General features: G+C 43.4%; 1 protein-coding gene across 1 annotated transcript; it reads right to left on the reverse strand.

Moving 5' to 3' along the window:
• Positions 1–20,732: 20,732 nt before the first annotated feature.
• On the reverse strand, positions 20,733–112,180 carry Tnc (tenascin C). Its single transcript, XM_037202664.1, is given in 29 exon segments — positions 20,733–21,486; positions 23,889–24,052; positions 26,565–26,726; positions 27,554–27,650; positions 28,607–28,758; positions 29,317–29,449; positions 32,241–32,371; positions 33,100–33,243; positions 35,034–35,153; positions 37,702–37,845; positions 39,176–39,298; positions 45,783–46,055; positions 47,597–47,869; positions 51,698–51,973; positions 55,896–56,168; positions 58,431–58,703; positions 64,346–64,618; positions 65,140–65,412; positions 71,915–72,178; positions 73,939–74,028; positions 74,259–74,444; positions 75,220–75,489; positions 79,633–79,789; positions 80,490–80,605; positions 81,465–81,728; positions 83,290–84,678; positions 84,681–84,698; positions 86,603–87,184; positions 111,925–112,180. Coding segments are annotated over 28 exon segments (6,606 nt in total). The 5' UTR covers positions 87,060–87,184; positions 111,925–112,180; the 3' UTR covers positions 20,733–21,375.
• Between the last annotated feature and the right edge of the window lie 31,999 nt (positions 112,181–144,179).

The raw sequence follows: 144,179 nt of genomic DNA on the forward strand, positions 1-144,179 counted from the left end.
TCCCCTCTTTTGTCTGCCAATGTGAAGGGTCTCTACTGCATGCTCCAGCCACTGGGAACTCTGCCACCCCTTCCCAGCCGTGATGGGCTGCACTGTGAGCTGAGGCTAACCTGCCTTCACTTGGTCGCTCTGTCAGGTACTTGGTCACAGTGATGAGAAAAATGAATGACACATTGGCTATTGGGAATAAAGCTTCTCTGAACAATGACAAAAGGGTTTCTGTGTGAACAGAAGTATGGCATTCTCAGTGACCAATACGGAAGAGCACAATTGCTGGGTTGGATGGCAGTTGTATATTTTGATTTTTTTTCAAATAGCCTAATAAGCAGTTCTACAGGGTAACTGTACCATTTCCCACCCTCCCTAGCCATGTGCAGATGATCCTGTCTTTCTGTATCCCGCCACCCTTTGTTCTTTTTACTCACTTACTTAAGCTGTTCTGATTGATGTGTAATTATATCTCACTACTGATAAGCTTGAATTTCCTATGGCTAATGATGTCGAACTTATTTTCATGTGCTTAGAGTCATTGGTGTATCTTCTTCAATGAAAAATGATTTAGTTTTTTTTCCTGCATTCTCTTCTACTTTGTTTTAAAATAACTTTATAATTCAAATTAAAATCTTCATTGAGATAATTCTAGACTCACATATAATTATGAGAAATATTAGATATCATTAACCAAAAGATGAATAATACAATTAAAAAGCAGACAAGGATTATTTGGGTATTTCTTCCACAAAATACAATAATGACCCATAAGCGTATGAAAAGATGCCCAACTTCATTAGCCATGAGGGATTTGCATATTAAGACCCCTTGACACTCACTCAAATGGTTATAACAAAAAGACAGAAAAAAGTAGTTATTGATGAAGATGTGAAGAAATCAAAAGTCCCGTATACCACTGGTGGAGTGCAAAACGATGAAGATGTTTGGCAAACGTTATGCCATTTTTCAAGGGTTAAACAGAGTTATGATTAAGAACTCAGAAGTTCTACTCCCAAGAGAATTGTAATCTCTCTCTCTCTCTGTCTGTCTCTCTTTCTCTGTCTCTCTCACACCACAACCCCCCCACACACACAGATACACACACACACAGACATACACAAACTATTCATAAATATTCATAGTGGCATAATATAGCATAGCCCCCAAGGAGAAAACTTGAATGCTCACCAAATGGTGAATAGATTAACAAAATATGGTTTATTTGTACAATGGACTATTACACAGTAATGTAAAGAAATGAAATATTTGATGCATTCTATAATAAATGTTAGGTAAAATAATCTAGTCATAGAGGACTGTGCATTTTTATGATCCCACTTGTTTGAAATGCATAACATGGCTAAATCTATAGAGACAGAAAGTTTGATTAATAGTTGTCTAAAACTAAAGGGCCAAGAAGACTGGATTGTGATGGCTAAGGGGTATGGACTTTCTTAGGGCTGATGTTCTTATATGGATGATGGTGGTGGATGCATAACTCAGGGAATATGTTAATAGCCATCAGATGGGTGGTTGTATGGTTTGTGACTACTTATCAATAATCCTATTTACAAAACAGAATTAACAGGGTGAATCCACTTACCCTTTGCCGAGTTTCCCACAAGGGTGCTGTTTACCGCAGTTCTATTAAGGCCAGGATGCTGAAATGGATACTACACATGGCTTAGATTTCCCTGATTTTTATTCTCTCTCTCTCTCCTACATGTTTCACACATGTGTACCTTTTCATGGTCAAAACATTGGAGAGCATACTATCTGTTTTAAAGCTCTGTAACCCCTGATTTTCTGTAAAACAGAAACTACTTTTCCTTTTCCTCCCTTCTGATCAGAGGCAAGACAGCCCTCTCTCCCTAAGCATCCTCTTCCTTGTTGTCAAAAGCCATAAATCATGGAGGAGCAAGAATCCCCCACCCACAAAGTAAAAGAAGAAAGTATGTAATTGCAGGCACAGCTCATCCAAGTTTTAGAACCACCTACACTTCTGAAGAGTAGGGCATTTCTCACCAGAGGCAGGGCCATGAATCTCGACTTTCCACATTCCCATTTCTTCTTCCCCAATTTCGGAAGCAAGTTCTAGAAGAGTTGTCAGCATTTTGGACAGCTGGCTATTTATTATGTTGCCACTAGCAAAGGCTCTCAGGGAGAGGATTGACAATGATTCATCTGTGCGAATCCCTGTTTTCATCGACTTGCCTCGGTGTGAGGGGACAGCCCCACTCGCCCTTCCACATCATCGTCACTTTGGTTTCTCTCAAAATATTTGCTCAGAAAAAGCCCACTGTTTGGCCTCTGTTCACTTTGGGCTTCCAGGGGAATTTCCCATCCTCCCCGGAGTCCAAGGGTGAAATTGCTTTACAGTTTTCTCACTCCTTACCCAACAGGGCAGACAGCGAGGCTGGCTCCAGATAGACCCTTTTTGGATCAAAGACAACCTAAATAGAATCACTACCCTTAGGATGGTAGGTGGAGGAAGGTGTGGCACTTATTATTTTGTATCATGTTGTGACCCTGATGACCTGAAACACCTGTCCTGCAGGAGTACCAAACTCACCCCTGCTTGGTTCTTAGAATTCAGCTGAGATTTATCCATTTGAAACTTACCTTGTCCATGTAGATTCCGTGTGACTCTGTGGCCACTGAACTTGAACTTCATCACTCCCACTGAAACCAGCACCCCCACAGACATATGTGGGATTGTAATTGAATTTGACATTCTGATTGGTGCATGATAACATCTCCAAACACTAATTATTCTCCCTACGATTAACTGAGTCCTCAACATGCAATCAGGCAGTCCTTTGCATACATAGTTTCACTGAATTCTTCTGATCATGTAAAACATATAGCTCAGATCTGAGAAGACTTGTCCGAGATCACAAACATAATCACAATACCAATTTATAGCAAACTACACATCTTCCCTTCAGTCCAGGTTGCTCAGAAGAATCATATCTCCTTCAAGTTCATTATCTGAAGAGGAGGTATTTGACCTCTGTCTTAGCTTCTGTGATTAAAAAAAAAAAAAAAAACAGAAGAAAGCAACAAGGGGGGAAAGTGATTGTTGTTGTTTGTTTGTTGATTTGGCTCACAGTCCAAGGGTTGTCATGAGGGGAACATCAAGGCTTTGGGAGCTTGAAGCAGCTGCTCATACCATGTCCACAATCAGAAAACAGAGAGGGACAAATGCATGTTAGTGCTTACCCCTCACTTCATTGTGTATTGTGTAGGATCCACTGCCCACAGTTAAGATGGGGTTTCCCACATCTCTTAAAGAGTATCCCCATGAAGGCAATTCTAGATTTATCAACTTAACAGTTACCACTAACCATGAAAACTTCCTTAGTAAGACGATAGCTTTGAAAACTGGATCACATAGAGAAGCAGTGCTGAGGTGTGCTAAGTTCCTTTACCTTCCATTTATCACGTTGAAGGCCTGACACATACCTCTCTGTGCACCATTGAAAGATGAAGTTGGCCTAAATTGTATTAATAGGGGTCCTCTAGAGACACAGAACCATCAGCTGTTAAATAGAGCCCGTTGGGATACAGGCTGGGGAGATGACTAAGTTGGTAAAGTGTCCACCTCACAACACAAGGGCTCCGATTCTGGTCCCCCTCCCTCATGTAAAAGCTGAGCATAGTGGCAATCATTTTTAATTCAGTAATAACGGGGCAGGGACAAGAGAATGCCTATAGCTTCCCTCCACTCAGTATAAGCAGTTAGTGAGCCCTGATTCGGTGAGATTCCCTGCCTCAAACAAATAATGTGGAGAGTAAGAGAGGAAGATGCCTGATGTTGACCTCTGGCCTTCACATGCACACACACTATCCACTCATCTCTCTCTGTCTCTGTCTCTCTCTCATCTGTCTATCATCCCTCCCCCTCCTCATACACACAATATCCTGTAGGTTTGTTTTTTCTGTATTTTTCTTTAGTATGTATATGTGCAGTGTTTGTAGACAGATCTTGGAGAGAGCTGTAGAGAGACTGAGGAGGCTGGCAAGCTCTAAGTCTGCAGAATAGGCTGGTAGGCTGGAGGGCCTGGGAAGAGTGAACGGAGCACTTTGGGCAAGAAATTCATCTGCTGGCAGAATTCCTACTTCTGTGGAGAGGGTCAGTCTTTTCCTTAATGCCTTCAACTTTCACAAGGCCATCTACTCTATGATGGCTAGTCGGCTTGATTCAAAGTCAACTGGCTTACATGTTAACCCTTGCCGAAGGTTTATACCTTCAGAGCAACATTCAGACATGTTAACCTAAGCACCTTTGGTACCATGATCTAGCCAACTTGACCCATAAAATGAACAACCATACCAGCTTAGTGTTTTATTGGGGGAGGAGACAGGGATGTTGAAGGGGAAGGATAGGGGATTGAACCATCCCTCCCTTTAGTTCCTCTTTGTCTGGGCATTTGACCAAGACAGGAAGCTTTAGATAAACAAAGGAGGCCCTCAGGATAGAAGGTGATTCTTGTTTGCCACAGCACAAGATGCTTTACTGATAATGTCAGCTACATTTTCACGTCCAAGGCCAGGAGCTTCAGCAGTCTTAGACTGCCTTCTCAAACCTGTGCACTGTGGCTCAGACTAGAAGGAGCCGGGAGCTGGGGCAGGTCTGTGACCCGAATGGTTCTGCAGAGAAGGCTGCAAAAAACGGCAGGCCCTCTGGGGAAAGGAGGGGGATCTTCAGCCACACCACAGACAGGTCTAGAACAGTGAGGTAGAGTTAGATGGGGAGCTGCTGAGCTTCATCCGAGGAGAGAGGGAAAGAGTGCAAGGCAGAGGATGTCAAGCTTCACTTGTTACCAACGTCCGTTCCAAACACCGGTAGGAAAGTCTACAATGAAGTAGATCAAGGTTCCCAGTATCCAGCAGGCTTTGTGCCCCAGCATCCTGATGCATCCAGAGTACTAGATGCTACCTTGGGGGAGGAGTTGGGGTGGATGTAGAGAATCAGAATTTTAGTTTGGCTGTCATCATCTTCTTGTTCCTCCTCCCCACTCCTCCTCTTCTTCAGTTTATAGAATTCTAATTTTTTTTTTTATCAGTTAACTCAGATAAGTGCTGCGTTGAGGAGCTAAACGGTAGTGTCATTGGAGGTGAAGTGTGCTTGTATTTGTGAATTTTCCTGAGAAGTAAGCAGTGAAGCCACAGGTTTAAAATCTAATTCTCCCTAGCTTCTCAACAAACATGGGTGCTGCCTCCCAGAGCTTGTCAACATGCTCGCCCATGCTCCCCGTTATCTCCCATCACTCTAGTTTGTTCCCCAGGCCTTGCCCTCCCCACTGTGTGACATGGCTTAGGAAGTCTTTCCATGATCAGCTGAGGCTAATAAATAGAGGGCACCTTCATCAGTTGTTTGGACAACCCATTGCCACACTTCCATCCCTATAAGTGTGAGAATGCTAAAAAGCACAGGAAAGTACAAAGAATGATGCCACACATCTCACCACCATTCAGACAGACTCATGCAGGGGCTTGTCCTGTTTCTCATCAGGCTTTGTAAGTCTCAGCTGAACATTGTAGATAATATCCCTCTCCTCTGTGTCCATACCCTCTGGACCAATCATCCTTCTCTTGGATGTTGCAGGTTCGTGAACATGACTTGTGGTTTTCTAGACCACAAACATTTTATGTATGGAAAAGCATACATCTATAAAAACACAAATAAAGTTGTGATACATAACTGTACATACATCTGATTGCTGAATATCCCCTTCAATCTTAGCATTTGAGACTTCGTATTAATAGCCTTAGATAGTCAAATGGTTTTTTTTTATTGATTATCTTATTGATCTTTTTCCGTTTTTTAAAAAAATTCATTCAGAGGTTCAGGAAGCATCCTGTGTGCATCTCTTTCTGCCAAGCTTTTAGAATAAAAAAAGCTGAGCTGCCCTTCTCATCTGTCTGAGGAGGTTATCACACTAGGGGATCAGTAAGCTGGGTTTATGCTGCTCTCTAAACCTAGGTGCCGAGTTCTTGGAGGTCAAAGGGTAGTTTTTACTCATTTCTAATGTCTGCATCTGGCACACGATGCTGAGATAAATGGACAAAGGAGACATCTCTGTCTCTCATCCTGATGTTCCTGACCAGCTCCATCTCTTACTTGAACATGATAAGAGTCAAGGGTATCCCCTGCCGACTCCACCATGTCAGTCACTCCTGGCTTCTCTGTCCCTTACTGCTGCTCCATAGGATGCACTGTTTTACGAGTGTTAGCCCTGAGTCCTTCCATCCCACAGCCAGGTGTGACTGGAAAACAGGTGTGCCCAAATCCAGAGACAGCAGCCTCACTATTTTCTTTTTCCAGCACTCAGTCCCAGCATTCTGATCTGTGGAAATGGGCTGATCTCGGGCTTATAGGGACATGACATCAGCTTGAGCACTCGCACCCCACTGAGTAAGCCATTTTCCCCATCTGAGTCTGGGGAAATCACCTTTGTTGATGATCCCACAGCTTCAGTGACTTGACGCACATCCTTCTGTCTTGTACTCTGTGTCTACCTGTCAGAGTTCTAAAATGCTGGGATTTTTGGCAGGGATGCTTTGATGCTAGTGAGGCCAAACTCTTAATTTTATAGATGAAGCCGAGGAAATGTTCTCAGAATGATGCCATGTAAGAGAAACCAAATGAATGTCGGTACCAGGTCTCCTGCGAGACACTGGGTTTTCTAATAGGGTCAACCTCTTTAGTGCGGAAGAGAACGGAGTTGTGGATGTCTTTGTTATCCTTTGATCTTAGGAGTAATGAAGGAACACATTAGGCCAAGACTGGAGATTGGAAGCACACGGAAAGCAAAGAACATGCTGGTGATGATGTCTAGCTTAGGAAGAGCCGGACTGAAGCTCCAAACGATGCTGAATTTTTTGGACCAGATGTGAAAGCAGGTCAGAGGAGGAAGCAGGTGGAATACAGAAGGACAGTACTGGTTAGAGTAGGCTAGCTGCTGTAACCAAGAACTCTGTGAGCCCAGGGTTGTGGTGCTCCACGGAAGACTGTAACTACTGCTCGTTCACACCGTAGTCACACACTGCTGGTGGGCTTGATCTCTGCTTTGATCCCTTGTTCGCTCTCCAACACACACTTCAGAATTTGCAGGGAGCCCAAGATAAGTCAACACAGATCAAGATGAGCCGGCAGCCGAATGCTAACTGACCTGGGTATTTCTGGTTCTAGTTCCAGTGGCCATTATTTCTACCACATGGCCCAGGCTCTCAACGTCCCTGCTCCTTAGTTTTGCAACACTGGGAAATGGGAATCTGGAAGCTGGCTCTGCTCCCACCCAGGATCGTGAATTCTAGTATGAGAATGTGTTTTGTAATTGGCTGTGTACCCCCAAATCTAAGGATAGTGTAATTTCTATTCTGTGCGGCTGGAAGCTGAGCATCCAGCTCTCTCTTGTAAGAGTGGGTGACAGATGAAAAAACATCTGAGAAACAGTCCTTATGAACAGAAGGACAACTGTAAAGTGACTGATCTGTAGACACCCACTGAGAGAATCTCCCCTACTGGGAAGATGCTCAGATCCATGTTCTAGTTGTATCTTAACACAGAGAATTAGCTCCTACCTCTCCCTGGCCCTCTTCTTTACTGCCTTCATTCTTACAGATTCAGTCAGTCCTTGACTTTAAATCAGGGCCACAACCTCAGACCCTGGTGGGCAGTTGACGGTCAGAAGATGGCACTTGGAATCCAGTAACTCTTGGTTCTAACACTTCCCAGCCTCACCTTTTCCATCCATAAAATGGGGAGAATAACGCATATGGCTGTTTTGAGGTCTACATGAGCTCATTGTGAAAACTGCTTAGTATGCTGACTGTAAGCAGGTAGCACTCAGGAAAGCTGCGGTTATTCTTATAGCATATCCAAAGCGCTAGAGATGAGTGCTGGGCTCTTGCATAACTATTGAGTCAGACCTTCATCCTGTGGCTTCCCTGCTGGCCCTGTTTCTGTGAGTAGCCTTCACCTCAGTATCTTATCCCTGGTGGTCCCAATTCTTGCCCTGAACCTTGGTCAGCTTATCTGAGGACTAGACTCCATCTAGCCCTGGTACTGACAGATTCGGTGTTTCTTCCTCCTCTTCCCTTGTGACCACTCCATCTGAAGCCCTGTCTGCCCATCGCTAGGAAGACTCTTCTGTGGTGACCACCCAGGCACTGAGGTCTGAAGCTTAAAGCTTTTCCAGGGGCTGCTGACTGTTTATCCCATAGTGGCCTCACTGATTTGATCTTGAGTCTCATATGTTCCAACCACAATGAGCTTCCTCCTGAGCTCATTAGGTGTTAGAGCAAAGCCTGAGACCAGGGCATGGGAGGTGGTCCCAAGATCAGGGGGAGGGAGTGGGCAGAGTGAGACGGGGCAGGCAAAAGGGCTGACACAGGCTGTGCAATCATTTAGTTCCTGTTTTGGGTAGCCTGGGCTCTGTCCCACCGGGGCAGGTCGATGATGCCTCCAAATTGTCTTGCTACAGGACAGAAGCCTGGGACCCTCCTCCACTGCTCCTCTGAACTGGATAAGGCCCCCCCCCATTCATTTTCCACTTTGAACATGACTCTGGCTTAGAGCTCAGCGCGTTCCCAGGCTCTTGAGAAAGCCCCAAGGCAGGGAAATGGAGAGACATAGACGCACGCTTAAAGGAAGAGCATGCTCACATGTGATGTGGAACGAATACAAAAACCTGTCGGCAGATGCTGGCTTCATAGTGAGCTGCTTCCCACTCCAGGCCTCCGCAAGGACTGCGCCTCCAGCCACACAAGTTTAGACTCAAATGTCCCGGTTTTAAAGACAGCTATCTTGACATCCTATCTGAAGGTGGCTGCCACAATTCCTCTATCCTAGGCCATTTTTCCCTATGTCCCTTTTCTAGTATCTGGGTCAGAGCAGCTTAAAACCTACCAGCTCACAGTGTGTCTAGGTCATGGCATAGGTTCAGACCAGACTGGTGGCAGACTTGGCTTGGGTAATTATGTAAAGAGAGAGGTCAGATTCCAGGTTAAGAAGCAGGCGTAATATGGCATGCTATGGTTCAAATGATTATTATGTGTGGGATAGAAGATATCAGGAGGTGAGGGGAAGGAATTCTACAGAGCTAAACATAGACAGCACAGAGACCAACTAGCAAAGAGTCAGTGGGAAGCAGGTGTAGGATATCTATCAGAGACCAGACAGCCAGGCTTATACTGGCAGAGGTAGAGATGGCATGGAGGTTTTTAGAGCAGCTTGATAGTGTTTCTCTGTATCTGGGTCCTATTCCTTAGCGTAGCCATATGCATGATGTCACTGGGGCCTGGGGGAAGTGATCACTTCCTTAGAGCCTTAATGCAGATTCCTGTTTATGTAGTTACAGTCTGTCCTCCAAACCTAAATGTAATGTGAATCCAGGACCTGAAACAGGGCTTTTTGAGTCCTTGCTCAAAGTGAAATCAGCAGCTACTGCTACGAATCCTGAAATTGCCCCTGGTGCTCTGGACAGTCTGGAATGGAGTGGGAAACATCTTCTACCAGCACTGACTCTCTGGGCAAGCAGGTAGACAGCCATGCCTCCATCAGCAGGGCCGGCATCCCTGAATTCAGTGCGACACATTCCAGCGGCCGAGGAGGCAGGTTCTACTTTATAGTGACTTCATGATCCTCATCTCAATTCTCGCCTCTGCAGGGAAGGCTACAGAGTGACATTGACCACTCTGCAGGAAGAGAAATCATTAAGGCACCTGTTCCTTTGCCGTATGGATTTTTTCTTTCTCCAAATAGGCTTATAACAACAAATGACCTCTTGCTCTCCATCTCTGATGCATTCAGATTCTGTACCTCCTCATGGCGGACGAGATGCCAGTAGCCGAAGGAACGAGGCCTGGCTCCCTGTCATTGCCAGCAGCATCTGGGCTGTGCAGGCTGATGATCTTTCCACCATTAGCTGTGTATTAATCACGTTCACAGCCATGGTCACTCCTTCTGTAATAAGGTTCTGAGTCATCATGTTTCACTTGAATTCTGATTGCATGACACGGACTACCTTCTCAGGGACACTGGCCCACCCTGCCTCAGTGTCCTGCTCTGTATAGTGGAGACGGTAGTGTGGAGGTGAAGGTTAGATGCGCTATGACATGGAAAGCAGCTTGAACAGTGAGTGCTGTCAATCAGGCATTGTTTTAGTTTTGGCCCATATTTCGTGTCAGGATGGCCAATCTAAACAAGAGACACGCAGGAGCCTTTTCAGAATGAGAATCTGCATGATTTCGTATTTTAAGCATTCTTCCGTCTTTAGGGAAGGGTTTTTTAGTGTCTTACATATAGAATAGAGGACAAAATTACATTGGAATGCAAAGGAGATTAGAGACTGGTGGAAGGAACTAGAAGAAACAGACCACGCTGCAGACTCGAGCCACAGTGACGGAAATACACAGCCAATGACTCTGTCCTTGCTCTCCTTTCAGCAAAGAAAACATTGGCTGGTATCCATTTGACTTCTTGGGCAGCACTGAACGGATATTAGTCTGCAGGAATATATTCGTGGAGGGGCAAATTGGGGGGAGGGGACCCGACGCAGGAGGAATCTCTCTTGTGATTCCCTTGAGTACAGTTCATCATATTCAGCTTTATTCTGACAAGCTGTTAGAAGCGGACATCTTATGCGATCCTTTGGAGGACCTGGGCCTCTGCCTCGTGAGACTAGAATACCAAATCAGAAGTCATGATGGGAGTGAAATATGACTGGGGCTGCTCCTCACGCTTAGCAGAGGTGTATTTACAGTCTGTATTTGTTTTTCTCTGCCGGCTTCACGTTCTTCAGCCAAGCAGCTACAAGGTACAATGCACTTGACCTAGCCTGCCTAGGCTTCCACTTAAATGAACTGAAAGCGCTCCCATTAGCTCCACCCATTGACCAGCCGGTCAAATGGATGTTGATCGTTGATTCTGTGTGAAGGATGGTTGCTGGGCGTAAAGGCCAGATACGGTTTGCCGTTTGCCATAGTACAACTCGATGGAAGACAGTGTCTGGGATATTGTACGTCTATTGCTGTATTTATCGCAGCCACACGAGATAGTTATTATTATTTCTGATTTATAGAAGAAAACATTTGAGACCCAGAGAAGTTATGTAGCTTGACCAAGTGAACATGGCTAGTTCTGTAGCAGAATGAGGATTTGAAACGAACAGATGGATCCATTCACGGATGAGCACAGCGCTAATTTTCTCACCAGTGACAGCTGTCACACAGACCTCTAAGAAATAATTCCCACGTCAACACTCTCACTGTCTGGCAGGCGAGGCTCCATGGTCAGGGGTCTTCTTTGACCTGAACTCTAGTCTTAGCATTGAAAACATCTGTTACTAGCACTAAGTGACTTAAGCTCTTGCTGGATACCCGCTGGATTAGTTGGAGAAGAAAAGGGATTATGTGGTGCCTGAGGCTGGAAGGAGGTGTTAAGGTCTTTTTCCAGTAAAGATCCCCTTTATAGACACAAGCCTTTGACTGTATCTTAAGATCCTTGTAGCTTCCTACATAAGGTTTGGAAAGGCTCATGTAACAGAAAAACTTGCCCAAGAATAATCTCTTGTACAAGTGATTCCAACCCAGGAGACAGAGACATGCTCCAGGAACTGTTCATGGCTGGGGCTGCCCACTTTTTACCCCCAGTAAGAAGCATGTTTGTGGAAAAATAGATTAAACCCAGAAGTGACAGGTTTTTTTTTTTTTATCACTTTGTAAGTGTGGCTCCTGCTGACATGGTCCCCAGAGGAAGAGCTTTGCCTGACCTCCTCTGTTCTCCAGAGAAGAGCACATGAATCTCCAGATGTCTCTAGTTTTCATGTCTGTCTGTCAGTCCATTGCATTTGGGATGAAGGCTGGGGGCTGAAAACCTGAGGCAGGAGCATCTTCAGTGCCTTGTATGCAGTGGGCGCTGAGCCAGAGGCTCACACACAATTGACTGTAGAGCTGGGAATGGGGCCCCACCTGCTGTGCTCTGAGTCACCACCAGCACCCAAGACCCTGGCAGCGCCAGTGACGGGCATGATGTTGCTATGAGAATCTGGATGACTTTGGTTCTTCCAAGCCTTCCTCACTTAGTATAGCTTCTGCTCCTGTGGAGTTCACTATCCTGTGGAGTCTCTCTGTCACTCAACAGATGAGTCTGCTCTTTCTACGACAGGGGTGGTTTTAAAACAGACAGCATGTCTCTGTTCACTGTTCCATCAACCTCTTCCTGAAGAGGTAGCTTCTAGTCTCCTCACTCTCCTGGAGGTCTAAATACACTTCATTCTAAGGATGGCAAACATAATACCACAGCTATCAATTAAGTGAAAACCTCTTCTTCTCTACCAAGCCTGATGTGATCTCTGAATTCTTCCAAGTACCTTCCAGGCAGTTGTTCTAAATTGATTTTTTTTCAATGAAGACTTCTAAATGGGATGGCCTCTACATCCAACTGGAGATGCAGCATTGAAGATTTGGTACCTGAGTGAAGTGCCACAGTGGAGACAAAATGAATGCTGTACAATTGAGACCCGACAATGGAGAAGTGGAGACGTGACAGTGATGTGATGCTAGAGTGTTGATCAGACCACAGCAAATGACACACTCATGAGTCCTCAGTCTCTCTGATGCCTCATCGGTTTCACTGAGTGGAAGGCTCCTACTCCTAATACCACTGACTTGGGCCTTTGGGTGACATATCTGTCCATTCCTGGACCACCTGCTCATCTGAGGGCTGCCCAGTGGAGCACAGTCATCAGCCTCTGTGAAGTTGTCTCCACTCTCTCTTTCTGACTCTGAGGCTCTTTTCATACACCTGGGGCTTCTTCTTACTCTCCTCTGCTAGCTACTTAGAAAGCCTAGAGGCAGGAAGTCCATACAGAGCACAGATGAATGCCTTCAGGGATGGTAAAGGCCTCCTTTGACCAAAGGAGCTCTTGAGTATCTCTTGAGCTCACAACAAAGAGAAGCCAGGTTGATGCTGCTCCTGCCATGCCTGGGAAATTCCCCTCTCCTCCCCTCATCCTCTTATTGACCTTTAGTATCTAAAGGTTTGAGAGCTCAGTGAATGTGCCTTCTTTCCTCTGGTCCTTGAGAGATGCTGCTTCCCTGTTCTGACATTGGAAGGATGCTCCTGAGGGACCACGTGGATGGAGAGTCCTGGAAGAAGTTACTTTACCTTGGTTGGGTGTATAATGTTCTCTGTCTTAGAAAACACTGAGATCCGTAGTACTCCCTCCCCTGATTTTTGATTTTCTGCCTCATCTGTCCTCTGGAGGACAATTTTGGTGGGAAAGGCTGTCTCTAGAAGTCCTCAAAGAGCAATTTTGTGACTGTTTCTTTACATCACACTCTTCCATTCCCTTTTGTTAAGTTCATGGCATAGGTGAGGCTGATCTGAATTCAAATCCACGCTGATTACAGGTGGTGTCAAGATCACTTTTGTTTTTTCCAGCGGTACACTATGAGCTGGAGATAGGGACACAGTCAACCCTCGACTGGAGCAGACAGTAAGCGGAGCTAATAGAACTGCTGGGCCCTCCTCCAGGGACTGCTGGTGTTCAGTCAGCAAACCAGTAAAGCTAGGAAATGACGGGGCAACTCTGTTCTCGGCGCTAGAGACAAGGTAAAGGAAACATGGACAGAGACTGATTTCCAGAGAGCGTACACACAAATAAGCAAACAGGTGGAAAGATGTGCTGTGGAAAAAAGGAGTGCTGTGGATGGTATGTGTGTGTGGGGGGGGTGAGGGGGTGGAGGGGGAGGAAAGTGTCATTAGACTATGCCTCAGAGCTGAAAAGAGCCATACCCGAGCCAAGGGAAGAGCACTCTTGATCAAGAGCTTGTAGTGACTGTGCATAGTGGGAGGCCATTACACCCAGAGCATCATACGGTGGGGAAGTAGATGTCTTCAAAGCCACTGTCATGTTGTGGGTTTTTCTCTGAACCAGAAGGCAAACATCAGAGGATCTGAGCCACAGAGCAGCACAAATGACTATTTGAAGAGAACACCGTACAGTCCTTTGGGATGGAGATTGGTTCTAGGAGGCAGGTACTGAGGACCCAGGGCTCTTGACTATGGAGTCAAGATTGCTGCTCATGCTACTCAAGAGGATGTGTAAGGACCAACGCCCAAACAGGTGGAGAGAAAGTCAACAGCAACAGGTATAGCAATAGCAATGGGGACAAGTCAGGTCCACAGATCTCCACATGTCTCGCTCTGTGCCGGAAGTCAGTGTGCTTGAAATGTCATCGGTAAGAGGTCAAAGACAGGCCAGGACAACGGGAATGTCCACAGGTGTCTCTATCACCAGCAAGAAGGGGCTAGCGGACAAAAGGAAACCAGAAATGGGCTTTGGGTACAACGGAGTCCGTCTCTCAGCTGGTTGTAGAGGATGGTGATTCTTTCCAGGGTCCCTGTCATATCAGAATGGAAAATGGTCCCTGGGCCAGAAACACCTCCTGCCGGTCAACGCTCCTGTACCCCGATGCATTTGCTGGTGAAAAGCAGATGAGGAATTGGGAAGGAAGTGCTGGTCAGCCAAGTTTCTCATAAGTTTCTGGGAAGTATTGGAGACCTCTCTGGAGAAAGTTGTTGTGAAGGGGAAGAAATTGTTTGAACAGAGTTGTCTGCAGATCGCCCACTTAGTCCCCTCTCCTTGAGCCCCAATAGGCATCAAACATCTCCATAAGGAACGCCCAGGGTCAGTGCCCTCCTAAAATGGGAGGAGGCTGCCACCTGGTGGCTGATTTAAGTACTTACCCGAGACGCTCACCTTGTCTTTCAATTTTAGTGCTGGAAACCTGCATGGACAGTTTTTCTAGTCTATCACTGTCCATACTACCAATCTCATCTTCCTCCTCCCCCATCTCATCAAGATAGACATTCTAAATTCTAATTTTATAAGATATTCAGAAAAATTGGGTCTGGATTCCAGGCTGACTTGACGTTAGGAAAGCTTGGGATGCAAGCCTGGCTCTCCGTGCGATGATCACCACTTTACAGAAGGGGCATCGCACCAGCTCACACTGTTTGGCGAACTGTGACCTGAGGTGAGGGAACAGGCACATGGCGGGTGTTCTGAGTGTTCAGAACAGCAGAGTGGATAAAGGGATAAAGATCAATATGGGCACTCCTCCTCAAGGTGCCTAGGCCAAAGGGGTCTTTACACATTCATAAACTCTGGCACTTAGGGGTTGGGTGAACTTGAGGGAAGTCATTTCACTGTCCAGAGACTCATCTTTCCAGCCCATAGTTGCAAATGTGGTGTGTGCGTATGGGATCTACTTACTTTGAAGTGTCCGCCCACCCCCCCCCCCCCCCGCCCCCCGGATCCCGGATGTGTTCGCTGGAAATTATTAAGCTTTCCTTTCTAGCCCTGGTGGAACTGAGGTGATTCCAAAATGAGCCTCGCTCGGCTTCCTTTCCAGAGATTGAATTCATCTGTGGGCTTCTTGGGGGCGGCAGGAGGAGCAGGAGAGGGAGCCCTCTGCTGGACGTTGGTACTAGACACCAACACAAACCCTGGCAGCAAGCACAGGTGACATTCCCAGGTGGAAGGACACGAGAGGATGGGCACACACCTTTCTAGTGAAAAACTGCACTTGTGAGGAAGCAAGGCTATCTGTGCCAGGCCTGGGCGCAGTGTCTTCAGTAACGCTCAGCTGCAGTCTGTGGACACTAAGCCTTGGAGTTAAGGTCCTACCGACGCCTTCGCCACTGTTCCTCACCAACTTCTCCCCTGCCATCCAGCACAGGCTTCACCTGAACCTCACTACTAGACCGCATGCTAAGCATGGTCACCATGAGAGAGTTTCTCACCTCACCTAGTTCCAAGAAGCAAAGCTCTAGCACCTCTGGACCCTGTTGCCTCCCTCTTCCCAGGTGAATGAGGCCTCTGCTCTGCTTCCTACTGCCCTAATTGGGCTGCCCCAACGGAAACTAACACCTGAGTTCTGAAAAATCAATCCCTGGTAATTATTGCAAGCAGCTCAGAATAGGGGCAGGGCATGGAGAAGGTCTCTGCAGTCCCAAATCTGTGAGCGCTGCCCGTGAACGCCTCCCAGAGTCCCATGCTCCATCTGCACAGCCCACTCAGAGTTTATGACCCTTCACCTGAGCCCCTGACTTGTCCTCCATGGCCCCCTCATCCACCACACCTTCAGCCCACTTCCAAGCTGCACCCCGAAATGGTTTTAGGGGAAAGGGCTTGAACATGATACTCCTCCTCCAGCAGCGCTTCATTGAATTCAACAAAAAACAGATTTTTAAAGATCCTTATTCTGGACTCATGAGGGTTGTGTGGTGGGTCTCTGCTGCCCATTGTAGCCTCATCTGTTCATTGTCTGTGATGAGTAATTTCCATTGTTGACTTGATTAGGTTAAGAAATTCACAGGGGATTAATGAGGCACAGGTCTGGGTGTGTCTGTGAGGGTGTTTCCAGAGAGGATCAATCGAAGAGTGAGAAGTACCCTGGAGGTGTGCAGCAACCTGCCCCCCTCCCATGTTCTGGGATCCTAGACGGGATCAAGTAGAAACAAGAAGAAAACCAGCTGAGCATCAGCATCCATGTCCCTCTGCTTGCTTGTTGTGGACGGGCTGTGATCTTCTGCTTTATAGCTGCTGTTGTTCTTGGTACCATAGCCTCCCCACCCACCATGGAGAATCATAATCCCAATCTGTGGGCCAAGTTATCCCTTCCTTTCCTTAAGTTGCTTGTATTGGGTATTTTGTTGCAATAACGCAATAGTAGGAAATGTGGTACCTCTTCCTGCCCTGGCGCCTCTGACGATCTCTGTGCAGCAGGGCAGCCTTGGGCCTGCAGACATGCTCTGCTCTCCATTTCCCCTTCCTCTTTCTCTTGGAGAGCTCCGATGGATTTAGATCTCAGGTCACGTGTTCCTTCCTTAGGTGTGCTTATTGCTCTAGCAATACCTAGAAGAAACACTTCCAAGGCAGAAGGATGCTTCAGAGCCTCACTCCCTGCTTGAGAGGTTTCCATTTGTATTAGTTTCTTTTTTTTCTTTCTTTTTTTTTTCCATTGCTGTAACAACATGCCTGGGAAGGAGCAATTTCCAAAATGAAAGGTTTATATCCTTCCTTTTAGTTTCAGGGGACACATTCCACCATGACAGGGAAGGCTTGGCAGCAAGAGAAGGCCATCTGGCCACATAACAACTGCAATCACTAATCAGAGAGCTAACAGGAAGAGGGAGGGTCTGTGAAATCCTAAGTCCCACCCCCCAGTGAACTGCTTCCTTCACTGAGATTTCATTTCCTAGGGTTCCCCAACCTTCTTCAACAGTACCACTGACTGGGGGCCAAGTGTTCAAACTTATGAGCCTATGAAGACTATTCCAACCACGGCCTGCTGGATCCACTGTTTCTGGGTCTGTGGTAAGGAAGAAAATCATGATGGAAGCTCAGAAGAAATGTGAAATAGGGAGGCGGGGCTAAGATAGATCCTTCAAAGGATCTATGGCCAAAGATCCCATGCCCAGTGGCCAAAATTCCCCCTCTACATCTCATGTCCACTGTTGTACTATCTCTTAATAGTCTGTTCAAAATCTGAATCTATGAATGGATTAAATTATTATTATATTATTATTATTATTATTATTATTATTATTACTATTATCTAGTCAACAGTCCTCAAAGGCAGACTGCCTTACGCCTTACTAATCTTCTAGGTTTTGCCAACCAAGTCATGTTGATCAAGGCAGCATCAGGAGAGTCTTCCCCATCAGGTCCTCCAAAGCACCACTCCGGAAGGCACAGAGCGCAAAGGGCAGTGTCTACCTCTAATGGTGATGGTGTCTACCTTCCACATGTGAGGAGGAGCTGTTGGGCTCACAGCTTCAACTCAGCAAACTGGACTGGGCATTTGTGGCCCTTCCAGTAGGATATCCTGCCATGGATGGTGGTCACAGACACTACTTAGGGGACCTTGTTGCTAAATACTATGGGGAAGTAAATCCCAGGGACCCTTTGTTTTATTGATACATTCTTGGTCAATAATAAAAGTTCTTCTGTGAGTATCTAATTGCCAACCAGGAGGACAAAGAAGTGTTTTCCCCATGGCCTTCATGGTGGATGATAGGTTCCTTATCTGCCAGAAAGTCTTCTAAATATAGACAGAAATTTGGACACTGGGAATCCGTTAAATGACAAATGGCCACTACAGAAAGAGAGAAGAGAGACAACTGAGAATCTACAGGAGAAGCACGGGATTAGCAGTGACACCAAGCACCCAGGCAGCCCCAAGAGTGAGCCACCTGTCAGGGTCCCTGAGAAGTCTGAGCAAGGGATCTTCCAAAGGTGCTAACAGTAGAACAGAACCACAGGGCCAGCACTGTTGCTGGAGGGCTTCTCTCCAGGTTCCACCAATCCCCGCAGTCCCACAATCCATGTATAAAATAATCACTCAGACGCTTATATTACTTACAAACTGTATGGCCGTGACAGGCTTCTTGCTAACTGTTCTTTTATCTTAAATTAACCCATTTTTATAAATCTATACCTTGCCACGTGGCTGGTGGCTTACTGATGTCTTTGCATGCTGCTTGTCCTGGCGGTGGCTTCAGTGTCTCTCCTTCCTTCTTCCTGTTTCCCCAATTCTCCTTTCTGTTTGTCCCGCCTATACTTCCTGCCTGGTCACTGGCCATCAGTGTTTTATTTATATAGAGTGATATCCACAGCATAGCACAGCCCCCAAATCTGCAATTGTGCAGCAGCAGCAGCAGCAGCAGCATTTGAGGCCAGAAGGGGTAAATTCGGGAGGTCAGCTATCTGAACCTCAGTGGGGAAGAGAGTTGTGTAGACAGTCAACTGGCCATTGTTGAACCTTAGGAGAAGCTGTGTCAGCCTACAGTGATAAAACAGAGACGGAGTGGAAAGATAAGTTACCCGACTTGCCCTCTACCCCCCTTCAACATAATGCTGGTGCCTCGCATTTACCACACTCCACCAGAACCTGGGAGGCTTTGGTATGACTTGCACTAATAACCTTGGAGTTTTTAGTGTGGCATGGAATGGGGAGAAAGAAGAGAGTGGATGAGGTGAAGATCTTAGGGACAATAGACCCTGGATATTAATTTCCATGGTGACTATGTCTGCTTTGTGTCAGTGAGACATGACCTTGAGTTCGGAGTGTAGTTTTAAGAGACTTTTCCAGATGGAGGCAGTCGCCTGAAAAAGCCACAGGGTCAGGGACTGAAGTGTGTGTTGGGCTTTGAACAATGTGGTCTCAGAAACCTCTCTTAGCCAGCCTCCCTTTAAGGATACCCAAGCTCTCCACAAGGCTGTAACCAAGGACTCCTGTTTGATGTGGTCCCTTTACTAATGAGGATTTGATTCTTGTGTGGGTTCTAGGAGGCGTCTTACTAGCTAGGTCTACCCACAGTCCTGAAGACAGATGGGATTTGGGCTTAGACTCTTCCAAGTCAGTGGCCAGGGGAGAGTTAAGCCTCCCACTTAAGGCCTGGTTGTTACAGGGAGTCGTTTATTTGGATTTGTGAAGCCAGGAGAACGTTGCTATGGCTGGGTCGCAGGTGATGGGTCTTATGATCTGGAACAGTAAATTGTGTATATAACATGACAGCATTTATTAAAGCAAGATAAACTCAGCAGCGGAAGATCTGGCTGGAGCCATGAATTCCTTTCATCCTGGCTTCTGAACCGCCACATTCCATTTGAACGAGGCCCAGCAGCCCAAATACTTTCATTAAATAAGTCAGTTTGCTGAGAATCTCTAAGATGATGAGCTAGGAATTGCCCTGTGCCTGGTTAGAAGGGAAATGTTGCTGCCCATGATCCTGATTCACTGCGTTGCTGAACAGGCACAGGCCTGCTGGGCTGGGTGGGGAGTGCAGGGTCGGGAATTCTGGGTGGGGAGTACATGGCACTACTAAGTGTCTGGGCTGAGTTTGGAGCGCTCTTCCTCTTAGGTCCTTTGGTGTAGAGGGAGAAGGAGGCAGTCCAGGCATCTTTTCTAGATTTAAGAACTCAAGAGTGCCCCAAACGCCAGACAGTTAAATTTCACTTACTCTTTTAATTTGCAGCTAGAACTCTGTTCCTGTGGCACACCAAGGAACAAGAAGGAGAGTCTTTCATGGGGGCCAGGAAGGGAGCAGACACACTGGGGTCAAAGGCACCGGTTTACACAGAGTTCTAGTCTAGTTAATTGGGTAAGCAGCCACAGCCAAGCCTATGAGTCACCCCATAGAAACTCACAGTAGAGATAGCCCACACTTAGTGTATGCCAAACACCATGTCAGAGTCCTCTCGTGGCCGCACCGTTTATTCTTCATGGAAATACTATGAAATACGAAGCGGGCATTTCATTTGCAGAATAGGAAATTGAGGCTCAGAGAAGTTAGGGGACTTGGGGATTAGTGTTTGGGAAGTTTGCCTGTGTTATCAATCCTTTCCTTACCATAGAATTTCTAGGCTGCATTGGAAAATGGGCATCACTGTGTCTTTAAAGCACAAATCATAACTAAAGAAAGAAAATACAAATCATTAAAATGCCAAGCATGAAGCTCGAGCTTAGCGTGTAAGTTCTTTCAGCCTTGATACAGTTTTGTTTACTCTGCTCTCTGCCCTGTCTCCCCTCTCCTCTTCCTTGGCAACTGAGCACCGCCCTCCCTTCCGTCCCCTTTCCAACATTCCTCTCTTTGTTCTGATACGCTGCTTTTGGTGCAATTCAGACTTGACCACAAAAATCAAAAGGACAGACGAAACTCGAAAGTACTTGTGCTTTTATTAAAAAAAAATACAATCAGGTACTGTCCAGATGCATTTGGGAAGGGAACATCTCTTAAAAAGTCCTCAGTTTTCATCATTACCATCACCATTATTATATTAATAATATTAATATCCTTGAAGTTTAGACAGTACCACTTTTCTGGCTTCAGTTGTATGAAATGTACAAACAACAGGGGGTAAGGGGTAACGTCCAATGACCACGTTTTTAATCTGCGCTACCCCCATTCAATAACAATTAATTATACAGCTTTGTGTAAAATGTGGCTGGTTCTAAAAATGACTACATCCACTGTATAGCCAGCCTACCCCTCTCCCATTCCCAGAACCACCCAAGAGAAGTAAAAAAAAAAAAAAAAAAATCACGGTGTTGCTGTCACTGGAAGACTTTGCTCAATCAAACAGCAAAGCAGAAACTGACTGGTTGCAGACTGTTGTCTTTGGTGCAAAGGAAGTAACTGCAGAGGGGCCTGTGCCAGTGCCTCGGTGATCTGTCGTCGGACTGGACGCCCACCAAATGCCCAGCGAGAGCTTGACTGTTGGACTGGTTGTGTTGATGCTTTGGTAAAGTCCTTTCCTTTCTCTGGGCCTCATTCCTCTCTCACCCAGCTGTTCCTGGAAGTTATGCTCGCTTCCGCCTGCCTTCAAGATTTCGGAAGCTGCTGGGTCTCAGCTTCATCTCAGCAAACTGGATGGAGTACTCGTGGCCCTTCCAATGGAACCAGTTAACACCCTGCAAAAAAAAACCAGAGACCACAGGGTTGGTTTGCATTTGGAAACAGGTTTGTGGATCATCATCATCTAGTTATCCAAACAAAAAGAGTTTTATTTCAGCTTATAATTGCTTTGTATTTCACAGGCAGCTGCCTCTTGACCCTTATCTTTGCTGGTCTGTGCTGTGAAAACTTTCAAAAGGGTGGGCTGAATCTAAACTAACTCTCTACCCATAGTTAGAGTCATTCAGAACTGACATTCACACACACGCAAACACACACACACACACACACACACACACACACACACACGTGTATACACTTGTATGAGAGACAAAGGGCGCTGAACAAGTGATCAAGGCCTGTGGGCCTCAGTTTTACTACATGTAATTTGTCTTTCTTGAGATATAGTACTATCAACCTTGCAAAAAGATCCTTGAAGGTTAAATGAGTTTGTGGACATGCTGTCACAGTGTTGGGGATTTTATAGAATAAGTTTTATGGACCTCACCTCAAGGAAACGCATATATCTTTGAGATGTTGCCAAAGATTTTTCTATAAGAGAGTATTTGTACCCAGGCTTCTGATTCCACATATGGCTCCTTAATGGGGTGTAGAGATGGTTGGGTCTGCCCTCAAGAGCATGTAGGGGCTGTTACAGGCCAGGTCACCACAGCTTCAGGCTGTATTTCCAGAAGCCACCACCCCTTGCCACTGACCTTTCTCCCCTGCAAATGGAGTAGAGCTACAAGGAACGTGTCCACAGACAAAGTAATGACTAGTGAGATGAGAGAAATTATGAGATTTTTTTTTTTTAGTTTGATTTTAACTTTTGGCATTTGGTGGTAGGAGGCTATCTGTCTCTGAGTCCGAAGGGGTGGGATCTGAGAATGGCTGGTTCATTTCATGCATAAATGTACTTGCAACCATTCAGTTATAGTAGGGTCCCGTAACCTGACAGCTTGTTCCACCTGCTGACCTTCTCTTTCTTCTCATAAAAGTTCAAGGCTGGCTAGAAGTCAAGAATCCTTGTATAAAGGAGGAATCTGAAGCCGGAGAGGGAAAAAGACCTCACAGAGCGAGACATGGGTCTGAGCTCGTGTGGGCTCTTTGTGACCTCACACACCTTCTTTGCTTTGAAAGTTGGATAGAAGGAGAATAAATGACATGGTCTTTTTTGACTTGAAGTTTTGTGTGTTTTGTTACAGAGCAATCTGTGTCACACTGGTGTTAGGGGACAAGGCAATGAGATAGATAGAGCCAAAGATTGATGTAAAGAGGTGTTCTTCTTTTCTTGCTTCTTCTTAACAGAAACAAAAAACCACTCCCTGAGTCTCTCACAGGGTGAAGATTATAAGTGCAGGAGCTATAGAAGCTTGAGAAGTGTTTGATGTTATATCAAGGTAAGACCTATGTTTAAGCTCATGGGTATCATTCTCTAGTATCTAGTTGACTAAGTCATAAACACATTGAAAAAATGATTAATAAAAACTAGCAGCCCCTAGTACCTGCTGCATGTCAAGAATTACCTGTGGAGTTTATCCCAAAACACCCTACTCCCAAGTCAAGAGCAACAAAAAACCACGAACACTCTGGAGGCTGCTATGCCACACCCTACCTGACAGCATCAAATCTAAAAGCTTGGGATCGTAACATGTAACCAGGGCTATCGTATTTCTACAAAGCCACTGGGATCTTGATGGACAGACCTGGTTAGGGTTAAGCAGGGTGTGACCTGGAGACCATGCTTTCCCTTCTCCCTGGGGAAGGAGCTAGTGCCTGGGCTAGCCATGATTAAATAGCTCCACTTGACATTGTTCACTTTTGGGCTCCTGCTAGTGCAGACAGAGCTCAGCAAGGTGGACTTCTTCTGAGTTTGGTTCCTTCACTTGTTTCTAAAGAGCTTAAAAGTTTGTGATGGTGGGAGCTGCACCAGAGTTATACGGGGTTCAGGGAAAAATCAGGGCACTTAGGCATACAGAGGTTTAGGTATGCTTCCAAAATCAGGAGACTCATCTCTCACAGGGTGTTGGCACCTTTGTAAAACAAAGGGGATTTGAAGTTCATGCCTTCATCCCAGATCTTTCTTGGGACTATGAAGATGCTTGTGGGTCTAAGCTCTCCTAGGGTCTACATCACCCCTGCTTCCCTGGAATAGCGTTCACTGTCATCAGCTTTATAGAGTTCCAACAGTAATTTTATTTGAGGGGAAATTCTAAATTTGTGACCTATTCGGACAGTGGTCAGCTCCCCCTGGGCTCCTCAGGAGTGAATATGTGCTGTTTTATCTTAGCTGATCTGCCGTGCCATTGGGACTTCTCACTGTGATGAAAGATAACACATTTTCTAGTTGAAGTGCCCTTCCCTCACCCACACCTTACTTCCCCAGCCTGTCAGCTGTGAGCTGTCACAGACTACTCACCTGACTGTGGTTGTTGTCCCCATATCTGCCCATCAGGTTGACACGATGACAGTTCTTATACCAGAAAGCTCCTTTGTAGGACAGAGCACAGTTGGTGATGGCCGAGTCTGTGTCCTTGTCATAGGTGGAGAAGGATCTGCCATTGTGGTAGTTCATGGAGTCACCTGATTGAGAGCAGAAGAGAGAATAAAGACACCCCCCAAATCACAGCTGAACTATCACCCAAGGTTGTGAAGGGGGGAACCAAAGGTGACTACTGAAAGATCCATGGGTATGCTGGCACTGAACCTCAGATCCAGAATGAGAATTGAAGCATGGGACATGGGTGTCACCCTCAACACTTATCTCTGGCAAAAAGCACTGTCCTATTGTAAGAAAGAAGGCTGTAGGTGACTCTGGAAGGTTCCATTCAAGTCCCATCTCTTTGGCTTTCTAACTGTGACCTGACACAAGGCAAGCATCCTTCTAAGCCTCAGTTTACTCATCTCTTAAATATAGCCATCCCCTGGATTCTGTCTGCCTCACAGTGCTGTTCGAACGCTGGATGTGATAATTTTTCTGGACAGGGAGACTGTCATGCAAACAGCCAGGGCTGTTGTTTATGACTTGTCTACATTTTCTTTACATAAAAGACTGAGGAAAATAAGATGAGAAAATTTCATTTAATAATGATGCGTGAGTCAGGCATGGTGGTGAACATCTGTAATCCCAGCACGAGAGTGGGTGGGTTAAGGCAGGAAGCACACATGTTTGAGGCCAGCATGGGCTACATAGTGAGACCCTGTGCCAATAAACAAAACAAAAATAGTAACAGTAGGCTTGTCCCTCATATACAAACATATCTGGCTACAGTCGTAATTAAGACCTTCAGTCTCTAAATATTGTCAGATAGCCTGGGTATTACATAATCATTTTATAAAAGTGTTTACCAGGCTGGTGTTATCTGATTCTTACACAAGAACCTCATTTTCATATAGTGCTACTTGGGTATTTTGTCTGGGTCCTCCTTACTCCTAAGCCATTCAGCTGTGTGCAGGCATTCCAGGACATCCAGGTATTAGATGCTGAGATCTTGCAGTAATCTGTCAAAGGACCCCAGGAGTCTTTTTAACTAAAGATACTACCCATAACATACAGAAAGCAAGTAGATATTGATGACTATTCCTGTGAGGTACTACCACTAAAGCATGCAGGAAGAAGATGCTCTGAGTGAAGGGAAAGGCAGTGTTCTCCTTCATCAGAGAGGTAAAGAGTGGACACAGGCCACATTCTTGTTGGTTGGTGGATTTTCTTGCCATGTAACAAGATCCTTCCTTCCTGAATCAATCTCAACCAAAGAGTTATTTATTGTCAGGTGAGAAAGTGTCAGATTTTCTTGAGGTATGTAAGCACTAAAATAATTTTCACCCCTGTCTATTTCTCTTCCTTCCTACCAAATTGCCTCTCAAAGGAGCTTTGTGCCCTTTTCCACCACGGCCTGGCTTTGACACCCATTAGTCAAAGGTGAAGACTTTTCCCTTTCTAGAAGGGCTCTCAGAGGGGTTGCAAATCTGTCTCCTGTTTTCATAAGCATAAAATAAGACCACCCAGAGAGGTCATGGCTTACATAAGGTGGTCTGTATCCTTGACCCGGCCCCTCCTTGTTACCACTGCTCACCACAGGCATGCATGTACACACACACACTCCTTTGTGAGTTGTTGCATCTTGGGCAAATCCTTGAGTTTTCCCAAGCCACTTTCCTCATCTTTATGTCATTTTCCTAAAAGACGTTTGTGAGGAGTCAATGGGAGTTGGGGGCAGCCCAGTTGAAACATGCCTACAAAGGAGTGCCACCTCATAGCCTTGCTAAGAATGACTTCCTTATTTGTTGCTGCTCTAATGTGGAACCAGAAACCTGCACAAAGGCCACTTCAAGTCAAAGCCATTTTCAAAAGTAGTGTTATGATCTAAGTGAAGAAGGAAAGGTCACTTGACAGTCGAGAGTCTAGCCATGCCAGGAACAATCTAGGCATCACCAGGGAACGTATGAGAAACACAGTATCTCAGCGACACCCCCTGAACATCTGGTTACATCAGAATTTGCACATTAGCAGATCCTCAGAGACATCACAGGGCTACAGAGAGAATCCTGAGGAGGCTCTGGTAAAGATGGGGGCCTTTGAAAGACCATTTTCCTATCACTCTACAGCTATTAACTGCAAAGGGACAAGAAACATATTTTTTGCTTTGTTTTGTTTTTCAAGACAGGGTTTCTCTGTGTAGCTTTGGTGCCTTTCCTGGAACTTACTCTGTAGCCCAGGCTGGCCTCAAACTCACAGAGATCCACCTGCCTCTGCCTCCCGAGTGTTGGAATTAAAGGTGTGCACCACCACCGCCCAGCAGAAACATATATATTTTTTAAATGATGAGTCATTATAACTCAACCATAGCTGACATGACTCCTGACCTACTCTACATCTCAGAGATAGATGCTGCAAATGTTGGCCCAGACCCTTTTAATGATAGCTCTTCTGGATTAGCATCCAGAAGACATTCAAATATCTGTCGATTTAAGTAAGTGGATGGGTGAGGAAGGGAAGACATGAAGGAATGGTAACTGAAGGAATCCACAGGACTTCATTCCTTCATGAGGGAATCCCAGGACTTCAGAGCCTCACTGTGTGGCTACCCCATACCTGCTGTTCCGCTGTATCCTTCTACTTTGAGCTTGTAGCGACTCTTGGCATCTCCCACACTGAACCTGTCATACACAGCAAAGGCTGACTCCCCATGGTCCTGTAGGTCCACCCGGAGCTCGTACTCCCCTTGGGCTGTGATTTTGCTCAGGTTATCCAGTCCTGTGGATGACATGCAAGGGTTGATAAGGAAGCACAGGTGACCAAGGCGGCAGGCAAACATTCCCAAGTGGGACATGTTACACAGACTTGGGCTTGAAACCTTCTCTGTTTGCTGATATGATGCCAGGCAAAACAAATGTCATGTTTCTGAGCCTCAAAAGAAAACATTCAACACATTTTCTTATCAACTTCCTATTGTATTGGGAAGATCAAAGATGATAAGCCTAGGGACATGAGTTATACACTTTAAAATTCCTATCTGATGTGAAGCAATGGATAACACTGGGATGGGAAGTCTCGGGCTCAGGCAGACAATGGTGCAGAGAACAATGTTCTGTGCAGATAGCTTGCTCAAAAGTGTCCATGATGGATGATGCCACTATGGGCTTGGATAGTTTGAATTAAAGTGTATTTGTGACATTGTAGAGATTATCATAGATAAACCATACAACCTCCTTAAGGATCTGTTTCCTCATTAGCAAGATGGGAATTCTCCTCTTTGCAGGGATGTTCTGGGTAAGAGATTATGACCATGAGACTCATCTCAGTGTCTGGAGCTCAAGAGGGAAGTTGTCCATGACAACAGGGAGGTCGGTTCCATAACTAGTTTAGTGTCTGACTTAATGCTAGGTTCATCCACAAGGCCTGGCTTGATAACATTTTTATTTTTATGACCTGGAGCAGTTAGTTATCCCAACTCTTTGTGTCTCCCACAAAGTGTTTTTTCCTTCTAATCCTTTCCTTTCCCCATTGGTCACTACAGGAGGACAAGTAACCAGGAAGACAGAAATAGGCACATCTGACAAAAACTTTCAGGGCTGCATTACCAAGCCAGAATTCTTCTCTGCGGTCCCCAAACCCAGCGGCATAGGCCTTCCAATTTCGATAGAAGTCCTCACGTCCATTTTTGCGTCTCAGGAAAACCTACAACATAATGCATGTGGGCACACTTAAATGATGGAAGGGAAGAAAAGATGTCTTTCTGGAAGGAGGAACACCAGACTGTGGGAGGAGCACCCATCTCCAGCTCTGTTCACTGCTTGTTTGCCTTGTGACTTTGGACACATCATGCCGTCCCCCACCTGCCCCGAGTTTTGATGTTCTGAAAACTAGGGACTGAAAGTACTCCTCAGCTCTGGTAACAGTGATGCATCATTGGTTCTCATCAGTCTTCATGATACATCACACTGATGTTGACAATGGAGGAAAGGTTAGGGGGACTGACCAATAAAAGAATATATCCTATAGAGCCAATATGGTCATGGGATTGAAATGAGTCCTGAAATTCTTAACACATGCCTGGTAGAGAGTAAGTACTCAGCTAGCTAGAATATAAGTAGTAGGTTTGATTGTCATTGTCTCTCACCTCAAAGTTGTTTGAGGACAGAATAGATAAATTAGAAAACAGTGATTTCCTATACTACTCTCTTTAACCCCCAGTTCTTTCCCCCTCCCTTCATTCTTCCACCATCATACCCCACTTCCCCACTTCTCTCTCTCTCTTTCATTCTGTCAGGGTCTCAAGCAGCACAGAATGGCTTCACACTGACATTTCAGGATGGCCTGAAACTCCCAGTCCTTCCGCCTCCACCTCCTTGAGTACAAGGAAACATTTACTTACCATACTTGGCTTTGTGCCGTGCTGGGGACTGAACTCAGAACTTTGTACATTCGAGGCAAGCAATCTACTATCTCAACGACATCTCCAGCCCTTGCTTTTTATTTAAGTAGACAATTATGGGGGGGGGCTTCTATGTGACAGGGCTATCTTGCAATATCTTATGTATGTGTATGCCAGAGGGCACAGTGAAGAGGATATTCTCCATTTCCCCCCACCCAAGCCCCTGTCTAGGAGCTCTGGAATCTACTGTGGTACTTACGATCCATCCACCTCCATCAGAGGTCATATCGCAGTAGACTTCCAGTGCTTGGCTCTTGTCACCATTTATGTAGATGGTGTAGAGGCCGGAGGTGGTGTCACCATTCAACATTGCTTGAGAGCAGTCCCTGGGGAATGGGTACAGGAGTCCAACTGCAGGATGAAGAGAAAGAGTGACGCTGGGAGAGTCAGAGGAGACTGCAGCTCAGCTGTGCAGCAGCCAGGTTCCTATAGGCAAACAGCTCCTGCTTCTCTAAGCCCTGTGCTCCTTCATGCTGAAGGAGAGGGAGTGCATATTAAACTCAACAGTATAAGAGCCATACACTGAGCTAGCAATTCAAATATAACACCTCATCTTCTCACATGAAGTACTTGTGAAGAAGGGGTAGTTTTTTTTTTTAATCACATCATAGAGATGAAAACACTAAGGCTCATGGAGTGTAAATGACTTCTAAGCTATATCCAGCAGGCAACAGAGACAAGAACTGCATCTAGATGAGCTCCAATTAGCTTCCCCCTTGCCTTCCACCAGGATATCTGTAACCTTGTGCATACATACACACCCCAGGCTTACAAACACTAGTAGGGAATTGATACATTTCAGAGATCTTTGTTTGAAAAATGGAACATAGAAGTTGAAGAGGAAGTGGAAGGTTGATTCACTGCCACAGGGTCAGACTTTAAGACCATGTTCTTCCATGGACCCCTTACTTGTGGTAAAGATGGTTTGGATCAGCCTGCTCCTTAGGGATCCATTCAGTGCTTGGATCCTCACTGTGTAGTGGGTGGATGGACTCAGGTCTGCCAGGCTGTAGGAGGTGGCATCCGGTCCCACAATGACTTCCTGTGGGCAGGAGAAAGGATCATTTTGGTCCCAGATAGTCTCATGGTAGGGATGCCCTCTTTCACTGACCCATGCAATCATCAAGTCACTCAGCAAAAATCCACCCAGTACCCACTACATGTCAGATTCCATGTGGAATGACAGAGAGAGGAGTAGTGCTTCATGAGTAAAGGTTCTGGGGCCAGAAAGGTAGAGAAAGTTAAAATAGCATAGAAATTATACTTTGCTTCAACCTCACTTAGTTTAAGATGGGGGTGGTGGTGGTGGTAATGGGAATGGGTAAAGAAGGATTACAAAACACCTTTCATGGGATGCTATGCAGTTTGGAGTTTATCCTTACAAGGAATGAGGTGGGGAGTGTCAAAGGTTTTTGAATAGGCTTAAACTGTTGATGCTTGAGAAGCTTAAGTTGATGGTAAGGTGAACTGCACAAGGGGCAAGAGACATTGAGACCATTTAGGTCAGCAATTCCTAAAGTGGGTTCACTCTTTATCACAGCTTAACCTTAGCCCAGGCTAGTTGAATTATCACAGGGTGGGGAGGCAGATGTATATCTAGGAAGCCAGGAGTCACTCTTAGGAGCTCTTGAGTCAGAAGGTAATGGTGATAGCCCAGTACGTGGGACAGGATGTAGGCTTGAACTGACCCAGGAAGGAGAGATGTGTGACCCACACTACACTTGTGGCTGGTCCCTGGGTTGCTGTCTATATTGGTGACTGAGCTCAGTTTGTAGAAGATCCACTTTGTCTGATCCTCACTAGCAGATGACCTTGGTGGCTGAGATGGGAATCCAACCTCCACCCTGGCAGCCAAACGCAACTCCTCTCTACAATCCATTGGCATAGCTAGTTGTGTTTAGTCACTAATAGGTCATTGTGGAAGCCCCTGGAAGGTTCGCTCACTTTTTAGGAACTAGGGGAGTATGCTATTCATGTTTTTGTGATATGGGAATTGAATTTCACACAAGATGAGACACTTGTTCCCAATCCCATAATTTGTTGGTGGTAGAGGATGCTGTTACATTCTTGGGTCTCCTAACACCTTATCCATGATTCATAGGTGTTCACTGAATCCTAGTGACCCAATGACCTTTGTGTGGATCTCAGATCTGGTCCTTGGGGAGGGATCAACTTTCAGGTACAAAGCCAGGCTCACTGAACTGCCTGAGGATAGAGTTGCATTCTGCTCTATGCTTCTGTGTTCAGTCTTCTAAGTGACTAGGATAGCCTGAAATGAGACTCATGATCCAGGGAAGTATGATCCTAGAACCTCAGACCTGGAGAAGACCTCAGGACTGGGAGTGCATTGCACTTATCTTAAAGGTAAGAACAGGGACAACATGAAGATAAGGACCCAGCTTCAATTCATACTGTGAAATCGTTCATTGTATACCAACTCCAGAGAGGCTGTGAGGTAACTAGAAATGTGTCTACTTCTGGTTAAACATGGCAGATTGGAAATATCAATATGCCTCTACTTTTTCCTCATACCTGCTAAAATGTGAGTCAAGCATAAGGGATGAAACTGCATAAGTGAGGGAGAGGGGGAAGAGACAGAAACAAGGAGATCCTATGAACCTTGCAGGACAGAAGGTAGGTAGTAGGAACAGTTCCTGCAGGGCCAGAGCAGAGAGAGCTAGGGACTAACTGGAGGGCAGAGCCACCAGAGGCTGGCTGACACACACTGAAGCATCCAGCAAGTTCCTGACGCATGTGTATAACTGCAGAGCTGCCTTTGCAGGCTATGTGGGATGCAACTCAACAAAGGTTTAGTAGGTTTAAAGCTTTGCATGAGAAATAGTTAGATTTCCCATTCTCCCAGTCCCCTCCTGGGACAGATACAAGGGTGAGGTTCACTCTCTAGAGCATCTGTGTTAGAGTGGAGGCTCTGGACTCACATCTACCAGTAAGAGCTAGTGAGAAGGTCAAGATACCACACTGGAAGTCCAAGATCAAGTGAAACTTGTGCACAGCAAGAACTCAAGCTCTATGGGGTGACCCCACAAATTGCCAGGGACACAGCTGATCTCTACTGTGAACCTCAACATTGACAAATCCTTATGTGCAGCTCAACTGTCTAATCAGCTTTTTCCTTCTTGGCTCAAGTATGAAAGGATAAACAAAGACCAACAGATATTGGGAAGAAGTTTCTAGCATGAAGAAGGGAGACCAGACCAAACCACACCAGATGAAACCACAGCAACAAAAGTAATGAAATATGGAAGCACCATGATATGAGCTGTAGGCTACAACAGCAGAGATATCTATTTCTCAGCTAAAATGAAGCTGATACATGGAACATAAAGGAGAAACTGGGCAAAGCTAAGTATGAACAGAGTAAGTAAGCTAGCTTAGAAATACAGAAAAGTTCACGGGGAGAGAACATAGGCAATATTAACAATAGATGTGGCTGGTATTAACAAGTGACATTGCAAGGGTGCAGTGGGATGCATCATAGAAGTTCAGGTGGTGACACTGTACATGGAAAAGATACAAAAGATGCTGTTGGTGTTTCCCCCATGAAACATTAAATGACCTTGAGCGCAACTCCTAGGATATTAAGTCTTATAAAACACTGCCGTTGATCTTGGCTGCCTCTCAGATAACTTGGGTCTGGTTAAAGTGAGAGAGGAGAGAGAGCATGACTCACAAGGTCCGGTACCAAGTCCAGTCTCTACTAGTTTATTCTAGGTCCCTAGTTGCATTGAACTGGAGAAACAGCACCAGGTAGTTCTTTCCTACTTTGACAAGTATGCAGATGTTTTGCACAGCAATGTGTGATTTACAGATACCTTGACTGCACCATCCAGAGATTCATAGACCAGGAGGTAACCCGTAACTGATGCCCGGGGAGGTCTCCAGGTGAGGAGGGCAGTTTCCGACTGAATCTCAGTAGCAGCCAAGTCTCTTGGGGAATCGAGGTCTGGAGAAGACAGTGTGTAGCACGTGAGTCAGCAGATGTAGAGGAGAGGTAGGAAGGAACTGGCCTCAAGTCCCTTTTCTAACATTGAACATGACCTTGGGCAAGAGGAGCCTCCTTGACTGTAGATGAGGAAGTTGAACCCACAGTCTCCAAAGTCAGAGTTTATATGAGTCCTATCACCCTGGATGTTCATAAACCCAACACATTCTTGGTTGGTTTTGGTTGGATTCTGCGAGAAAGACAGAGCTGTGAAGATCATTACTGACTCCTTGTTTCTAACTGAGAGGACTGAGGAATACTAATATTGGCCCTCACCCCAACAGAAGGGACAATCCATTACTTCCCCAAATTTTATGTAATGATCTCAATACATAAATCCCCATGAACATCTAAGAAAATTAGCTGAAAACTTCTTAAAAACTGTTTTCCTGCCTGGCTCATGGATCATTAAATGCTGGGTTTAGGGCCAGTAGAGAGTGTTTTTCCACTTAAAAAACCTTCCTTTAAATATCCTTTCCTCATCCATGGGGTCATTTCAGTTCAAGAGGAAATAGTGTGCTTCTTTGGGTCTTGATTGAGTGGGCGCTGGTGAGTTTAACTCATACTGATGTCATTACATTGCAAGGGCCTGACTTAAGGAGGACGAGCAGGGGAGGGATGTGGTTTAAGTTGTAGGCTGTGGGTGGGCAATTCAGAAAGGAGGACCTCCACTCTGGTTGCCTTCGTACCTGTGGTGAACTTGGTAGTGATGGCAGAACTCTTCTGGTGGCCTTTCTCTGCAAAGATCCTCAGTGTGTACTCTGTGGCAGGCTCCAGATCATGTAGTTCATACTCCACTGTGTTCCCAGACACTGTGCGTGTAACTTCTGGCACTAAGTGTGAAACACACATATGTGGCAGTTTTACCTCTTGGCAAACAGTATCTAATCCTTCTCTAAGACAGAACCTTTCAGTGACCCCACAGCACAATAGGTTTGAGTTCTGAGACAACTCACATTCCTTTCTCTCTCTTGAGCACTCCTTGACAAAAGATGGACCATACAGGGGCTGGACTTTTTCAGTCAACAGATGGAAAGACAGGGAGATGTTTGCCCATGCAGTGTGGTATGACTGGCTGAAAAAGTGTTTGCTTGAGTCATGGGAATAAGCTATAGGAGAGATGCAGGGAGCGTCTCTGGGGCTCGGCTACTCAAACTCAAATTTAGCCTGTTCCACTTCTGGCTTCCCACCTTTTTCTTTGTGTATGCTTCCTATTACGAAGTACCAAGTGCTGCCAAATCAAGGACCACTGAATCCTCAAGGCTGAGGGCTGACAATGGCTTTCAGGCTACTGGTTCCTTCATGTCCAGTGGGCAAGAATTATATTTCCTTGGCAAAAATATTCATCTGATAATCATAGGGGACTCTCATTCTGCTTTGTTAAGATGGGGGGGGGGTTCCCAGGTAGACCTTTAAGTGTTGAAACTGGGGGAGTCATTGACAAACTGCACAAGTTGGTCACTTTGCCTCATTATCAACAAGTCCTGCTCTCCTTGGCTAGGCTCTTGATTAGTCCTGATCTAAAATTTCCATGATTTCCTCCCCTCCTTAGCTGATGTTTTAGGGGATTCAGAATTTCCAAACAGGGAAATACAAAGAGTAAAGTGGGTAAACTGAGTCTCCCTCTTCACCACTTTTGCTGTTCTTACAATGAAGTATTTTCAGGGTGGGGCTAAACTAAGATTTTCAGAGCCCCCAGGCCTAGATTATGGTGTCATGGAATATTGTCAGTGAAAGCCAAACAATCATGAGCCGTAAGATAAGCAATGTGGGAAATGAAATAACAGAACACTTTCTAGAACAGCTCATCATGAAAGTGGGTATGGGTTTCTTGAAAGGGGCGATTTTTTCCTTGCATTCGATTTACTTTTTGGTAGCTGTGTTTGGCTGATGGTCTCAGCAAGAGTTTAACCTGCCCACTGGGTAAGCTGATATAGCTCTTTGCAAAGGGAGGGGAAAATCAGATTTTTTCAATCAAATTTGTTTTAGTTAGGTCCTCCAGTGGCCTCTGAGAAGACTAGGCACCCCAGGACCTCCCAATCTTATCTGGAGGTGACAGAGCCCCGACAAAGCCTTTCAGAACCTTTGGATCCTTAGTGTCCAATAAGACAGAATTAGATTTCCTTGCTTGAGAAGGCTGTGGTACCTTGAGGAAGCAGAATTGGCCGAAGGAAGTGAGACATTTGAGGTAAGCCTTAAGGTTTTATTGCCTGCCCTATTTTCCATTTACTCTCTGTTTTCTGACTGTGGATACAATGTGACCAGCAGCTTCCTGCTCCTGCTGCCAGGACTTGCCTGCTGTATGGGAATTATCTTCTTGAATTAGAAGCCAGAATAAACCTTTTCTCCATTCAGTTGGTTGTCATGTATTCCGTCACAGCAATGAGAAGAGTAACTCAAGAGTCTAGTTAGAAAAACATGCAGAAAAGCACCTGCTTTCCTCCCCTTGAATGGCTTACCCAACTCTCCTGAGGATGCAGTGGCGAGATGCAAGGATATGTACTGGCTTTTCCAGTACACTGCTAAGTTTTGTCATTCTGTGGCATGTTGAAAGGAGAAGGAGAGGAGTTTCCAGCAAGACAAACCCTCAAAAGAGTGTAGAGAATGTGGGACAGGGCCTTACCTCTCTCCCCTGTGTAGGAGATGACGTAACTGTCCACAGCGGCAATGGCTGGCTGCCACATGGCCAAGGCTTCGGAGTCTGTGATGTTCGCTGCCAGCAGGCCGGATGGACCATCCAGAGCTGGAAAGAAGTGTGGGAGAGGGTTCACACATGTTGGGTAATATCAGAGGACACCTGCTTGTATGGTTCACAGAGTCAGGCATGTGGAACAGACTAACCTAGCTTATATCATGACCCCTTCCCTTGTTGCTGTGTTAGTTTGGGTCTCTATTTCCTCACTTGTAAGATGGGCATGATAACACTGGCCGGCTTTTTCCTTGGTGTGATTTTGAAGTATATGTGATATTATGGGTTGTTAGATCCTGAACAGTGCTGAATGTGTGACAAGGGTTATCATCATGTCCCATTTTCCAGGAAAGGAACACATATAGAGGAGACTTGTGTGTTCAGTACTGCCAGAGGCTTTTCTGGGCTTTGGGTGATATCTGTATTTAGGGGATTTTATACTGAATAATCTGGAGTTCTCTGAGCTCAAATTCTATTGTAGTTTATTCGCCTGTGCTCTGTGTCCTTGGAAAGGCCACTTCACTGGTTCAGTTGTCAGTGGTGGCTACCGTAGGGAGAAAAAGGGCAAGGGACACTCTCAGGATTTCAGTTGTCAATGACATGCTTGTTAAAGGTTTTATCCTGTAATTCTCCGACCTGGTAGGATGAGGCAGGAGGATTGTGAATTGATGGCCAGCCAGGGCCATATAATAAGACTGCCTCAAAAACCACCACTACCACCAACAACAAAAGGAAGCTTTTTGGAAGTTAGCGGTGATTTTTTTTAAAGCTTATTTTTTTTTTTAAATTATGTGTGTACCTTTATGGGGTATGTGCATGTGAGTATAGTTGTTCAAGGCTTCAGATATGAATTTTAAGAATCAGCTTTGAGTTCTCTGCAAGGATAGTGGGTGTTCTTAAAAGGTGAGCCACCTCTCTGGCCCTTAGGGGTTATTTTCAAATGACCTGTACTGACAAAGGATATTCCAGGGATCTTAATCTCCCGCCTGTTTTAAGGGAGCTCATTCTTTGCTCAGTGCTTCTTTCTTGAAAGTTGGCCTGAATGTGGTATCTCTCTTGTACTTTTTATACCAATCACCTAATTACTCCCTCAACAGCCTAGGAGATGGAGACAGCTATCATCACAGGTTCAGGTCACAGATTGGCACCTGAGCCTCTGAGAACTGGCTTAAGTCAGGCAGTGGCAAGCCAGTGTTGGGGAGCTAACCCAATCCCCTCCGAGTGTCTTCCTGCTTCGTCATGTGTGTACAGACCCTTCTTTAACTGGCGATGACAATGAGGCCTTGGGAGGAGACACACCCAGCTTTTGTGTCTGTGGCTGTGGAGAATCATGAATGCAAGATTTCTTTGGGAAAACAGAAGCCTGAGTAAAAAGCAGACAGGACTTTGAGTGCAGATGGGATGTTTTAATTGTATATTACCAACTCTTGTATGCAATTGAAATTTGCTGGGGGCCCTATTCTTTGGATCACTGAATGAACTGGGCTGGACAATTTGTCATATCTCAAAGGATAAATTGTTTACAGACAGAGACTTCTGAAGAGAAATTTTCCACTTCATTCTCCCACAATAAAATCCATTATTCTTAAATTAGATTTTAATAGAAAAATAGCCTCTATTTTAAATGGTTGACAGGGTGGGTCCGAGTGACCTATGTTTGAGTTTGGTTCCACAGTTCTAGTCCTGGTGCTTTGTAATCTTTTTGTGCCTCAGGTCTTCTATAAGCTGGGAGTGCAAATGGCAGCGAGGATGCAATGCCAAGGGTTTGTCAACAGTGTCTCGAATGCAGCAGCTGCCAAACAGAAAACGGCTAGATGTTGTGGGTAGCCATTCCAGCTTTGACCTGGAAGTGCCACCCCCATTGAGGCTTTGGTAACTGTCATGCCTATGAGGCAGGGCCGAGAGAGGACCCCTGAAGACCCGAGATCCAGATGGGGCCGGACCTCTTGGTTCCTAGATTCTGGACACTGGAGGTAGATTGAGCAGAGTTCTCTAGAGAACATCCCTGGACTGAGCTTCACCTTTCCCAGACCCTGTTACCTATCCCTTCACTTGTAAGTTACCCCACACAATAAATCTCCCCTTTAACTACATGAAGTTGCCTTAATATTTAAACCAATACAGCTATATCACAGTTATCACCATCCCATCTCTTGGGAAGCACGTGTTCTGCAGTGTTCACAATGCTTCTGGGCAACAGGGAGAAGGAATGAGGGCATAGGTGAAGTCCCACTTATGCTTACTGATCCTGCAACACTAATGAGGGAAGCAAAATCATGCCCATTCTACAGAGAAGTTAATAAGACCTCAGAGCAGTTAACTGACAGCTCATGTGGCTAACACATGGAAGATGTGGGGTTTCAACTCAGCTCAGTATGATTCCTACACTTGACTCTTTCCCACAGTAGCTAATGAAATGGAGGCCAGAGGACATTCAGGATGTCTCTGGGCAACTCCATTTACTAGAGGCTAAGGATGAGCCAGAGGGAGGCACCGGATGTTCTAATTCCAGCTCACTTTCCACTGGAGCCAGCTTTCTGAAATTCTCAGTCATGAGTCATCAAGCTGAGGGCAAGGATGAAACACCGATTACTGCACACACCTGTGGTTAGTGACCCCGAGACGGGATCACTTTCTTCAAAGCCCTTCATGGCAATAATGCTGACGTGGTACTCCACCCCAGGAGTGAGCTTCACCAGACGGGTCTCAGTATCAGTTCCATCCACGGTCACCATGGAGGGGGCACCTGGAAACCAACAAAGCAAGATCAGGGATGGGGAGACTCTTTCACACTTATTCATCACGGCTGAATAGGTGTATCCAACTGAGAGATGAAATGATATCTTTATAAAATTTCATTTTCTTGACTTCCTCTCCTTTTCTCCCACCCACTGGCATGAAGGAAAAGCCCTTACTTTTTGTATAATGCTTTTTCCATTGGTGCAGATGCCAAAAACCCAGTCAGGAAAGGAAAAAATCATGAAGTCACAGTATACTAAAAATGGCAAGTTTCCTTTCGGGAAGGTGTTGGCATGTTGCACAATTTTTTTTTTCTTAATTTTTTTCCCCTCCATGAACTCTATGTGAAGCTTACAGTGTAGCCTATATCTGGAATACTTAACTCATTGACTTCACTTAGAATACTAATCTCTCCCTTACTTTGAGAGATTCTATTCACGATATAAAGATGGTCCCAGTTAAGTTTGTTCTCTTAAATTTATTAGGGAGTCTGGAAATTATATTTCTTAAAATTTCAGGACTGGTGAAGAGTTTGCAAACCAGCTGTTCAAACTCCTCATGGAGATGCTACGGTGCTGATGCTACCAACCAGTGTGCCTTTGCAAACATCCAACCATGGGCAGCTTACTACGTACTAGGATGTCGGTTTTCAACCTGTGGATCCAGACCCTTTCACAGGGGTTGCCTAAGACCACCAGAAAACACAGATATCTACTTTGCAATTCATAAAGTTAGCAAAATTACAGTTATGAAACAGCAACAAAAATAAGTGTATGATTGGGAGTCACCACAACACGAGGAACTGTACCCAAGGGTCGCAGTGTTCGGGAGGCTGAGAGTCACGCAGAGTTCGTGAAAAGCTGTGTTCGGGGCTATACTTCCCAAGGTCTTCATTAAAGTCTCTGTGTTCTGAGTTGTAACTTGGCTAAGTCTGTAGTGAGCCAGGCAGAAGCAGGCCCCAAGGGCAAAACCTTACACATAGCTCAGACTAGCTTTCCAGATGACTGTGATCAAAGAGGAAAGCAGGGTGTAAATCTTCTGTTCTTGTGTTCAAACAATAGGGGGAACCAATTTCCTGGAAGATGTTTTTACAATTTCAAGACCAGAAAGGGTGTTAATCAAGTGACTTTCCCTAAGATAGTGTCTTTCAAATGTCTTACAGAACTTTACAAAGGAAGTCTTTCTAGATGGTCTCAGAAAGAGGGAAGTGGTTTTCATTAGCCATGATGTTTTTTGGGGGGGTTTGGGGGTGTGATAAGAACAACCAGGGTCTCATTCACCATTTAATTGTAATCTTGCATGCTCTTCCCACCCTCTTTCTTCCACAGGTCCCCTACCTCCTGTCATAGGCACATAGGTAATCCGGAAGTTCTCCACTTGGGCAGTAGGTGCCTTCCAGCTGACCGTGGCTGCGCTGTCAGTGATGTCTGAGAACATGATTTCCTTTGGAGAACCCATGGCTGTCAAGGAAAAAACAAGATAGGAACTCTGAAACATCACCTATTTTGACCATCAGTAATTTTTCCTGGGTTTCTTACCAGGAAAAACATAGTATCTGGAGTTGATGTACGAGCCAAGCCTTAGGAATAGAGAATGCGTGATACATGCTCACATTGTGACATGAAAGAAAATCCACTACAGACACAGTGACTGTGTAGACCAGGAGTGACTGTGGGCTTCACCAAAGATGGATGTTAGCATGTTTGCTGGCTTCCATAGAGGCAAGGAGAGTGCCTCCACAGACCTGAATAACTTTCTTTGATTTCATTTTTAGTATTTTTCAGATCTTTGTTTTCTGTTTCTTTTTAATGCTAAGTCTTAAAAAACATATAGTTTTCCAAATCACAAGGCTTACTTCTCATATAGAAATGCCCGAGATGAAAATGCAGTTGTAGCCATTATACAGAGGGCCAAAGTAAGCTTTCCTTCTCTAACTACATTCTTCCAATGAGATGTTTCTGGATCACTGGATAGGGCCACTGATCCAAGAACAGCATGGCATTCAGAAATTAAGCTTACTTAGGAACTAGTCTTGACAGCCCACTCCTGAATCTTCAAGGAGCTCCAAAGCCAAGAAGCAAAGTCAGGTCATCACTAAAGCTCGCACCAGTGGACATGGGGTCTGTCTGCCTGTGGGAAGCCCACGCCCAGGGGACATTTCTGCTGCCTTATTTTCTCCTCCCCAAATTTGGTTTCCTTTGGCTTTTCTCTGTATTTTTTGGCTTAGGATTCTGCCTGCTTCGGCTGACATACTAGCTCAGGAAACAATTTCTGGACCCTAGATAGCCTGCTTCCTTATCGCTTCCCTGCTTCAACCCACTGTGAAGTTTAGAGGCACATAGAGATTTGAGGAGAGAAATTTTTTCCTATCCATTTCTGTCCTTTTCTCTGATCAGAGACATCTCCTCATCTTCTCCTACAACTTTCTTCTGTGACCCGGAAACTACCCCAAGTCTCTGTGGCTGCCTTTTTTTTTCTTTTTAATTCAACCTGTCCATGGCAAGTCTTTTCTTCTCTTTTTTTTTAAACCACAGGGTCCCAGGAACCTACAAGATCTTAATTGTTCAAATACCACTGAGAGGCTGGGCAACCTGGGGCAAGTCCCTTCCCTTCTATGAGCTTTGGTTGCTACATCTCTCCAATGGGGAAAGTGGTACCCACAGGAATGTTCTAAGGATTAGTGGAGATAATGGATGTAAAACCCTTAGCATAGCCTCTGGCACGCAGAGAATTCACTAGATGTAATTGTCCTTTTTCTTTTCTTCCTTATGTGACCCTTTCTTACACAGGCTACCCTGCACTGTCAGGTACCCCCAGAGAGGAGCTAGATGAGTCTAGCTGTGAGCAGACTCTACTGATGTGCGTGAACTCTACCTTGGAAGATTTCCCTGTCTGCTTGATTCACTGACTTGTTCTAACTGGAAACCTTGCTGGTTGATGTAGGTTATGCCACATTTTAGAAGCTGGTATCTTGTAGACAAAGCTTTCTCCTCTAGATCTCAGTTTTTCATTCAGAAAATGCCGACAATATCTACACTGTCTTATACGCTGTAAGAATCAGTGGCCTGGTCTATTATATACTCAGGGGAATGTGTTTGGTAAAAGAGGTGGTAGGAGAGCAGCCAGGTATCATCAGTAGCAATGTCACAACAGTGGTGGAATTCCACTGGGCATGATATTTTCATACTGAAGAACTTCAGTGTGTAACTTTCTGCTGTGAATAGGGTCCTCAAATCTTGAGCCTTACAACAGATAGCTAAGCACAGAACAATGGAATCACGTCTATTTAAAAGCTGGAGAGGGGCTAGGGATGTGGCTTAACAGGTAAAACTCTAGCTGCACAAATGTGAGAATCTGAGTTTAGATGCCCAGTATCCACATAAAAACTGGGTTTTTAGTTCCCTTTCTACAGTGACCCACCTGTAACCCGGGTCCTAAGGAAGTAGAGGCAAGATATCCATTCCCTTCTATGAGCTTCAGGTAGCTAGATCCACTGAATTGGCAAGCTCTGGGTTTTAGTGAGAGATATTGTCTCTGTATATAAGGTGCAGGGTGATAGAGGATGATATCCAACCTCTGGCTCTGTAAGCATGAGCACACACATGTACCTACATCTCTCAAACATCTATGGTGACACATGTGTGAATACACATTCATCACACACACACACACACACACACACACACACACAAAACAAAAACAAAACAACAACAACAACAAAATGTAGGGGAGACCTAGGTAATGCTTTCTTTATAATTAGACTCAATTAAAAAAAAAAGAACTTCCATTAGCTAAATACATGGAATTGATTTTTTAAAAAAAGCTCTCAAAGGGTTTCTGCTTGCTCTCCACATAAAGCCTTGCCTCTCAAAATCCATAATGAATGCCTTTATCAGCGGCAATTGTTAACCATTTAGAAATTAGTTCCCTTTCTACAAATTTGTATTGGTTACTTAATATGCATTAGGTTTGTGCTCAGTTAAGAGGACAGCTGAGACCTGGGTTTGTGGACAAGAACTTTGGAGCAGAAATAACCTTGGTAAGAGTTCCACCTTGGCTTTACACCCTAAAAAGACCTTAGCACACTGAGGCTCAGTATTTACATCTGTGAAATGGGGCTGAAGGTGGTTCTCCCTCGGCCTGCCTGTGTACTAGACATTTAGCAACATGTCTGGTTGTGTGTGTGGCATAAAGCTTGTGCTTTTCAGTTGGTGGTTTTTGTCTTTATGCTTCTTGGGAAAAGGTGTGACTCTGAATCAGAGACATCAGACATGAAAAGCCTGCGTTATATCATGGGAGTTTCGCTAAGCAGGTATTTTTGAAATATGCTGATCGGGCTTTCAAAATAATGTAATTGCAACTCTGTGGTGTGTCTTCAAGTTCATCTTGACTGAAATGGAGCTGAAGAGTTCAGAGGGTGCCTGCCTGACTGGGAAATGTGGGCAGGTTACAGCGGGGACTTTGTTCTGGAGGGTGAGAAAAGAGGTGTTAATTACACTTTAGGCCTTCAGACTGAAGAGAGCTGCAGGAACATATGTGTACGGACAGAGACTGGGACAGACCAAGAAAATCTCTTCAGGTTCTTATGTGAGCACCATTGGTGGACTGTGGGAGTCTCTGAAAGAGAAGGGCAATCACGATTCTCTGTTAATGGGTTGCTTGCCTAATTTGGAGGGACTCTCAGGATCATGCACAAGGGTCTGGCGGTGCTTTTCTTCCTAGAGGAGGAGGGAGCGTCTCTCTGTGGAGGTCTGACCACAGTGGGGAAGAGAAGCTTCTGCAAGTGCACGGACAGAGGAACACCACAAATAATAAGCCAAGTGTCCATACATAGGAGGACGACTGAATGGTGACTATGGGATCATCTCAGGTCCACTGATAAGACGTGCACATGCAGCACAAAACACCAGGAGTGAGTGATGCCTTCCAACACAGTGCTCAGAGAATTCAGTGTCTGTTTAATTCTGTGTATTTGCATACTTCTGGAGACAAGAAAAAGCGGTAATATTTACTGCCTCGAGGTAGAACCATGTGCAGCGACACAGCCAGACCCCACCGCTATTTTCTTCTTAACTCTTGGATTTTGTTGTCTATTAGAAATACAATTTCCAGTTCATCAAGCATGTAATAGCTAGCATTGTTAAAACAGGCAAGGAAAGAGTTAAACAGTCACTCTTTGTGCCATGTTTAAATCTTATGCTGACCTTTGAGTTGAGTTTTGTTTTCCAGATGAGGGGCTTGAGACTTGCCCAAGGTCACACAGATGCTAAGCGCCAGAAACACGCCTAGTCTCTGAGAGTTTGTTCAGAGACCACTGGCTAACCGCTAGGTTGCACTGCCTTCCCTGCAGTTCTGGGTACTCAAGTGTGGACAGCTGGTAGCCAGACAGAGATCTCTTATGAAGGGGAATCATGGCAGACCGTTATCAGGAGGTAAGGGGGGACAGCCTGACGTTGAGGAGGGTTCACAGTGGCGTGAGGGAAGAAAGAGAGGGAAAAGGGGATTAGCAAATTCAAGGGAGTTTGAAGCTAGGGGCTGAAGGTGACGTTAGGCATGTGCTTGCTGTGTTTAGACGACCTCTTCTGGCCTCTCCTAGTCCCAGAGCATGGATGCGCAGGAGCACGTGGGCACATGCATGGTTACACACAGTTCATATGCATATATGCTCTTTTCTCTTTGGCTGTGAATTTAAGACCCCATAGAGGGGAGGCTCAGAGAGGGTCTTCCCCAAAGAAACAGGCTCTGCCTTTCCTTTTGTTCTTAAGAAAGCAAATCAACTCATGCTAATTTCTTTTTTTTTTTTCCTTTAGAACTACAGGGCTTCTAGAGAAAAAAACTCAGCAAAACAATAATCAGTGATCAGATGTAAACTTTGAAGAGCAGTGTTTATAAACCAAGATCAGTCTGTGCCTCTGATCTGGAGCCATTCTGTGGCAGCCACGGGGAGAAGGAGATCAAAGTTGGGCTGGGGGACTCTGGAAGGCAGCTATGCTAAACACCATGCCACCAATGCATGAAGTGGGGAGGCTGTGTGCAAGGGAGCCGTGCTTTTCCTCCCACTAAATTAATGCACTGTCTCCATGTCTACAAGTACTGGTTATAGTTTCTGTGGGTTGATTCCTGCAGCCCCTTACATCCTGTCTCTTAATACAATAGCATGTCTGTTTTGGTGCTGGGAAGATAATTCAGCCTGTAGTGTGCTTACTGCGTAAGCATCCTGATCTGAGTTCAGCCCTCAGCAGCCATGTGGAGAATGGCATGATGTCACACTTGTAATCTAATCCTTTGGGGGAGTAGTGATGGGATCCCTGGGACTTGCTCGCCTGCGCCAGCCTACCTGAACTGCTGAGCCCCAAGTCTCAGTCAGAGCTATCTTGTGAAAAAACAAGGTGGGCTGGGAGATGGCTTGGTGGGAAGGGAGGTCCTGATCCTGAGTTGAAATCTCCTGCACCTGCGTAAAGAAGCCAGGCATCGCCTTGTGTGTATAATTCTACTGCTCTGAGTGTGTGTGTGTGAGTGTGTGTGTGTGTGTGTGTGTGTGAGATCTCTGGAGCTTTCTGGCTGTAAGTCCAGCTCCAGGGTCAGTGACAAACTTTGTCTCATGGTAGAGAGTGATAGAGCAGGACACCCCACTTCCGCTCCTGGCCCCTGTGCACACGTAGGCTTGGGCACCTGCATACTCACACTTGTGCACATACCATATCACACATATATAAGGGACACACAGTATATCTCTGTCTATACTGTCTCTCTGACACACACACACACACACACACACACACACACACACACACACACACACTCACCACAAACCCACTCCTGCACTCCCAATACAACAAAACATGTCTTAACATAGAGAGTAGGAAATTGGGGCTAATAGGCTCTGTGTCTGTCAGACAAGTAAGTATATACATTCATTAGTTATTGGTCATCCGGTTTGCTTATTAAAATAATTACAGTAACACTCAAAATAAGCTCTTCATAGTAGAATGAACTTAGGCACAGCACTTCAGTTTTCTGGGTCTCAGATTCTTGGTGCATCAATAGAGGAGGCTGAGCCCCTCTGTGTGTAGCTAGCTGATCATTTCTCAGGTTTTATCCTTTCCCTAGGATTTTCTGATTTCTTCCTCTACTTCCTTTGAGGTAGCTGTCTCTATAGAATGCCATCTTGACTCTTCCCTCCATTTTCTAAAAGTATGACCATACTTCCAGGTACTTCTTTCTCCCTCTAAAGAGTCACATAAGTTTTATGGCCATAACAACTATGCATCTAGCCATCTTTTCCTTTCTCCTTGGCATAGCTGACAGGGAATAGGGTCTTATTTCCCCTCTAGAGGGCGCTTACATATGCTAAAAGTGTCCATTCAAGTTCATGAATCTCAGGAAGACTGTCCTGATAGTCTTGCCCGCTCCATCATTCAGTTTGCTAACCATGGTATTGATGGTTCATGTAGGACATCTCATAAACATTAATCTTTGCAGATCTGGGTGCCATGTCTCCATTGTCCCTCACCTAGTGCAACTGGAATATTTGACCAAAGAACAAAGGATTGTGTTCTTGGATATGTACAGTGAAAAAGAAGGAAGAGTTTTTGGAATTTAAAATGTCCTGTAGTTGCCAAGATGACGATATATGAGAGATACCATGACTAGCTCTCCTTCACAGAGCCTTTGCTACATGCCAGATGCCACGCCATGGGTTTTACATAAATTAATTCACTGAATCCTTACCACCCTGCTAGGTAACTGTCATCAAACTCTTTTTTGATGTAAAGACTTGCCCACCCAGTCTTGAAGGAACCAGGATGCAAATTCCAGCCTGTCTGCATCAAGAGCTCTTGTAATTACACAGCCCTACAGGAAGGGGATTCTTGACTTTCCTCTCTCCTCTCCTGTTTGTTAATAGTATCCATCATTGCTATGGCACCTGTTTGTTTACAGTACCTGTTGTTGCTATGGCACTGACTGGCTGGGATCGCCTTCCACCGCTTATTCCATAGAGTTCAATTTCATACTCAGTGGCCTCTCTGAGACCTGTTATGTCCCTGGTACGTTCGGGGGAAGGGAGGGTTATTTCTTGTGGTTCGGATTGCTTTTTAGTATCTCTGATCCTGAGAACAAAACTGTCGAAAATCCCTTCATCAGCAGTCCAGGACAGACGGAAACCGCCTGGAGTGACATCTGAAACTAGAAGGTTGTCAACTTCCGGTTCAGCTTCTAGAGGGAGAGAAAGTGGTGGGAGAAGGAGGAAACAGAGCATTACTTAGCAGTCCATACAGTCTTCTTTCTGGTGGATAATCAGAATGCAGTGATGCCTCAGTTTTCAGAGACAGAGTGTCCTGAGGTAGCAGGAAAGGAAATCATTCCATATTAACAAGTCTAGTAGGGTGAGGAGAGGGAAAACATGGAGTTGACACATTCAATACAAGCCAAGCATACTCTTGCATCTGTGAGTTTTGTCTGAAAGTAACTGCATAAATCCACATCTGGACTTAGCATTGGCCCCTCCCAGGCATTATTAAACAAGTTCAAAGCCATAACTTGTTTACATTTGCTCTCTGTCTTCCAGTGGCTGAGTGCCCATCCTCTGTGAGCGCCTTCTCTTTTCTTTTGAAAAGACAAATAAACCAACTTTAATGATCTGTGGAACTATCCATAATGATTCTGATGATCATATTTCCCTCAAGCCTGAGCAAAATGACTTAAAATACTCTGGTCTTTTGGCTTTGTTCGCAGGAGCTGCTACACAGAAGAAAGCTGCCATTCTTCACTCTCATTTCCGTCCATTTTATTTTCTTGCTGGTTTAGGCATCAGGTAAGTGTTTAGATGGTAGAAGGAGGATTGAAACCTCATGGAATATATTTAAACATACTTTCTACCCAGGGTTTCATTTTGGTAACTAGACAAAACTCGATGTCAAAATCAATCTGAAGCTGGGTTTCCCAAAGCGTGTTCAGAACAAACTATTCCTGTTTTATCCCCTTCCTTTACAAAGCATCTCTTGTCAAACAAGTCTGGGGGATACTGCTCCCTGTGAGATACACAGTAAGATATTCTGAAAAGCCTGGGCGGTCAAAGATCCTGCTTTCCAACTTATCTGAAAATGAAATGTCATCAAATGAGACCTTTAAACAGTCCCTAGAGCTTGTTTTCTCTAGAAATACTTTGGGAAACACAGATTTTTGACTGTTAAGATCGTTAATGTGATATTTCTGTAGGAAGTATTAGTCTTGAGAACATTATGGATTTAGTCTGTGTTGAAGAACCTCTTTGATATTAGTTTTTATAAAAGACCAATTTAATGAATTCATTTAGTTTCCAATGATAAGACAACTAGGCAGGTTGGTTAAGATCACAGGTTGAGACTCAGATAGCAAAGATTTTAAAATACTTTTTCAAAATATACTCATTGGTATATTTCTTTTGAGAAGGCTGAAATATAGCTGGGGACCAGTCAGGATGGACAGAAAGGGAGGTCAGTGGAGTGAGCATGTGAGGGCTACGGGCAAGACATGGACTAAGGGACTTGGAACATTGAAGGGAAACATTTCGACCTTCTCCTTTCTAGGATGGGAGGAACGAGTACTCATTAGATATTGGAAACAAGAGAAAGCATGGGGAAAACATGAAAGAACAAGCCACATTTGTGGATTAAGTTGGGAATACAGACAAAATGTTAATATCACAGTGGTCCTGTGAACAGACTACACAAAAAGGACTAGGGAGAGGAGAATATGGCTCTCTTGAACTGAAATACCTGTAACAGCCTCAGCCCTCAAGGGCTTGGTTTGATGCCCTTGGGTGAAGCCAGAGACCAGGACCTCATAGCCAATACCAGTTATGAGGCCTCTAAGCTCCAGCTTCCTCTGGGTTCCTGAAAGTGTGAATTCCTGGGGGTCCAGCAGCTTCCCAGAATCCACCACCGTTACTACAAAGCTGTCAAAGGCATTCTCCGATGCCATCCAGGAAACTGTGAACCCGTAGGGATTAGTGTCGGAAATGGTTAAATTTTCCAGAAGGGGCAAGGCCTCTGAAAGAAGGGAGGGGTGAAAATGACTCAGGTTAGCAGCCTTGATTTGGCTAGGGCAGCACATGACTCCCAGAACACTGATAGACTGATGCCCAGCCAATCATCCCATGAGCTGATGCTCATGACTCCCAGAACAGTGATAGATTCCCAGTCAATCATCCCATGAGTTAATGCTCATGACTCCAAGAACAGTGATAGATTCCCTGTCAATCATCCCAAGTTAGATGCTCAGAAAAGAAACATTTAGCAATAATGCCTTGGATGCCTGATGATGTTATGTAGGGTGATTTTCTCAACAAGATTATGCAGCAAGTGTCATTCCCATTCATAGGTTAAAAGAACATTTCTAAGTGGTTGAATCTAGCATGTGATAGAGCAAGGTCTTGCACTCAGGTCATGTACTTTTCACTATAGAAATATGACACCTTGTGTTAGTTTGGGACCTTTATGTATTTTTTTCTGTTTCTGATTTTAAAGCAAATCAGATTTTTTTTTATTGTTGTTGCAAGCATACTCTCTTTTTTGATATTTTTCATATCTTACTCTGGTTTATATTTTCAATCTAGTCAATTGGGCCAATTAGTGAGTGACCCAGCTTCATAAGCTTGGATCATGGGATCAACCAGTAAGATTTGTTGTGTTGTTGTTTGTCCAAATTAGCAGTTTATGTTTATGGTCCAGGAAGAGATTCTAAGGTTTGGCAATTCTTGTGCTGTTTAATTTTCTGGGTAAAGTTAGAAAGCAAGAACATGTTTTGTTATCATGCCTTGCCCACCATTCACCAAACATCTGTGTCCCAGACACACTTTTTTTTCCCTAGTTGCCAAGGGGTCTTTTCACACACCTTTTGGGTTTCCCAAAGTGACCTTATGGCAGCCAAGTTTCTGAAAAAAAAAAACCTCCCAGTTGAGGAGGCTGCACATCCTTGATCCAGTGTAACATAATGATACTGTAAGGGAGGCATTGCTACCAGCCTGCTAACCTTCATTACATTAATGGGAAAAGGAAGACTTGTCCAAGGTCCCAGATCTAGTACATGGGTAAGCTGGGATCCAACATGGGCTTCTTACTCTGAGTTCAGTATTCTTTCCACATCCTAACCCAGTGCCTAAATTAGTAAAGCCCCAGTGCTGGCACATCCTGAGGCATAGAGAAGATTGGAGGAGAAGCCCCAACACATCCTCTCCAGTACAATGGCACTCCACAGCAATGCTGAATCTAACTTCCTTCCTTCCTTCCTTCCTTCCTTCCTTCCTTCCTTCCTACCTTTCTTTTTTTCCAGCTAACTGAGAAGTTTCCAAGTGATAAATAATCTTGTACTAATCCCTGAGATATAAAGAAAATGTTTAAAAAAGAAGTAATTGGCATCTGAGTGAATAAGCAAATGAATGCCTTCATCCAGAAGCAGAGATTTAAATTTTGCTATGGCTTGGACTTCCTGTGGTGATTTGGAAATAGTTGCTGTTTGTTTTGTGATTTTTTTTTCATGAGAAGATTTCCCAAGAATTGTAACTTTATCAAAGCAAAGATGAAATCATATTTACTGTTCAAACAGTCTTGGTTTGTAAAACAAGGGTCTCAAATGTTGCTTTTGTTTAGATAAGTGCTGACTTCCTTTTATAGCTGGCCTCTGTAACTCCATGCCATCAAAGCAGTGAATCCCAGTAAAAACAGGTACTTTCAGGCTAATTAGTCAGTCAAATGCTTGTCTCCCCCGACACCCCCAGTCTTTCCTATTCATTTTTTTTTTCTCTTTTGGTATGCCTCTTTCAAAGTGAAGAGTCTTTTTACATTATGGATTAGCAGAAACAATACTGTAACTGGATCTACGCTTCCTTCCTGAGAGTGGCTCTTTCTGCCTCCCTCTCTTCTCTCTGTTCTGTGGGAGGTCCTGCAGAAGGTGACAAGTAAGGGCCTGATGGGATCTCTGTGCTCAGGGTAGGAAGACTCACCTCTCATTTTCCACTGTACTTAAGAAACGGCTTACGTTCACATGTGATGATTGAATAGAAAAATAAAATAACCGTTTAAAGTCTTATGCTATACACCCAATGTTCCACTTAGAGGAAATTGTAATGCATGTTTCTATTGTTTCATCTGGGCTTGTTGGTTCTTTTAGTTATTTATGTGCAGGAATGAGGAGAAATTTAAGACCTTACTCATGCTGGGCAAAGGATTTCACCTCTGAGCTACACCCCAGCCTTGTTTACTTTGAAAAAGACAGCTTTACTGTTGGGAAACAGCAGGAGGGACATAGTATCCATAGGACATCCAGAGGATGCAAAGTAGTTACATTTGACCTGTGTTTGCTGGATTCCTAATGTAGGTGGACAGGAGCACCAGTGGGCTCTCTTCCCTAACATAAGGAAATTGGGGTTCAAATAAATTTGCAACTTGCCGAGGCTGTGTTGGTTAGATGATGTAAGAGAGTTTTAGAAATCAACCAGGCTTGATCTCAGCTACCATAAATATTTAGTTGTACTTATTGACATATCTCACTTATAGTAATTTAGACTCTGGGAGGGACTAGCTTAGTAAAGGCAGATGACAACATCTGTCTTCTTAGAGTTACCATTAGTAGAAGAGAATTTCTAAGCATTTTTTGAGGTTTGTCAGGTTAGAAATGTACTTTTCTGAAACCATGTGAAACCTTACGATTGACTTAGGTAAGATCAGGACAAACAATAGGCGTCATGCCTTTGTGTGATTCAAAGAGATGCCACAGGTCAGATTTGATAGGTAGGGAAAGTTTAGCATTAACCTGCCTTCCTAGGTTGAACTTGTCAGTTTGTTGTGCTTGGCTGTTTTGAGTAAGTTTTTTGTTTGGTTTGGAATTTTTTTTTTTCTTTTTTAAATGACAAGCTATAGTATTTGGAGGACTTCAAGGATACTAGGATAGGCACTTTACATCCTATCTCCCATAATTTATGGGCAAAATTCCTGCTATAGATTTTCACTAATATAGGTTTTACTCTTTATTCAGACTCTCTGTGTTGTGGATAAAATATCCTATAAAATGGGCACGAAGATTCCTGAAGCTCTATACAAGTGTAAGAGCTCCCATGAGGGGCTGTGATAGTCCTCTCCTTCTGAGGAGTGGCATTGCTTTTCAGGGTTAGAAATTTACATTTGGTGTCTTTGCTATTGTTAGCAACCCATTCCTATCAGTGGATAAGCTGGAAAGAAAATATGGTAAATACACTATATATATATATATATAATATATATATATATATATATATATATATATATATGAATATGAAGAGACTTCTGTCATTATTGACTCCATAGGTAAACCTGGAGCACATTAAGATAAGTCAGACACAGGAAAAGAAATCACTTCATGATCTCCCTTTTTTGAAGACTCTAAATGAATTGAATAGATGGAAGCAGAGAGGAGAAGAGTGGTTACCAAAGGCAGGGGTTGACCGATTGCCATTGGTCAAAAGGTACAAAGTTCAATTGGACAAGAGGAATAAGCTTGGATGAGCTATTGCATAGAATAGTGGCCTCAGTTAATAATAACAACTTGGATGTTCCAAAATTGTTGGAAGGTTAGATTTTAAATATCCTCATCACAAAAGGTAGATGGCATGATTGATACATTATTTGATTTGCTTTAGTGACTCTACAATATATACATACGTTAAATATCACTTTGCACATATATTAATTAACTTGTTATATATATATATAACAAGTAGATTAAAAATAAAAATAAAGACATTTGCATATGGAGTCAAGACTATGTTTGGGATTGGATTTTCCTTTAGAATGCCTATCTCCTTTTCCCAGAATCCTAAAGAGACAATGAGAACCTTTGAATACCTGTAACAACAAAGGCAGTGAGGGGTCTGGTGGGGTCACCAGCCCAGGTGGTCCCTGTCACACTGACATCATAGGCAGTGTTCTCCACCAAGCCCGTGATGTGAGCTTGCTGTGCATCTCCCGGGACTGTGAGTTGCTGAGACTCATGCAGTGAATGAGCATCGCTCACATTGATAACAATCTTTGCAAAAAGCCCAGCTTGTGTGGTCCATGACACGTTGAAGCTGTCAGGAGTAATATTGCTAAGGATTAGCGTGCTCAACTGTGGTTCTGGCTCTGAAGGGAAGGAACATGGGCAGAAACAAAGAGAGAGGTATTATTAAAGGAAGCAGTAGATTTCTTCAGAATTTTGCCGTAGAATTTGAATGTATGTATATATCCAAATACTTGCAGAAAAAAATAAAATAAAAAAGAATGTTAGGCAGTGTCTTTGCTTGCATTGGCTATATGACTAAGAAGTTATTGCTTTTTCTGCAGATGCTCATATAAAGTGAAAGAGCTTTGGCAGTCATTTGTGAATGGAAGTTAACCAGTCATCAGAAGTACAGACAGGACTCATATAAAAGGTAATGTGGCTATATTTCCCCAAATCTCTGAGGTCCACTGGCCTTACAAGATGTCCCAGGTAAAGACAGCTTCAGGCTGAAGCATCCACCATAATCAGCAACCATTTTCTTTTACCATAAAGATTCCCAGAGCATGCTTCCCTTCAAAAGCTTTGATAAGTTTGTTCTTTAAATGAATCTATGCAATCTAGTTCACCCCAGCATTGCATAGACTTAGTGACCAATGAATCCCCTATCTTAGGAATCTCTTCCAGTGCCTCAAGAAGCTGCTGTCCTACTGAACATCCTTTAGAGAGTACTTCTTGGGGTTTTCTTAGTGTTCATCTGACCTGTATAGATGCACAAATTAAAGGCTAACATCCATACTTATGTGGAATTTCATCAAGGGCATTGGAATGTATGCATATTAGGAAAATCCATATTTCACCCCAAATGCTGTGAAAGTGAAGATGATTTCCATTAATGAACATCTGGTAGCTATAAAAGCTGGAGGAAACTTGAAGTTAAGCTAGAGTTCCTTGATTAGGGAATTTATTTAATGGAACCACTGTAAAAAGGGAGCTCTGTTGAGGTAAAACTTCTCATGTCCCTTAAACAGTCAATAATGAGCATATTAACATAAGAGCCCTTCACAGCTAGTGTCAACTGAGATGTATGTGGTACCAGACTCCTAGTCATTAATTGAATAATAATAATGTGAAGTAAGTCAAACCAGGTTGCATTTTAAAGAGAAGCAGTAGTCCTAGAAGACTGAGCTAGTAATAGTATTTAGGGTTGGAAAGAGGCAGACTATTTTTCCAAACCTGGAAGCTGTTTCCCTTCAGCTCCGATATTCAGAGATAAGAATGGGCTCCTCTGAGTGAATTTTAACTGCAAAACTGCATGGCACAACTATTCTAAGGTCTCTAAGGGTCAAACCCATCTGGCTCAGGAACAGCTTACAGCCATAGCAATGGCACGGCTGTTCTTCCCTGTCAATTTGAGGTGTTGATAATGCTGGAGTTTTCACTACCACATTGGCAAGTTTTTTCAACCACAGAGAGGATGAAGTCTTCCAGATGGAATTGAGTTCTCCACCATCTTTTGTTGTAGAAGCAATCTCCTGAATTAAAGATGCAGGGACTGCAAGAAGATTGTCAGTGCCTGAGCATTCATCATGCAGACGGGGGCCTTGGTTCCTGAGGTTAGTGTTACCTTCATTCAATGCCTAGAGGATGCAGCCACACTGAAATGTGAGACAGAAGACAAATCCCAGGAAGAGAATGCTAGTTAGGGTGTGTCCAGCATTCCATGCAAGCAAGGGACATTTTTCTCCCACCTTGTCAAACCCTTACAAAGACTTCCTTGACATGCTGTCTGCTTCTAAGAGAGACAGACATGTTTAAAGATTGAGTGCTCTGCATATTCACCACATGCAGTGTGATTTTGACAAGTTGATGGATGGGAAGAAAGTTCTGGTGCTTTGGAACAGACAAGAGTGGGTGACAGTGCATGCTTGACAGAGTAGATGTCAAAAGAGAGCAGCCTATTTGTCACGAATCCAGACAAACGAAAATCTCAAGAACAAGATGGCCATGACTGGTCTTCCCATGAGGTGTTTTGGTTGCAATTTAGGGTCTCTTTCACATTCTAAGGGCACTGATATATAAAATCCTGGCAGATGGAAAAAGACTGTAGATCACTTTGACCCAAAACAGCACACAGACAGTCCTTTGAGTGAGACACAGGAGACACTGATTAGAAAGATCACAGGCAGATGAGAATGGGTACTATGAGGAAATATCACTTAAGGGTGGAGGAAAAGATGGTTTAGGAATTGAAAGAAAATGAGTCATGTTAACTCAATACAAACAGAGCAACTCCAGATGGGAGTGGCTATTTAGGGAAGAGCATTTAGACTCCGAAGTTCCTTAATTTGTGGTGTCATTTTTTTTTAAAGCTGTAAAGCTCTGGTTAGATAGTTTTATCAAACTGAGAAGGATCTGGTAGAAGTAAGAGGATGAAAAATGGGCAGTAGCTGATTTTTAAAACGTTGTTCAGAAGGGGCTCAATGGAGGCTGAAGAACCCCCAGTGGGAAGCACTTGTGGCTGCATGGACTGAGGATCTGAGGATGCTGCCTACCTATTGGTCTGTGCAGGTAAATGGTGTAATTAGAAGAAGACTTGTTTGAGGCTAGGGATGACAGAGTTTCAGGATAACACAGGACAGAGTATGATCAAAACAACTAACTTCTATAAGAAAGCTATTAAGGGCAAGTTCCTAAGGTCATATTTGAGGTAGGGATGTAGCTAGGTAGAAAGCTGTCTATGAAAGCAAGAAGATTATATATGAAAATATGTCCATCTGAATCACCATTATAATCAAAATTAAAATACAGAAGACTAAATTCGTAAGGCTTTTAGACTCCACCTTTCAGATAAGGAATTGTTCTTTGTTGAAAACCAATTCAAACCAAGTGCATATGGTTGACTGATTTTTGCCCCCTCTGTTTTATTATACTTTAATATTAATGGTCTGGGGGCTAAGTATTCCTGGATCCCGCTTTCTACAACTCTGATCATAGTTTGCAGTCTAAAATAGCATACAAATGAGGTCTCTGCCAACCGTTGGTGACCTAAGTAGAAGATAATTTTGATGTTGTAATAACAATCCTTTTCTTGGGTTCCCTAGAACATAGATCCTCTTTTGTGAACTATAGGAAAAAACTGCATTTTATACACACACAAAAAAAAAAAAAAACACATATATTATAAAAAAATATATATATATATTTCTAGTGTGGGGTGCACCAATTTAACTATAAAGAGAAGGCATTGCCTCAAATGTGCTAAGAATACTGCTAGAGTGGACAAACCTTTCCTCCTTAAATTCACAGATGATTCCTTCTTGCTGCACAACAGAAATCATCTGGCACAGAACACATGCCACAGTAGTAGATATCCAGAGCAAGAACAGTTTGCTTCCTTTGGGACTTCTCCTTATCTGAATATGACTATCATCTCCTTTTTGTACTATGTGTTTCTCAACATTCTGGACAGGGGGCAGTTTTTCCTCTACAGCTGGCATTGAGGTTGAGGTGATGTGGATGATGTGACTACCTCCTGCTTACCTGATGAGTTAACTACCTTTGCTTTTTCTTTTAATTTTCCAAACTGGAGAAAAAAAACAAACAAACAACAACAAACAGGACACTGTTGACAATTTCCTTAAATTACTAGGATAATTGGGTATGAGGCTGTTCAAGACTCTAGGGAGGCAAAGAAGCTAGGATAACAAAACAATGTAAATTTGACTGAAAGAGACATCTTTGCAAACCCAGGACAATCCTCATGATGGTTTGGAAGTTACCAAGGGGAGAGTTCCTTTCTTCAAATGCTTTATGGCAACCTGGATAAAGTGTCATATGATACTTATAATGATCTGCTTATAATAAATCAGACACATGGATTCCTGCAAAAGTACCATTTAGGTGGCTGTTGGAAGAGAATTCTGTTAGGCAATGGTGCATCCAGCAACCTCGGAAAGCTAGTATTCCATGGCTCGCACCTCATTGGCCAGTGAAATGAAGTAGCTTCATCCTGCTGACAAAGACTGTGGAGAGATAGAGTGTCAGAAACAAATGCTCATGTACCTGTGGTGGCTGTGGTACTGATGGTTTTGGTCCGGATGCTGGGAGCAATTCCAGAGAGGTAGATAATGAAATCAGTACTAGGGGGAAGCCCTGAGATGTGGGCAGTTCGTTCAGCACCAGATATATTATGTTCTGCCGTCTGCAGCAACCTATTGGAATCAATAATTTCAATAGTAAACATGTCGAAGATCCCGTCGGTTGCCGTCCAAGAGAGATTGAAGCTCTCGGGAGTGATGTCAGAAACAGTTAAATTTCCAATTTCAGGTTCTTTGGCTGAAAAATGGGAGGGTGAGAGAGAAGAAACAAATTGATTAGTTGTTTGGCTGTATTTTGAAGTGGAGGTGGTTAATAAAACCATGCCTGGGGAGAAAGATTTCATAGTTCAGGGTTACAGCGAGACAAAGCAATGCTACCAGTAAAAGTCAGTGCCAATGAAAGAGAAAAGGGTTTTGTTAAGAGAAAAATGAACAAAGAAAGGTATGGTGTTAGATTTCTCTGCTCTGCATTTGCCACTCATGATCAGGCCTGGCAAGACTCTTCAGGACAGGCTGACTTGTCTCAGTGGGAATGGCTTCTTCTTAGCAGGACCTGCCTCCAAGAGCCCTGCCTCAGGGTCATTGGCCATCAGTCAAAAGATAAGAGGCCTGACAGCTTCTAGGCTCTTGAGCTGCACCCAGGGACCAAGATTACTTGGATTCCTGCTTTAGCTATCCTTTGCTCTGAGAGAGTGCCCATCTATCCAAATGAGTGCTAAGTAATTCTGACACTATGGCCCTCCCTGGGTGGGACCTGGAGGCATCTGATTTTGTCACTTGAAAGGATCCACCCACCTCTCAGTGTAACTCTTGGTAATTTTTCATACTTTAGATAAGGGACAGCCAGCCATTCGCATCATCTGTTAAAATAGCATGTCCTTTCTTCCTTGTGTCTATGTGGGCCAAGAAGGCTAGTCCTTCATTGCCAGCCAAGACAGCTGAGCCAAGCAGTTCAGACAGTCCATTTTAGCCAACAAATAACACTTCGCCTAAGAGATGTCCCGCCGGTGCTTTTGCTTTTCTGAGCGGTAACAATATAGCATGCAAAAGGTGTGCATGAGAGAGGTTTGTGTACATGTGCAGTAAGGCGTAAGACCCCTAATCTCAGAGACACAGATGAGTTACAGCCCTTCCTCCATGAGCTAACTCATCAGAGGTAGGAATGCTGCTACCATAAAACAGAATACAGATGCCATCCAAACCACAAGATCTGCAGGAAAGATCAGAAGTGGTGGGTGATTGCTCTGCCTTCTGGGAAGGAGTAGTTTGTGGATGTCAGAAAGAACCCAGAGGAACATTCAGGAAAGCCTCAACTGCAGTCTCCAGGCATTCTGAGGTCACTGTCCACATAGTGGTTCCCCGTGTTTTGGGTATGTATCAGTGACAATGCTCCAATGAGTGAGGCAAAATCGCAGAGCTGTCCCTTTGAATCAACAAAGATGTAAAAGTTTGCTGTGAGGGTTTAGTCACAGTGACTATATAAAAAGGGGAGGCAGTCTCATGGAAAACAACTCACCAGGGCATACCATAAGATGAGCTGTGGAAAACAGGGTTAGGGAGGGCTGTTCTCTTGGGCAGACTCCCAGGGACCATTGAATGCTTTATAACTGGAATAGTGTGATGAGCAAACCAGAATGCACCACTGGTGTTGGGATTGAGAACTTGCCACTCAAGGACCAATGTTTCAGGGAACAACCCTTGGTTCACAGAGCAAAAAGGGGATCTCAGCACTGTTACATTTGTAGCCTGGGATACTCCTTTCTCCTAGGGCTACTGAGTGTCCTACTGCTAAAAAAACGTTCTCTTTGGTATGTCCTCCAACCATCATTGTAGGATGTTTCCTCTTGTTGGTCAGCGACTTAGTAATTTGGTGTTCTAACAATGACTCGCATCTGAGGCAGTTGCCTACAGGAGGGTAATTCAGTTCTCTTGTTCTTCTCACTTAGTTTAAAAGAATCATTGGTTAAGTGTAAGCACTGTAGGGCCACTCTCCAGGAGGGATTTTGAAATAGTGCAGCATCATTTTCAAACAACAAAAGAGTCTCTAAAATAAATGGTATGTTCTCTATCAAAATTCACATGTGGGAAGATGGGCTTTTTCTTTGTCAGGCTTAGAGATGGGAGTTAAAACCAACAGGCTGGTTCCCCAAAGGCCTTCATGCAGAGATGCCATTGGAGGATTGTCCAGGTAAATCATGAGAGAGGATGCTGGAGGCCAGAAGGAGCAGTATCTTACATGTCTCATCATTGCTGTGGCCAAGGCATTTGGGTGAAGGAACAGCTCACAGAGAGGGCTCTGAGCAAGCATCATGCATGAAAAGGATTCAGCCATGGAGAAAAGCTACTTCTGTTGCTACCTCTTAGTCTCTAGAGACAGAGAGGAGAGAGAGAGAGAGAGAGAGAGAGAGAGAGAGAGAGAGAGAGAGAGAGAGAGAGAGAGAGAGAGAGAAATCAAGAGCAGAGAACCATGAGGACTGAGCATGGGCATGGGAGAAAATACCTGTGGAGGCATCAGCAGAGAGCATTGGTGTTCTATAACCCTGGATCACCCCATAGATGGAGACTCTATAAGGAGTGGCGGCCTTGAGACCCGGGATGTCCACAGCCCTGAGGCTGCCGGGCACTGTGAGATTCTGAGCAGCTTCCACATTGTTGGCCTCCTGCACCTGAATGACAAAGTACTCATAGGCCAGGTCACCTGCAGTCCAGTTGAGTCTGAGGCTATTCCAGCTGACCTCAGTCACGGATAAGCTTCCCAAATGAGGGAGCTCCTCTGGAGAAGGCAGAGAGGTTTCTGTCAGTGCTGCAAACAGAGCAAGAAAGCCAAACGTCCCACAACCCCACAACTCCAGGAAAGCAAAAGGGGAGAGAAAGAAAGCTTTGTTTTGGTTTTGGTAACTCCTGGTCTCTGGGTGTTTTTGTATTCAGATTTTGCTACTCTGATTATAGTTTTGTTGAAGCATTGAAAATAGTCAGTCAGAAAAGGAAAATCTGCATCATGCCTCCATGAAGGGCAGAAACATGGAAGTCTCCAGAAATGCACAGCCAATGGCTAAAGGAAACAGGGACAAGATGGGGTTGGGAAGGGGATGATGAAGTAGTATTAAAAGCACAGGATTTGGAGGTCCATAGACCTGGGTTAGAATTCTGACACAGTTATTGTCAAGTTGTGTTGTCTTGGGCATCTTGTTTTCTCTCTGAGCCTTCAGTTTTAAATAGAACTGATGGTACCATATCATTAGGTTCTATGACGATGACTTGATAGTTATCAACATCTTCATATCATACATTAAGCATAGCAAGTGTCTGATAAATGGCAACATCAAAAATTGAGCCTGAGGATGTGTTTTGGGACATCGCAGTCACATGGGAGAGACTGACTTCCCTCGTTTTATTACTTGAGGTTAAAGACCATCTTATGGCTGGTTACCTGCACTGCACCTGGACTTCTGAAACAGGCACTGTCTCAGGTTCTGAGAAACCTTCTGGTTTACCTCTGAGCTTTTCTTGGCTTGGCTCTCACTCTCCCACATCCTTAACCTTTGGCATGATGCATGTGTCACAAAAGCAAGACTGGGTGAAATGAGCATGCCTACTTTTAATTAAAAGTAATTCTGTGTTGCTTAGTAAATGGTACAAAGCGGGGCCCACTCTTAGTTTTGTTTTACTATGTAGGAAGGATATTTATTGTGGTCATTACTGCTGATTAAGAAAGTATGAATTTGGGGTAAGGAAAAATTCCTTATTTTGGATTTGGTACAGTCTCAGGCTCTCATTCTGAGAGAGAGGGAGGGAGGAGTGTGTTTATATGTATGCAGTTGTGTGTACAAACGTGCAGGAGGCCAGAGTTAGCATCAGGTGTCTTCCTCAATCACTCCCCACCTTAGCTTTTGACAGGGTCTCACCCTGAATCTGGAGTACACCAGTTCAGCTTGACTTGCTCTCCAGCAAACATCAAAGATCTTGTGTCCATTCCCCCATCTAGTATTATAGCTATATATACCCTGTACCATTATGCAGGCACTGAGGGTTGAACTCTGGTCCTCATGCTTGAGAGGCAAGCCCTTTACAAACTGAAGTGCATGCTTATCTCTTCGCCTTCTTAAAATGGAAGTAGCCATGAGTTAGAAGTTGGGGAGGAATTTATCTGCAGAGGTCTCAACTTTTTTTTTTTTTTTAAAGTGAATAACTCTTGTTCTGAATTGTCCCGGGATCCTTAAAGGTAGGTGTCCCACACAGAGCTGGGGCTTTTCTGGAGGGGCTGGGGACACAGGCGCACTCACTTAGAACTGTTTATCTGATGCACAGAAGACTTCACTGGGAATTCCCACTTACTAAATGATCTGTGCAGCTTCAGACCAAGGCTTGCAGACTATAAATGCTAGTCATCAGCATCTCCAACCCAGATCATACATCTCAGAGGCCCTGTATTTTATCTCAACACAGTGTATAAGGCAAAATGATAACCTGGCCAACTTAGGTAAATGATTGCTATCATCTTCCTTATATCTGGCATGTGTGTACTTCACAGCAATGGCCAAATTTACTTTATATATACATATATATACATATATACATATATATATAATTAAGTATATATGTGTGTGTGTATGTATGTATATATGTATGTATGTAAGCATGAAAACTGATGGTGTGAATTAGGTGATTTGGTGGCATTGTTAAAATACTAAGCACATGGAGAAGGGCCAGTATTACAGCTTTATCACCACACATTTGACCATCTATTGCAGCCCACTTGGAAGCTATTTCTGGACCCTTTATGAATAGCACACAGCTTTCTGTGATAGATGGAACAGCATATTTTCAAAGGACAAATTGAGATGAATTGCTTTTTTTTTTTTCAGCTTAAATGAACAGCATTGAACTTAATGCACTGTCGCTTCTAGGAAATGTTCTTATCCCAAGGGTCTTTTATAGAGAGAGTCTTGGATAATTCCTGCCCAAAATGGCTAGATCATTTCCCAGATCTAAAAAGATCTGACTAGGAACTTGGTATTACTTGATGTCTCTGAGGGCAGTAATGAAAAGACTTCTTTAGAAAGTTCTGGTCCCCTGTATCAGAAGCCTGCTGCCTGTGCTATTCCTTATTATGGTTGGCTTTACAACTGTGGAGGCTATTTTTGGTTGTCAACTTCATACATCTGGAATTATGTAAAACTCAAGCAGCTGGGTACACCTGTGAGGGTTTTTTCTTAATTAAATCATTTGAAGTTGGAAGACTCTTTTAATCCTGATCTTTTGAGGTGGGGTGATCCAGCTTTCCTCTGGCCCACCCCTTCTGTTGGCAGCCTGTATAGAGCACACAGAGGAAGGATACACCCTCTTTGCCTGCTTGCTCTCACTCTCACTGGCAAGTCCATTCCATCACTGGCATTAAAGCCGACTATTTCGGGATTCCAGTGTATACTAAAGGCCAGCTGAGACATTCAGCCTCGTGGACTGAACCATTACTGGATTCTTGGACCTTTTGTTGCTAGACAGCCACTGTTGGATTATAGCTTGTAAGCTATTCTAATAAATTCCATATATATATATATTCATTCATTCTGCAAGTTCGGTTCCTCTGGAGGACCCTGAATAACACGACTATGACCTTAGTTGTTCACAGTTCAACACTGGCTAGATGATGGACACTTTGTCAAGAGCTTTTATTTCTTAGTTTACCTATTTCTCATAGCAGGGGTCTAAAGCAGGGATATTATTTTTGTTTTAAAGATGAGAAAAGAAGGTCCAGGGATACAAAGCAATACATCCAGAAATAATATGCAGCCTGTAATATGAAAGTTTATCCCAGACCTGCTAAGTCACAGATTCATGTCACCTGCAATCATATTTAGGTAAGACTTCCCAACTATGAGGAATTTTTCCTACTCTAAGAATAGGCTGTCATAGATCACATTTCTGGTCCAGAAGGGTCATGTCCCTCTGCTGATCTCTATAACAAGTGGTTTAGTGTGTAGGTCCCTGATTTTACCATGCAGGGTGACTTTGAAGGGAATACTAGCCCTGAGGCCTTGGATTTCTGTGGAGTATAGGCTACCAGGAATGGTGAGGTGGTGAGTTCCTTTTGCGGGGCCAGTTTCATGGACCCAAGTGATAACTAACTGGTCATAAGTCCTGTCTGGTGTGATCTAGTCCAGGCTGAGAGCATCCCAGCTAAGCCCATTACTGAGAGGTTTCCCAGACCTGGAAATTCCTCTGTGTGAGGACACAGAGGGATGGAATTACTAAAAAGGGAACTGCATTCTGGGGTTCAGGTAAGATGGGGTTTGGCTGAAGCTGGGATGAGCTGTCTGGTTGGTGTTGACTACAGATGTGTTATTTATTTCAGTACTGAGCATACTCCTGTTGTTGGCAATAAAGCCACGTTTTCTTTCAGCCTTTGGGAATGAAAGGTAGTTTTTGGAATTGCTCAAAACTTCCATTCTTGACACACAAATAGGGCTATGGGAAGCTTTTTTTTTTTTTTGAGACAGGGTTTCTCTTTGTAGCTTTGCGCCTTTCCTGGAACTCACTTTGTAGACCAGGCTGGCCTCGAACTCACAGAGATCTGCCTGCGAGTGCTGGGATTAAAGGTGTGTGCCACCACCTGTTGCGGGCCGCAGGAATATATCATAAGAACTCAGCTGGTTATGGCAAAGTCACTACCTGGAGGGATCATGGAATTCCTCCAGAGGAAGCCAAATCCCAAGGAGTTTTTGGTGTTACTTGGCTTGTTATATATCAGCTGTCTTCTGTTATGAAAATCATGTGTGCCTTCATAGCTTTCTCAATTGACTTTTTCCTAAGAAGGACTAACAGTGTACACTGATCACTCTCTGGACATACACATTCCAGGTAATTTGGAGAACAGCCTCAGGGAAAGGCTTTCTCTGGAATCAGATATCTCCCTTGGCCACTTTCAAGGACTACAGGAAAACACCACCCAGGTGGACGCCCAACTGCCAAGGACTAACAATGATAACAGCCCACCTGAAAGTTTCCTGACTTAAATTCCACAAGGAGACATCACCCAGGTGGTCACCCAATTTCCGAGGATTAACAGTGATAGCAACCCATAGGCGAGTCTCCTGACTTAAGATAAATTCCACAAGGGGACACCGCCTAAGTCAGGTAGACATTAAGTAATAGCTTTACACAATTTAGCTCAGACTCCTCCTTTCTTACAGCCTTACTAACTTTATAGACCTCTAACTACTTACCTAACCACTTCTAGGAATATTTAGATAACCCTCTGTGCTAACAGCTATGCTCAGCCAGAACTCCCAGTTCAAGCCTCCCTGTAATTATCATTATTGGTAGCATCCGGCCAGGTCCATCACCGGATGGAGGAAAGTACCTTATCAGAGATACCTTTGTACTCTCTAGAACAGACTTAAGTATCCAGGCTACCTGTTTGAGAAGGCCTGGCGGATGTGTCAATTAAGCCTATTTTTATCACCCCTCCATTTGACCCTGGAAGCCTGGCTTTGCACTGCTAAGGAAATACTGCTTGTAAGTGTATATATACCAGAACTCCCAGGGCAGGAGAGGACAGAGAAGAGAGAAGAGAATGGAAGAACGAGATGGGTAAGAACTTGAGAGGAATGAGCTGAGATGGGGAAGAACTAGATTGAAGAGCTATAAGAGAGGACTAGAGGAACGAGATGGAAGATGAGGAAGAGCCAGATGGGGAAGAACAAGATGAGGAAGAGCCAGATGAGAGAAGGAGACAGGAGAGGAGCTGATAGGAGAAAGAACTAGATAGATGAGAACCTAGAAGGGACAGAACTAGATGAAGGAATTAAGATAGAACATAGAGGGGACAGTAGATAAATATAGAGAGAAATCAGGCAAGAAAGGAGCTAGACATGAGAACAGAACTGAAGCTGTGTATAAAGGATGTTATGCCAGAGGAATTAAAGCGAATGGATCAAAGAACTCTGAGTGCGTAGACTGATTTACCAACCCTAAAGATTCTCTGCTGGTTGATAGAGCCTTCCGCGGACCCTGGGAGGGGACTATCGAGGGGCTGGACCCCCATAGTCCTCGTTAACCACCGCCCTGGGAAGTTCTTGAGTAGTCTTAAAATGAGCTCAGATCAATTTTATTTTTCACTTACAAATTGTGCTTTCCAGCTTCTTAGCTGTTATAATTAAAACTTACTTTGCAAGAGAAGTCACCTCTCATTTTTTTTTTTTTTTTGAAAAAGAAGATTAGGTAGAATTTTCCATGGAACTGGCTACTAGGGTTAGTGCAGGAGCTGGCCAAATAATGGATAAGACATTTGGAACAAAGCAAGAGTGATTCACTGGTACTTCCCCAACATGGAAGGGGATAAGCCCCATTTACAGATTTGATTCCTCTGGAGCAGAGACAAGAGTGAGAGAAAAGCAGTGAATGAGTCTGGAGTACCTGTCAAGACTTCAATAGAGAGAGGGGCCGTGCTGAAGTCCTGAGTGACCCCTCGGATGGTGACGTGATAGCGAGTGGCCGCTTTGAGCCCAGGCAGGTCCACTGACCTCAGTCCTCCAGGGACTGTGACGTTCTGGACAGGCTGAGTCGTGTCAGCCTCTAGCACCTGAATGAAAAAGTTCTGATAGGCCCCTTCTGGAGCAGTCCAGTTGAGCTTGAGGGCATCCCAGCCCACCTCGGCGACAGAGACTTCTCCCAAATCGGGAGTTTTCCCTAGAGAAGGACAGAGAAGGGGTTTAAACTGCATTGTGAGATCCATGGAGTCCTGAACACAAGCAGGCTTCATATCCCCTGAAAACACGACTTTCTTAAGACAAACATGCACCATGCAAGTTTCTAAGCTTTAGAAAGAGCAGAAGAAAGGTGGAGGGGAGTATTTGTTTTCTTAGATTATGGAGGAATTGTCCTAAATTTCAGGGAATTCAGGAGTCAATTCTCTGGCTAGTTTCCTTTTGGCTGCAGCCCTTAGTCAGCCCTAATGTAGAGTCACCATGCCTGGTTTATGTGGACTGTCCCAGATGATGGACTCCATACAACAGCAATGTGTTACTTATGTGAAATGTTAAGATGGCCTTGGAACTGTGTTACTTGATGGCCTGACTATCCAGCATCAGGCCCCATGGCACTACAGCTTGTGGTGGACACAGCCATTCCAAAATTCATGGCGTGCGATTATCCTTGGTCAGTTTCCTGTTGGAAAAATCAGAAGCTTTAGGTATGAAGGTAGAAAGTACCTGTGGAGGCCTCAGCAGAGAGCACTGGTGTTCGAGAGCCTCTGGCTACCCCATAGATGGAGACTCTATAAGGAGTGGCAGCCTTGAGACCCGGGATGTCTGCAGCCCGGAGGTTGCCACGTACTGTGAAGTTGTGAGCGGCCTCCACCTTGTTGGCCTCCTGCACCTGAATGACAAAGTACTCATAGGCCAGGTCATCTGCAGTCCAGTTGAGTCTGAGGCCATCCCAGCCGGCCTCAGTCACGGTGAGATTTTCCAGGGAAGGCGCTTGTTCTGAACAATGACAGAGACAAGGTCAATTATATTATTCCTCAAATGCTTGCCCTTTAAGAACTCAACAAATCCATTGGCCAAAGCCATTAGAGTCTGCGCCAAGCCGCTGTCACTGAATCCCCAGCAGTGCTGTCCTCATAAAATGCAATAAGTAGTATGGTACTGATTTTACCTTTGTACATAGCTGTGTTTTCTCTTGGAAATACATTTTCCTATTGAAAAGTGTTCTAGAAAACTCTAGATAGGTGTTAGTTAGACTCCACACTTCAGTTTCCAGTTGGCAAAGTAGTTTTTGTTATAATTTAGCCTCAACTGGTCTTGGGTCGTTGCCCAGCACTCTGTGCTTTGCACCCTTAGGTCTGCTTAGGCTTCTCTTTGTGCTGCCTCGACCTCTCCTGAAAGGTCTGAGGCAGTTTAGTTTGGACCTTTCAGTTTCTGGGGCTCAGATAAATTTTTTCAAACCACTCCAGTGTAGAGATAAGTTAATATTACTGCTAAGGCTGAACCAAGACAGCTGACATGCTTTTGAAATGCCATTCCTTATTGGCTGGGACTGGAGAGAGGCAATTTATTAGGCTCTATTATAATTGGATATAACATCTTTGTCTCCAGAACACAGAAATGTGGCAGTCTCTTTTGTCAGAATCTGCCTACGGGGTCATTTGCCTGTGCTGAGTTTAAGTGGACTGTGTGTGACCTGCAGACAAAGATCTCTCTGGAAATGGATCCTGAAATTGGGAGGGTAGGAACTGCCTTTTCTTCTTTGAAAAAACAAGTCATTTTTCCTGTTTACATGGCTGCTGATTTCAAATGAGCCCTACATGACCATGAAAACAGCCTTTTAACTTGGAAAAGCCAGCCTGCAAATTGACAGGGGTCATTCAGTCAGTAGGAAATACCCATTGTGTCTCTAGAATCTATTTAATTCAGTTTTTCTAGTCATCTCATATTACTAATGGCACAATGCTTCAAATTTCTTTTTTAAATGTATTTTTACCTATGGAATATGGGTACATGAACTAGGACAAACTAGTGGGGTACATCTGGCTTGATGCCTAATTTGAGAGTTAGTAGGCTCATACCAACTTTTACATTTGGAAATCATTGATTTAAAAAATTCAAAGAATAATTCACAATGCCTAGAAGTCAAATGAAATTCAAATTTTTGTGCTAGAAATGGAGCTTTAGTGGAACATAGCCACACATTTTCACTTCTCCATGACTGATGGGTGCTTTTGTGTTGAGATATCATGACTGAGTAATTGTCACAGAGACGGCCTGGCCACCAAAGTCTAGAGTATTATGTGTCCTTGTATAGAAAACATTTACTTATGACACCTAACATTGAACTACAGTCTATGTATTCTTCTTTTAACCCAAATTTACGTCTTGGAGCACATGTCCAAGTTCTTAGCCACCTGCACATGCTCTCTGTGAGGGAGATCTCAAACTCAAGGTGATATGTATGGATTTGGGAGAAATGAAGAGGGTCAGTTACGCTTAAACCTGTGTGCCCTCGTGAGGCCAGAATCAGGGCCTCCAAACATGATTAAATTTTTGATGTTGGGATTTAAGCCACCTCAATTCTCAGTTTGCCTTTCTCAAGTATTCTAAACGTCCTTATGTGAAAAGAGATGTAAGGCAAGCTGATACCTAAGCAAAACAAAACAAAACACAAAAATACAAGCTAGCTGCTTCTCCTCCCACACCCTTCTTCTTAACTCATTTTCCTCCTTTTTGCCCCCTTCTCCTGCTGTCCAAAAACACTAATCAGAAACTTAGCTGGCATTGTGAATTGGCACCATGTTGTGGACGAATTCACAACCTTTCCTCGCCAGGTGTTTGTCTTAAGCTTGTCTCTCATCATGACATAAATCATATTGTTTCCTATGAAAAGGATTTTGGATGTGAGGCTGTGTGCAGTACAGGGAGAACTGCCTGATGTAGAGGAGGAGGAGGAGGAGGAGGAGAAGGAGGAGGAGGAGGAGGAGGAGATTTGGGATCACCACAGGTGAAGCTGTTAGAGTGTCCACAGATACAAAGAGAGGAGGAGCCGCACATTAGAGCATGCCTCTTCCTGCTGAGACTCCTTTCATTTCTGGACTTCAGGTTTTGTCTGTGTCACTGATGCTCCAGCTTGGTGACCCTCACACTGTGCTTTACTTCTGTCAACAGCAGTAGATGTGGTGCTCAGCTTCCATCTAGTTTGGCTATCGATTCCTCTACCTTCCCCCTTTCTCTTCCATAGGTATATCAAGAAAGATCTAGGACTTGCTACCTGTGAGTGGTGTGTGGTCACATCTACAATGGATGCTGTTGGTGGACCACCCCTGACCTGGCTACCAAACACAGACAGGCTCAGATAAGTAAAGAGTGAAACTTCCACTAATAAACTTAGATGAATGACAACTGTGGGAGAAGTGTGTGGGATGCTCTGACTAAGGATGCAGCGGGGTAGTTGAAGTGGGGACCGGAAAGCTGTATGTAAGTGCTGACTCTTCATTTCCAATATGAATGATGTATTTATGGCTCAGTGCAGCCTCAGCCAAGGGTTCCCATTGCCTGCTTGCACCCCAGCTTTCCTGGCATCCCATGATGAAAAGGCTATTGTTATTCTCTCACAGCTGTGCTTTGGAATCTACCCTCCGAGCAATGTCAGTGGGGCTAGGAAACCAGAATTTCCAAATCTTGTGTCATCTGTGCTCATAGTTGGCTGAGCAGCTGCAGTGAGGAATTTCTGGCCGTGTCTTTAGCCCTTCAGATTCCCACCATCGTATAGATGGTGGTCACCACTGGTTGGCAGCCTGCTTGCTCTTTGTATTTGTGAGAGAGTGATACTTTCACAGCAAGGGGAAGGTTCAATGCAAGTCTGAAGACCACAGCAAGGCTGCAAATGGATCCATGCTCATTTTCTAGAGAGAACATACTCGAAATAGAAAGTCTTGACTGTCCTGAAACTTTCTGGTGTTTCTCAGTAATTACCAAGAATGGAGCTAAAGCCCCTGAATGTCCATACTTTGCAGCTGTCCCCATCAGGCCTTAAGCCTCGTGTTCTTCTACTTGGGCACACAGCCTGGCCAAGCTTATTTCATGACTATGTAGCATCCTATGACTCTGAGCCTCGCAGATCAGATGCTGTTCTACCTTTTGGCAATGAGACTGCACCTCCCCACACATCCTTCCTTTTGCTCTGTGAGGACTCAGCCAGTAGCAATCTTCTGAGATTCCCCTGACTCTTTGCCCCCTTTGGCCTGTGGGAGATGGGGACCTGCCTCTACCCTCCTCCCTGCCTCTGCCACAGTAGAATGACATCCCCTGAGTTTTGGGTTCATCTTTCTAATTGCAGTGCGCTGTTTCTAGTGTCCTTCTCTCCTGAATGTGCCCCTATTCTGTCTGATGCTGCAGGCAATCAGTATATTAAAAAATGAGCACTGATAGGGTAAATATTTGGGTAAACTTTAGTTTGATCCATAGAAAGTCAAAATGGTAAATCAGAGCAAAATGTTCTCTAATACTTGAAGCTGTGGTTAGGACCAAAATTTCAGTTTTCTGTCTCCTAAATTCATTCGAGTCACTGGGGTGTCACTAGTGAGTCTTAGGTGGTTGTGGAAATAAGCTTCATGGCCCTTGGCTCCTGCCTATTGTCCTTCCTTATGTCTCTTCCTGATCACAATGAATTCATAGCTTTGGTTTTAGGCTGAGTTTAGTTCATGAGAATGCAAAAGAAGAAAGAGGAGAGGAAAAACAGAGAAGGGATGAGAAGACAGGAGAGTTGGGAGGAGGGAGAGGGAGAAGAGAATATAGCCAGCACACACTGATTTTCTTATATGCTGAAAGGGAGCATGTCTTTTTCCTTACCCCACTCCCTTTATCTTCTCTTTATCTCTCTCCTTCTGTCCCTTCCTCCTTTTATTCTCACTCTTTGTAACAGCCATATTAAACAGACTTAAGGAATTCCTAGGGAATGACTACCCTGCCCCTTTGTCCTGAAGGGTGTTAATCAGCTGCTAAAGCAGAGAAGGACTAAAAGGAGAAAACAAAATGTGGTGATGCTGGCCTCAGGGCAGCTGGATCTCTGCAGATGTTTGTGACACTCACTCTTGCTTTGGATGTGTTCCAGATACTGCAGGCAGCAGCAGACAAAGGAGACTGTCCCTACATTCTGGCCATGGGTGGGAGGAGGTCAGAGACAATGAGGTGGTTACTGCCCACTCTCAAGACATTAAGTGCCCAAGGAACCTCAGAGCAGCAGCAGGGATGGGTCAGGATGAGTACTTTCACAGAGTGTTCAGAGGATGCCTTTGTTTCAAGGAACACTTGAAGTCTGTGAGACTAGAGAGAATGCTATATGGAAAACTGGGAGAGGAATATAACAAAGGGTCCTAAGGCTTGGTGGTGGAGACAGGCTCAGTGAACAAACAGGGTGATTGTCATGTCATGGCCAAGGACATAAGTAGTGGAAGCTAGGCCAGAGAGTCCAGAGCCTGAAGGGCCACCCAGCCCATGCAAAAGTTATTTGCTCTTTTGATTTCTGGTAGAATAAGCTAGCCATGCAGGTGGAACTATGTGTAGGAAGATTAACCATATTTGCCATATGGTGCATGGAAGAGGCCTACGCTTGGGCCACCGATTCTCCATTTTCTCACAACATCCACAGATTAGAAGTAGTATCTGCCTTTGACTCTAGAGATGCAGGGCTGGCGTTCCCTTCTTCTGGGGGTTGAAATAATGACTCTGGAAAGAGGAGAGAGCAGAGGAGAAGAGGGGAATGGAGGGAGGAGGAGAGCATTTTCTTCCTTCTTACCTTTCTGATTCATTTTTTATGCCTTGATACATTGAATAAGCTCATATAAGGCTGAATTATTAAAGTCTGTCCATAAGATCCATCTCTATTCGATTCTATTTCCCTACCTTTGATTAGCTTTTCCTTCCATGCATCTCTGACAGCATCAGCCACTCATAGCTCAGTGGGAGCACTCTGCACCATTCACAGAATTAACCGCTAAATTCATTTCACAGGGTTAGAGCCTGTTCCTTTGTTTCATAAATTTCTCTATTTTCCTTAAAAAATAACTGATATACAGTGACATGTTCTGATAGGAGACTACCTTTCTCAGAGTTACTTAGAGTTAAAAACAACCAATGACTTGTAGAGAGAAAGGACTGATAAAATCTCTCCAAAGATCCATGGTTTGGAGCAAAGTTTCTTCCTCCATTCTGCTGTCTACAACATGGATGTGATGATACTATTGCAGCAGCTATATTGTGATGTTGATGTCATTTTGAGAACAGGAGCCAAGCCCTGTAAATGGTGCAATAGTAAGGCAGAAGCAAGCTGGATCCTCAACGATTTGAAATTATTATGTACTCTCTTGTACTACCTGGCAGAAGATTCACTTAATGGAGGGACAGACATCCAACAATTCTGTTGTATTGAGTTGAAGATATTAATAAGTAACACAGGTCCTGTAAGGCATTTCTAAATTGCCCCATTGTCATCCCCTTTAGATTATTGAGGCCCAGCTGGTGACATCTGTGTTATGTAACCACCTAATGACTCCTGATCCTCCTGATCTCTTTCTTCCTTTGTGTTCTCTGATCTTCTCAGCTTCTAGTTTTCTCCAAAGACTCTGAGAAGCAGTATGGGAGTCAACCAGGCCATGATGACCACGGGACACATTTTTCCTCTGACACCTTCACAGTGTAGTGTATGTAGTAGCTGCTTATTACATGCTTGCTAATGAAAATGGAAGCGAAGACTATCATGCTTGCTGAACCTCAAAGAATCTTGAAAACTTAATAGCTAAAATTGAATGTGTCATTTTTCATATAGAAAGAATCATTTTCCCCCAGATTCTCTCTTCAGCTCAGTTCCTAAAGAAATGTGATAGGAAGGAAGATTGGTGAGCAGACTAGCATCTCTGGAAGGGACTCTGGATCAGGCTGGGAGAGCCAGGAACCCCTTCTTGACTCCTGTTAAGAAAGTGAGAAGGGTGCTGAGGCAGGCTTGGGAAACAAGAGCAACTCTCCTGGGCCATCTTGAGGAAAACAAGAGACCTGTAATAAAAAAACACTCCACGGAAGAAGTCCAAACAATGACTCCCAACATCCCAGGCATCTTTAAGGCAATGAAAAGTAAAATTGTCATTAGATTAAAGAAGAGAACTAAGGAATTTAAAGGGTTCCATGGAGCACACCATTCTAAAAAGAGCAGCAAGAGACAAGTCAAACACAGATCCTGATGCTTTGCATTCTCCCAGTCAGAAATGCTTAAAAGTCAGCATTTCTTAGTGAGGGAACTTGGTTCAGCTGACTGACAGGAGAAAAAGTCAACCTTCAGGATAGACAAGGATGCTGCCATTTCAGTGTGGTGGAGTGGGCTTCTTGAGGAGAGAAAGGAGCATGTTTCTCCCCTGGGCATCACATTCCAGACCAGCCAGCTGATGCAAAGCTCTGCCACCCAGAGTCAGCAGAGGGCTTGGGGAATTTCAGGGTCACCTACCTGTGGATGCCTTCACACGTGCAGGCTTGCTCTTGTGCCTGCCCTTCTCGGCAGTGAGGAGGAGAGTGTATTCTTGCCCTGGCTCCAGATCTGTCAGGACATGGGAGGTAGCATCCTTTGGCAACTGGACCTCTATAGACTGGCCTGTGGGGAGGCTGTAGTTGAGGCGGTATCGGTCAAACTTGGCCAATGGTGTCTTCCAGAATAGAGTCAGACTGTCCTGTGTGGTTTCAGACACCTGCAAGTCCTTGGGTGCATCAATTTCTGGGGAGAGAATCAGGAAAGATCTGCTTTAGGCTGCAAAGAAAATGGTGTTGTGTAGCTGCAGGATAGTCACCTGATCAACCTTTTATAGCCGGGTGCCATTACATACTACTTTTAGGGACTTGGAGGAAAATTAAAATGCAGTTGTTTATCCAAACTATGAGGAACTACTTAACAAAGTATTTCCAAGAGACAGACTCTTGGTCTCAAGAAAGGACAAAAGCCAGTTTCAAAATATGACATGCTATTTTGTTATGGACTGTAGACTGTGTCCCCTTAAAACCAATATATTGAAACCTAATGCCCACAAGGATGCTATTCAAATGTGAGGATCATCATAAGGCCCCATGGATAGGTTTAGTGGCCTAACCACAGAGACCTTAGAAAGACCCCAGTCCATTCTGTCATCTGAAGACACAGCAAAGACAGCAAACACAGACATCTCAATGGACAAGACAGAGTGCCTTCAACAGGCACTGAATTTTCTGGCCCTTTTTAGCTTTGCTTCTTAGCACCAAGACTGTGAGAAAGAGATCTTTTTCTTTATAAAGTCACCTGGTCTAAGGCATTTTGTTGCTGCAGCCCAAATGGACTGATACATCCCACTTACAGTTTTGGTTGTGAGCCCATCTTTTAAGGACTAAGTAATCTCTCCAGCCCCATTCTACTGATTTAATGTCTGTGAAATGGTGAAATTATAGCTGTGATGGAGGATGCTAATAGAATTCCCAGGGATATGCAGAAAGGGCAAGAGGGAAGAGGCTATTGCGGGATAGTCCAGCATGGATACTCAGGATGCAATGCAATGATTCTGAGTCTCTGTTGTCCATGTTTTTACAAAACTACATGTTATGTGATATCCAGGACTAACACACACACACACACACACACACACACACACACACACACCCCACACGCACATGCACACACACACACCGTGTATGCGACACTGCTGAAATCTAAAGCCAAGAGTTTATATCCAATAATAGAATTATCCTTCATTTATGCAGTCTATTACTTGGAGAGAAACCAAGTGAAGGGTACAGAAGTGTCTTTGAATAATATCTCATTAATTGCATATAAATTGTCTTATGCACACATATGAATATGTTATAAATATACATAAATAAAGACGGTGCTTATAAATGCACAACACTAGACTTTGCATCCCAAGGAAACCCAACCAAGTCTGATCTACATCTCACATACACCCCCATCCCCTCCTCCCCTCACAGTGCCAGGAGAGGTCCAGTGGAAGCTGGTAGGAGACAGAGGGGAAGTTTTCTTTGCAAAATATGGATTTTTCAGAAAAACACTTTAGGAAAGAAGCAATGGTTCCCAACCCTTTAGCCCTTGCTGCTTGCTGGTTTTTATCCAGGTTTGGCACTCTAGGATACAATCGGAACCCTGGGGCTGCACTGTCTATATGGCTATTTGCCCGATGGAGGTATTTTCTCAAGTGCTAAGGGTAAACCTTCGTATATGTACCAATTAAACTGGCTTATTTTAAAACGGTAGGTTGACAAAATAAAAATGTAGGCATTTTTATGAGGTCTGATTCCAATTTTTCTTTCAAATTTCTTTTTTCTCCCTTTCTTCTATAGAGCATTGTGTTAGGGTAGTTCCCTTGAGCTCCTTGGTACTAGAGACCCCTTTCTCCCTTGGCTTCCTACTTTTAATTTGTAAGCAAACTCCTCTCATCAGCTCTGTCTTGCCTGTTCAGTCTACTTCAGCAATGGTGGGACTCCCGTGTACCTTACCTGTGGCGGCATTGATGGTTGCTGGATCACTCTCCTTGTCTCCCTTCACAGCAGAAACACCAACCCCATATTCAGTTCCTGGCCTCAGACCTGAAAGAGAATGTGCAGGTGGGGATCAGTCTAGAAGAATTCAGGGTCTCAGAGGACTATAAGAGTGACCCCAGACCGGACCTGGCCACTGTGATTTCCTTACACCCATCCCCTGTTACAAACTAACTTGAAGCATTTACAGTGGGAGGAATGGCTAGAACCTGATCTCTGGCAGGTTGGAAAATAGGGGCACATGGCAGCAGGCTCCCATCCTTCTGGTCAGAGCTCACCTGTGAGAGTGGTTTTGGTTGTGGCTTGCTGGCTCTTTGGAACATCAGCCTCAGCATGGTCACCTCCTGAGATAGGTGCGTACTTAATTCTGTAACTGTCGATGTCCGCTTTGACATTCCGCCATTCCAGGGTGATGCTGCTGTCTGTCTGGGAGACACGGCGAAGATTCTTGGGCGCATCCAGGCCTGTTTAGGAAGAGAAAGGAAGATTGGCATTATGCCAGGCACCAGGAGAGTAGGAGATTTGACATTTCTATCAGAGATTCAAAAGGCACCTGCCAGTGGATGGGAATGTTAGAATCTTCCCCCTCCCAGCTCCTGTCCTGGTAACTGATACATGAATTTAAACTAAGAGCACAGGCCTGGCTCCTTTCTTAATGATTGATATATGGCATTTTTAATCAGCGGCATTTTTTAAACTTTTTTTGTGTGTCTGAAGAACAATACAAAGCTCCCAAAGTAAGCCTGTGAGTGTGAAAACTGCTATGTTGAGTCAGTGTACTCTCAGTAACTTAGTGCTGACCACCTGCTTCTTATTAAGCTCCTATAAAGTGTGTACAGGATGAATGCTTGACATTTGGACACCTCTGAAGTAATGCCATTTGCCAAGGTGTCAGGCAAATGCCTTTACCCACCAAACCACTACATTTTAACCAGGGATTTGTCTGGAGTATCAGACCAGCCCCTCTCTCTTTTCTCTTCTCTCCTTCTCGCTCCCAGCTCTGTCTCTCTCATACATGCACGCATATATACACACATATACATGTGTGCCTGGGTATGTTTTGGAAGGTTATTTAAGCCTTTTTTTTATTTTGAAAAAGTCACCAGTTACAGAGGTGGCCAGGCCCTCTTGCCTGTCTTCAGTGGCACATGAGCCTGGAGGACTCACAGATAGAGGAGGACAGAACTCTCTGTGCTGGTTCTCTGTCTTTTCTGCACCTGTCAGCAGGGCAGGCCTCACCTGTGGTGAAGGTCTCCTTGGCAGGGTTGCTCGACATGTCCACCCTTCGGGAGACAAGGGACACCTCATACTCGGTATCAGGCTTCAGGTTCCCAATGGAATACTGGTTCTCTTCATGTGTGAGGTCAATGGTGGTGCGGTCTCCAGGCACGTCCTTGATGCCATAGGAGAGCTCGATGCTATCAATCTCAGCCAGGGGCTTGAACCAGGTGATCAATGCTGTGGTGTCTGTGACGTCTCTCACCTCGATCTGGCTGGGGGCATCCAAGCCTGTGACCAGCAAGAGAACAGCAACTTCAGAGGTCAAGGCCAGGAGCAGGGGCTGAGCATAGGGTGGGGAGTGCTTTGTAGCAGACCATGGTAGGCATTTGATTCATAATGATCCCTTACTTTCTTTTGCCCTAGGGAGTCTCAGTTTCTGTTGGGCAAGCTCCAAGAAGAGACTATGGTATCTACCTCGAGGGCTCTTGTGCTCATTTTATAAATAATAAAACAGATGAAGCCTGTAAAGCATCTAGAATAGAGCCTTGCACACAGCAGATCCATGCTAGAAGTCCTTCCTTTGCTGGCGTCACCATGAGCATCACTGTTAGCAGCTACTGTTCTCATGAACTGAAGAAATTGTGTGTGTGTGTGTGTGTGTGTGTGTGTGTGTGTGTGTGTGTGTGTGTGTGTGTGTACAGAGGTCAGAGGACAACCTCAAGTGTCATTCCTCATGGATGCCCACCTATTTTCTTGAGCCCTAGTCTTTCATGGACCCAAAACTCACCTAGTAAGCCAGGTTCTACCTATCTCCAGTTTGCCAGCACTGCAGAACTGGTACTACAGGAGCACACCATCAACCCAGCTTTTTAATGAGATGTCAAATCCTCCTGTTTGCAAGGCAAAGCCTTTACCACCTGAGTCCTCTCCTCAGCCAAGTCTGATTTCATTAGGCAAAATTTCCTGGATGACAGATAACTTTTCTGTTAGGATTATGGAGCAGAGATATGAGACAATGGGATGTCCTGAGGGGTTGTAACTTTTTTTACTACATTTATTTGTGTGTGTGTGTGTGTGTGTGTGTGTGTGTGTGTGTGTGTGTGTGTTGCATGTACACACACAACCCATATTTTGAGTTCAGAAGGCAATTTCTGGGGTTTGTTTTTTTCCTTCCACCATGTGGGACCTGGAGGTTGAATTCAGGTTATCAGGCTCAGTGATAAACCCCCTTCCCCTAGCTGAGCCACCTTGCCAGCCTCGAAGTTGTTTTTGACAAAAAGAACTAGGGCAGGAGTCACTGCTATTTCAAGCCTTGCCCATTTTTGTCTCCTCATCCTGGGTGTCCTGTGTGGCCCTGTGAAACTCATTTCCGGTCCCATCTTCCTTGATCCCATGCTTCCTTACCTCTGAGTATCTCCAAGGCTGTTCTTATGTTTCATCTCCTGAGATGGCCCTTCGCTAAACCTGTCCTGTCCATCCTTTCAAATGCCACTTATGTCACAGCCTAGGCAGGAGCCTCATCCCCTCTGTTGTAACCAGGTATGTGCATCTGCCCTCCTTGTAGCCACTACTGCCCTGAGAGAGTTTTGTGATAGAACCCTTATCTCACTATCTTGTTAAAGATGTTTATACAGTTTAGATACATTTAAGATTGGGTCATTCCTTTATTCAGAAAATGATGTTTGGCGTTTGTGATCCTCAGGTCATCCTGGGCATTTAATGTGTGTTTCTTATTTTTAAAAGCAGTATAGTCTATGCTTTCAGCATCCACCTAAAAAGCACTTTTGAACAGAGGCAGCTGGTATTCATGCAGAGTATAGGAAGAGGACCAGTTTCTGATATATTATGAGGATGCTTCATGGTTTATTTTTGCAGTCTACGTGGTTATGTATCAGCTAGTGGTTAATGAATCCACAAAATCATGAGAATGATGTTATATGTGGGCAGTGACACTGCCTTGCATTCTTACAGTCACAAGTAAGCCACAAGGCCACTTAAACTGCTAAGGAGGTTGGGTTGTGGCTAAGGATACTGACACCCCCAACTTTGGATCCCTTGAACAGTGAAGACTGACATCACTCTGTGCTGGTCCTGTCTCATGGTTCTGTGCCATCTGTGCCTCATGCTTGTGACAACTTCATGAGAAAGTTGCTATGAATCATTTTTTCCAAACATTGGATCCAAGACTTAAAGAAGTGGATATTTTAAAGTGATAGAGAATGGTGAGGAAGGAATTTAAACTCAGGACACCACACCCTTTCACTTTCATAGGACAATGGATTTCATTGGCATTTACGTGTCAAAAATGATCACAATAAACCTCCTTGAGATGCCAGAGAGAAAGAATCAAATGCATTTTGCAACAAAAAGTTAAGGTCCTTTAATTCTGAAAAAAAAATCTCAGAAACTTCTGCAAAAGGAACAGGAAAGTGTGTGTTCATCAATGTTGGTATTTACATGTTCTGGAACTTCCAAGGCTGGGTGTTTGTCCTTCAACAAGCAGGATATAAAGCAGCCAAGCCTCAAATTTGGATTAAAGAGCAAACGGCAGGTAAAAGAAATGCCATCTGTCTCTTCAGTATGCTTTCCTACAGTGGATAAGCATTTCCTTGATCTCTTCGCTGCCTTGCTGGTGATCTAATGATTTTTTCCTGTCGGTACCTGCCTTGTACCTACCACAGAGAGTTCTTGTCAGGATGATGGAAAACACTTGCTTACGAAGGAGATGGTCCCCTGAATTGGCCCTGAGCTATGCAAAATGTGCAAGCGTCCAAGTGCAAGATGTTCCTTCTTGCCATTTGTCAACAGATTTAAATTTCCCAGCAACCCCCTGCCAACAAGTGTTAATTTCTCAAAGAGCTGGCACATCTGTTCTCTTGAAGAAAATAAGACATTTTTGTACTAGACGGCAAAGCAGGATTGTTTTCTCTATTCTTCCTTTATCTTTTTAAAAAATTGTTTCCTGTTAGGACAATTCCAAATTCACTTTTAGCCCATAGAAGTCTCTAGTTGTGTTAAATCCTATTCCACCCCAAGAATTTCTGTGTGTGTGTGTGTGTGTGTGTGTGTGTGTGTGTGTGTGTGTATGTGTGTGTGTATGTGTTTGACAATGTGTGTGTGTGTGAATTTGTGTGTATGTGAGTGTTTGTGTGTGACTTTGTGAAAGTGTGTGTGTATGTAAGTTTATGTGTGTATATATGTGAGTGTGTGTTTGGATATATGTGTATATGTGTATATGTGTGTGAGTTGTATGTATTGTGTAAATGTGTATGAGTGTGTGTGTATATATATTTGTGAAAGAATATGTGTGTGTGCGCGTGCACGCGCGTTTGTAGGTCAGGTCAACCTCAGGTATCATTCCTTAGAAACCGTCTGCCTTGCTCTTTGAGACAGGGCTCTGGTTAGCCTGGGTCTGGCCAGCAAGTCTCAGGGATGCTCCTTTCCCCACTCCTCAGCTCTGGATTACATTATTTGTCTGCATGCCTGGCTTCTTATGTGACTGCTGTGGACTGAACTCGGGTTCTTATGCTTGTGTAGCCAGTGTTCTTCTGACTGAAATATTGCTCTAAGCCCTTCAAGTAAGATTTTCTTTAGGTTTCTATTGAGACATGAAATCAACATTCTGCAACAACCACAGTATAGTCAAGGCTAGTGGAATAAAGGTTCTAAAGGCAGCCATGCTTAGAGTCATGACCATGACTGTCTGGACTGCATGATGGTAAAGTGATTCACCTTCTCCAAGGCTTAGTCACTACTCTTCATACACACTACCATGAACACATGGCTCACCTCTGTCATGGGAGACTTGGTATGAACATTAAATGAGATAATGTGGTAGATGGCTGGTGATAATCTCAATAATGTCTCTTTCTGCACACACAGTTTCTGAGAATGTGACCTTGAGGAACTTTAGAGAGGAGATATATCTGTTTCTCTGTCTCTCATACTTGGACTGGACTGAGTATTTACTCTGAGAGAAGTGATAGAAATGCTAGTTTGGAGTCTACTCCACAGCCACACCAACATGCCAACACCCCACAGAATAGAAAATCACCATCTTGTTGTGCTTTGTTTTTGTTTTTTTGAGACAGTGTCTTACTCTCTAGCTTACACTCTCTTGGACTTCACTATGGAGTCTAGGATGGTCTTGAACTCATGTCAATACTTCTGTTTCAGCCAGTAGAGTACTAGGATTACAGGTAACTATCTTGACTGGGGCCATCCTAGGCCAAGCAGTCCCAGTCCATAGAGATACACGAGTGATCCCAGTCAAGGACAAAGACCACACAGCCAAGTCTAAGGCCAAACACAAACCTGCAGAATTACACTTAAGCAAACTCTCACTGATGCGTCTGCTGTGTCAGAGGGCATGCCTTAAGCCAGAAAGCACAATGAGACACAGCTCTATCATGGGTCTCGGGTGATACTCACGGGTTGTGGTCACTTTCTTCAAGCCTGGGCCTCGGGTGTTGTTTTTCACAATGTGCAAAGATATTTCATATTCTTGCCCAGGAGCAAGGCCAGTTTGTCGGTAAGAGGTCTCTGGTCGCCTCAAGCTTTTGGTGATCTCTTCCTCATCTTCTTTATTCTGCAAGATGGAAGCACAGTGCTAAGATTCAGAGGCTGTAACAGCCTTTCATTTACATGCTTTATTTATTTCTGCCTTTTGTTTCACTTATTCATTGGTTGCCCCTTTGTCTCACAGCAGATTGGGAAGTTCAATGCTGAGAATACAGGGATGGGAAGGCTGCTTCTTGAGTTCATTCCTTCCTCCTGCACACACCTGCACTTACCCTGTCAAATGGCATAGAGTGAGAGCCACCACTCAACCTATCCTTCGATAATCCAGTGGTTGACATCAGAGAAGTTGGCAGATTGTCCCGTGGGCTCACAGATAATTGGGAACAGGGCCCAAGTTATGACCAGCAACCTGCTTTAGCTGCTCTTTGGGGCTTTGGGATATCTACTCAAATTTGAGACATCCCAGGAGATACTGTATGGGATAGACTGGCTCTGGTTCTGTTGCCTTCAAATAGAGATTTGCAAGATGGCACCTATAGATGACTTAATTTACATTCATCTGGACTTTCATCCCTAAGTGCTACACTTTTTCACTTACTAACAGTAGGGGAAAATCAACTTCAACTATGTATGTGAACACACAAAGTGATAGTGCCCGGTCTTCCACACAAAGCTAAGGAAGCTGGGTGATACGAATGTCTGGAGGAACTTTTGATGACCCTGTGGATCCTCTATGTCAAACACTCCTTCTCCTTGGAGCTCCTCACCATATTCCGGAAGATGATCTCCCAAGTCTCAAAAGCAATGTCTAGAGGATCCCACTCTACTTCCACGGATGTCTCCTTGATAGACTTGAATTTTAGTCCTTCGGGTGCAGGCAAGTCTGTAAGAAACAGTACAACTGGGATGTAAGGAGGGCATGATTAGTAGAGGCCATGCAGCTATGGATCTGCCAAACCCATGATGGATAGCTGTCACTTTGAGGCCGATAACCAGATCTGGAGTCTACTTAAAGGTTCTTCTGTCATGCTGTGTATTATGTGAGGAAATATGAAAATCCCTATTATGAGCAATCATATGACTGTCTATTTGCAGTGTCATATGGTTGAACTAACAAAGCATGCATAGGATTTGGAAGCAGACACAGACCAGCATCTAACTCCACCACTGATAACATTGTGACTTTTGACAAGGTTTACACAAAGCGCTGAGATCATTCATTTCTTTTCCTGGGAGAAGGTGGTAACTAACTGTGTCTGCCTTGGGAATGAACCAAAGACTGAGTGATACGTTCCGTGAAGTCTGCTGGCCTGGCTCTTGGCATGCAGTGTACAGTCAGTAAGGAGAGGCTGATGCTGTTATTACTAAGCAAGTAAGGGCCAGTTTCTAGCCACAGCTCGCTTTTCGGGCATGAAAGTAATTGCACCAATGTGAGACTCTTACAAGAACAACTTGAAACAGACAGTGAATTTGGTAGAACAGAACTCCATACAATGTTGCTAAGATGGCTAAGTCTACTCTTCCGAGACTGCCCAGGTTAAAGCCCAACTCCATCTTTGTTAGCTGTGGGGTTTGAGATGAGATAATAAACTATTTAGTCTCAGTTTCCTCATAAACGAATACTTTTGTCTCATTGGGTGAAATTTGTTAGTATCTATTGAGCACTAAAAACAAAGTGTGTATAGTGCTACAGAGCTAGGCCAAGGCCTGGTGGGTCTATACAGAATCCCTTGACTACTCACAGGTGGCAACCCTGGCACTGACAGGGATGCTCCTCTTGTTCTCCAAGATGGCGAACACACGGATGAAGTACTCCACTCCTGGCTCCAGCTCCCGGATGGTAGTGGATGTCTGGTCCCCAGGCACACGGAACTGCATCTCCAGGCCATCAGCATGGGTGGGTGTGTACATAATGAGATACTCAGTGACCCGCATCTCATTGTCCCATGCCAGGTTTACAGTCTCTTCTGTTACTTCTGTCACAATAAGGTCTTTGGGAGGGGACACTGGGAAGAAGAAGAAAGGATATTGGGGGTCAAGAGAACACCTCTAGTGCCCTATGGGTTTAACTCCCTTGACAAGTCTCTTCTAGGTTTGCAATAGAGACTTGAGGTTGTCTCTTCTTCACGTTGCTCCTAACATTCCAGACTCAGCCAGAACCCTGCTATGATTAATCTTTTCTTTTTAGTGGTCTTCAAACCTAGGGTCCTGTGCATACTAGTGCCAGAGAGATTATGCACTTTTGCTCTTGCAGAGGACTAGGATTTCATTTTCATCACCCACATGGTGGCTCACAATTGCCCATAACTCCAGTCCCAGGGGGTCTGATGCCATCTTTTAACATCTTCAGGTACAGGCTCACATATGGTGCATATACATACATGTAAGACAAACACTAATACCTATAAAATAAAATAAACAAATCCAAAATAATATTTAAAGGGGTTCTGTCACATTTCCTGTAACCAAATTCCCCTCCTCTATTTCTTAAACTTGAGATCTTGTATCTCAGCTTCTGTAGTCGCTGGGTTTGTAGACCTTTGCCATCAGAAGTAGCTTTGTAATCCATTAGTCCATTGTCTTCCTGCTGAAATCCCTGGCCTAGAGTTTTGCTTTCAACACTGCATGTGACCTGGTCCCTCCCACTTCTCCACTTCCTGAGTCCTACCCCAGACTTAGACCATGGGTACAGGAAAGCATTATCTCAGCCTGCCCTCCTGTGAGTAGTCTTAAAAGGTTCATCTAGCCAGACTCTTCTGTTCCCTAGATGTGAGTGAGGCCAAGAGGTTTTCCTGTGGTTGTCTTCATCAGGTTTGGGGCTCACATTTCTTTGCTAACCTGCGCATTCTGCCATACTAAACACTTGGGCTATTTATTTGTTCCTATATACCTTTGGAAGATGTTCTCAATCATGATATGCAGATGAGAGAAATAGAGAAGACTGTCTTTGAACATGAGTGTCTTTGTTCTTTAATGTGTTTTCATTTAGCCAATGTTTCCTGAATAATACTTTATCTCTCTGCTTGTGCTAACTGCTGGGAACAGTGTTCCTTTGGGAGATGCTCACAGACCTTGGATAAAGCTAGCACCAAAAGAAAACGTAAGGGACAGGTCTAGTTCCCAGGTAACCAGCAAACTGCATTAATAACTTCACCTTATTTAACCGCAATGTCTATTCAGTCCAGCTGAATTATCACTTCCCTTCAAATGGAAGAAGTTTGTTTGCTGTTGGTTTAAAGCCAGAGCAGAGAAGGAAAGGAAGCTGATACTTAGAAAAGGGCATTGGATGGTAGACTCAATATAGATGAGGTAGATAGGTTTAAGTACCAGCTCTGAATCGTTTGGACAACAATATTACTTGTCTGAGCCTTTGAGTCCAGATTGCCCTGTGCCAAGAGACTGACCACAACCCCTCAAAGGGTCAGAAAAAGAGTGTGTGTTTAACAGAAATACACTAACAGGATGCATTAAAAAATTGATGTGTTGATAAATCCAAAGATTGTTCTCTGATAGGCATCCGGGATGTACATCATCAGGACCACCTGATGCCAGCTTGCTGATACTCACCCTCAGAGCAGTCTTCGCCCATGTAGCCTTCATTGCAGATGCAGCGGCCTGAAACACATTGTCCCAGATTGCTGCAGTCACTGGGGCAGGAGCGTTGCCCACAGTCCAGGCCTGTGAAGCCTTCATGACAGATGCACTGGCCATCCTCACAGCGGCCTTGGCCATGGCAGTCACTGGGGCACCTTTGCTCTTTGCAGTCTTTGCCAGTGAAGCCCTCATGGCAGATGCACTGGCCATTCACACAGCGGCCGTGACCATGGCAGTCATTGGGGCAGGAGAGCTCAGCACAGTCAGGGCCGGTGAAGCCATCCTCACATATGCATTGTCCAGCCACACAGTGGCCCCGCTGGCTGCAGTCCCGGGGACAGCGGCGGTCTCTGCAGTCTTCCCCAGTGTGGTCATCATCACAGACGCACATGCCGTTCACACAGCGGCCGTGGCCGTGGCAGTCATTGGGACAGCTCATCTCACTACAGTCAAAGCCCTTGAAGCCTTGTTCACATATGCACTTGCCCTGTACACAAAGGCCCCGGTTGTGGCAGTCATTCGGGCATCGCTGCTGGCTGCAGTCTTCTCCAGCGTAGCCCTCATCACACACACACTGCCCATTGACGCAGCGGCCATGCCCACTGCAGCCGTTGGGGCACTGTAGGTCCCCACAGTCGGCCCCTGTGTACCCATCATCACACTCACACTGACCATTGAGGCAGCGGCCGCGGTGGTGGCAATCTGCAGGACACCGCTTTTCACTGCAGTCTGCACCGGCAAAGCCCTCGTCGCAAACACACTGTCCCTCCTCGCACTGGCCATGGCCCTGGCAGTTGTTGGGGCAGGTGAGCTCACCGCAGTCTTCGCCCGTGAAACCTTCCTCACAGTAGCAGGTGCCGTTGACGCAGCGGCCGCGGTCGAAGCAGTCATTGGGGCAGATGAGCTCACTGCAGTCCTCACCTGTGAAGCCCTCATCACACACGCACTCGTTCTCTACGCACCGCCCACGGTTGTAGCAGTTGTTGAGGCACAGGGGCTCATTGCAATCATCACCAGCAAAGCCATCCTTGCACACACATTGGCCGTCCACACACATCCCATGTTCCTCACTGCAGGGCACCGGGCAGACTTCTAGGCCACAGTCAACCCCGGCATAGCCTTCAAAGCACACACAGACTCCGTTCACACACCTGCCCTGGTCGTTGCAGTCATTGGGACAGGCCAGCTGGCTGCAGTCCTCACCCGTGAAACCCTGGTCACAGACACACTGTCCGTCAAGGCACTGGCCTCGGAGGTTACAGTTTCCGGGACATTCGGGCTCAGAGCAGTTGGGGCCTTTCCAGCCTGGTTCACAGACACAGCCACATCCTTCGGCGCTGAAGTTGCCTCGGCCACTGCAGAAGGCCTAGAGTCCAGACGTCCTACAGGGAAGAGAACGGGTACTTAGCAGAGTTCCACCAGAGAAGTTTCTTGATCACTTGAAAAACCTTAACCCAAATTCAGCTGCATGTTTAGGCATCAACTGGCTTGGAGAGCAGGTGCTTAGTGGAGAAAATAAGAAGGAATTCACATTCAATCTACACTATCATTAAACCTACTGTGTCTTTTTGCTTGCGTTTCCTCCCAAGGGGGTTGACAGCTAGAAAACGAATTGGTTTATTAATAAAGATAAACTTATTAAAATTGCCTTAGAAGCCTAGCATCTCACAGCACTCCTTGCATACAGCAGTCAGGTCCATTCTTGAAATAGTTAATCAATCTCCTTTCTGGTAGCGTTTTTCTAAGTGGTAGAAACAGATACTCATTTCTGATTTGAAGTTAAAGCTTCTGTAGTTCCATGAACCTTGGTGAATGGAATTAATTAACTCCAAAGCAGCAGAACTCCTGGAATGGATGCACAAGGGCCCAGGATATTCCTCAAAGAGAGTGAAGACACCCAGGCACACCCAAAGTCTATGTCTTTCTTTGTCATCGAGTTATCCTGTGATAGTTGGTCAACTTTTCAAATCCAGTTCTTAGATTTACAGAGGGATGTTAACCCTATCTTAAAGGATTGTTTGGAGGATCATACAAGATAATCACAGTGTCGGGTGCATAGAGGTGGCTGTATGTACCAGCCTTGACCGGACCACCTTCACATCATCACACTGTGTTCTATCACATTTGAATACGCTCTTCCCAATTCCCTCAGACGCAGCACCACCCAGACAGAAACGTGCATCTGTAAGAACAGAGGACTGTGGAAGATCATGTTAACTCAGCAGGACCCTGAGAATCTCACTGCTCTCCGGGCCTTTGCTTCCCTATTTGTACAATGAAGGGATGGGGCTACAGCAGTCTCTTTGAGAGGGTACTCTCGGGAGAAGGAATGGTGGGTTATTCTCAGACATTTTAGGGTAACTAAGAATTAGATTTCAGGGTCAAACATGTTTGACTAAGGTATAATTAAAGTGGGCACTGGAGAGACAACGACTCAGCATTTCAGAGTACTTGCTGTGTAATCACGAGGAGCAGCATTCAGATCCCAGTGCCCAAGAGCTGTGTGTCTCATATATGCCGATAATCTCATCTCCTGGGTGAGTAGAGACAAGGGGATCACTGGGGCTTGCTGGTTTCTAACCTAGCTGAGAAAATGAGAACCCTAAGTTCAAGGAGAGATGCTACCTCAAATGAATGGTCAGAGAGTGATAGAGAAGGATTCTCAATGCTCTTCTTGTCTTAGTGCATGTAGACAAGAATGCATACCTGTAAACACACACATATGTGCACACAGTCACACACAGACATACACACATGGAAATAGTAAAACAATAAATCTTAATACTTAGATTTGTTTATTTTATTATTTTGTGTGTAGAGTGCTTTGCCTGTATGTGTGTGCATGTACCACTTGTGTGCCTGGTGCACGCTGAGGTTAGAAGAATGTGTCGATCCCCTGAGAGTGGAGTAACAGATGCTGTGAGTGTCCATGTAGGTGATGGGAATGGAACCTGGATCCTCTGGGAGAGCAAATACTCCTAACTGCTGAGCCAACTGTCCATACTAATAAATCTAAAAGATACAATTAAAGTAAAATAGGGCCTTAAGAAGCAGATTTTTTCAAAAGCTGGAAAATTGGTGTGAGAACTATTATTACCATGACTTTTCCAAGAACAGAAGAGAGATGGTTGCACTCTCCACATTTACTTGACCTCATTTTTTTTAAATGAACATTTGGACTGTCTAGTTTCTCAGGAAACTATGGTTAGAAACCACTCATGGATTCTTTTCTGCTCATCATTTTTCCTGTTTGCACAGAAACAGGACAACCAATCCTGGCTCTTACCTTCTGCAGGTTGGAGACAACAGCCTGTACCCATGGTGCACTGCTCCCTTAGAGAAGATACCAGCATCTCCAGCTCCTCCAACCTGCTCAGGAGCTCCTTCACATCCGGAGCTGCAGCACAGCCACAGGCCCGGCGGGGGATGTTGATGCGGTGTGTGAACACAATCTGGTTTTCTCCATCCACTGTGTGTTCCTGGAAGCTTCCACTGGACTCTGGGGTGGGGGTTAGGTCTTTCTCTCCATTCACTGACTCCAGATCCACTGAGCACTGAGAGCCCATGGGCAACTTGATGTTGTAGACGTGGTTGAACACCACTGGCTGATTCTCCTCTGGCAGGGTCATGTTTACTCCACTCTGTCGCTTGTGCCGGATGACTTTTTTGATGACCCCACCTTCAGAAGTGTGGGCAAGCAAAGCTAGAAAGATGCCTGGCAATAGCCAGGTCATGGCCCCCATGATGGAGGTTGGATTGGCTAGATGTCTTTAGATCTGTAAGCTGTCTTAACTTCTAGTAGGATTTGATATTTAGATGTACTTAATAGAATACAGTTGGATCTCCTCAATCTTCTTGGAAGAACAATCTATATAAACAAAGAAAAACAATAGTTATTTGTGTGTACCACTGATGCACACTGTGGAGCGGCTGCAATTCTGGGTAAAGTTTCATTTAATGTCTCAGGTGTCTGAAGCTTTTATATCCCCCTAGAAGAATCTTGCAAGTTTGAAGGAATGATGTTATGCATTATTCAACTTTCAGAAATGTAAGGTGACGGTAGAGAATAGAAAACCATAGCAAAATGTTAGAATAAGTTGGGCATGGGTTATTTAATTTTCTTCCTTATTTCACTTTTATACTGTGGAAATCAGGGCCAATGGCAGGGTTAAAAGACTGATGTAATGAGAACATTATGTAGAAATCATTCATTGTCTCCCAGTATTGACTAGTCATGCCTTCTGAGGGAATTTTTATGGTGCTGTGAAGACTTGCACCCAGGAGATGTTCAGTGACTCCTGATTGTAATTACTCAGTCTGCAGGCTGAGGTAAGCACTGTTGTTTCTCTATCATGGGAGACAGAGAGGAAGGCAAAGGACTCAGAGGAGAAATGATGTTTTAATTCCAACTGCTTCTTCCTCGTCACATGGCTCTCACATATTTATTTTATTCTTTTCACCTCAGACCCTCTTCTCCTTGATTTATCTTTCCAGAACATCTCACAGTCTTGACTTTAAAAGAACTTGACAGAATACGTTTGAACCAAGTGTCCAAATTAAGAGATGTTCATGAGCTTTATGAGCTTCAGATTGACCGGTACACACAGAATTTATAGTGAATTTTCTATAGCAACCAAAGTTCTGTGGGTGGTAGAAATAAATATAAGACCAAGTGTCTACTCTTTTAGGACTTAACAACAGAACTAGGGAGAAAATTGAATAATTCCTTCAGTATTTAGGGAACAAAGAAAAACAAGAGTGCAGATGATTTGTTTTCTGGGTACAGGAGTCAACTGCTTATGGCTTTGAAAAACAAAGGAAGTGTCCAAAGAATGGCAGAGTATGGGTTATTGGAAAGGATGCAATTTATGTTGAGAAGTAAGTATCAGGAGCAGATGAGACTGGGCATGGAGAAAGATATACCTCCAAGTAGTTCTGATGATAAGCTATCTTATTTATCTGTCACATAATTACTCATACGCATAGACATTTAGAAAGGAGAGGGCAACTGTCAAAGGTGGTTGAGAAATTACTGTGTGAAAATATGAGTGCCTAGCTAAACTCAGGCTGGTTTTAAGATTTACAAAACAATGACTTATACATACATATGAGAGTAATCTATAGTTGACATAAAGTTACCTATGGTTTTCTTTCACTATGACATGTGCTTGAGCTATTGGTTGAGACCCTAAAGTAAGAATTAAGGACAATGTGGAAAGAAGGAGGCTATTTCATTGTGTAGTTAAGAGATCCATAGGGGAGGATTACCTGTCACATCAGCTCATGGTGCTCAGAGCATTGGGGATGCTTCTGTGATTTGGGAACAGTTAACCACATCTTCAGTGTTATAGAAGACACATCTAAGCACTTGCTGGCTCAGTAACTTTTGGCAATAAGAGGCCCAATCTCAAAAACAGACAAACAACCAAATCAAACCAAACAAACAAATAAAACACACACACACACACACACACACACACACACACACACACACACAATCACAAGCGAAGTTCATGGTCCTTGAGGAAATTGAAACTGATGAAAGGCATTTGAGGTTGACGTCTGGCTTCTGCAACAATAACAACAACAACAACAAAACAACAACACACACATACACACATCAGAGGGAATCAAGGACTAGAGATCTGTACTAAAGCTTGAGTACATTGTCTGGCCCATTATAGACACTCAGTCAACAGGACACGTCATTCTGTTGCACTTTGGGATCATAACATAGAAGAATCTGTGCTAACAGTTCCTTTTGCTTAAGCCAGAACTTGACCTCTTTCTGTAATCCATTCCCAAATTCAGTGGCAACTTGGACCTGGATTAGAGAAGCTGTAGAAATCACTGGTGTATAAGAAAGTAAGTCTTGTGAAGATCAATTTGCTAGAAGTAGAAAGATGTGCTCTAGAGAGGGTAGAAATGGAGAGAAGTAATGATGTTAGCAATACAAAATATTCTCCTGCATGCAGACAACTGGCTGGTTTATGTCTTCTTTGAGGGCAGAGTTTGGGGAAATTAGTTGAGGTTGCAGTTTGAGAGATTAGGTTAGACATGGGGAGTCAAGATTGGATAACTGTGCTTTTATAATTTCAGGAGGGACAATTTAATCTACAAAGACCATAAAAAACACAGATAGATGATTATCATTGAAAAGATTTATTATGTGTTTACCTAATGTGTATCAGTAAACCACATGAATGCTTGTTAACTTCTTGTGGCCAGAAGAGGGAGTCGAACCCTTTGCAACTCAAGTTATAGGTAGTTGTGAGCTTCCATGTAGGTGCTGGGAATCACACCCAAATCCCCTAGAAGTGTAGCAAATGCTCTTAGTGGCAGCATCACCTCTTCAGCCCCCTAGACTCTTCTATTCATGGGAAGTGAGTGATAATAAAGGAACTGGAACATATTGTCAGAGGTTGATAACTTGGGCTTCTTTACTCAAAGCTGGGAAAGCCAACGTTAAGTTGGGCAGGATTAGCACACATCAATCCCAGGGAAGTGGGTGTGGTGTTGTCTTCATGTCTCCAAAGGAACAAGTGCTATTGTAGTTTATAGATGACAAAATTGATGACAAGAATGTGACATCAGCACTTGGAGATTTTAACCTTTAAGGAGCAGCATGAGATAAACCAAGGGTTATTTTTTGACATCTCTCCACAGGCCAGAGACTATTGTGAGATAAAGGAGTTCATCCTTGAACATTTTCCCTGGTCACAGCTGGAGAATACACAATACATGGTTTCTGTTTTAGACAGTATCATCTTTATCTGGATAGCTTTATGTGGTTGGAGACACACTTCTGGTGAAAGTGTGATTAGTAGCTCATGGAATGTGTTTATCTTTTTGACTTAGGTACATACATGGAAAGTCCTTGACTTGGATAGACAACAATAATTCCATTTTTTCAAATGCAGATGAAATTTGTTTCCACATCATTTTGGCAACTCTAAGGTATTACAGCAAAATTTTCTTCTGGCTTACAGGGAAAAGAATTTTATTGTGCGCAGTTATTCAAGCATGGGGCTGTTAACACAGGCTTCTAAAATGGTCTACAAATTCTCGCCCTTTGTCCCTCCCAGCATCCATAAATTCCTTCTTGGAATGTGTCAGGAAGAACCAGGAGCCAGGAAACAGCCTTAAGTGTGGATTTGTTTTCCAAGGATATCTGACCCCCTCACTTGAGTGAGTCCAGCACACTCTGGGTGAAAAAACACAGAGAAAACTGACAAGCTGAAGATCCTTTTGAACCCTGAGGGCCTGAATTTCAGCACTGGCTAGTCATTATCTATTTGAGATAGAGTGCCAGTGCCTTAATTGGTACCTAGGAACATGTCAGTGGGACTGCCAATTGTCCCAGAAACTTGTCACTTAATTCATTTAAAAAAATTTGTTTTCTTTTCTTTCAATAGAGATTAGTTAAATGATGTCATAATAGGCCTTGGGATAGCCTTGGAATAGTAGAGAATTTCAGAGACCAGTGATGGAAAGCTCTGTGTTGCTATTAATGAAGTCACAGGTCAGTCAAGGCTGCAGATATGAAAACAGATTTTTTTCCGAAAGGAATTATAAATGCTAAAATGGACAAATGTCATAAAAGAGACTATATGATGTTTGAGAACATCTGCTCTTGGGGAAGTTAAATATCATTATAGCTTGACTTTGTTCTTCCTATTATTGTGAGTCATGGGAGTTGCAAATTGTCTTGAGATAAAACATGACTGGGTGATAGCAATTCCACATAATTCCACTTAGTAGCTATGGCAGGGGATATAAAACAATGCTTGTCTGGGCCTCTATGTTAACATCTGTAAAATGACAACACAAATACCAACTGCAAGTGAGAAGAAATGAGATAATTTATGCAAAACACTTCTTAGCTATGAATTAAAAGAAAGTAGGCTTTATACCTAGTGGACATGATTGTTTGTGTCTTGTTTGGAGAAGGAGTTTAGCAAAAAGCTGCTCTCTGACTGAAAATAAATTCTTAAGGTACTGTTGAGAAGTCCTTCCTTCTCCAAACACCTATTCATATTTCTTAAGCTGGCTGTTTATTTATCTTTCCCCATCTTCCTATTTTTTTAAAAGAATTATTTAGTTTTGCATGTGTGTTTGTATGCATGCATGTGTGCACATGGGGTGGGCAGAGGCCAACTTTTGGGAGCCAGTTGTCATCTTCCACCCTGTTGGAGGCAAGGTTTCTCTTGCATCTCTGCTGCACTGAGCATACTGGGCTAACTGGTCCATGAACTTCCAGGTGATTCTGTCTCTGTCTCTCATCCTGCTGAAGGAGCGCTGGGATTACATACTGTTGCTATTTCATCTGGTTATTTACATAGTTCTAGGGCTCTGAACTCAGGTCATCAGGCTTTTATTGTTAACATCTTTACTTACTGAATCATATCTCTAGTCCCACTGTGACTTCCTCTATGGAAGTGTACAATCCCCAGGGTTTCAGTTAGCCTAGTATCAGGGACATTCTGAAATCCTTAGGAGAAGGAAAAGACTGTGGCTCCAGACCTGGGATTCCCTTAGCCTTAGTCTAATTCAGTAGCAGGAACAAGGGAGTGAATGAGTTGGGTGGAGCTCTTTTCTGGGAGGTCAGAACTTTGGCCAAGGCTTCTCTGAGGCCCAGAGCTGCTGCTGGGATGGTTGTCCATGATACCCGGCCAGCGATTTCTTCAGAACAGACTGTCTGTGGTTTAGTCTTTCAAAACTGTTCTCTTAATGGAAAACACTTGTCCTAGCCTCACAGTGCTTTCCATACACAGACAGAAATCAGATTATAGAATCAGAATCTTGAGCAGGGATTACAAACAAAAGTAAAGGATCACTGAGTCTAAAAGTGGCACATTAGTGGTACCCATACATTTGATGCACATGCAGATGTTGTTGACAAATGATGAGATACTTGTGGGAAGTCCCACTGTAGGATTATACTGCATTTATTACCCTAAGCAGCCATACACAGTTTCCATAGCATATACTTATTTATGAGAATCCTTATGTTGAAATAGATTAGTAATACTACATTGTGTATTTGGAATTTGCTAAGATAATAAGTCTTTGGTGTTATTAGCATATATAAACAAAGCAGCTATATGAGTAGATATGTTGTTTATTACCTTTATATTGTGTAACCATTTCTATCTATGTGTCTATCAATAAGCACATTATACATCAGTGCTTTTCAACTCTACCTTAGTAAAACTTGGAAAAAACATAAAGTAGGCTAAGGAAATTTCTCTTTACAACAGAGGGAGACTACTACAGGAGCCCACAACCAATCAAAATGCATACTTGTAGAGCCCAGTCCTGATGGATGTATCTACAAAACATTCCCACGCATAAAGTTCAGGGAACACTGCAGAAGGGGAGGGAGGGTAGAAAGATTGTGCGAGCCAGAGGATAGGGGAACTTGCTGTGAGATTGTGTCTCCTAGTAATGTCTGAAGCTATCCCCATAAAGTCAACATGACTAACCAAAAAGGAGCTGAATGAAGATGATACCAATGAACACGAGAAAGTGGACGGGGAAAGCCCAGGAGGCCTCAACCCTACACAAAGAGCTTTAAGTAACTGTGGAATGCTGGGAACCAGAGAGGTGGTCCTCTCCAGGGAAGAATGCACCAATGGGTTATCCAGTGCCAAAAGGCCAACCCTGAAAACATACATGTAAGTAATATTATATTGACCAAACAGGTTATCTCTAGGAATATCTATGTATGTACATATTCATAGATGCATGCAATAAGAGAGAAAACAAAAGCCATGAATTTGAAGAGGAGCAGGGAGGGAGATATGGCAAGACTTGGAGGGAGAAAGGGGGAGAGAGAAACATTATAATTATATTATAGTCTCAAAACTAAAATAAAAATAATAAAAACAAGGAAGTGCATATGAAAAGTTTCCATTAATGCTTAGCCTGAGTCCATTGTAATGATCTCCAGAGACAATTATCAGGGAAAAACTGGGAGGGCTACTGTGCTAAGAACTTTCTAGAATTTCTGATTCTGTATATCTTTATCCCATCCACCAATCCATCCTTATCAAATACCTACCATGTGCCAAGCCCCTAGTTAAGCATGAGTGATACCACAGTAGCCAAAATAAATGTGTTTTCTATAATAAAAAAGTTTAAAATCTCCTCCTGTACAGTCACTACTGTAACTTCTTCTCAGCCCATTCATGGTTGCTTTAAATGGTCATGATACTCTCAAGTATCACTAAAAACCGGGAACATGTTGCGTGGTTCTGGGTCAATAGAAAAAACAGGTATGTTGAGATTCTCTCCAGTGATAACTGCTTCTCACTCATTGTGGGCTTCACAGTGTGTGGGACACTGGGCAAGAGGGACTGAGTAAAGAGCTGTGCCCTGATCTCAGATGTCACCATGGAATTTAGGAGAATATGCATGAATAAGGGCAGGGACAGTGCCAGCCTCAACGAAAGGGCTAAGGAAGGGAGTGGTATTCTTGGTTAAGGAGCTCATGGAGGACTCACTGGAAGAGGAAAGGCCTAGATGAACTGAATACTCACTGAGGAGGCCTTGGAAGACCAAGAAGTATAACAATGGTGATAATAGAAGGACACAAAATTATTATGTTTTAGCTATTGGCTGTACTTTTCCAGAATTTGAGCTAAGCATTTTGAATATACAATTTCAAATTATTTCAAAATCACAAGGTGAAAATTTGTCTTCATTTTGCAGATGAAGAAACTGAAGTTTAATTTTATGTCACATGTGTGTACTGGGATGACACTGAGGAGTGAGGGTATGAACCCCGTCCTTGGAGTCCATCATCTCTCTCTGGCTTTTGCATTGGAAGCCAAAGGAGGGTGTTAGCATTTGAGAGCAGTTGCTGCTCTGTCCATCTGACCTTCCCATGGCAGGCTGAAAGTGAGCCTGTCAGTCCCCTGGGACCAGAACCCGATGGTGCTGCTGCAGAGTGAAGCAAGCTGATGGGCACCTTTGAGATGCTACTGAATCTAACATATTTTTGAATGGGATTCCTGGTGTCTTGAAGACTTTTAGAAAGCCCACATGCCTGACTGTTGAGTGGACAGACTTCATCTGTCCTACAACTGAGACTAAAATAACCTCTGTTATTAGAAGTTAGTTATCTCCCATCCTCTCATCTGAACTGAATAATACTATTGTTTAAAAAGGTGCTGAGAGACTTTGATGTCTTTAGAAATGTGTAGATTCTGTTTCATTTTTATGCTAGGCTGATTTAGTTATGCTTTGTCCACATAGAGTTAGATTATATAGGGGTTTTGGTTCCATGAAGACAAGGGCTGTTATATGAGGTGTCTAGCCCTGTATACCTAGCACCAAAGAATGCACCTAGAATACAGTGAACCCAGTTTTAGAACGCTCTTGGTTGTAATGATCTGCAAACTATTGCTGATTTGGCAATAGTTCTGTCTAACCAAATTTAGCATTCCACTTTGGACTCAAGCAAAATGGCCAATATTAAATACAAAGGTACCCAGATATTAAATTGATTTTTCCTTTCATAAGGTATTTGGATAAATCACTGGTGGTATTTTGTGGCTCCCTTCCTCCCATTCCTTGAAAAGAAGTTTCATTACCAACCAAATTAAATGCCCAAATTTTTAATCCATAAAATATTTCCATCTAGACACCATAATGAGATTCATATTTGTGGTTTAGTATACCTAAGAACAGCTCTGATGAAAAATGACTAGGTCTATTGATACATTCAGACCACAAGCTACCTTGCTATGGTCTGGTTTCAATTTTTGAAATAAAATTTCTGCAGAGCAGTAGTTTTCTCTCTTCTGCTTTTTGCCTAGACATAAAAGAAAATAAAAAGTGGGTCTGACCAAATGGCAATACTATAGATTCCTATAAAATTCTGGAAAATCTTTTCAAAAATAAATTTGAATTCATTTATCCCGGAACAATAGCTCCTCTATTTTCTATTCCCACTAGAATTTTATAAAATACAGTTGTCTCTCTTTCACAGGTCTCAAATACTTGAGCCAAGGGTGAAACATTAAAGATATTTATTCAGGAGGCGCAGGTTATAGACAGAGTGCAGCACAGGAGCAGGGCAGTGTGAACACATGTGCTAATTATTTGGCATTGGGGCACTAGAATGTTCAGAAACCTTTTCTGAAATAATCGTCTTGGTATTTGAATGAATGGAATTCTGCTGGACTGAGGTTTGCTGTCAGATGAAGCCAGAGAGAAACACTGACAATTACCAAACCCAGGAGGCATCAAGATAAACAGCCTTGATGCACTTTGATAGCAGTGGACTCCTGAAATAAAAATAGGTCTCTAAGATTGGTAGCAAGAACCAGACACTATGGAAAACTAAGTCCACTCCAGTAATTAATTAGTGTGGTTCCAGAAAAGGCATGCAGACATGCAGTGTCTACTTTTCCTCTCTCAAACCGGGATCACCTAAAAGCTAAAATAATAACCAGCAACCCTGATTGAAAACATCTGTCCTTCCTGTGCCCTAGATGGGTTATTTCATTGGCTCCTCCCTAAGATTCCTGATACAGCTTCCTTTCTTTTTCACTCCTCAAGGATGAGAAAACTGAGGTCATATAACTAGAAAGGGGTACAGCAGAGTTTAATTCAGGTGAAATGACTCACCAGTCACAGACAACATTCTTAACCCCCAGTTTTCCTGCAGCAATCTAGTAATGCCAAAGGATGGTTTACATGACGAAGTTCAAAGGACTAGGTTCAAAAGAACCCAGGGTTTGCCCCTTCTTCCCCCCCCCCAAATATTGACAGTAAAAAGTCTTCATGAGGCTGCATGAGAGCCAGAAAAATAGAGATAAGTCTTAGCTCAGACTTGGGCTTAGTTAGTGCAGGGGCTTATTTCCTAATGTGTAATCTGTGGCATGCTGGGAGGTATTAATGTGGGGCAAAAAGTATTTCCTAGTTAATCATGTTTGGAAAGGCTATTTTTAAAACCTAATGTCATTTTAAGGCAAACAAATTACGCATCTTTCTTTACTTCAGGATTTTCCAGGGTCTTTTATGAGTTTGTGGAAACCTCCAAGAAGATCGTTTACAGCGTGTTTCCCAAACATACTTGATTCTTTTGTGTTTGAAGTACGTCACAGGATTGAGTTTGATGGCACACAAGGGAGGCAAGCACTGGTACAGAGCAAACCTAGACTCTCTCCCCTTTCAGTCTCTCATATGTTAGTTAGAAATGATGCTATACCTGGCCAGGAGCTGTCTATCATCAAAGGTGAAGCCCCAGGAAGATCTTAAACAACTGAACCTAAAGTGGAAAAAATCAGTATTATTTATTTGGTGCTTGGCCATTTACAAATGCCTTTTCATCATGATTCAAGCTTAGGCAATCTGGGAACACTCTTTATATTTTCCTGCTATCAGATGCACAGGCTTGAGACTGTTGAGCAAGTCATCAGGTCAGTGCTACTTGAATCAGAATGAAGGGTACTGTCTCATGAGGCCAAAATTTAGGTTCTTTTTCTTCTACCAGGTGGTTTTTTGAAACAAGATTTATTGTTTAGTTTACAGAATTAACATTTATGTAATATATATCGGAGGAACACTCAGTTTCATTAATGTGGATGCATTTGTTGGGGTCATAGAGAGGGAGAATGGAGTTGGGAAAATGGAGTGCACATGGTAGTTTCATTTACCGTTTTGGACTTGAGGAGAGGGCACAAAGCCAAGTGAACTAAAATGTCTAAATCTCCAGCAGATTTCTAGAGCTGCTGAGAACAGCCTGCCCTCCTTCAGTTGGCCCAGAGAGAAGATTAATGAATGAGAGGATGGTAAAGTGGGAAGCACCAGACAGAGGAGCTTAAAAATCAAGAGGTCCTGAAAAATTGGGCCTTGCACTATGTATTGCCAAGAAACCAGTCAAATTGTAAGAGTATTTCAGAAACTCTGACACTTAAAACTTTCTTTTCTGGACTGGGTTGTGGTGGTGCATGCCTTTAACCCCAGCTCCCAGCACTTGGGAGGCAGAGGCAGGAGGATCTCTGGGAATTTGAGACCAGTTTGGTCTATCAAGTGAGTTCTAGGACAGTCAGGACTGTTAAACAGAGAAACCTTGTATCCAAAAAACCAAAAACAAATCAAGCAACCAAACCAACCAACCAAATAAACAAACAAACAAACAACAACAACCACCACAAAGTTCTTTTCTGAAAGTAAGAAATATTAGATTAGGTTAAGGACACAATCCTGAATCACCTAGGAAGAAAGACTCAATGAGGGATTGTCTAGATGGGGTTATGGGTTTGTTTGTTTGATTGATTATGTTAATTGAGGTAGAAAGATCTGCCCATCATGGGTGGTACCATTCCCTAGGCAAGGTATCCTGGATTGTAGAAGAGCAGAGAAAGTGATCTGAATACATACACGCATACTTTAACTCAATTCCCTTCTTTTGACCTTGAATGTAATGTAACCAGCTGCTTCAAGTGATGATGCTTTGATTTTCCTAAAATGATGAATCCAGAATTGTGAACAAAATCAATCCCTTCTCCCTTAAGTTGCTTTACACAGAAACAGGAAACAAAAATAAGCAGCATTTCATGTCTAAACAAGCAAATGTACAAGTAAGAAAAGGGAATCAAGTTTCTTCTGGGCAGAATCATTTATTTCAGCATATGGTGTGGGGAGGGGGGATATTTAACCTGAGGAAGCAGGGTTAGGAGAGACCATAGGGAGAAGGAAAGGGAGAGGAAGAATTGATTGGTGATGTTGTTCTGTATGCTGTGAATATGTGTTGCTCTGATTAGTTGATAAATAAAGCTGTTTGGCCAATTTCAGAACAAGGTTAGGGGAGACATTCTAACTAGAGAGGGAGGAAGGAGAAAGGAGAGCAGAAGAGATGCTGCCAGCCGCTGCCATGAGAAGCAAGATGTAAAGGTACTGGTAAGCCCGAGCCACGTGGCAAAGTATAGATTTAAAGAAATGGGTTAATTTAAGATGTAAGAGCTAGCTAGCAAGAAGCCTGAGCCATTAGGCCATACAGTTCCTAAATAATGTAAGCCTCTATGTGTTCATTTGGGTCTGAGCGGCTGTGGTACCGAGGGGACGTGGGAGCTGGGCAGGACCAGAAAAACTTCAGTTATAAAGGAGGGGAGAGAAAAAGGGAGAGGGTAAAGAAGGGAGAGGAAGAGGGAGGGAGGAAAGAGAGTAAGAGAGAAAGGGAGGGCACAAAATGGATAAAGGGGGGGTAGGTCACAGAAGTGTCTGTCACTCTTCTAAACTTCCATCTAGTATAGAGTTTTGTGTTGTTCCCCTACCTGTGCTGGAAGACTAATCAGACTAACTTTTATTTCTGTCTCATTCTCATTATGTGTGTAATAACATGCAGTGTGTCGGGGTTATAGTGACTGAAAACTGTTCCTAGAAACCCAGCATACTGATTGGAAGGGTCAGTCAACATTTCCTTAAATGAGCAGAGAGTAAATGTGCTGTCAGATCACCTCTTTCTACTAGGGTTTGAATTGGGACCATATCCTTTGGTTCACAGTTTAAAACTTGGTCCTCAGCTGTGGGACTAATTTGACGGCTGCAGAGCCTTTTTGGATGCAGGGTCTGGCTGGTGGTAGGAGGCTAGGGAGGACCATTGTGGGTTTATAGCCACTGGCCTTTTCAGTCTAATGTCCTATGCTCACTGTCCTTTAGGAACGTGAGTGAGGGCTGCATGCTTCTGACACCTCAGACTGAGCCCTGAGCTGCAAGCCTCCCCTGCCATCCTGGAGTATAACTTTGAAACCATGGACCCAAATAAACCTTCTAGCTTATATATGTCATTTCTGTCAAGTACGTTAGTTGCATGGACACAAAAGTAACTAATAGACTTCACAAGTATCCAACTTTACTACTGTATAGAAAACAAGCCAAACAAACATGGCTGTGTTTTAATACAACACTATTTACAAAAATAGGCTGCTAATTCACAGTTTGCTGACTCCTGCCAGAATATAGTAATTATCACTGCTGCTGTTTTAAGACCAAATATAGATGGATAGGCAGTAAAACCAACACCATTTTTTTTTTAAATTTACCGACCGTAAACCTGTCTTGTGAGCTGGTGAAATAGTTTAAGGGATAAAGGCACCTGCCTTCAGTTCTGATGACCTGAGTTCAATCCCTAGGACCCACGTGAAAGAAAGAGAATTGACTCCCTTGTTGGCCTTTGACTTCTACAAAGGCGTGTGCCTGCTCCTGTGCACACACTTGCACTTGTCTTGGGCCACACGTTATGTTTAAGCTTTTCTTATTGATCTTATCATTGTTCTGAGAATATATCGAGCTGAGTATTACTTACTAAGCCTGTTTAGGAGTCAAACTGAGACTCGAGGTAGCTCAAGAACTAGCCTATGAAACAGAAGCAGGTTTTTTGAAGCCCCTCTCGTGGCTCTGATGCATGAAATTTCAACTACATTGTGCCACACTGTGGTAGCTCTTCAAACATTTTTCTTCAGTTCTTAAAAAAGTGAAAACTTAACATTTGAGCTGCCCAGTAAGCAAAAAGACAAGGGGTGCAAAAGGATTCCTTTATCTTCTGCTTCCCATACCCCCTAGCAGCTGTCTGGTGGTTGTCCATGTGTAAGTCCCAGAGCATTTGACCTCTACCTTTCTCTTTGAGCTTTGGCTGGCGCTCCCACTTTGTACGCTTCTTCTTCAGAGGGCGCTGAAGCCAAGGTGCGCTGTTTGCAAGTGGTTATTAGCTCCTGGGTATGTGTTGGCAAGTTCCCTTTGCCCTAGACAGGGTTGCAGAATCTGCTGAGGTTTGGCTGTGCTCACTGGGTACCTTAGCCAGAAAGAGTTGCTAATTGGGATGACACTCTGCATGTCTCTGCCTCTCCAGCTAGGTTTCCTGACCCAGGCATGCCTGTTTTGGCTCAAGTGGTTTGTTTGGCTTTTCACTGTCAATTTAGATGTGTGAGGGCAAATTTACAGTTCCCTTAAGAGTATGTGGAGCCTGGTACTCTGGTGTAGAGTTTTCCAGACTATGGTCCAACACATTTTAAGGCAGATGTCATGAGGAGAAGGGTGTCAGGGCTCCCATCAGTTTAGGGATGTCCTTCAAAATGATGCTCCAGGGATGCTTCCTAGTCTCTTCTATCCAGGGTAGGAACTGTTGTAAATCTTAATCTATGATCCAGGATGTGGGCACCCCAAAAACACAGAATCTACTGGTGCTTTATTCTTAAGATTTGTAAGTCTCCAGAAAAGTGGATATCTGTTGTTTCCACACTACCTAGTCCACAAAATGTTGTCATCGAAGACCATATAGAATAGGACACCACTATAGTGAATTATAGGATATTGCCATATTGTTTTTGTTACTGTGTTTTCAGCCTTTAGCACTACAGATGAAATGACTATGTGAGCCCTGAATTTCCAGGATGTTGTCAAGTGTTTGCCAAACTCACTGGCCAGAGAATGCTCTTTAAGGGACTCTCATAAGGATCTGTTTTACAGGGTACAATTTGAGAACTGCTTACCCAGTGGGGTCTTAGCACCAAGAACCACCTCAAAAACAGGTATCAACCTCCGTGACTATCTATGTCACATGCCAGTTTCCTTGATAAGCAATATAATACACAATATCATTTAATAACTACCATGATCTTCTAAAACAGGTGTTGTTATATTGTGATATATATATATATATATATCTGTAGTGAAACTTGGGGCAGTTATTTAGTCAAGTTTGCCTAGCAAACACAAGTGTTTTGAACCCAGAGCTTTCAGATACCAAAGCCATACTCTTATTTATGATTCATCCCTTCCCACGGGTTGTGATTTTCTTCATGTCCAAAGACATTTATCTTTGTCCTCATATCTTCCCTGAGACTATCTACTCCTCTCACTAGTTGTTGACTGATCCATAGTCTGACTCAGTTTCAAATCACTGGACAGATGTCCTCTGTCCTTGGTACTGGCTTTTGCCAAATCCTAAGTAATGGCAGCAGTTATTTTTGGGACCAGCTTTGAAAGTTAACACAGTCCTTGTCCTGACATGGCATTCTGTCCCAGGACTGGCATGGCTTCCTTCAGGCATAAGGTATGTTACCACCCTGCCTAGATGTGAGCCGAGAGGATGAACCATGTAAATAATGTCTAACTCTAGTTTTTCTAAGCAAGCCTCATGTGAAATGGGATCTTTGAATCTTGGGAACAAGGACTTTTATCAGGTATTTAAGGTTAACTTCAAGTCATACTGAGTTTCAGGTGAATCAGGTAAGAAACATCTCTTAAGAACTGTCTTGTCAGAAAGCTTGGTCTATTGGATAGCAATGGCAATTTGATGCAGGGGATGGTGGAATATGTCAGGTTGTGCAAAGGAGACAGGGGAGGGGCATTTATGTACCTGGAGGAGGTGGCACCTGAACTAACAATTGAAGAGAGAAGACGAATTAGGTGTAAAACATAAAGAATGCCATTCTATGTAAGAGGGAATGACATTCACAAGAAAAAAAAGTATCAGAGCCAAGTGTGCACAGGATGGTGGTGGCTGAGGCACAGAACCTGGGCAGTCATGAATCTGGATCATGGGAAATCTTGAATGTCAGTTAGGTGGTGTTAATTTTCTTTGTAGAAAAGAACTACTTGGGAATATTTGAAATAGATATTCTGACCTCTATAATCCTAAACTGTGACACAGATCGAAGGGGAAAGCTGGTGTGATGGGACTCTGGTAGGAATCTGTTGCACTGGCCCATTTATAAGATGCTGAGAATTATGGCAGGGTAGCAGTGAAGTGATTGACTTGTGTTAATTACTTTTTCATTGATTTCATTAAAATCCCCAACAGAAACAACTTAAGGGAGGAAAAGTTCATTTTGGCTCACTGTTTCAGAGAGTTTCAGTTCATCGAGACAGAGAATATTTTCTGAAGTTATGAGACAGTGAAAGACTAAGCATTCCTCAGGAGACTTGGCCATCTATTGTGGATGGTGGGTGGGGGTGGTGTAGCACATTTACAGATGGTTACATCATGCTTAGCAGAATTGTGACCTTTTTATAGTCTTCATTTAGAATTTAAGAATAACATAAGGAGATGTGGTTGGGTGTCAGTTTAGTGAGGGGTGGGCTTCTGATGATTGATCCTGGTTTTTAACTTGGCTTGATCTGGAATCAACTCAGAGGCATGTATCAAGGCAGGTATGTGAGGATATTTCCTAGAAAATTTAACTGAAGGGGAAGGATTCTCCCCTAGCATATATGGTGCCTTCCTGTGATGTTCGTATATAAGAAGACCCTAGGGAAAAGCTATTTCCTTTTTGCCTGCTTGCATTCTCTTTGAGTTGGTGACTGCATCTACTCTTTTGCCACTACTACCTCTGCTGCTTCCATCTTTCACAGACATGAGGACCAGATTCTCCAGATTTCCAATATGGACTGAAGACTAGTGGCTCTTTAGGATGCTTCCAGGTCTTTATACCAGATTGGGTCTTCTGGAGCACCCATTCTTGTGGACTGAGTAGCCACAATTTCTCTGACTCTCCAGTATGAAGACAGCTATTGTTGGACTACCTAGACCATATCTTGTAAGCCAATATAATAATACTTTAATATATATATTCATACTATCAGTTTTGTTTCTCAAGAGAACCCTGACTCACCAGAAGGTGTGGTGGCTGAAGCATGTGACAGAAACCGCTCACATAAAACCAACCGGGAAGCACCAAGCCAGAGATAAAGACAGGGAGTGGGATTGGGTAGAGCTTTCAAAGGCATACCATTTCTGCCTACGAGGCCCCATCTCTTGAAAGTTCTATAGTAGACTATAGAATTGTTAGTAACCTGAATAGTGCCAGCAACTCAGAATTAAGTATTCAGAGCACAAATCTTGGGCAACATTTCATATTCAAACCATAACAGCAATAGAGAACACAAAATACTGTATATAGTAGAAAGGAAAGGAAAAAAAAAAACAGAATTCCACATTTTAGTCTTAATTTATATGCTGCAAGAGCTAGATTGGAGAGAAGGAATTTGGGTAATTTGTCACCTTGAATGTTTTGCCTTTCAATAAAACATATGCAGTGTGATGGCTAATCTTCCTTGTCAATTGACTAAATCTAGAATCAACTAAAATCCAAGCTACTGGGCATTCCTGTGAGGGATTTTCTTGATCAGATTATTTGACACAGGAAGATTCCTCACTTAAATCCGGGCAGTACCTTCTGGTGGCAGCCCATATGAAAGGTCATGGGAGAAGAAAACTTGGCTTTTTACCTGCTTTTCCTCACTTTTCCTGACACATTAATCTATCCTGCTGCTAAGGCATTCCTTTAGCAATAGTAGAAACAGCTTCTCTGGAATCCCAACACAGACTGAGGGCCAGTGGTTCTCCAGGAATCTTCCAGGCCTTTAGTACCAGATGGGACTGCTGAGACATCCAGTCTTATGAACTCAACAACTACTTGATGTCTCAGTGTGAGACAGTCATTGTTGGGGTACTCAGATCACATCATGTGAGCCAAAATAACAAATCTCTTTTTGATATTTAATCAGTTCTGTTCTTCTACAGAATTTTGACTAATACATTTGGAGTTACTGTCTTGCAAAATGTTAGCTTGGGGTGATATTTGAAGGAAGTCAGTGCTACTTCAATGATCTGTGATAACTTACCTTACTAATGATGAGAAAAGTTAAGACACAATTCACTTAGTGGTTGACACAATTACTTATTGCCCATTAATAGAAGTCCAGATGGGATGAGTGAATTTGTCATCTATAAGAAGATGCAGGGAATGATGACACTGGATTGTTGGAGACTGTAGCAGGCTGACTCAAAAATGACTGCACTGATACTGCCTCTCAAAAGACCCATACTTGTGTATCTGCCTTTCCTTGTGGTACAGCCTAACGATTTTCCTTTAGCTGAAACCAAATGTTTTCTCTTCCTCCTCCTCCTCCTCCTCCTGTTGTTGTTGCTCTCCTCCTCCTCCTTTTCCTTCCTCCTTCCTCCTTCCTCCTCCTTTTCTTCTCTTCTCTTCTCTTCTCTTCTCTTCTCTTCTCTTCTCTTCTCTTCTCTTCTCTTCTCTTCTCTTCTTGGCTTGAGTGAGATAAAGGGCTTTGTTGAAATGCCCCATGTGGGAAGGAATTAAGACAGCATGGGACTGAAAACTTCAGACTAGAAAATTCTGAGGAACAGAGCCCAGCCAATATACACAGCCTGGAAGCTGACCATACCCCAGTCAAACTTTAAGATATGACCCAAACCCAGGCCAACAGCAATGACAAATTAACCTAGAAAGCTCAGCTCAGCCCAGCTGTGCTCTGATTCCAGCGCTAAAGAAGCTGTAAGACAATTACTGTTGTTTTAAATGACGATGTTTTGTGATGAGTAAATAACTAATGGAGTTGTTAGTCACTCCACATATGCTATACTGTTTAGAGAACAAGACAGTTCATTTTTTTTTTTTTTTTTTTTTTTTTGGTTTTTCGAGACAGGGTTTCTCTGCGTAGCTTTGCACCTTTCCTGGAGCTCACTTGGTAGCCCAGGCTGGCCTCGAACTCACAGAGATCCGCCTGGCTCTGCCTCCCGAGTGCTGGGATTAAAGGCGTGCGCCACCACCGCCCGGCTCATATTTTTTTTGTAAGAGAATGTGTTCACTGCAGAGTTTTATGTTGTTCCTGGATCCTAAAAGCAGAATCAGAAGACCCAAGATTCTGCCTTGACCCACTGCCACCTGGCATGACATCTTAGGAAAAGCTCTCTCTTCTCCACGTCTCAGTTTCACCATTTTTAAAATAAGATGTTAAAGTAGGTCAGTGATTTGTACAAACATTTTCCTCCTCTTCCTCCTCCTCCTCTACCTCTTCCTCTCCCTTCTTCCTTCTTCTTTTTGTGCCAGAGAAGAGTTTTAACAAATATTGTCTCATGTGTGAGTTCCATGCACAAAACAGATAAATGTACTTGAAAGAAGGTTGAATGTGGCCCCTTGCCTCACCTCTCCATCTCTCCATGGCATCACCTGAATCACCTCATGGTCATTGTGTAACCGAGCTGCAAGCTCCGGGCTTTGGGGATGCCCATCAATTAGCATCTTCATCTTCGACATTCTGTACATTTTAGCAAAAGTAACCTTTCTGCAAGAGCACTGTCCTGTAACATTTCTGCGCTCCACTACTTCTGTACACTTGTTAGTGACACAGGGTAGGGGAAGATATTCATGATGCTCCTGCCCACTTCTGGAGCTGTTCTGGCTTCCTGTCCTCTCCAGAAGGCAGACTCCTTCTGTTATGTTAAAGCACCTTCTGTAGTTCACGGCACCAGAGTTCTACTTCCCTAGGTGGCTTTGTGATCAGCTGTACACATTTCTATTTTTTAAAAATATTATCATTTCATATACTGGTGCTCACATTTGGTCTTTGCAAGGATCTCTGGCCAGCAGATGGTCTAGTGGAGCTCTGAGCTGTCTCCCTCTGCATATAGTATGTTGCTTCTGCAGGTGACATGCAGGTGGCATAGTGCCTGTCTTCCCAGACTCCCCTAACCCTGTGCTTTTATTCAGTGTTCCTCAAGTATCTGTAGCCTTAACATTTTGAATAAAACTAATGCTTTTCCCCACAGTCTTGAGCCTCTTCCATTGTTTAATCCAACAAGTGTTACCTCAACTCTCTTACACATGTGCTGGGTGATAAAATTTGATTCTTACACTGCATAGTATCCACAGACTTGTCGAAAGGCCTTCATCCATAATTCACTCATCAATTTAAGCATTGCCTGTCTTACTGAACTACTTCTGTAAAAATGCAAGTATGAGGCTGTAGAGATGGCTTATGCTGCTCTTTCAGAGGAGCTGAGCTCAGTTCTCAGAGTCTAAGTAGGAATGTTCACAACTGCCTACAACTCCAGCTTCAGGGATCTGACACCCTCTTTTGACCTCCAAGGGAAACTGTCCTCTTGTGCATTACCCTTACAGAGACACACATGCATATACATAATTAAAAATAAAATAAATCTTAAAAATATAAATATTTGTCTACCAAATAGCCAGTTGTCTCTAAACTGTTTTTATTAGCTGGAAACTTGGATTAATTCCTTAGAAGCCATACTGCATAGTGAGAGAAACACAGGGAAGGAGCTCTGCATACCTTTACTTTCTGTTTTATACAAGTAACAAAGACCTCGGTTTGCCTTCCTGCAAAGTCTTACATACGTGCTGGGAGTGCATGAAAGTGATGTGCCTAGAAGTATTTCATAAATGTATTACTTCATGAGTATGTTATGTTGTGAAGATCTGTCCTGCTCACAGGGAAACTTGGTAAGTCGTGAAACAGACTTGTGAAAGAGCTGCTCACCACACCTTCAGAAGCCAACCCCTGTTGTGTTAGGAATAGCAGGACACTTCATAGACATTACATTCTGAGTGTCTGATGCCTGCACATAGACTGTGGAGATAACAAGCTCCCTAAGACAGGATGAGCAGAAGCATGGTGCCTGGCATGGCTTGCTTACCCTAATGGTCACTACCAGCTTCTAGAGACTTGGAACTGAGTTTGGGTTGAGGTCCTCCCTGCAATCTGTCTGCATAGTATTGAGTAAGCTACTTAAACTGATTCAGCCCAGCTCCCCACTATTTCAATAAAGGAATGGCAATGATATTGGAAATAATGGGCAATGGTAAAATGGGGCAGTACTGGTAGACTATATGGCAAAATTTAGTGTGTTGGCTAATTTTGATCATCAACTTGATAGGATTTGAAAACAAGTCTAGAAACAAACCTCTGGGCACATCTGTGAGCCATTTTTTAGACTAGGTTAACTGAAGTGTGAAGACCTATGCTAAGTGAGGGTGGCACCAATCCACGGACTGGGGTTTCTGCACTTCATACAAAAGAGAAAGCTAGTTGAGCACCAGCTTTGATGACTCTGCTTCCTGAGCATGGATACTGTGTGTCCAGCTGCCTCCAGCCTCTACTACCATGCCTTCCCTTCCATGATGGGCCGTGTCCATACAAACTGTAAGCCAAAAAGACCCTTTCTCTCCCTAGTTGCTTCCTGACAGGTATTTGTCCCTGTGATGATGAACACAGTAACTAATGCTGCTACTTTCCCAATTGTCCCTCATTCTCCTTCATCGGAGACATGTTGGAACATCCTTAAAGCTTCTAGCAGAAGCCACCTACCCTCTTCTGCGTAAAAGGTGACCTTTGGCTGATTCTGGAGTAAGCTATCTACTTGCCAGTCTTATGAAATACCTTTGTCTCTTTGGCATTCTGTTTGAGGAAGGTTAAAGGACCAGCCAAAGCTATTTGAGTTATAATGGCCACATTTCAGGACCTGAGACTGTCAGGAAATTTCAAACATCTGAGACAGCTTGGAAGGAAATAATATTTTTAAAAATTCCACTCACAAATAGAGTGAAAATACACATGGAAAGGATTTTCCATTCACAACCTACTTTCAGTGTGGGCATTTTGCTTTTGTTTCATAGTGGAGGTCAAAGATGGCAATGAGAGTACTGGACTCTAGGTGGCTCTTAAAGTCTGGGAAGTGTATATGGCAGAGCGGAAGGAAACAGAACAAAGATTATTAGATTTAATGGCACCCCTGAACAAAAGTCTGGTCACCATGGTTAAAATCAGGTCATCAGGTCACTATGTAGTGGTCTATCCTTCACAAGCAGTCTTAGAGTGTGTGCAGAATTTACAGTAGGCAAAGCCACCAGTGTGTTTTGTGTTGGAAAGAAATAAAGTTTGCAGAAGGCTAGTCTCACTACACTAAGGGGTTTTCCTTCTTGGAAAGGGGCCTCCGTCTAATATTTCCCACATGTTGAAGGTGTTCAGGCTGGTCTGGGATGGGATTCAAGGGGATTCCCAACTATCTTCCACAGTTAGAGGTGTTTGAATCATAACCTTCCTCTCTGAGGCTTTGGCAGAATCTGTAGTTTGGAGACTATATCTTACTCCCTCACTGTCCTGAGATTCATTCTTCAGAGGCTAGGCATAGCCCCATTTTTTTTTTTCTCCCCAGCAGCCCCTTTCAAACCACACAATCAGCTGAACTACTCCTTAGAAGATTCAGGTATGGCTCTGTTCTGTTCTTCCATTTGAAGGTTCCACCTCCACAGCCTGGGAAAGTGTGTGCTGACTTTTCTGACATGCAAGTCACCAGAAATGACATGAATGCTACCTCTCCATCTACCTCCCTCCCCTCCCCCCTCTCTGTCTCTTTGAATATTTCTGTTTCTGGGCAGTGAGTTGCACCACCACCAGCTAACCTTTCCTGTGCACCATGAAAAATGATAGCTGCAGGGCTCCTCTGTGAAATCAAGAGGCACTGATGCCAGCTGGAGTCTTCTGTACTCTTTTGGCCATCCCCCAAAGGACACCATGTAGGGCTCTGCACTTGGTTAGCCAAGCCTGACGTCAGGAGGCAGTGTGGCATAAGAGACAAAACAGTAGGGTTTTACTTAGAGAGCTCGTGTTTGCAGCCAGTTCTGACTCTTTTATGGAAAGACCTGAGCTGAGGCACTCAGCTTCCTTGAGCCTTAATTTCTCCTTCCATTAAATGGAGCTGTTAGTTCATAATTTGCAGTATTAGAAAATTAGGTGAGACACTGTCTTCCCCATCAAACATATGTCACTCTGTCAGCCCTGACTGTTAGCTTTTTTTGTGTGTGTCTGTGTTTGATTTTTCAGAGAGGAACTGTGTGTTGAGAGCCAACTAAATATTTGTAGCTCAAGTTCTACTTTTCAAACCGAAATAGCCTCAGTATGGAGGAGCCTTTGTGCTTTGTGCATTCTGGGGATGTTTTTCCATCAGAAACTCTGGTTTGTCAGTTCATGGAAATGCAGGAAGAGAATCCAAGAGGTGCTTTTAGTTCATTGTGAAGACCAGAAAGGGTAGGATTCCGGGGGCGGGTGGCAGGGAGTCATTCTGTCAGCTTGAATTCCCTTTCCAAATTCTATTCTGGTTATATGATCAGGCTATTGCTGTATTTATGAGTGGCCACAGTCTGCCTGGAGGAGCATACTTAGTCAGAAAGGAAGTGCTTTCCTTCTGAGGTCTATATAAGAAGCTGATACATTGAAAAGGAACACAGCAGAGGCACAATATGCCTCTGAGCAGAGACATGGGCTGAGATTCTGGCCCCATGGCTTAAGTTCTAAGACTCAACCTCTTTGCACTCTGAGTTTCTATGTCTCATAAGTACATCCATACTTCAGAGATATGCTGCGATCTTTTGGGGCTATGATACCCAAGGAGACATCAAGAGCCCACAGCTTACACACTGGGCTGACTACATGCTGGTGATGTCTATGGCTGACATTGATTAAAATAACCAGGCTTTCTCACACCTCTAAAATTCCTGTCTACAGTTTCATTTGGGGAACTGTCCTTACTCACACAGCTGATGGAGTTTAGAACTCCAACCTGAATGAGCACTGCCTGGCTCTGAGATCTGGAGCTGTGTGTCCTGTTGTTTGCAATCTGGTAAAAATGTTTCAGGAGATGAACAATGGAGTGAGGTTTGGAACCTTTAACCCCATGTCAGCCCAAGCAGCCTCATGTTTAACTGTCAGAAACTGGAGTTATTCTCCAAATTCTATTAGCAAATACTTCCATTATTAAACTTGACCAACATTTGTTTAGAACATGGATATTGAAGGTGTCTGTGAACTGACCATCAGGTAAACAGAATTACCTCTCTCTCAGAGCCAGCCCGTCTATACCAGGTGACTGCCACAGAGCCCTAGGAGAGGTAATTCCTCACCCACATTGTATGAATGACAAAACTGATGGCTGGAAACCTGGTCACCTCTTGAGACAGGGTAAGGAGGGGCTAGGAGCAGGAAGCTAAGTGTTTTGAACAAAGTGGAGGGTGGGTGATCAGAGACCTTGGCAACACCCTTTTCGGTTCTCTCTCCTGGTCATACCATTTGAGCAACCCAGAGAATATTCACACTCTGCACCCCCTTCTTTCCCCAGATGCGGTCACTTTCTTGGAATGCACAAAGCCAAGGCACACTGCCTCTCATGCCCTGCAAAGGGCTTGGCTCATATGGGAAGGAACACTTCCCATCAGTTTATTTAGACTGAACAAACCCCTCCCCAATCCCGATGTGGCTTGTTCTACCTCAGGACAAGGTGCTAGGGTGGGAAGCAGCTTTCATAGGGTTCATAGGGGGAAAGCTCTAAAAAGCAAGGAGAAAAGATCCACAAAAGCATGAAAAAGAGGCATTCATTCTTAAAGAGAGCGCCCTGTCTAGCTCGCCTTCTGATGCAAAGCATTTCTGAAGACTCACCAGCCACACAGCACTCCATAGCCAAGCACTTGAGTCTGTAATGTCTGAGGACGTTCTGGAGTCAGAGATCCACATTCACATCCAGACCCAGGCTGCCACCTTGTCTCCTAATGGTGCCAACACAACCTCTTATAAAATACCTGCCAGGCTGGCAGGCACTCTCAGATTGGGCAAGATAAAAAGACAAAGACTGGGGGTGGGGGTAAGCAGAAACACTCCAGAATTGGGTAAGTGATGCTTTTCACTTCCAGCATGAAGGCAGCTTTGGGCCATGACAGAGCTTGCCCAGTTACTCATCCACTCTTTTTGTACCTCATTTGCTCCTCATTATAAGGGCAGCTGTTGTCCCCAATTTAGAGTAGTGGAAACTAAGGTCCACAGAGGTTACATATTTTCCTGTCTCTTTAGTATTGTGGTGGCACTAGTGTGAATGCCCAAGTCACTTCTGGGGACAAAACCAGACCTCTGAAGCCCCCTGTAGCACAGATGGCATCAAAGAATCTCTGTGTTCTTTTCAAAGTGTGCCAGGGGAGGTGTCTTCCCATATTTAGGAAAGATGTTACCAGAGGCTTCCCCCTATGAAGTTTAAAGAAAGACCCTGATTTGGGAGCAATATGGGATTTGGATAGCCCTGAACTTCTAAACATGCAAAGACCCCACCTGAGGTTGGTGAACCAGGAGCTTTTCACCAGAGATTGGCACCCTGCTCCATAAGCTTGCCCACCAGTCTCATCTGGCAGCCTGTGAGTTGTTCATCTGTGCCCAGAACTCATCTTCTCACTTTGGTTCATTGGTGCCTAGAACTCATCTCCTCACTTTGGTATCCCAACGCTTACCTTTACACAGAGTGGGCATTGTGAAGACCAAAATGGGGTGGGGGTGGGGGTGACTGAAAACTGTCAAGTGCTGAGACTGTTAGGATACACAATTGTGTTCTTCCTACTACAATCCTTTATCATTCCACCCCGTGACTGTGAGAGAACGCCTCTTTCAAACACCACTTTTCTAACATTCAACAGGGGAAAAATCCACAGGTGTGAATCAGCTAGGTAAAGGGTTAAGAGAAAAACTCTTATTTTTCCTCTAAAGAAAAGCAGAGAGAAAAACTTTACCAGAAGTTCCTCTGAGTGGTGACTATTGACAGATCAGCACCAAATACAAGCGAGAAGGACGGCAAGCTGGGGATAACCAGGGCGCATAGACTGCACCCAGAGAAACACTCTTTTACCGGGAGTGGAAATAAAAGAGAAGTTTTATAGTTACAAACCCACAACTTACTGAGTACCAGGAATGCCAAAGGCACATCAGAAAGACCATGGATGATGGGATCAACAGACTCACCTTTTCCAGGTCGGGGAAATCTAGGTCGATGGGCACATAGGCTCCCTGAAGAAGTACCTGGGCTGAGCCGCGGCGACTTCCCACGGGGCGCAGCGCCTCCCCAAGCCTGGTCTTTGTGCCCACCAGAGGCTGGGGTGTGTGTCTGCGCGGGAGAGGCGTGTGACAGTAGGCAGGCTGTGGCCAGAGCAGCCAGCTTTGGCTGGCTTATATAGGGAGCTCCTTCCTCTGTAATGGGACGCCTCGCCTCCAGACATCCTTTCCCATTTTTTTTTTTTTTTTTTTTTTTTTCAGTTTGTGAGTTAAAGGAACAGCCCTCTCAGAGGAGCAGGGTTAGCTCATGAAAGACGCACTCACTCCAGGCACCCAGCCAGCTAACGGACCATTTGCATACAATTTACAGTGAACAACAAAAAGAGTAGGGATTCCAGCTCCCTCCGCCCCCGCAGAGTGCAGAGTAGCTGTTAGCAAAGTGTGATTTTTGCTTTGCTCCACACTCAAGTATTCTAATTGTGAAACAGAAGCCTCTGGAGCTGAGCAAGAGGGAACGGGATCCTGGCTCTGCTCCTGGACTCTAGCAAGCTGGAAACCCGACCTGGGTTCCCTTGGGCTCTGGACAGCAGCTGCGGGGTGGCACCTCAGAAAAAGCCCAAGGGCTGAACCCAGTTCCTGGAAAGAGGAGACAGAGGGCTGCACAAGTCCAAGGCAGTTCAGGTTTCTCTTGGCCCCACGGAGATAACCCAAGATCGGTTTTAAGCAGGTGGGGATCACGCTGGAAACTTAGAAGAGTGGGCTTTTCTGAAGTGGGAGCCAGCCATGCCCAGCTGCCTGGAGGAATCATCCTGATCCCAGTGTCCTGCAGGAGCCACTTTTGACATTGTTTATGCCAAGTGCTGAGTGCCTTCTATTTAGCAGGGTCTCTTGGGAGTGACCCTTTTCAAAAAGTAACAACTTCATCTTTAAGGTCAAATACCACTACTGAGTCATCTCTGGGTTTGATACTCAGCAACTTAGAGTAGCCAGAGGGCACATGGGGGCGTTTGCAGGGAGAGAGTAGGAACAGCCACCATCAAGGGACAGGTATGTCTGGGCTTGTTGGGGACAGAGCTTGTAGCCCTCAATTTAGAGAAGTAGTTTAATGGCATCGGTGGTCTCTGCCTGAGAAGGATTGTCAACTCATGGCTCCATGACATACTACTGACCAGAAATAGTGAGTGTTGATACTTCAATAGGAGACTGTCCCATGGTAGTACAGATTCCACTGCCATGTTGGACTATGGGAAATGCATCTCTTTTGTTCTGTCATTCAGAAGAGACTTCTGATATTTTAATTAACAGCTAGTAATGGAGGTTTCAACCATCCACTTACCTTTAATACTGGTTGATACCACCCTTTAGCCTTTATCATAACAGTTGGTCTCAGTTTCCCTAGTGGAAAAAGGCAAAAAAACGTGATTAGGCTATCCCTACATTAGCACCAACTCCAGGATTCTAGGACTTTCTGCTTAAATTACTCCTACACCCCCACTCCCCAGACAGCAAGAAAGCCCATAAATCATCATGTCATAAAACATTTGTACTTTTGAACTCATTTGAAATTTTAAACCATTTTGGCTGATTCAAATGTTGGTTATTTGGAGAATTTTTTCCTTCTGCATTTAGCCAAAACATATTTCAGTGGCACGAGCCTGTCTTTCCACCAGCAGTGAATGCTTCCATGCCTCTGGGCTTTCCTAAGTGGACCCAGGCTACATCTTCTCAGCTAGCAAGTAAAGTGTTAGAAGTGTATTATGCCATGTGTCCTATGAGTTATGTTTACACACAACATACAATCAATTTATTGGTAATTAATTACAGGTATTTGAAGAAGGTATTTAAATAAGTTGAGAGAGTCTGCTAAAAAAAAAAAAAAAAAAAAAAAAAAAAAAAAAAAAAAAAAAAAAAAAACCTGGATGATTAGTTGGGCTTCTTCTCACAATGTTCCACATCCCAGGTCACTGATTCACAGCTACTACAAACTGTTTAACCAATCAGAGGAAAGCAGAACCAAATGTGACCAGGCTCTTTCTGAGGAAGGAAACAGCCAGTAACTCTGACACTTAAGAATACAACCGTCAGCTACCACAGGGGCATATCATGACACCATAGACACATCTGTAGTACAGTCTACTTGTACAATGCATTTTCAGTTGGGTGTGGAGGCTCACTCTTTAGTAATTCTGGCATTTGAGAGGATCACCAGGAGTCTGAGGCTAGCCTGGGCTACAGAATGAGACCTTTTCTCAAAGACAAACAAACACAACCAACCAACCAAAACCCCTAATAACAAACAAAAACAAGATACCTTTTCACCACCGACAAAAAATGTTTTCTCCAAAAAACTATGAAACGTGTTAATTCTAGCTATACCTTGGCCTTGAAGTGAGGAAGTCCACCAAGACTTGGCCTTGTTCTGTCCCCTTGGACCATTTTTATTTTTGCATATGGTAATTACACAAAGTAATGTGTTGGTCATGCCATTTCCATCGTGCACACAATACACTTTGATGTTCAGTTGTCTAATGCCTTTCCTATCCTTGTCCTTCAGTATCACTGATATTCCTCCTTTTGCTTGATTTTTTTCTCCTAAATTACATATACGAGAGAAAGCATTGGCGTTTGTCTTCGTGAGTTTAGCTTATTTCAGTTAGCACGTGATCTCCAGTTCTATCCATTTTCCTACAGATGACATTGCTGTGGTCTTCTTTATGACTAAATAAAACTCCACTGGGCATACCTACTGCCTTTTCTTTATCCTCTCTTCTATTGGTGACACTTCGATGGATTGTGACAGTTCCATGATCAAGGTGGTTATGCTAGTATTTCAGTATCTCCACAGTAAGCTGACTCTGATATTTTAGACTATATGCCACATGGATCATATGGCAGTCCTGGTTTCAATTTATTGAAGATGTCCTGACACTGATTTTCTGTTATTGGACAAACTGAATTTGCATTCCCACTAGGTATAAGACACCCTAGCCAAGATCAGTTAGGTTTTGTTTTCTTGAGACAGCCATTCTGACAGGGGTCAGATGGATTCTCAGAGCAATTGGATATTTCCCTGATGGTGAAGGGGGCTAAGTGGTTCCAATGTATTTATTGCTACCTCTTTTGGAAACTGTTTGTTCAGCTCCTTTGCTCGTTAGCTCATTGAATGTGTGTGTGTGTGTGTGTGTGTGTGTGTGTGTGTGTGCGTGTGTATTTAAGATTTTCATACATTGTGGATATTAATTTCCTATAAGATGAATAGCTGTTGAGAATTTTCTACCACACCATAGGTTGTCTACTCACTTGGGTAACTAAGTGTTCCATTTGCTATCCAGGAGTTCTTCCTGGCCACCTAATGGCCATCTAATTACTTTTGAAGCCTTTGTTCTGGGAATATGGGTCTGTGTAGATCATGTACTCTCCAAGACATGAGCCTTTGTTTGTGCTGAACTTTACTTATGCTCATGTCCATCTCTCACAGTTGTTTGTCATCTGGTTCTGATCCAACTTTACTTTGAAGCTTCATGCATAGATTTGTTTATTAAAAATCCTTCCAGGCCAGGTGTGTTATCTCATCCTTTTGATCCCAGCACTGAGGAGGCAGAAATATACAAACCTCTGTTAGTTAAAGGCCAGCCTGGTCTACATATCAAGTTCCAAGCCAGTTTGGGCTATGTAGTGAGAATCTGCTTGTCTTAGTTACAATGATAAAACACTGTGGCTAAAAGGAAGAAAAGACTTATTTCATTTACAATTCTCAGGTCACATTTATATCATTGAAGAAAGTCAAGGTAGGAATTAAAAATAGGAAGCTGGAGGTAGGAATTGAAGCAGATGCCATGTAGGAGTGCTTCTTACTGGCTTACTTCTCACTGCTTGCTCAGCCTGCTTTCTTACAGTGCACAGTACCACTAGTCTAAGAGTGCCACGACCTGCAGTGGGATGGCCCTACCACATCAGTCATTAAGAGACCATATTAAATATGTGCCTATAGTACAATCTTATGGTGGCATTTTCTCAATTAAGATTTCCTTCCCCAGCTAAGTCTAGGTTTATGTCAAGTTGACGAAACAAACTTGTAAATTCTCTGAAAGCAAACAGATAAAAATTAATAACAAAAATGCTCCCATGCACGTAGCTCAGCTCTGTTAGTATACTCATCAGTGACACATGATGTAGTTTTACATATGTATGTCTAATTTTTCTTCCTAGATGCTAGGCTTCCTGTGGGTCTATAATTAGGGCTGTCTGTCTTTGTGCCTAGTAAAGAGACTTGGACGTTGTAGAAGCTGAGGAAGTAGTTGTTGAATATATGATGTAATGGACACAACTATTTGACATACTGTGCTTTATAATTAGTCTTTTTCTCTTTCTACCTTAAGGGACAGAAACAGAACCTAAGGAAGCATTGGATTATAATGTCCAATACATTCATTGCACTGATAAGAAAGGGATCTCAGCAAGAAGAAACGACTAAACATAAGCCAGTATGGCTGCTGCTCATGCAGCAGTTGGAACTGAGCCTCCGAAATCTACCAGGCATTAAAGCAGAGGATGCTCATATAAATTAATAGCCATTCATCTTCCCATTTGGAAAGGACACCATGGTTTTTGGCATCTGGTCTTGCATGGGTATATCCTTCTCAGTACTATGAGCATTTTTTCCCATTTGAGAGGGCAGAATGAAGGCTTGTAAACATCACCTCTGTGCATCAATTCCTGCCAAGGATGACTTTGTTATTGCTTGTTTGCTCTTCTCATTCATGGGTTGCTGGTGGAGGTTGTTGTTGGAGGTCAGAGTATGGATGATTTACACAGGTGAGATAATTCTTATTTTCTTAATGGTCTGTTACACGTAGCACATTTTTTCCCAGATGGACTGGACAGTGAATAGAATATTGGCCAGAACTAGCTTTCTTGAGGAAGTTAAGTGATCACTTCCTGTCAGCATCCCTGGCTCCCAACTCTGATGACATTCTCCTCTGCTGCCCCTATCCTCATCCTCTTCCTCTTGGGATTGATTTAGCATGCCAAAACTCATCTCAGAGTTCCATATGACTCTATAGTGACCAGAAATCTTCTCAAACAATTTGAAATAGCTTAGATCTAACATAGACTGTCCTCCAATGAAAGTCATTGCTTAGAGTGAACTTTTCCCATCTTGCCTGAACATCTTCACTGATTACTATTTTTTTTTACCTCTTCTCACTTTCTCACATAACAAAAAAACCACCAACTAATTAATAAAAAAGCAAAACCCCAAACCCTCAAAGATGTTACTGAATGATAAACAAGACAGATGGGAGTTTGCCTGGTACAAGAGGATAAGTCAGATACACAATTAACCAAGTCAGTTGTGTGGTGGAAACTGGGTAAAAAGTGCTTTGATACTGAGTTTAAGTTCCAGAAGTGATTTATTGAAGGCGTGACTTTGGGCATGTCTTTTCTACCCACTAGCTCTTTGGCTTGATATCAAATGGGCACTTACTAAGGATATTAGAAGCTCAAATAAAAGTTGAAATTTAAAGAATAATTTAGAAGCCTGAGTGCCTTTGTCTATCTAGTTTGCTAGGAGGAGCCATGTTTCATCCTCATGATAAATTATATTTTCAAGTTTCATTTCATGGCATTTTTTCTGAGAATGTTTCCAGAGCTCTTGCATCCAGACAGAAGGACTCCTCCTCTGTGCTCATTTACTCTGCCATTTTTCATTATTAATACAGTGCACACTGTGTCTCCCCTAGCTCCTTGCTCTACTAGGCCATGGACACCTGATGGCTGGCACTGTTTTGCTGTCTGTTTACTGGCACAGATGTTTATAGCTAGCATCTGTTTATGGCCAATGCTTATACCCTGACATTTGCTAATAATTTTGAATAACATTCTTTTTTAAACAGCACATATCATATATTTTGGAGGTGAACAACAAAATCATTCTTTAAAATTATTTTCTTGATGATTACAGCCCTGAATGTTATCACTGATTTCCTTGTCCATTTTCTCAGCCATTCCATGACAGCTCCTCGAAGGCAGGCAACATTTTTCCTACTGCACATGCCCAAACCACAGGAAGTCCATTCATGCTTCCACAAAAATGACTGGCACACCAATTGACTTGGATTCATGATAGGGAGTATGGTAAAGACATAAGGCGGCACAGTCAGTCTTGGGTTCCATTCAGCTGGAATATTCAGAAGGTAAATCATCTCAAGCAAAAAATCTGTACCTTCTCTCAGGTTCATTTTCAGTTTTGGGGAGACTCAGATAAAACCCCAAACGCTGAGTACCTCCCAGGGTTGGTATGAAGCTCACATAAGGATCAATAGAGAAAATTCTCTGCATACTGGTGGCCTATGCTGGGTTCTTGATGTTGATAGTGACTGATGTTTCAATTCTTTATCTCCTGTGAAAAATTCAGCTGAAGCACTTGTAGCTCGAGTTTTCTCCAGTCCTGCCTGGTTCACAGTCAGGACAAATCTCTCTCACCCACCAGTCCCACAGCCACTTTGACCCAACCGAGTAAACACATAGAGACTTATATTGTTTAAACTGTTTGGCCTAATGACTCAGGCGTCTAGCTATCCAGTTCTTACATCTTAAATTAACCAATTTCTATAAATCTTTACCTTGCCACATGGCTCATGGCTTACCGGCATCTTCACATGCTGCTTGTCATGGCGGTGGCTGTCAGTGTCTCCTCCCACCTTCCTGTTCTCTCAATTTTCCTCTCTGTTAGTCCTGCCTATACTTCCTGCCTGGCCACTGGCCAATCAGTGTTTTATTTATTGACCAATCAGAGCATTTGACATACAGACCATCCCACAGCAAGCACTGTCTGACATAGCTATATTGTATTATGAAAATGTGAGTCCAATCTTCTATCTGAAATACTGAACTCTGCATGGATTAGCAGTGCGGGGGTGGGAGGGCAAGGAAGTTGATGTCCCATGGTACTATCTTGTTCACATTTTAAGGCAGATTTTTTTATTCAGAGTCTGAAGAGACAGAGTAATACCTTAATAGAGCAGTTTTGGCCAAAGTCAAGGATCTGAGTTCTGTATTCTCTACAGAGAGGGATGGGAGGTGGCTTTGGTCATGTCCATTGGTCTGAGCACAGGCTGTGGTGATAAGTACAAGTGTCTCGAGCTTTATACAGGTCACAGGAATGTGTAGCTGTGAAATGAATAAAGATTGAACTTCATGGCTTGATTTCCCACAGCTGGGTGGGATACATGCAAAGAAGTGTGGCTTGTTCTATATTTTTTCTTAGATTTCTTCTGTGGACATCAAAGAATGATGGTGGTTATTATTTATGGAGCTGTTGCTGTGATTTAGGCACTACTTGGGCTGTTTGCATGTGTTAAATCTCCAGTTCTTTACCATGAGCCTGTTAGATGGATTCTATCATTACCCCATTTATTTCAAATGAGAGTTGTGAGGAATGGGGATGTGAGGTAAACACTATGGTACATGGATAATAAATTATAGTGAAAGATTTCAAATCCTTCAAGAAGATTTCTCCTTCCCAAATTTCTAACAATATTAGGGGTGTGTTTATGTATATTTAACTGGTAGTCACCCAGAGGCAAAGATGACATTCTAGACTCAGATGGATTGTGGTGAGTGATTTTGGAGTCTGAGCATGGTGACCTAATGATGTGAGGAGGACTTGGCTATGTTGCTTTGACTTCTGGGGCAACAGGAGGTAGCAAAGTGACTGTGCTAATTCTGAAATTGTGTAGCTATCCAGTGTGATCTTGGTTCTAATCCTATTTCAACTACTACTATGTTTGAATAAGAAGGGGACCTAGGGTGAGTTATTCATCTTTCCTAGATTCCTTGGACATAAATGTAACAAAAATGACTGGCGCTTCTTGACATTTTCCTCAAAGTTTAAGAAACAACACTTTGTCAAATGCTTATGCTCTTTCTTCTTGCATTCTGGTGCTGTCAGCCACTAGAAATCAGGGACTTAGTCTAGCCTGAGGTTCTCTCTCTCTTTCTTTTTTTACTCATTTGTAACCTGAAAAGATAATCTTGGACATATGTTCTAGAAATGTACTCATTCAAGTATGAAGGATTAATAAAATAAACAAGAAAATAAAAAATACATATTTCCTTTTGGGACAGAATGTGGAGATCCCTGCTTGGCCAATTTGTAGCAATCACTCTGCTCACACAGCTTTCAGGAATTACACTTCTTTCTTACCACACATATGAATACCCTCCGTCTGTCTCTGTCTCTGTTTCTCTCTCTCTCTCTGTCTCTCTCCTCTTTATTTCTCTTGTTTGTGCATTCATGCTTATTCACACAATGTACAGGAGGCAAGAACTTATAAAAATGAATACTTTCCTGCAAGGATGTTCAATGTTGCTCTGAGAGATTAATGTCTGGAACTAATATTATTAATTGCCTTTGAAAAGTAGAACTCCCTTTGCTTGCCCTCCAACAGCACATGTTGAAGAATATCTTTGTTCTTTCATTGCTTTCTAAGGATGTACATTCTGATTCTCAATCAGGATGATTCCCCCATGCAGAGTCAGCTAATTTCAGCCAATTCAGAGATAGAAGCTGCCTCAGCAGAACCTGGGAGTTGGTGGACTAGCCTCATACAGCTATATGACTCATTACTTGTCCTTATGAGAAGAACCCTAGGCTGTCCCTCTATTCTGACTAAACAGTCCTTACCTGTACTTCTTCCCCACCTACTATGTTCTGAATATGGTTTCTTCACTCCTGTCCCCCAACTCATATTGAAAGTTGATTGCACTGAGGCAGTATTGGGAGGTGAGGTCAAATGGGAGGTGTTTGGACCATGGGGTTAAAGACTTCATCCACAAGACCTGTAAGTATTACCTTGTGTGACAAAGGGTATTTTGTGGTTGTAGATAAGTGAAGGATGTTGAGATGGGAGTATTGCCCTGGATGTAATTGCAAGTGTACCCATTAGTGGAAGTCAGGGTGGGTGGGTTGGTAACTACCACAGGGAATAAGAATGCAATATGGCAAGGGTCCATAGATTATAAGGTATTGTGTCCACAAGCCAGGTCACCAAAAGTTGAAAGAGGCAAGAGAGATTTTCTGTAGTCTCTAGAAAGACTTTACTCCTTTTAAGTTCATTACTTAAACTCTCTGTGCTTCTGCCATTCATAGCTATAAGAGAATGCATTTCTTTAGTTTGAATTCATTAACTTTGGCAATAATTTGATAGAACACCAATAGAGATGGATCTAAGGACAGTATCTCTGAGATGTTATTATTTCTGTCTTCTGCACAGTGGGGCTTTGGTCATTTTTTGATTGTCTGAGATTATCAGTGAGAGATCATATTAATGTTCTTTGAAATTTGAAACGACACTTCTACATGCCTGTAGTTCCATGACATAAACACATGTCTGTGTTTTCCCAAATATTCTTTTATTGCAGCTCCTTTTAGTTAATTGCACAGGGTGGTCCAGAGAACAGAGAATAGGAAAATTGCCTGGGAGTTGCAACCTTCTTCCTCAATCAGACAGTTTTTGCAGTGGTCTGTTGATGTGGGAACTTTGAAGCGTTGAGTGATTTAGGACAGAAAAGAAGATAGAATCTGAACTGACACATTTCATCCTTATCATCTCAGGGGCAGCCTGACTCCAAGAAATGTCAGGGTTTATGTGGGCGGATACTCATCGATAACTACAAGGATTCCTCCACAGGATGCTTTGTCAAACTGAAGAGCTAGGGGATGATTATGCTCAAGCCAGACATAAGAAAGTGGGACATAGAGCTTTGCCTGCCCGTCTCACACTCTGTGGGACAGCTGAGGCCTGCATCCATGTCTGCTTATCCTGACTCATCATCCCACGTGGGGAAAGGAGCTAGTCTAGTTCTCCGTCTAACCGTACAAAATGGCCTAGTGCATAGCTTCAGAACTCCTTCTCACACATCTGACTGCCCCTACATAGCCAGGGAAAACATCAAAAGGGATTTGAGAGGAGCAAGGTGAGTGGAACCATGCCAGGCTCCTTGTTCCCTTAGTACTTCTGAAAATAGCCCACAGGTCTGGTCTTTCTCTTCAGTTTCTCTCTGGTTTCCACTGAAATCAGCAACCTTGGCAGATGTGGCTGTGGTATCTGGGGATCTGCTCACTAGACACTCAGTAAGCTTTGCAGAAACCATCCTGTAGAGCACCCTCCATACGGGGAGTTTGAAGACTTTACAGATCCTCAGGAACACCTGTCTAGGCCAGGATTGGACTTGGCTTATGGATGAATGGTACATTGGAGTGCTCTGAAGTGGGTATAGAAAGATGACTCACTGAGACAGATGATAGAAGCTTCCTTGCATGGAAATACTTTATAAGGAAATGACAGCAAAGCCTTGATAATCCCTGTGGACAGGCAGGGATGGGGGCCAGGATGAATCAGTGAGACAGCTGCATGGTAAGAACAACTGAAGGGGGCTTGCTTTGAAGTGGATTCCGTCAGGGGCTCAGTTAAGTGGAAAAGCATTGCCAGGCAAGACCTGCTGAGAGCCTGGTGTAAAGGACTGGAGTCAGCAGTAAAGAATTGCTTTGGAAGCAACTGGAAGTGCCTTGGTTCTTTTGCAAGCTATGATCTTATTGACAACCAATCTGATGTGAAATTGTTCTTGAACAGCCATATTTGACCCACAAGAATAGAGTTACATGTAGTACATTCTGAGCTATATCCACAAGTCTGTGACAAAGATAAATTCCACACTTGGACTTAACTTTGACTAAATTTTAAGGCTTTGCCCACTGTCAATCTTGTCATGGCAGTCTTCTGAAAGGGCAGTGAGGTGCCCCAGCTCATACTGTTCTGATAGCCATGGAAAATGGATCCTTTTCTTCTGTCTTATCCACCTTGGGTATATGTCTAAACCAAAGAAATGTCTGGTCTTGGACTTGAATCCTTGAAAGTATAAACCAAGATAAACCTCTTTTTGCTTCGTTAATAGTTTGTATCAGCCATATAGTTTTATAATGATGCAAAGATACTAATACTACACTGACCAAGGAGATTCTACAAGGTGATATTGAGTAGTAAAGGACAGGCACAGGCTCTAGGAAGCCAGGGAGATTAACATGGAGCAAGGGGAACAACTAGGAAGTATACAAGGATAGAAGCTTTAGAAAGGGACTCTCAAGAAGGAAAGTAGGTTTTCTTTAACACTTCTAGTACTGTTTGTAGTTATTTATCATGTGCTGCTTTTATCCTAGAACTTTACTTGTGCTAAACTGATTTAATTTTCATAGCACATTTATGGATAAATATCTTTATTAGTTTAAATGGAGACCTGAGGAAGAGAAGTTACTTGACGAAAAAGGATAACCACAGCTGGTGTCAGGTGTGTGGTTAGGATCCAAGACTCTTCACTTTGTGTGGGATTCCATTTCTTATGGTGTCTTAATATTATCTGTGTCTTCACCTTTTAGTTACAGCGCTCTCTCCCTCTCTCTCTCTCTCTCTCTCTCTCTCTCTCTCTCTCTCTCTCTCTCTCTCTCTTTCTCCCCTCTCTCTCCTCTCTCTCGTGGAGAGGGAATTGGGAAAGGACAGGATAATACTTTCACTGATTCATTCTTTCGATGACTTGTCTGTCCAGTCTATACACATGGATGGGACACACAATTCCTAGTAAATGTTGAGAACATAGTTACAGGCATGGCAGACACAATCTCGACCTTGTGAATTTTGTCTTTAAAGACATTTCTCAACTAGGGGTATGTTTGCTCCCCAGTGATGTTTAGTGATGCCTATGAATATTTTAGTTGCCACAATTTTGAGTTGCTATTAGCACCAAGTGGACAGATGGCCGGGACTCTGTTAAAACTTTGTAATGTACAGGATGACATCCCATGGAAAAGCACTATCTGGGTCAAAATGTCACTAGTTCCAAATTTGAATAATGTTAATATAGCAAACAGGTAGAAAAATTTTAAAAAAACGTGACAAATATCAAACAGCTCAGATTGGGAAGACCTGAAGTTAATATATTGTAACATACATGATCATGGACAAAATTTAGCTAACAGACTTTCCATGGGACAGTATGTATGAGTAATTGCAGGTTTTATGAAATATGAAACTGGCATCTTCTTGTAATATAGTGCCGTCACAGGTGAGGAGAAAAAAAAATTTTTTTTGGTCAGCTGTGGAGCACATCCTGAGATTGTGTTCTAAGGGGAGTTCCCAGGCCTTGCCCAAATCCTAGTATCACAGCTGGATATGGAAGGAGCAGGGCTGTTTGATTCTAGATATAGATTATATGCATGTATTTTCTTTTTTATTGTTAAGAGATTTTCTATTCATTTTACATACCAACCACAGATTCCCCTCTACTCCCTCCTCCTGCCCCCCAACCTTCCCCCACAACCCACCCCCCATTCTTACTCCTCCAAGGCAAGATCTCCCATGGGGAGTCAGCAGAGCCTGGTACATTCAGTCGAGGCAGGTCCAAGGCCCTCCTCCCTGCACCAAGGCTGAGCAAAAGTGTCCCATCATAGGCACTAGGCTCCAAAAATCTGGCTCATGCATCAGGAACGGGTCCTGATCCCATTTCCTGGGGGCCCCCTAAACAGTTTAAGCTAAACAACCATCTCACCTATCCAGAGGGCCTAGTCCAGTACCATGGGGGCTCCTCAGCTATTGGTCCACAGTTCATGCATTTCCACTAGTTTGATTGGCCTTCTCTGTACATTTTCCCGTCATGATCTCGATGTCCCTTGCTCTTAGAATCCTTTCTCTCTCTCATCAATTGAACTGGAGCTCGGCCTGGCACCCGGCCATGGATCTCTGTATCTGCTTCCTTCAGTCACTGGATGAGGGCTCTATGATGACAGTTAGGGTATACAGAGTTAGGGTATCACCAGAGTAGGCCAGTTCAGGCACCCTCTCCACTACTGCCAGTAGTCTAACTAAGTTGGGGTCATCCTTGTGAGTTCCTGCAAACTTCCCTAGCATTCTGTTTCTTCCTATTCCCATGATGTCTTCATTTATCATGGCATCTCTTTCCTTGCTCTCCCACTCTGTCTCTGTTTCAGCTCTAAACTCCTATCCCCCTATTTTCTTATCCCCCAGTCCTTGCTCTCCATTACCCCCCTCAGTTTGCTTATGTAGATTTCATCTATTTCTCCTTCACTGGGTGATCCATGCATCCTTCCTAGGGTCCTCCTTGCTAGCTAGCCTCCCTGAAGCTGTGGATTACAGTCTGGTTATCCTTTGCTTTACATCTAGTATTGACTTATGAGTGAGTGCATACCATGTTTGTCCTTCTGAGTCTGGGTTACCTCACTCAGAATGATATTTTCTAGTTCCATTCATTTGCCTCCAAATTTCATGATGTCATTATTTTTCTCTACTGAGTAGTACTCCATTGTGTATATGTACCACATTTTTAAAATCCATTCTTCAGTTGAGGAGCATCTAGGTTGTTTCCTGGTTCTGGCTATTACAAATAATGCTGCTATGAACATGGTTGAACATGTGTCCTTGTGGTATGATTGAACATTCCTTGGGTATATACCCAAGAGTGATATAGCTGGGTCTTGAGGAAGACTGATTCCCAATTTTCTGAGAAACCACCATACTGATTTCCAAAGTGGCTCTACAAGTTTGCATTCACATCAACAGTGGAGGAGTGTTCCCATTTCTCCACATCCTCTCCAACAGAAGCTGTTTTCAGTGTTTTTTATTTTAGCCATTCTGACAGGTGTAAGATGGTATCTCAGCCATTTTGAGTTGTATTTCTCTGATGACTAAGGATGCTGAGCAGTTCCTTAAATGTCTTTCGGCCATTTGAGATTCTTCTGTTGAGAATTCTCTGTTTAGTTCTATTGACCATTTTTTTAAATGAGATTGTTAGGAATTTTGATGTCTAGTTTCTTGAGTTCTTTATATATTTTGGAGATCAGTCCTCTGTCAGATATTGGGCAATGAGGATTCCTGACACTGCAAGGGCAGAAGGAGGCAGAAAATGGTTCTTAAATGTCCTGGACCATCTACAATTCTTGGATTCCTGAATAAACCAGTGGGCAAAGGGGACAGCTCACAACATGAGGAAAAGTGAATTCCTATGCATCACTTTGGAGAAAACTCAGAGGAAGATGGCACAGTGGAGACAAACAAAGAAACTAGATCTGTCTTGCCCTTCGTGTCGGTATGAAACCATGACAGGGCTGCGTGAAGAACACTCCTAACTATAGGTAGACTGGCTGCAACAGGAGCTAGTTTCCTTCTTTCTTCCTGTGGAGAACAATGACATATGAACTAGTAGCTTTTCCCGTTTTCAAAGAGTTTTCATTGGTTGGGGAGATGATACCCACAGGTGTACCAAACTTTGCAGCCCCTAAACATTCTGTTTTGGTCTTCATTTACAGACCATTTCCTTTGTGTATGAGCGTTTTCCTCCACCAATGGTGCTGAGACCAACAAAAGAGAATTTTTCACTGAGGCTCTTAAGGGTTTTACTACTATCTGCCCCAAGCAACACAATATGAATAGCTGGGATTTATTTTTGGTCAATAAGAACACTTCTCTAATAAGTTCTATTTAAAATTACTTTTTAATGATTTATTTAATGTGCATGGATGCTATGCCTGTCTGTCTGTATGTGTACCACATGCCTGTCTACTGCCCCTTGGAGGTCAGAAAAGAGTATCAGCCTGAAAAGGGCATTGGATACTGTGGGGTTGGAGTTATAAATAGTTGTGAGCCATAGTGTGGGTGCTGGGAATTGAACCTGGGTCCTCTGGAAGAGTAGCCACTGCTCTTAGCCAATGAACCATCTCCCCAGCCTCATTCTTTAAGTTTTCAAAGACCCAGGTTATATGTATGAATAATTGATATTGACACCTCTTGAGATATTAGTTGGATATGGAAATTTGGCTCACAGTTCTTTTTAAGAGCATCCAATTCAATTTGATACATAATTATTGTTTGGTTATGTTTTTTTCAGGGATAATAAAAATAACTCCACTGCCCCCCATTGGTTCTTGCTTGTCAGATGTTGTACAGGTAGAGTTGGCAGTAGTTAGAATTTATATGTTATGAGATATGAGAAGGTTAATTTTGTCTGAGTTCTAACTTGGTGGACAGATTTCCCCTAAGGCATCACTTTTTTTTAATTCTACAAACACTTATTGGACTCAGACATGTATCACACCCTGAGTATAGGTAATGGAATAAGATTATGGGGATTGGAAAGTGAGCCATTTAGCTCTGAAGGATTTTATTGCCATAGAAACAGTAATTGCAAAACAATGTGATAGGTGTTGAAGCTAAAATGATCAGGAGCACAGAGGAAAAGAGAACCTAGTTTTTCCATTATTTAAATGGTTTATTATCTGGAAATTCACTGTATTAGGTGGGAATACAGGAAGAGAGTATATACAAACACTTTCTTTATGCTCACTGAGCATACTTTAGCTGAGCCAGGAGCCATAGAAGGTCTTGGAACAATAAAAGAGGTACGGTCTCTCATTCACAGAACTTTGAGACTCACAAGTGAAACAACTATGAAACCCATATATACACAAACACACATTTGATTGCAGAATGGTGAATGTAATTGAAAAAGTCCTGTTGTTTGAATGTAGAATATCTCACATAGGTTCATGTGTTTGAACACTTACTTGGTCCCCAGTTGATGGCAGGACTTGATGGTGGGAGGAGTTGGGTCACTGGAGATGGACCTTGAAGTCTTTATCTTGGTTCCACTTTCCCTGTGCTCTGCTTTCTGACTGCAGATACTATGTGATCAGCCACATCTTCTTCCTGCAGACATACCTCTCCCACTGTGATGAGCTGCATCCCCTAGAATTGTGAACCACAATCAACCCTTCCTGAAGTTGCTTCTTGTCAGGCATCTGGTCACAGCAGTGAGGAAAGTATCTAAGAGAAAAAAGCCAAGACATTATGGAGCAATCTATATTAATTCCCAGGACCTGGTTTTAGTTATTCCAATCCACCCTAAGAATGGGGACTTTAATCTGCAATTTGCTGGGGCATTAACCGAGGCTCTCAGCTATAAATTGCCTTTCCAGACTTATACAACAGATAAAGTGATAGATTATACAACAGGTAGACTGGGGATTAGAACCCAGGGCTGTACAAAGCCAAGTTCATACTGTCAAGTGATGAATCTCATGGTTCACAGCTTTCCCCCAACCCCCATGCAGGAGAAGCTTAACTTACTAGAAATACATTTATTAAAACATGTTCTTTCCACCCAGCCAGTATGTGTCACCCACTCAGGGACAGATTTTGCACTATCATGTTTTCATAAGTGTGGGTTAATTCCGTCTCAATGAGCACTTAGAACGTCTGATTTTTATACTCAAACTCACCCACTTCAGTTGAGGATGATGTTAGATGAAAATGTTCTTAATAAATGCTTAGTTGAAATCAGAGGCTTTGATACTGTTATAGTGTTGATTATAGGTACCAAAGTAATAGACTGAGAGAACCCAGTGCTTCAGAGTTCCGCTATATAAATCATGAAGGTCAGGATTTATATTTATTTGTATTTGATTTATCATGGTGTCATTTGTAGTGTGCTTGTGCACACACATGCACAGAGGCTACAAGAAGATCTTGGATGGCCTCCTCTATCAATTCTCAACCTTATTCTCTTGAATCAGATTCTCTCACTGAACCTGGAGCTATGTTGGTGGCCAGCAAGGCCCTCTCTGCCCCTCACTGCACTGGAGTTATAGGGGGTTCTAGCCATGCCCAATTCTTTATGCGGGAGCCTGTGGATTTGAATTCAGTTTCCTCATGCTTGCACAGAAATATCTTTTATCTGAAAAGCCATCTCCCCAGGTCCAAAATCTGAATCCAAGTCAAAGTTCAGGGGTTTATCAGCTGTATGTACTGGACAAAAGTGTTCACTTTCTGAGCCTCAGTGTCCATGTATGAAATGGAGGTAGATGCTCAGTCTCTCCTGCTATGAGCTTAGGATACAATGTGCTGAAGAGCTCTGTCACAATTCCTTCTGGATTTTCTCTTCCTTAACAACTGTCATGTGACCCACAACTCAAAGCCACTCAAGTTTCTGAGACAAAGTCTTATGAGATATATATATATATATATATATATATATATATATATAATATATATATAATAATAATATATATTATATATATATAATCAGATTAGCTTGAAACTTGCTATGTAAAGCAGGCTGGCCTCAAACATGTGGCAATCTTCTTGCCTCAATTTCCCCAGTGCTGAGATTCTAGGAACTGCCTTGTCTACCCCCTGCTCAGTTTTAATTTGTGTCTAAAACAGTATAAGGAGTTAGAGACTCACTGTACTCTACTGTGTCCTGAATTTCCCCCCTTTCTTCAAATGGAAGGTGCTCTGATTTCTTTCACTGTGGGAATTCTTTGCTGGCTATAGTTTCATCTCCCTCGCAAGGAGAATTCAGAATTGAATGGAAATGTTTTAGGCTGTGACAAGTGGAGCGGATGGAGGTGCCACTACCAATTAGAACACAGAGATCAGAATTGCCATTGATCACCCACAATGGACAGGACAGCCTATTTTTTCCCAGCTGAAAAAAATGCCCATGTGCCATGACTGCACAACCCTGGCTTATACCCTCTGTCACCACATTCAGCATGTACAATATGCATGTGTGGATGGATGCACACCCACATAAAACACCCACATATCCACATGCACACAGCCATACTTTTAGTTCTCTGCTTCCATGAAAAGAGCAGCATACAGAGATTAGACCATGAGTGAGTGCCAGGATGATGTCATGCTGGGGAGACCCACGCCTGCTGTGGCGAGACATTCTCTGTCCAAGGATCTCGCCATTTCCGTGTATGCAGACCCCTCACCTCACCACCGCCGCCTCCTCATATCCTGCTCAGGTCCCTCCTGGGAGCCCAGGGAAACCTCACAGCAGATGGGGTTTCACTTAGTCACACTCCCTCCAGCCAGATCGGATTACATGGCCAACAGCTCTGGTGCTATGAGACCAAAGTTGCCTGGTGTGGTCTGAGTTGGCTCTTTATCTTCCAGGACCTGGACTCACCCAAAGATTGGCAACTGGACAAGGGTTGTTTGTAGTTTCTATCCAAAGGAAGGAGGCTGAGAAATACACAAAGCCAAATGGATACCCATACCCTGTGTTGAGAGCAGAGCCTGGATTTACTGTTCTTGTTTCATTGTGCTTATTACAAGAGGTGATAAGTATTCAGCAACATTTTAAAAGAAATACACATGAAGATAGAAATCTTCATGGAGTTGTATGGCATGTGTGTATTAGTCAATGCTGTTTGCTGCAAGAGAATGCCAGGGACCGGGTAGCCTTTGGAGAAGAGAGATTTAGTTTTTACACTTTTAGAGGCTATAGAGTTCAAGATCAACACACTGGCAGATGCTATGTTTGGTGAGGATCTGCTTCCTGGCTCATAAGGTCACCCCCTCACTTGCTTTCACAGTGGCTGAAGGAGCTAACACACTCTTTGGAGCTTCAATTACGAGAATCCTAATTCCATTTACAAGAGACCTACATTCATGACCTAATCACCTCTCACATGCTCCACATTCTGAGATCACACTGGAAACTATGTTTTCAGATAAAATTTTTGGGAAGGGACAACAAACATTCAGTTTACTGTGGTTTCCTTCAGACTACTACTGGATCTTAAATACTGGAGCAGCTGATATAGGCCTACTATTGCCTTAAGTGTATAGCTCACTTTCTCTTGTAACCCACAAGCAGCAGCGGTAGATCGCCATCATGTCAGAGTTGATATGAATGTCCAGTGAAGCAGGCTCAACCAAGGAGAAGCAGCTCCCAGTAGAAAAGCTAGGATTCCAGCCTGAGTCTCACTCCTTTCCAGATCTAGCTCTTACTACTACATAAGATGCCTCTTACTAGGTGGTTCCCTTCTGTCCTAATGAGGAGAGAACTAATCTGTAGAAAGCATGGGTAACCCAAGAGCTCCCAGCTGCTGAATGATGCCAGTATCCTTGAGAGAATCCTGTTGGCACAAAACTTTAGCAAATACAATCTGGTTTCAAAGGCCTCCCATAGCACTTAAACATCTATCCATGCCTGCCCCAATATACACCCGAGGCTGTCACTTCCTGTTTTATGTGTTTCCTGTATGCTGCTTATAAAGCTAGGCACCAGAGACCTACACTTGTAGTACCCACTATTCAGAATCTTCATTAAGCATGGGAAACAGAATGGGTCCAGCAGAAGAAGTCTTAGAGTTGAGGGACATAGGAGGTAAAGGTCACCCAGTCTGATGCTCAGTTGTGGCAACGATTAGCTGATTTACTCCTGAACAAGTTGTAAAGCTACTGACATCAAAGTAGTTTTGGAAGTGTTCTGGTGGGCATGATAGAGTGTGTGAAGTCAGGCAGGTATGGAAGAGACTCAGGAGAAGTGTTTGGGGCACAGGGAGATGGGTGCTTATGAGCTCTCATAGAGAGTAGTTCACATTTAGTAGCTTTCAAACCTTCCCCAAATGACAAAATCATATGGGACATTTTCAGAGAACATTGGTTTATATAACTGCCCGTAGTTGGCCCCAACAAGAAACTGTTGCTCTTCTGTAGTGATTTTGGCATCATCAATAACCCCTGTGCTTATTGGTAGATGAGAGAATTCTACTAGGCATGTGTTTCTCAAAGCTGCCCTCCACATGCAAACTCTGCTACTCATCAAATCTTCTACAGCTATGATGAACGCCAAATGGGCACCAAAAACCTATCTGTCATTTGCCAAGGACTCGCTAATAAAATTGTATCTTCTTTCCTTCCATCCTTAAGGAGACTGATGGCTGCTTCTAATCTTCAGAGAAGTTTGGATTGCAGCATTGCCATTATTTGAAGGCTTGGTACCTTCTATTCATCAGGTTTTGTGGAAGAGAGCAATGATAAGGATGGCAAAAGGATGAAGTGGACACTAGAAATGCAGTTGCTACTATAATCTATTTTTGGATATGAAGCAGAGCCACATGGAAGAGATTTAATAATGTTAACAAATGACACAATCAGAATTAGCAGAGCCAGGAAGTGCTTCTTTCCACTCTCCAGTGATGCACTTTAGTAGCTCACATTTCTGGGAAGAACGCCTTCTCATACTGTCTACAATGCAGCCCCCTCTTCCGGTGCTCAACCCAAGTGTCACCTGATTTTTTTTTCATTTTTCTTTATTAAGAAATTTTCTACACACTCTACATACCACCCACAGACCCCCCCTCCTCCCTCCTCCCACTCTCCAGTCCTCCCTCCCAAGCCACCCCACATCCCCACATCCCCCAAATCAAGGTCTCCCATGGGGAGTCAGCAGAGCCCTGCACACTGAGACTAGGCAGATCCAAACCCTTTCCCTCTGCACCAAGGCTGCCAAGGTGTCACACCACAGACACTGGATTCCCAAAAGCCTACCTACGCACCAGGGATGGATCCCAATGCCCCTGTCTGGGTGCTCCCCAAATAGTTTGAGCCAAACAACTATCTTTCATATCAAGAGGGCCTAGTCCAGTCCCACGGGGGCTCCACAGCCACTAGTCTACAGTTCATGGGCTTCCACCAGTGTGACTGGTCATCTCTGCATGTCTTCCCATCATGATCTCGATGTCCTCCACCTGCAGAATCCTTCCTCTCTCTCATTGATTGGATTCCCAGAGCTCTTCCTGGCCGTGGATCTTTGCATCTGCTTCCATCAGTCAGTGGACAAAGGCTCTATGATGGCAGCTAGGGTATTCACTAGGCTGGTCACCAGAGTAGACCAGTTCAGGCACCCTCTAGACCACTGCCAGCACTCCCAGGTGGGGTCATCCTTGTGGATTCCTGAGAGTCTCCCCAGCACCCTGGGCCTCTTCCTATTCCCATGATGTCCTCATCTATTATGCCACCTGACCTTTAAATCATTCCTCAATCTTCAACTCCAAATGCTTTATCTATAGTTCTGTTCCTTGATTATCCCACTTTGCCTGGATTCTATATAATTGCTTCCATATGCATCCTCTCATGTAATTATAAAAATGAGGAGAGAACATTTATTACAAGCTTTTATGTGTCAGGTACTAAGATAATTGTTTTATATGTTGGATTTCATGAAATCTTTTTAAGTAGACTATGAACAGATGTTAAAGCCTCAATATTAAAAATGAGTCAATGGCAGATCCTAGATTTAAAGTATCTGGAGAGCTGAAAAATGTTTTTATCATGTCTCATGTTCTAGAAGCTTCCCAGTTACAATAGGAATTAGGGTAACTTTCTTTGAAATCCTTCACTTCCTTCTTTCTCTGGCTTAAGTAGTGCACTATCTATCCAAGTTTCATTTTAAATAGAAAAATGAAATAGGAAAATTTAGCAGTGATGTATCCTAGGAATAAGGGCATTAAATATCTTAGGTTCTCATTCCATGCTTTTACTACAAGTTAAGGGGTTTGCATTGTTCTGGGTTTCACTATGATAGAATGCTTGCTGATATCATAGAATATTCCAGGGATAGACTTGTAAATCTCTGTTTCCAAGCAGCTGTGTGTCACAGTGTGGGTGCATCTTGGTCAGCTGGCCTGCCCCATCTTTTGCCTTCAGCCCTCTTCCTCTTGACCTTTAACGAATACAAAGAATGTTTATCTTGATGACACAGCTTATGAAACACAGCCCTTCCACATGTCAATCCCACTCCTCAACCTCCTCCATTCTTTCTCTGTCTCCCTGGGTGTAAGTGTGAGTATCCACGAGCACATGCATGCTTTGGGGGATGGAGGAAAAAGAGAGAATGGTTTCCATCCTGTAGTCTGATGGCCACTCTATTGGATTTAGATGAATCATAGTGCCAAGAGCTCAGAAGAGAAGATAGACAAGCAAACATGACACTTGTTAACCAAGGTGATAAGTGCTATGACAATGCAATCAGAGCACTTAGGAACGAGTGATGGTTGAAATGTGGGGAAATCTTGCTAGAGAAACATAAACTTGAACATTTCAAGTTGAGGAGAAGAAAGGATGGAGTGTGAGAGGCCAAGGGCTCTACCCTTCACAAGCATAGAGCTGAGAACATGCAGCATTAGAGCCATGGCCTTGGATCATAGAGGAATATTGGGGCTCTCTCTGGTGATACACACTACCCTGGAAGGTTCTCCTTCAGGGGTCATGGGAAGAATCCCAGATTCTTTGCTAGGAATATGATAAGAAACCATCCCAAGGTATCAACAAGGAATAAGGGTAGCTTCATGCTTTGGAAGCATCAATCTGCCTGCAATGGATGCAGTGGAGTAGAGTAAAAAGTAAGGAGCAATTTAGATTCAGGGTCACTGATGAGGGCCACTGAAGTCTCTCAAGTAAGAGAGAATGGTGGCTTGGGGCAGGGTGGCTGTTTTGAGAATGTTCTTGGTGAGGTTCATAATGGTGATACCTTTCATCAAGACATGTGCAGGATAGGAAGGAAGAGTAGTGAAGGGTGATCCAAGTAGACTTAGCTCAGGAATAAGCTCAAGGGCTTCTCTTAGGTCTAACTACAGAGGGAGACCATGCTGGCACTCCATTCATCTCCATACTTGGCTTGTGGGCTCCCATACATAGTCTACCTTCACTTGAGACTGAGACAAGTATAGGCAAGGTCCTTGCCTAGAGGCTGTCTGCCCACTGTTTTGATTTGATTTGATTCTTGCAGTTCCCAGCAGGAAGTAATCACAGTACATACATAGAGACAGCACTTTGTCTACATAAGCGCAGTCTGGATGGCTTGTGTTCATCGATTATTGAACTCTCTTTAGCTATTTTGTCAACTTAGGTGAGATAGTCAAGCCATCTATGATTCAGTACCCACATTTAAAGAATAGGAATTGTAATTGTTACTTGACAAATTTCTTGTAAAAAACAAATTGTCTAAACTTGAATGTAAAAGAGTAGGCATCTGATAAATATTAATTAAAATTAATATTCCAGGCCTATTTTGATTCATTTCTTCCTCACTGAAGTACAAAATTCTTAGTGATGTATTGTACTTTGTGGATTCAGAGACCTCTTCTGAAGGGGTTAATCCACTGTAGCTAGAGCTGAGCTATGTGCTTTTAATTATGTCTTCTGTCTCAATGTAACCTATAATTATCACCTTAAAGTTCGTATTTGGTTTTACATCTCCATTTTCCTCAAAAGATCAAATTCAAATTCTAAATGCCTAGGCAAAGGTTCCACTATAGTCCAAATGTGTATCTGTGACCCAGACTTGGAGAGCTAATTGTCAGTCTGATGGTATTGGGAGTTTGGTCCTTTGGGAATTGGTTAGGAAAAAAGATCAGAGGCTTCAGAGAACAGGATTAGTGTCCTTATAGCAGAGGTCCAAGGCAGCTGTTTCCCCCTTCTACCATATGGAGACAAAGCTAAGGGATATAATCTAGGAACTAGGAAATGGACTTTTACTAGACTGATTCAACTGATGCCGTGATCATGGACTTCTCAGTTTCCACAACTCTGAAACACTAATTTATGCTTTATAACTAGTCTCTGGTCTAGTTATAGCTTTAACAGACTAAGACAGCTTTCAAGATCCTTTGCAATCTGTACTCATCTTGTTTCCTTAGCTGTAACTCCTGCCTCCACTTACTTAGTGTTGACTCTATTGTCTACTCTGTTCATGCTGTACCCTTTATTCATAAAAATCTCAAATCACATCTGTCTCTGCGCTAGAATGTGCTCCTTGGCTTTCTTACTTCCTAACAAAGACCCTGCTTAAGTGAATTGATCACCATCCTCTCTAATCTCTAGCACAGTCATGGGTTTTCTAATGTAGCACTTCTGGATATTGTAATCATTTGTTTGTGTCTTTGTTTTTTTAGTTTTAATAACCTGTGAGCAGAACTCAAAGGTAGGGTCTATGGTTTCCTGGTCTTGTGGCTTCCAATCCTTAATCTACAACTTAACGTGGGGCCTGTGGTCAGAAGTGGGTTGCTGAATGAATGAGCACATAAGGAAATCCCACTTACAACTGATGGACAGTAGACAGATGACAGTTTTTTTTCTTTTCTTTCTTCTCTTTGTCTTCCACCATCTTTGTTTTCATTGCTATTCAGCAATCTGTCTTGATTGTATAAGAGAATAATCAAACAAAAGAGGATCTCTGAGGAAACTGGGCAACTCTCTGTTGTATTCCCCAGAAAAACATCAGCATAGATACCAGTATGGTATATTGTCATTAGAAACATTGTTTCAGCCAGGTGGTAGTGGCACACCCCTTTAATCCCAGCACTTGGGAGACAGAGCCAGGCAGATCTCTGTGATTTTGAGGCCAGCCTGGTCTACAGAGAGAGATCTAGGATAGGCACCAAAACTACACAGAGAAACCCTATCTCTGAAAACAAAAACAAAAAACAAAAAAAGAAAACAAAAACAACAAAAGAAACATTGTTGTGAGCTCATGTGCATGCACACTTACGGGCACGTATACATGTGTGTGTGTGTGTGTGTGTGTGTGTGTGTGTGTGTGTGTGTGTGTGTGTGTGTTTTGGTGTCTAAGTGGGTACCTTTGTGTGTGTTTGTGCACATGCCTGCATATGTGTGTGGAAGAGGTCAGAGGACAGTCTCAGGCGCCATTCTTTAAGAACAACTTCCACCTTTTAAAAACTGTTTCAGAGATAGGGTCTCTCACTGGATTTCAACTCAACAAGATGGTTAAGCTGACTTCAGGGATCCCCAGGGACCACCCTCCCCACCTCTCCTACAATAGGACTCTAAGAGGATGCCACCACACATTGTCATTTTTCATGAGGATTTTGGAGATCAGTCTCAAGCCTTTCTGCTTGCATGATTTACTTGGAAAATAAATAAAAAGAAATATATATGACAATATCTTTCGGCCGGGCGGTGATGGTGGTGGTGGTGGTGGTGGTGGTGGTGCACGCCTTTAATCCCAGCACTCAGGAGGCAGAGCCAGGCGGATCTCTGTGAGTTCAAGGCCAGCCTGGGCTACCAAGTGAGTTCCAGGAAAGGCGCAAAGCTACACACAGAGAAACCCTGTCTTGAAAAGCCAAGAAGAAGAAGAAGAAGAAGAAGAAGAAGAAGAAGAAGAAGAAGAAGAAGAAGAAGAAGAAGAAATGAAAATATCTTTCTTAACATTCAGATTATTTTCCCCCTTAAATATGTTTCCATTCCACAGAGGCTTGTCTTAGTAAGGTCCATTTTAATCTTTGATGTTCCTTCACTAATTGCTTTATTGTATTCTTCTGAAACAAAACATGTTTACAAGTCAATATCAACACATCTGCAGTGGTCTGTAAGTATTACATTCAAATAGGAACTAATTTCTTCTAGATTGGGTCCTCATAAGAATTTCTAGTTGTACCCAACTGGCTAATGTACTATGCATTTATTAAGATTTTGGTAAGTATAACATGAAACACAGATTTCTATTGGAATGTTTCTCTGAATGAAATATTTTTAAGTGTAAACAATACATTAGAATTGAAATATAATGCTTGCTGTCATGCTATAGTATTTGAAATCTATTTCTACTTTTCAGTTTTTGTTTGGAAGCATTTTAAAACAAAATCTATCCACAAAAATAAGTCAATGGGAAAAGAAGAGTCTTTGTCTAATAAGGTTATAATTTACTTGTCATGTACTGAAAATCATAAGGGATAGATTATTATAAAAAGTATTTTCTGTTCATTAAAAATTAAGTGGAATGTTATAATTTGTGAACTGATTTTCAAGAAAAACTTTTTATATCAATTTCCATTTTAAAATGTATTTAATTGGCACATAGTTACAAAATTGACGAGGTCCAGGACAATAATTTGGTACATGTAAATTTGTGATGATTAGATTATGGTAATGGGTATTTCCACCTCAAATATTTATGATTTCCATGTGTTGAGAACCTTCAGCTACTTGATGGGTATCCAAGTGTGGTTAGATAGGAGGCTTCTATAACATAGCAGGCTAGCTATACTCCACGACAATTGTAATATATTTCACAAAGCATTTTGATGATTTCTCCGCTGAATTTTAACTAGGTTTCAGCTCAGTTTTGTTGTAACAAAAACCTGGCAATCATCTGACTTGAAAAATAATCTGTTACCACGACATACATCACTCATTCCTTTTCTCAAAGTTTCAACAGAAGTTTAAAATCTGGGCCATGCTCATCTGAATGTCTCACGCTGTTCCCTGGGGCCATGGTGTCGTCTAGGCCAGGGTTGCTGCCTAGAGCACGTCTGGGTCTGTGTTCCTGCTGTAGCTGGGGTCTGTGATCGTGTCCATGGCCTGTGTTGCCATAGGGGGTCATGGGAAGCAGGCCTGTTGAAATCTGAGTGCCACGCTGAACCAGCCCCACTCCTCCCTGGCTCTGGGATGGCTGGCCCTATCCATAGCTGGATGACATGGCAGGACAATAGGTTCCCACCCTTTTCCAAGAACAGGACTCTGCACTCAGGAGGTACCAGTGGCCCGGACTGACCAGATTAGCTACCACCCAGACCGACATCCTGGGACTTGGTTTGGGCCATCTTAACATCTACCTCAGCTATGACCTACTTGAGTGAATGAAGGGATTGGTCTTGCAGAACAATAGCAGCAGGAGCTCCATGACTGGGACAACAGCAGGATGTCTGAGAGGAGTTTTGGTGAGGATCCAGTGAGGATGGTGTGTCAGAGGTCTTGAATCAGACCAATAACTCATAGCAATGAACATTCTGGACCTGGGGCTGATTGGATAAAAGGGTGTACTGTGTGACACACCGTAGCTCCCAGTGCCACTAGGATGAATGAAGAGGTATTGTAAAGACGATCAAGGATCAAGTTGAGTATTTTTGTTGTTTGTTTTGTTTTTATTTTTTAACTAATTTTAGGGAAGTTTTTTGGGGCATGTTGCAGGAGTGAAGGGTGGATGTGGAGGGACTGGGAGGTAAGCAAGATTGGGGTGCATGATGTGAAATTCCCTAGGAATCAATAAATACTTTATTTTAAAAAAAAAGAAGTTTAAATTCTATCTTTGTTTGATTTTTTTCCACCCCAAAAGCAGCTCAAGGGGAATGAAGAATGGGGGACATTGCTTTATTTTGTCAGGGGAAAAAGCATTTATAAAAAAGCCTTAGACAGTATAAACAGTACATGAGGAAATATCCCTTAAAACTTTTCTAACTGACTGGGTCCCTTAGAAAATCCTTTCCTATCTCTGAGTGTACAGTCAGTACAGAACATATTTTCAAAATTGTTATGATTAAATTACTTCTTCCAGATAGAATTGTGTACATATACATGTGACAACGGAGTAGCTAGAAACCAAGTTCACATGGACTTATGTAGACCAGTTTCTAAAACTCAGAAGCAGATGACATACTCTGTATTTTAATGATCTAGATAGAGGGCCTTTATAAATTAGCTACAATTCGGTTGAATTCTTCTGCTATGCAAATTGAATTCCAAGTCAGGAATGAACTTCAGATCTCACCTAATCTGGAGAATAAAATTAGGGTTCTTTTTTATGTCAACTTGAATTGCTAGTGACTGCTTAGAGTTCTGTGTCAAGAAGGATTCAGAGGACTCATTTGAGATCTGTAGAAAATGCTGTGATCAATTAGTTATGCCTATTATGGGAAGCTGAAAGGAATGGGTCTCAGTGCTCTGTGGTTTTTATCCCTAAGCTGTCTGAAGGACACACAGTCCTTATCATCTGGACTGAAGGGGAAACATTCCCAGTGTGAGCAGAAAGCTTGACCACAATCCTACAGCTAACTAGTGGCAGGATGGGTAGAATTACTTTTTTTTTTCTTCTTCGACATTTGGGATTCATTGCGAACTTGCTGGTAACATTTGCAAATGGAAAATTTGGGGATGTTTTAGAGTTAGAAAGGAGCAAATGTTTTTTTGTGTGTGAAAAAACTGGGCTTCCTTTCTTTTGGAGAATATCAGCTTCCTTTGTGTTTGTTCTCTGTGCTATTTGACAAAAGAGGAATTGGGTCATCCATTATAAAAGAGGGGAAAGTGGATAACTCTGAACACAGTCTTAGTTGCCCATCAAATGGAGGCTCTGAAAAAACAGAAGACATATAAGCAACTTTGTACACATATGGCTATTGCTTCTACTTCATCCTAGTTTAGGAACACAGATCTACAAAGATGAGTAGACACGGCCTTGTGGGCCCTAACCTTTTATATTTCTTCTTGGTCGCCATTCAGTTCTAACATCTTGCATATCCGTGGGGACTTAAGTGATACTCTTGTCATTTTGGTACCACCAGATGTTGGGATTGGCATAGGAGGAGTCAGGTATTAGCAGAGGACAGTAAGACATACACACAGGAGGAGGGGTACACTTTTTTCTGTATAAGTGGATTTTCCCACACATAGGAAATAATACTGTTTTTCTCCTTTTCCTTTTTGTCTGTTTAACATGCATCTCCATGTACTTAAAATTTTACTCTACAACATATAATGCTCAGCTATTCTAGACTTCTACTTTCCTAAATGACACTGTAATAAACATCTTCCCTACATTCTCATCTTTGTGCATTTCTGAGAAGTTATCTGGAGGATAAATTCCTAGGAGTGATCTAGCTACAATGAAAGAACTGTGCACATTCAGTTTCCATAGCTTTTGCCAAGTGGGTCTCTGAAGAGGTCATACCAATTTACACTCCCAATTGTGATATATGGGAATTCCTGCTCTCCCACATCTGGTCAACACTGGGTATTTTCAGATATGAATGAATGAAGAGTTTGAATAGCTATAGCTTTGAATCAGACTTGAACTTGAAGCCTCCTTCTTGGCTATTTCAATATGGGTTGTCCCCAAAGCATTACAGCTGGGGAACAGCTAGTATTACAGACTCTACTCAAGGCTGAAGGTGCCTACTACAGTGGGAACAGGAGTGTTTCTTCAGTCTGTGCCCTACTTGGCATCTGTCTCTGATAGACACTGCAACTTGAAGGAGCCAGCTTTTCTGTCTGACTATAAGCAAAGTAGATTGGAAGCAAATTGATCTTTTCACAACTGGCCATTCTCCTCTCTCCCTCAGCTTGGACCAATCTCAGAACAGGGTCACTGATGTCCTTCTGCAACAAAGATTTCGTTGTTGAGGATTGCCTTCTTTAGGGGAGAAGTTTTATTCTCCAAGAATAGCCTCTGTAATTTCAACTGTGACAAGCCTGGAGACAGCATAGCTGTGCTTTTTCAAGAGTCTCCAAAGCGATACCCAGCTCTGTCCAGCCTGCTCGATAGACATGTACTGTTCTAATGCTATCTACAACTTCATTTAAAGTTTGTCACATGGTTCAGTTCACCAGATTATAACTCCTTATTCATCTTTACTGGAGGCCCATGCTCAGGGGGTAGGAGAGTTAGGACTCCAAAGTGGGGGAAAACTGTGTACACCCAGAGGGAAGGAGTCTTTGGCATCTGTCTAACATCACCATGCTTAATCACTGTACAATCCATTACTCAATTCATTTTCTTCATAGCACTTATTTCACCCGAGAGAGATCTGTTTGTTTATCCATCAATTGCTTGCCTTTTCTGGTAGACAAAGGCTCCACAATGTAATGATATTATTTAGGTCATGATATATTATTGTTTGGTTTTTTTTTTTTTTTTAGAACATCTGGTACCTTGGATGTACATTGTAGAATGAATGATGTTAATGAGCACTTCCTATGTTAGGCAGTTTCAAATGTGATGTCATTTGATGCATAATCTGCAAGACAGAAATACCATATTCATTTATGTTTAAGGACATTGAGTGTCACAGAGTAAGCAATGCTTCCAGACCCACTTAGCCAGTATTGGATTGACCTGAGATTTTCATTTTGACTTAGTGGATCCCAAATCTATCTCTTAGATAACCAGGATTATGGATTTTTCAAAGTCTAAAATATTAGAGTGTTGTTCTAATCTTAAATGGTCTTATAAAAAAAAAACAGAGTCAGATATTGGGGTGAAAGCTAAAAGATCAGAGAAGCAGAGCAAGCCACAGCCAAGACCTATTACCTCACCATCTCCACCAATCCTCTGAGTCTTCACCCAAAAGATTCTCAGCTGAACTGCCTTAGGCCCCATTTCCTCATGCCTTATATACCTTTCTCTGCCCAGACGTCACTTCCTGGGATTAAAGGTGTGTGTGCTTCCCAGTGCTGGGATTTAAGGTGTGTGCCACCACTGCCTGGCTCTGTTTCCAGTGTAGCCTTGAACTCACAGAGATCCATACTGATCTTTGCCTCCTGAGTGACAGGATCAAGGGTATGTGCCACCCCTGTCTGGCCTCTATGTCTAATCTAGTGGCTGGCTCTGTCCTCCGATCCCCAGGCAAGTTTATTAGGGTGAGTAATATATCACTACATTAGAGGGTTTGGCAAGCATGGGGAATGATCATTGACATGTCTACATGTGCATGGTGCAACCAACAGGCACATACATTCTTCCTGTCTCCAATCCAAATAAACAAGCATCCAAATGATTAGCATATGTAACTTTTTATTCATCTGGTTGGAGGCAGTGTAGCTGACATTTATACATTTCCATACATTTGGGGCCTTTTAAACTGAGTAATAAGGAAAATCTAAAAGAAGTTTAATTTGTTATCAAGGGAAAGTACGACTGGAGACTAAAATTTAACAGGGCTATGTTGTGTCTATAGATTATTTTACATGTATAATTTTACTTAGTTCTTATTACAGCAGTTTTTCTTTTCTTCTTTTTTTATATTGAATAATTTTGAAGCTCAGCCTGGCTAATCCATGCATAGTGATTAGACCAGTGCTAGACTCTACTGCAATATTACTGAAGAACTGCATCTATTCTTCTACCCTAATACACGTGTTGGTCAGGACTGTGGTCACAGTGAACCTCATAGCATCACAGACACAGAGTGTGCTGCACCATGGCTGAGTGATAGTCCCCTGACAGCCTAGACCTTGGGCAGTGACCTCAAGAACTGCTTGGGGTTTGGCATCATGCCTGGTATGAGTCTATCCTTGAACCGTTCCTTTCTATTGTTGGCCAACCCCCCAGGAAGGCTTGTTTCTTCTTCGCAGCTCAACTGGAATGAGAAGTTACCACAAGGATCTGGAAGCCCACACTCCGTGCTGGGGTTTTTGCCTGAGCACTGGTTGCATGGCTGCATGGTAAAGTTCTGAGTCAGTCCTTCCAGCTCCCAACTCAAAGATCCTCAAACACTGGCTCCCCTGGGCATCGAGCTGCCGGTTCTGACGAAATGCTAGCACAGAAGAGCTTTCTTTTTCTATTTTAGATTTCTAATCAGAACAGCATGGTTACAGGGTGATTTATGTACTCTGAGAACTTTAAAAATGTTTCATTTTCATGTTCCTTCCCTCGGTATTTTGCTTATCATGTGGGCTCAGCTTGATACATCTATAGAATCTGCCTCCCTCCCCCCCCCCCCGCCCCATCTGTGGAACACCAAACACATGCCCAAGTTTGAAACCAGAAACCAGAAAAACCTGGAGCATTTGATTATAGGAAGATCCCAGCAGACAGCCATTTGGGCACAATAAGCCCCAGGAGGTGGCACTTGCAGTATTTGGGGATGAAAACATCCCTCTGTAATTGCAGACACCCCTTCTATCCCTGTCCTCTAGAAACTGGGAAAGTAAGAGAAGCAAGGGTAGGGAATTTCCCCAACAGAATTTTTGTTTATTGGCTGAATATTATGCATGTCCTCAGTCGACAGATACTTGCCTAGGATTTTCTCTGTAATGGACATGGTGCTGGATGTGAAGAAGGTACTGGAAGGTCATATAAAATCCCGTTCTCTAGGAGCTCATGGTTCATCGCACTGGCTGCCTGAGGCATGTGTCTTGTAGAGTGATCTCTTCATCTGAAGATTGTTTCCCTCTTGGGTGCCATCATTTGTAGTGGTATTTGCTCTGCCTATGACCTCGGGCTATACAGCATAAAGGGGGTGGTGCTTCTTGCCCATCCTATGTGACCTCTTAAAAGGAAAGAGGGAGGGGTCATGAGGTCCCTTCTCCCATTTATTTATTTATTTATTTATTTATTCACTTATTTATTTATTTATATATTTATTTATGTATTTATTTATTGTCCTGGTGTGATTGGGCCGCCAGGGGGATTTGCTCCTGGTCAGAACAGACTTGTCCTGTTTACTTGGTTCTGTATTTGTGAGTGTATCTCCTTAATTTATATCCTAATACATCCCCTAATACTCCTTAAGCAGACTCCCATGGATTTCTCGCTATCTTTTCTCTGTTACCACTACTGTTCACCTTATT

Source organism: Peromyscus leucopus, chromosome 2, assembly GCF_004664715.2.
Source record: "Peromyscus leucopus breed LL Stock chromosome 2, UCI_PerLeu_2.1, whole genome shotgun sequence".
Classification (NCBI taxonomy): Eukaryota; Metazoa; Chordata; class Mammalia; order Rodentia; family Cricetidae; genus Peromyscus; species Peromyscus leucopus.